At 41.7% G+C, this 123776-nt stretch overlaps 4 protein-coding genes across 10 annotated transcripts; 2 read left to right on the top strand and 2 right to left on the bottom strand.

Annotated features, from left to right (window-relative positions):
* Nucleotides 1-3576: 3576 nt before the first annotated feature.
* cdc42bpab (CDC42 binding protein kinase alpha (DMPK-like) b) lies at nucleotides 3577-64773 on the top strand. 4 transcript variants are annotated; one of them, XM_028398200.1, is made up of 43 exons: nucleotides 3577-4868; nucleotides 28487-28578; nucleotides 31710-31793; nucleotides 32522-32617; nucleotides 33411-33559; nucleotides 41173-41266; nucleotides 41994-42194; nucleotides 42286-42424; nucleotides 43031-43140; nucleotides 43243-43322; nucleotides 44136-44314; nucleotides 44529-44651; nucleotides 44771-44904; nucleotides 45018-45139; nucleotides 45234-45354; nucleotides 45647-45757; nucleotides 45849-46096; nucleotides 47636-47741; nucleotides 49941-50065; nucleotides 51007-51112; nucleotides 51686-51834; nucleotides 51920-52011; nucleotides 52278-52354; nucleotides 53568-53606; nucleotides 54091-54210; nucleotides 54839-54922; nucleotides 55006-55111; nucleotides 55262-55398; nucleotides 55605-55744; nucleotides 55867-55948; nucleotides 56045-56264; nucleotides 56603-56665; nucleotides 56756-57009; nucleotides 57103-57227; nucleotides 57333-57547; nucleotides 57638-57735; nucleotides 57883-57967; nucleotides 58215-58338; nucleotides 58560-58677; nucleotides 59067-59169; nucleotides 59261-59418; nucleotides 60154-60228; nucleotides 61737-64773. In XM_028398200.1, exons 1-43 carry the CDS (start codon nucleotides 4691-4693, stop codon nucleotides 61866-61868), a joined length of 5394 nt encoding a protein of 1797 aa, XP_028254001.1. In that variant the 5' UTR covers nucleotides 3577-4690; the 3' UTR covers nucleotides 61869-64773. The 4 variants fall into 4 exon arrangements, with proteins under 4 accessions (XP_028254001.1, XP_028254000.1, XP_028254002.1 ...); XM_028398199.1 differs by having other exon boundaries at nucleotides 59052-59169; XM_028398201.1 differs by lacking the exon at nucleotides 53568-53606 and having other exon boundaries at nucleotides 59052-59169.
* Nucleotides 64774-64943: 170 nt separating this feature from the next.
* Nucleotides 64944-81707, bottom strand: fzd3a (frizzled class receptor 3a). 2 transcript variants are annotated; one of them, XM_028397196.1, is made up of 9 exons: nucleotides 81587-81707; nucleotides 80018-80620; nucleotides 70805-71001; nucleotides 69894-70356; nucleotides 69517-69816; nucleotides 69173-69424; nucleotides 66994-67142; nucleotides 66118-66558; nucleotides 64944-66038 (listed from the first exon to the last, which is right to left on the bottom strand). In XM_028397196.1, exons 2-9 carry the CDS (start codon nucleotides 80216-80218, stop codon nucleotides 65780-65782), a joined length of 2262 nt encoding a protein of 753 aa, XP_028252997.1. In that variant the 5' UTR covers nucleotides 80219-80620; nucleotides 81587-81707; the 3' UTR covers nucleotides 64944-65779. The 2 variants fall into 2 exon arrangements, with proteins under 2 accessions (XP_028252997.1, XP_028252998.1); XM_028397197.1 differs by having other exon boundaries at nucleotides 66118-66375.
* Nucleotides 81708-83283: 1576 nt separating this feature from the next.
* On the top strand, nucleotides 83284-85919 carry fbxo16 (F-box protein 16). The gene is made up of 8 exons (XM_028397919.1): nucleotides 83284-83368; nucleotides 83688-83723; nucleotides 83849-84055; nucleotides 84136-84300; nucleotides 84405-84631; nucleotides 84755-84866; nucleotides 85205-85490; nucleotides 85831-85919. The coding sequence occupies exons 1-8, from the start codon at nucleotides 83288-83290 to the stop codon at nucleotides 85917-85919; spliced, it is 1203 nt and encodes a 400-aa protein (XP_028253720.1). The 5' UTR covers nucleotides 83284-83287.
* Nucleotides 85920-87480: 1561 nt separating this feature from the next.
* Nucleotides 87481-109986, bottom strand: fam49a (family with sequence similarity 49 member A). Of its 3 annotated transcripts, XM_028397206.1 has the most exons (13): nucleotides 109851-109976; nucleotides 108818-108860; nucleotides 97253-97308; nucleotides 93299-93378; nucleotides 91344-91465; nucleotides 91090-91195; nucleotides 90790-90926; nucleotides 90625-90702; nucleotides 90359-90475; nucleotides 90167-90246; nucleotides 89846-89972; nucleotides 89684-89754; nucleotides 87481-89475 (listed from the first exon to the last, which is right to left on the bottom strand). In XM_028397206.1, exons 4-13 carry the CDS (start codon nucleotides 93369-93371, stop codon nucleotides 89412-89414), a joined length of 975 nt encoding a protein of 324 aa, XP_028253007.1. In that variant the 5' UTR covers nucleotides 93372-93378; nucleotides 97253-97308; nucleotides 108818-108860; nucleotides 109851-109976; the 3' UTR covers nucleotides 87481-89411. The 3 variants fall into 3 exon arrangements, with proteins under 3 accessions (XP_028253007.1, XP_028253009.1, XP_028253006.1); XM_028397208.1 differs by lacking the exons at nucleotides 93299-93378; nucleotides 108818-108860 and adding an exon at nucleotides 93682-93761 and having other exon boundaries at nucleotides 109851-109986; XM_028397205.1 differs by lacking the exon at nucleotides 108818-108860 and having other exon boundaries at nucleotides 109851-109986.
* Nucleotides 109987-123776: the final 13790 nt, after the last annotated feature.

The raw sequence follows: 123776 nt of genomic DNA, 5'->3' as shown, positions 1-123776 counted from the left end.
TCCAATTTATAGGTCTTTCCCTTCCATTTGTGAAACATGAAATCCCCTTTGCTGCTAGAAACTGATGCTTGTAAAGAACCCCCCCCCCCCTCCCTGATTTCAACGCTCATATGAGAGAAATATTGCAGCGGGGTCCTTTCAGAAGGAAGAAGTGGCGGCTGCAGTTTTTTTTTTACATGTGCTTTACGCATTATGTTATAGCATCTCATTACAGAGGCTTCCCAGGGAACGAGGCGGAGCATGCTCCAAAGAGTCAATATTGAACTTATGTTGGTGGTCACCGCAAATTCCCCATTATTCGCTTCATTGTCACTGACTTCCTGACCGGCTTTATCTTAACATCAAATATTTGGGGACATGGACATCTCTAGTTTGCACCTTAATGGCTTGTAAAGGTTGTGTGTGTGTGTGTCTGTGTGTGTTTTTGACCGGGCTGCAGACGTTAAAGATCATCACTTCATGTCTGGATCAAATCCATCGAGCAGGCTGCCAATAATCATCGATCAGTCTGCGAGCAGGAGAAAGCGCCAGACTTGTGTCCAAGGACAAAGCAATCATTACGTCCACATCTAGACAAACATACAGGACAGTCTAATTGCATTTCACACAGTTAATGACGGATCAATCAGCGCAGAGACACGGGATTTAATCCCAGCGTAGACCAAATAGGATCAGACATGATTACTTAGGACTAACAATAAATATTATCATTCACCAGTAATTAATCGAGACAAGGCGAGCTTTGAAGTGTGCAGGATGGAACACTGATAACCATCAATCCAAAAATAACAGTCTGGTTGGTAAAAAAAAATAAAAATAAAAATGTATTTACATATAATTGTAGTAATACGCTTTGTACACGAGAGGGCGCTGTGGTAGCGCTCTGCAAACAGGTAGATGCTTTCTTCCACACTAAATTTATTTATCAATCAACTATCATTCAGGAAGTTTGACAATCAGAAGGCAGACAAGAAACAAGAATATATTTAAATATTTACTTTTTTTCCCACACCATGGCGGTTCCACTTTGTAGAATATGTAAATTGTTCATCTGTTTTCGATCAACAGTCATGCCACAGCAGCATGCTTCACATCTTGGTCACCATCATTCTTTATGGGACACATCTTGCAGTTGTTGTGTGTGTGTGTGTGTTGATGGAAGCAGCAGTCACTTATTTTCTGAAATATTCTAGAAGCCTAATTTTTGGTGGTATTTGGCACACACACAGAGAGAGAGAGAGAGAGAGAGAGAGACAGACAGAGAGAGAGATGTCTGTCTCCCCACCCCCCAGGATTCAGCTGTCCTATGTTTATAGAGGTACTTTGAGCATGATAAGCATTACACTTCAAAAAAAGGGGACATTTCCAAACATCAGATAATAAGCATCACACTCTGAAATGCACACAGCTCTTAAGTGTTGTCTAATGGTTTCCTAACAGTTCACTGTCACACGTCACTTTTAAGTTATGTCAGGACAATTTGGAAATGGCTGCTTGTGAAATGATCATTATACCTTTAAAATGTGGCCTGATCTTCCTTCATGTCACACATACAAACAGTTTCAGTCTTACTCTCAATGAGACCTTTCCTTCAGTAGATAGAATCCCAAATCTGAGACTTACAAAAACTGGTTGTGAGTGAATGGGTGCATGATGAAAACAAACTACCGGCCATTGCGAAACATTATTTTTCTTTATCATTGGTTCTGTTTTGATGTACTTAACCCTTTGTGAGGTCCCTTTGAATTCATTGTACTGCATACCTCCTCCACCATGCTTCACACACACACGTGTGCACTGAACTACACCATGTTTGCTTGCACACCTATATGTGATCAGCCTGGCCTGTAAATAATAATAATAATAATAAATGCTTTTGTGATGTCTGATTGTTTTTGTCTAAGCTACCACATTTGATTGTATTGGTAGTCAATAAAATTCCAAGCTGTCCCATTTGATTCAACAGTGGAAGTTGATGTAACAAAAAACATGTTTACAAGAGATTTCCTGCGGCCAGTAGGTGGCGCTATGACTGTATCATCACATTAGCATATCAATCGTTTCAGACTCAGATGCACAGCAGTAGCTACTGTAAGATTCTGATGAAGTATGTGGCTGGTAGGCTACTGCAAGATGTGAAGAGTCAACTTTGCAGCTGTGCCCCAGTGTAATACTTTTATATAATTTCTGGAACGTGTCTGTCAATAGATCAATGGGTTGAAGTATGTCAGGTTTTAAAAGTTTTGTAGGAAGGTCAGAAATCGCCAAAAATGACCACAAAAATTAAGATGGCGGACTTCCTGTCCAAGAGACTTTTTGTGCGTCTTGGAGTGATGACACACAGGTGTACCAATTTGCATGATCATATGTCACACTGGCCAGATGGGCTACGCGTTAGGGGGCGCTATGGAGCCATTTTAAAAGTCTGCAAATTACAATAGTTTTCGGGCCAAGTGAGTTTTTGAGCATGTCCAGGCCTCCAAAGATGTGATCATGTAGGAGGAAAAGAAGATTAAAAAAAAGGGTTCCTGCTCGGACCCTAAAAACACTTAAAGGTCAGTTTGATGTCCACTGACCACACATGTTCAAACAAAATCATACAAACTAGGATTAAATGCATCATCTAAGGTGAACTTCAAACTTCTCAGCTGTGTGTTTATGTTCATTGGTCTGCTGCTTTGTGTGTGTATGTAAAAGAGTTGTTCCATGTATTCTTTGTTCTTTATTGTTCTTTGATGTATGCTGCTGGTATTACACCCTAACAAAATTAATAAAGTACCCTAATCCCTTATCTTTAATCATTTATAAATGTGCATATGTGCATTTCTGAGTGTAGCTTTTTATGCAAGAATAACTCACAGAACTTTATTGTCAAACATGACAATCTTGCATTGCCTGAATGTGAGGTTGTGTAAGAGTGTGTGTCCATTCCAGCAGCCAGCAGGTCTCAGCACAGGTTAAACTCTGACGTTAAAGGTTCTGCAGTCTGTTAAAGGAACATCATCCGTATTTATTCATCCCAGAAGAAAGCATGTCCTCTCCGCAGCACACCACCTGCAGACTGACAGCCTGCAGTTTCCATTCACAATATTGACAGCCCAGCCCCCCCCCCTTCCTCTCCCCCCTGCCTGCCTCCCACCCCCACCCACCCCCACCACCCTCTCCGCACAGCAGATGCTGTGACGGGCGCCATGATGATGATCTGGGATTTTGCCTGCAGCAGCAACCAGAGATGCTCTAACACGGAGGAGTCGGATGTAAAGAGAGTCGAGGCATTCACAGCACATCAAAGATGGCGGCTCAGCGGTTTTTAAGTGTCCTGCACATGCGTAGAAGTTGGAAAATGCCTACGTTGACGCGAGGCGGACTTTAAGGCGATATGCTGCAGCTGTTGGTAAAAAAAAAATTAACACAATCTATAATTGTTGATGACTAGCGCCTTTTCGACGTGTAAAAGAGAAAATTGACTTGTTGTACGCGTTCATATTTTAGAGATGAGCTTCACTTCCCATAATGCAGCGCGGCGTTGCGGACAGATCTGTCTGTTTGGCAGTCTTCTCTGTGTAAAGTCTCTGGCAGCAAGCTGCTGGTAGCTTGACTGTGCAAAGACGGCAAGAAGCGAGCGACCGGCGGGGGAGGCAGGCAGTGCAAAGGAGAGGACAGGGGGGAATTTAGGCTGTGTCCCGTATTTGGAATAAGCAAGACTAGAGTACAGCTTTCCTCCTGACGTGCAACGGGCTCCTCTGTAACCTTCAGAAAAAAAGGGAGCCGCATTTTGACGGTTAACTTATTGAAACTCTTGAACTAAACCGTCTGTGAAGAAACTAAAGAGACATTTGGACGAAGAATGGGATTTAAAGAACATATCTGCCAACAGTGAGTTGTGAAAACAAGAGGATATTTTTTTTTTCCACTTGGATAAAAAGAAACACGCTAGTGTCGAAAGGGACTGAATTTAGTAAAGCTTTGGAAACACTGCTTCACGTTATATGTCAACTCCTGGGGAAAATGGGGGGACAATGATGACATTTGGGATCGCAGAAAAGTAACGTTAACGTTAGCTCCCAGGCTAGCTAACGGCTAACCTAGCAGGCTGCTAACTAAGCCTGTGTCGCCCTTCCATTCCTGGAGCAGAGGAGGGGCGCTCGGGCTTTGTAGCATTGCAGATCTGTCTTGCATTTTTTTGGGGTTGGTGCAAGAATGGAGAATCCCAAATATCTGCCACAGCAACAGCTCAGGGAGGTCTGCTGAACGGCATCGACTCGAATATTTACTACCCCCCCCCCCCCCTACTCATAGAAAAACTGCCAGACAGTCACTGTTGGCTTTAACATCAGCCGGCCCGGGGCAGCCAGGGTCTGTAATTGTGACTAGCTTACTTCTTTTCTTATGTGCCCTCTGGGGATAGGTATTGGAAAATGGGGAAGTGCTGCACGTGTTACCCACCTCCTGGATACTGGATCTCGGGATGGAGATCATGAATAGGTCGGTTTTAGGGAAACATTAGCACCGGCCTCCCCCTCAGCACAAAGTTTGACTATTTTCGAGACATACTTCAAGGTGAGAGAACTTATTTACAGGCCTCTCTGCGCTAACTTAACAAGGCCGAGGAGCTGTTTGCTCATTTTCACCCCCCCCCCCCCTTCCATCTTCATCATTACTTAAGAAACTATAAGAAGCCGGAATAAACATGTCGGGAGAGGTGCGTTTGAAGAAGCTGGAGAATCTGATCCTGGACGGGCCAGTTCAGTCTAATGGCCAGGGTCTGAGTGTGGAAACGCTGCTGGATATCCTGGTCTGCCTCTATGATGAGTGCCACAACTCCCCCCTCAGAAGGGAGAAAAATATCATAGAGTTTTTGGATTGGGGTGAGTAAACCTTATATTTTTGTTTTCTTTGCATTCAAGCCTCCCTGTCTTTTTGGTAAGATGATAAGCTAGTAGTGTTGGTGGTGCAGTGGCCCTCCCTTCCCCATCACATTCCTTTTATAGTAGTAGTGGGGCTCAGTTGGCCTGCTCTCTCATACACAAACCCTCCCTGAAACTAAAAGCAAGGCCACTTTATTCTAGTGTAATTAAATCTTTTATATGTTTTTGGAAAAGCACAACACAGGGAAGCGTGTTGGGATTACAAGGGCACACATGAAACACAAGACACGGTTTATTACCTAAAATAGCTGACAATGAGAAGGAGTAATGCAGTAGGCTGTAAATAATTGCGAGGAAGATCTTTAGCGGGTTTGATACAAGTCCAGGAAAGATCTAATAAAGATGTCCTGTCCTTAATGCCACCATTTATTTACATGCTCTTACATAAAGTAGATTCCTTTCTGTCATTGCACCAACCCTGTTCCAGTTCAGCTTCACCACTACTTTACATGTCAGTTTGTTTTCTTTTTGCTTTCGTATGGGTGTGTAGGTGAAAGCTTCCGAGCTGCCCATGTCAGATAGACATTACGCATTCTATTGAAATAAAAATGTCTTGTTGCCATGGCTGCACAGAAATCTTCCATACTAATGTTTTAACCCAGAGGTGTTTTGGAGTTTGCAGTTTTGTAACTTTCCCTCTCTCTCTCCTGGCTAAACGAAGGTTAAAAAAACAACAACAGGCAGGAGGCAGGAGGACCACACACACACACACACACACACACACACACAAACAACACAGTCGTTTGTGTAGAAAAAAACTGTGTGTGTGTGACATCAGGGTTTGGTTTGTGCATGAAGCAGGAATGTGAACAACTCACCTTTTTTATCTAGCATAGAGGCCCAGCTAGCTGCCGGAGCATGCCTGGCTTGTCTTTGTAAAGCACTGACAGCAGTACAGGAACAAACTTCACAGGCACAAACATAGATCACAGCAAATTAATAATAAATAAGGCATTTAGAAACAAAGTTATAATGGATGCAAAGTGCTGTTTTGCATATTTGTTGGCATCCTTTTCTCTGATTAATGTTAAACAGGCAGCAGTTTGGCTTATTGTTGAGAGGCAGACAGGATGACAGTTAAATCAGTCAAAATGGTGGTAAATTCTGGCTGTGGCTGCTAAATTGGTCTACCCCATCGGTCACCATCTGGACAACCTATTCTGTGCTAAAAATGGAGATATGCTGGCTTAAAGTGACTGGATTTGGTAATTTGTGTGTGTGTGTGTGTCTGCTTTTGAATAAAGAGGTACTTTCCTGCCTGTTTAATAGCAAATCCTGACCTAAGAGTTTATTCACTACACATACATGCAGTTTTAGCTCTGTTTGCTTGTTCTCAGCTGATCTGCTGTATCCAGCTGTCTTTGCAACAATGCCAGTGTGCTGCCCTGGCCTTTAAGGAGAAGTGCTTAGGTGCCAAGTGGTGACTTCATCCTGACATTTCCCTGTGTTGACACTAGAAACTCTGTGCCTGAGCCTCAGCCAGACACAACATGCAGTTGTGTCTAAGCTGTCATAATGTTGCAGCTTGTTATTGTTTTATTTGTGTTGAACCTCACTGACTTCTACAATTGTCTATGGATTCAGAAAAGTAGCAGTTTTTTGCTTAAACAGGGTCAATTGACTATCAGGGAACTTATGTGCAAGAGTCCATAGCAAGACTTACACATTTGTGTCTTTACTGAAAGGATATTTCCTGTACATTATTCAGTGACTTGTAGACTAAATTATAGTTAGCCTGTGACAGACAGATCGCAGGGCAACTTTTGTGAAGAATCTGCCCTTTCTGAACTGCTTTAAGGTGCAAAAAAACAGTGACTTATGGTTATTTACTGGCTATACTTACAGTTATTTTGTCCCGGTTTATTGCTTTGCATATAAACTGTCGAACTGTTAACCACAGTATTAGCCAGTAAATAGAGTTAACTGAACTCCTAGTTGATTTAGTTAATTAAAACGTAAGTGGTCATTTCTCACCTATTTTTTAGTTAAGGAAACTTGGTAATTCCTGCATAATGTCAAGTGTAACTAAAAATCTAGAGGTTATTGTTGTATCTGCTCTGTCTGAAAGAGGCAACTTGTAGACACAGAGTTTATAGCACAGACTAATATGTGTGCTGGCGGTTAAAACTCAAGTCCATTCCTAGTCAGTGAACACAACCGCTAGCAGACATTATAAGACTCTCAACAGGCATTTTATTATGGTTGGTGTGGAGGTTGGTAAAGAGATATCGTGATGTAGTGTTGCATTCACCTTCTGGCAAAATGAACGAATGTGTAGTGGAAAAACAAACTTTTTCTCAGTGACAGATCTGACTCTTAACACACAGTATATGAGCTTTCTGTGTTGCTAGAAAGATTGAAATCACTCAGGCACTGTGATATCCAGAAGATAGCAGACCACACCTTTGTGACAGCTATCAAAAAAAGTATGGTGGAGTTGAGGTCAAGTCTTGTCTTGTCCTCCAAAGATTTTGAAGCGTCACCACTCCCATGTTTTCTTTTTTTTTCTTGGCAGAACACTCAGGCACAGGGTCAAAGGAAAACGCACCTGTTACACATGCAGCATGTGTTTTACTGTATTTGGTAATTTTACGAGCTAAATGTTAGCTGAAGTGATGTAATACTAATGTATAATCTACAAAAGCCAGTGTGCATCTGACCCTTTGTAACCTTTGAGAAACAGATTGGATAAGACAGCATGAGCTAACTCTGACTCAAAACACAGTTTAATCCTACGTACAGAAAAATGGTTCAAGATGGGCCCCATGAAACCTAAGACCTCTTTAGCATGTGAGTGATCTGCCTTTGTCAGCCACCCATCACCATTCAAGGCCTAGTTACTTTGCCTGTGCACCTTTCTGCTATAGCAGCACACCCATGACAAAGGTGCATCCATGTTCCCCTTTCTTCTTGAGAATGTATATGAGCCGCAGAAAGAGACAAATATTTCTTTTGAGTTTGCTTTTTTTCTGGTTTGGTGACCTCATTTTAGTTGAAATGGAGACCCCTATATGACCTGCAGCCACAGGGGGAATGAAGAGGGGAAAGTACGCTGTATCCTGACTCCTCACATATACCAAAGCATTTACTGTGTCTGTCTCAGGACTGTGCCTGTATTTGTTCTTAAAAAAACACGGCTATTGAAAATCAATTATAGCCAACCAATCATCCTTCCCATCTGCCATTTAGCAGGTGTTTGAACTAAACTAAACTTCTAAGTTTAAATTCAACACTATTAAACTAAATAAATTGAAACTCTTTATGTCATCAAGGTCAAATATTGTGACTGAGTAGATGAACTGCATCAATTCTTTTTCCATGCAACAAACAACTCTCAGTCTGGAGATGAATAATACATTTGAATGTATTCCCTTCAGTTTCACATTGATTATTACTGATGTGGGATGAGGTTAGGAAATAAATCCAACCATGATGTTGGTGTCAGTGGTTATGTAAAAGTGATTTCATTGTTAACTTAGTTGTTATCAATGCATAAAGTATTCCAAGTCTTGTTCTGTCTCATTTTTTTCATTTGGAGACATGAATCGCTGTGTGTCTGAATGAAACGGGTAACTATGCCAGGCCACAGTTGGCAAACATGGGGGAGGCAGCTTGACCTTTTCTCAGTCCAGACTCGGTGTTAGTCCGCAGTGGCCAGCTGTTCAGCTGCAGCTGATGTGTGCTCCACCCTTCAAGGCTTTCATTGGCAGCATGCCTCTCACACTACTCACAGTGGACACACACTACTCACAGTGGACACACACTACTCACAGTGGACACACACTACTCACAGTGGACACACACTACTCACAGTGGACACACACTACTCACAGTGGACACACACTACTCACAGTGGACACACACTACTCACACACAACACACACACACACACACACACACACACACACACACACACACACACACACACACACACACACACACACACACACACACACACACACACACACACACACACACACACACACACACACACACACACACACACACACACACACACACACACGTATTGCCTAACTAGGCTATCTCATACTGCAAAGACTGGAGTTCTTCCCTGTTATTCCCAAAAGAGCTGCCAATGATTCTGCAACAATTTTTAATTGTGTTGATTTTTTTTTCTCACATCATTTTTGAAACCACCCACCCAAAAAACACAGAGCAAAACAAACAGACCTGTATGCAACATTTCAAGCATATGGCTACATGTACTTGGTTCATGTCATCATTGCATTGTTTTTTGTCCACTTAAGCAAGATTGCCAGCCTTTTTGTGGCAGTGTGGTATTATAGAGGTCCTGTAGAGGATAATAAAGGAAGTGATAACTGAGATACTGCTGGATGAATAGCATTTAGTACAATGTTAGATTCATATAAATTGTCCTGGACTCACTGGCCATCTGTGTTTAGTCAGCATGTGAATCCATAATTTGTATGATAAAGTTTGCGTTGTCAATACCGATATCAGTCATTTAAATCCTGTGTGGGCTAGTCTCTGTCAGGACATCCTTGTTACCACTCCGGCTGTTGTGTCGTTTCCTGTCTGGCTGTCCGGTGGCTGCCATGGGCACAGAGAACAGGAAGGAACTACAAGAGACTTGGTGAGCTAGTCCCGATCCAACGGGTACATGATGTCATACGAGGAAGTGTGACAGCTGTGGTGCATTGTGTCATTGTGTACTTTGTGGCTCACTCGTGTCCACAATTTTGGTGTTTTTCGGAAGACGTAAGGTCACGCTGTTTATGTCCTGGCTGGTGAATTCCCTTTTCACACCAACACACAAACTGCAGATGCCTGTTTGCGTACTCACAAGCTCCGTCTGTCACCATTTCACACATGCACACATGCACACAGCTTTTTCCATTGTCCTGAGAGGACTCACAAACAATCAGAAATAGCAGAGAGGCCCATGTATCCTCTCTTCTCCCTGTGTCCACTTCTTCACACCAGAGTTTATTGTCCCAGAAGGGGACGTCCACCAGCCACTTAAACTTTATTTGGTGCTTTCCCTGTCCACATTTCATTTACTCTTAGACTTAATTAACCCTGCTACATTCCAAACAATCCAACCAGGAGAGAAGAGAATGTGGGTAAATTTTGGTATATTTGGTTAATTGCTAAAAAGGAAATGTTCAAATCAATACTACTCTCTTGTCTCAATAAATTTGAACCACTGACAGCCAATAGACTTAACAAGATAGCTTTAGCAAAAAAAAAAAAAACCTTTAAACCTCATAAACAGAATGCAAGATGTAATGTACTGTATAGCGGTCTTTAGGGGTGATGGGACAGAGGCTTAAGCTTTTTATTTGCTGCTAAGCCATTAGAGTGGCGCCATATCTTAATGTCCTTTTCAAGAAAGAAAGCAATGGTGGGAATCTCCCAAAGTAAACTAGCTAAGCCAGAGCGAACACAGTACAACTGAAGAGTTCTGATGGATTTGTCTGGGGACTCTGCAGTTTTTCCAGTTCTGGTGACCATTGAAACTGCAGATGTGGCCTCCCTTTACATTGCAAGCTGGTCTATTTAACCCCCAAATAACTGCAAACGGATGTTGCCAAAGAGGCCTGTTAAGTGGCATGATTTGTCCATAAGATCTTTGCTGCTGGTGAAGTATGTACTATTAATTCTCTTAAGTGTATTAGTGATAGCTGCATGGCACTGAGATTACCAGGTGACTTTTGAAACTGGCATTTTCAGCATCAGGATCTTTACATGTGGCCTTCAAAACACTCAGTCAATCTGTCAGAGAGCTTTATAGATAGGGAAATGCCTGCTGCTAATTGTGATGTGTCATCAGAAAGTGGCAGGGGAAGGGCTTCTTTCTCCCAGAGGACACACACTGGCGCAGGTCATTAGCCTGCCCTCTGAGGACCCTCTGGATCCAACTGCAAATGGCCTCTTTTCCCCTGTGCCTTTTTTCTTCTTCTCCTTCTCATCCTGTCATTTATTTCCTTTCTTCTAATCTTTTTCTACCTCTGCTTGCTAGCTGGCTTTGGTGACCTCTCACTTAGCTGTCTGTCCATCATTTCAGCCAGTGTTTATAGACTAAGATGAGTTTGATTTCGATGAAATTACAAGCGGCTTTAGTGCTACTTCAGATGCTTTTAATTATTTGTGTTTCATTCTATGCTGAAGAAAAATGTTGGTCTACTGTCTCTGTAATGACTCTCCAGCTCAGAGTAGCAATTAGCATGTCTTCCTTTTGCCAGTGACACACTCATCAATGCTACAGACAGAGTTACATTGTTTTCTCACAAGTTTTTTTTAATGTTGTTAGAGGGTGAATTTGGGAAAACTGCTCAACCCCTCCACCCATTCAGCTGAAATGGTCCCACAGCCAGCTGGCGAAGACGCTTGCATAGTTTTGTCTCTTCCCATACTCACTGAAGAGGGAATTTGTGACGGTGAAGTTGAGTTTATCCACACGTCCTGCTGAGAAAGATGTAAATGCTATTTTGTAGTAACATTAGAGAAATATAGTATGCAGGTATTGTGCGTTTCTTCATTCACATCTATTCAAAAAGACCGAAGGGACACAACAGCAGATTAAAGGATCGTCCTCTGAAACTGTATCTGGTTAATCTTTACATTCACAGCATCACAATATGGATTCTTGTGGCTGTTTATTGTCATACATAGTTTTAAAGCACACTTTTTCTAAATGTTTGATGTGGAAAGGAGCTTAAAATGTGAAGCATTCCAAGTCTGGAGAAAACTTCCATGTTTAACCACTATAAAATCTTGGGATTAGGGAATCTTAAGACTTTGGGCGGTAGCCATAGACACAATTTGGCTTCAGCAGTTTCATCTAAATCCACTTTAAACAGTGTCTACACACTATTAAATAATGCGTGTGTAGTATTTCATTTATTTAAGTTAAGCCCAGTATTCTTACCCATATAAACCTTTCATCATAAAGATGTGGTGACTGTCTCTCACTCCTGTTTAAAGCATATAAGCAGCTCTTAGGACCTCACCAGGGCACAAATAATATGCAGCATGTGATCCTTTGCTTTTTTTTTTCTCTGCCATTTCCCCTTTATTCCCTCCCCACTCTTTTCCATGACAGGAAGTTTCTCTGGCATACTCAGAAAGAGCCAGGCAATTTGGCACAGAATCTCATATCTGTGGTAGTATGGGGAGATGCCATGAAATCCATTTCACCTCTGCCTGTTTTCAGTCGCTGGGCTAACATGTCCAGCAAGTGCAAACCTCAGATATGTAGGATTTTTTTATTTGTCGTGTTTTAATATAAATACCCATTAGAGAACCATTCATTTTAGATGTTAAGTCGTCCAAGTTCAATCTGTCTATTATGTTTTATTAATGAGGATGTTCTTTTCTGCAACAGCTGCGCCTCTGCTTTTATGACTCGACTCTCTTTCACTTGGATTTAGCATGCTGCCTTGTTTGACTTTGCATACAAAATCAATTTGCTGTATCATTTCTGAATGTGTTGTGATACAAAAGCTAAATAGGTAGACGAGCGGCAGTAATGTTTCTGCCAGGGCCCCTTTAAAAAAAAAAACTGTAACATATATTTTCCCTTCTATCATTGCGGTGTAGGTTTTTTTTTTTTCAATCTTCATTTTCTTTAGCTCCATGAAAAAATGTCAGGCAAAACTCCAGACCTCTGGCCGTGGCTGCTTTATGTTGCTCTGCACGTGCTGTGGCCAGTGCATCCCAGGGCTGCTTTGAGCAGAGGGCTCAGCGTTGTGTGTAAAAAGTGCTGACTCAGGTCCCAGCCCCTCATAGCGGGCTGCCTGTGGAATTTGGAGCTGAGGTGCAATGTTAGGGAGAACAGCAGCTATTTAGATGAGGCAGGTCTGGCTCTTTGTCCACCAGCGCCAACCAGCCTGCTTGTTGTCCCTCTCTGTCTGTCAGTCTGTCAGCTCCTGGTGTTGCTCTTGCTTTCACTGTTTGTGTCAGTTTGTCCATGTCATCTTCACTCCGTCTATATTGCGTTCATTCACTCTAATGCTACACACATCTTATACAGTATCCTTCGTTTTGCCTTGATATTCTCCCTCTCCTCTGCCTTTCTTTATTTCCTCTGTTTGCTCTCCTGTCCTCCCCTCCCCTTCCTGCCTCTCACAGCTCCTCTGCCCCCCTCCCTCACTCCCTGCCAGACTGCTGCATCCCAGCTTTGCCTAGTGACAGAGAAGGCTAGTTGGTGTGTGTTTGTGTAGGGCATAAGCCACTAGTGTCATGCATTGTGCATATCCATATTGTGTGCAAGCTTGTATTGCATGTATTTACGCGTGAATACCTTTTTTTTGGATACAGAAACTAGACACGTGCAGAGGCTAAGACGATCAGACAGCATAGTCAGTCCTGACAGCACAGAGCTGAGCTGCATCCCTAATAAAGCTCACTGCTGCATCTGCACACACACACACACACACACACACACACACACAGGCTTTGATCCGCTGTCTTGTGCCCTCATATTTCTAAAGGGACCTTCATGCCAAATGAGAGGGGATAGGTATTTGTCCTTTAAATTTGTTCAGGCTAAATAAGGACTGCAGTGTTTTGTGGTTTAATTAACTGCTTTTAGTAGGACTGTTTAAAAAGCACTGCAGCTACACAATCAGGGTCCTTCAAATGTCTGGAAATGTGGGCAAGGGCATAAATTTGTCCCCGCTTGTAGAACGTTTAACCGATAGCCTTGAACATTGATGTACATTTTTAATATCAGACGCTGCAGGTGTAGGTTTTTGCTGCGCATTGATTATATTAAAGTAGGGTTGGGCGATATTGGCAAAAAAATTAATCACGATTAATTGTGGCATTTAGCCGATAACGATTAATTTGACGATTAATTGATGACAGTTGCACTTACATGTTTTTGACTCTAAATTGGCACAGTGTTCTAGCATGATACCGACAAATCATCAGTCAAGTTAACTACTTCATTCTAACAGGCTAAGCTGGTGATTAGGCACCAACCAGCCATGGAAATATGTATTGATAATATTGAGGCACAAACTGCTTCAAAATAATAATGAAGCAAACATTTAAAGTAACTTTGTCCTTCAAATGTTTTTATCTTAAGGTCACAAAGCATGTCAACATTAAAATTAAACAGACAAATAGACAAACAAAGTTCAGAAAAGTCACATCAGTGATTATTTCAAGTTAAAAAATGTGTCTGCGCAAATGAACCTGTGGTTGGAATATGTCCCACACTAGTGCATGTTTTCACTCAGACTGTAGAACAGCAGCAGAAAAAATAAACAAACAAATAAACAAACCGGACAATTTCACATTTAAATGTGTGTCTGTGCAAATCAACCTACGTTACGTTCTTCCAGCGCTTCGTTTGGTCGTAAGGAGCACAATGACTAAACGTACCGCGGATTCTCGGCTGAGTGGAATTCTTTCCAATATCTGCTGGAGGAGACTTCGCTGTTGTAATGTTTCCTATCTTGCTGTGGAGTCCGTAAATAAAGATTGGAGTTTATTCATTTGATACGAGCAAAAATTCAGTTACTATAGCAACAACCAACGCTTCACCTAATGCATGTCGCGGCACTATATACAGCTGTAGTGTAGTGTTGTGTCCTCGTTGCGCTTTCTTCGTGCTCGGGCTTATGGTGACAGACGTTGAACTTATGTTAGAAACGTGCTGCTCCGCATTATTTAACTGAACACCACTGCCTTCCACCATTATTGTTATTGTGGGCTCACATGTGCGCGGGTGATGGTGAGACTACGCCGCACACAAAAATGCATCATCATGACGAGGCACTAATCGCCGTAATCGATAAGTGGCAAATATTAATCGATTACAGTTTTTCTGACGATTAATTGCACACGATACGATTTTGCACAAGCCTATATTAAAGGTCCAGTAAAATCAAAATACAATTGAGTAAGATTTTATAAAAGCTTTATAAAAGCCAAGGAAGTGGTTTTGATACTGTTTGCTACATTTAAAAAAAACTAATGCTATCCCTAAAATAACACTGTGACGAGCTGCGCTCCAGAAGACAGAGGCTTTTCATAATCTCTCATTCACCCTGCTCCTTCCCTCATACATTCCATTCAATAATCACATGTTTGGTGCTAAAACAGCAAAGTGTAACTTATGTTAAAAAACACTGCAGCAGCATCTTATATGACAGAGAAAAAGAATGACAAACCTGTGTTACTGCCTAAAGAAATCCAGACAGGTACAGTTCATTTACACTTTATATGCTTTTAAGATGCTATTTTTGTTACTTGAAAACTATTGTCACAGGTTGGTCCCCTCTAGCATTCACTCTTTTGCATTTTGTGGTGTTTTTGCTCGATCTTCCTAACTGGATAATGAGAGGGGAAATGTGAGAAATTAGGCAACGAGGATGAGAGCGAGATATGAGGACAAATTGAAATAGTTGAAATAGATTAGGGGAGCCCACAGAATTGGCTTGCTGAAGAAGATATCAGTTGAGGTCATTTTGCCTCTGCTGTACTCTTTGTTCTTCTGCGTCAGTGCTTCTTGTTGTAGCTGACACTGATGGAGGATTGACCTTGGCTTGTGGTGCGGTGGTAAATTTGACAATGACCTAACCTATTTTTAGGCCTATCTAACTTTCTGCGTTGCTTTATGTGTGCGATTCTCTCTCTCAGTGCACTGACCTCCCTGCCTTTATTGTGGAGCGACACATATATTGTTGGTTGGGCAAGCAGTTTGTCAGCACCATGCATCCATCTTCCACCTAAATGGCGGTCATTTATGCCAGTGGATCTCACATGCAACTGATCTGATCATCCCTCATTTCTTGAGTTCAGGTCTGAATCACTGTGTTGTCTGGGTTGATTCTCAATGATAAATTGGAGCCTCTGTGCAGTGCCTGGCAATCTGGTTACACACTCATAAGCATGCTTCCTGCTCAGCATTGTTCCATTCAAACTGAGATTTAGTGGTTATGTGGTATCTGTTTGAAAGGGCGTTTGTGGGTTGTGGTGAAGTGTGTGAGAACATGTTTGTGAATGGTAATGTGCACAACTTGAAAACGAAGAACTCGTGACCTGTGTGGAACTGTAAGTGGATGTTTTTAAAACCTCTCCATATATTTCAGTGACGTTTATATATCCTCGTGTGTGTGTCTCTTTCTCTCCTGAGAAGTCTCTGGTGGAAATCCTGTGGTCGCTCTGATTGTCATCTCAATTGTTTTCCACTGAGTTGTCTCTGTTGTTCACCTCTATATATAGAGAGCTGCCTCACACTGTTTCCTCTCTTTGCTGAAGGTCATGATACAGACACAACAATTTGACATGCTGCACATGAGTAAATCTCATCACCCCTAAATCCAATATTTTTTTCCCCTTGGGCATTTGAAACAAGACTAATAAGTGCCATAGACACTTTTTTCTCTTCCTGTTTATTGATTGGTCATATTTTAAAGTAGTGAAATTGGGAATTAGTTAGCTTAGAATGACCCAATTCCTTTTAGAAAAGAGAATATTGCATCCTCATTATTTTCTTTTTAAAAGGAAGTGTTGTTTACACAACAGGTTTCTTTCACTTTCTTTTTGTTATGAGTACAACAACTGCTCATTAACTCCATTAATTACCAACACACACACACACACACACAGTTGCTGCCCTGTTATCGTTCATTCACACAACTTTAAAACTGCTTCATAATTGCATATCTGTAATTCTCAGCGCAGGGTTAAATATGAGGATGTTTTCTGATATTGGCTAATAATTACTTTCCATATGCTCCTATGCTAAATACTCCATCTTAATTGCCTTATTGGGTTGCCATCTGCTTTCTGAATGCCTTATTTGTGCAAATGTGTTCCCCCCAGACTCGATCTCCTCTGATAAGGAAATGCTGTAAATGAGGCATTTCCAATTATTATTGTAACAATATTCCCAGGGTCGGCATAATGACTTAGCTGGGGGAATTATTAGTCTAAACATGCCGGGCCTACCACTCAGAAATAAATGCAGCTATTAATGAAATGAGGGATTAACTGCAAATATTGGGTGTGTGCAGATGAGAGCATTGAGGTGTAAAGCCATGCTAAAGGACACACGTCTTTCTCAAATATATCCTTGCCCTTTAAGCTTTTTGGATCCTTGGTGTAAGGCAAATGCTTAGCTTAGCCTTGCATGATTGTTATTGTGTGGAACAAAATAATGCAGAGTAGCTAATGAGACAGCTGTGTTGTTAGTCTTTGAAAACAATGTAGCATAGCGTCAAGCTCTAAACAAGTTAGCTGGACATGACATTAATTTGTATTTATTTTCTTAGTTGAAGTATCCAAGCAAAATGTTGTTTACCCTTGCTACCATGTTTTTGGATGCAATATTCATGGCCTTTTCTACACTATAATAGATCCTGTGAGAAGTTATGAAGGTGGTAAGAGTGTGTGGTGACAGTGCATTAAGATGGCTAGTGCTACTACACATTTCATCCAGTGCACTGTTTTGGTAACAAAGAGCAGCCTGTGGTTTGTCAGCCTGTCAAGAGTTCATGTCTGTGATCACCTACAAGTCTCACATCCACGTCAAAACAAGAGCCTGTCCCCCCGTAGCCTCCCACGCTGAGTCAATCTACTTATCACTGAGGTCATTTGTAACTGTTATCTAGGTGTCTGCTGTTGGGCCGCCACTGTTTGTTCTCGCAGCTTACAGTGTCGGGCTCAAGTTCCTAAATTGATAAGTCCAGTGTTTCCCTGCCTGGTTAACCCTGGATCCTTTGATTGGTTGGCCAGTTATTGAATCAATGATAAATATGGGGATGTTGTACTTTGTCAAGTTATAAATGGATACAAACAATCTTGTCTTTTCAGAAACTTCAAAAATTGTTTCCCCATTTTACTACCAGCATATTTCAAATGTGTGGACTGATCATTATCTTGCATACCTCTGTGCAATAAGATCTTTGTAAAACACGGACTTGCTCTGATCACATTTATCTCTCAGATATATCATCTCTATCATCTTTAAAACCAGCCCTTGTACCTGTAGCCTGGCTTGGAGATTTAATTCATTTTTGTGGTAGTTACATGTGCCTCTTCCTCTTTCTCTGAACAGCCAGCCCGTCCTAACACGCCCAGCTGTTGCCAGATGCATATTTTAAGGATGCTTTTGGTTACAAGTTCCAGTGCTGACACCTTTCTTCTGACAGTTATAATTAGTAGCCAAACTAGTCTTTTTGGCAGTGGAGGGGACTGGTTGTGGCCTAGAAAGTGTCTGTTGTGCAAGGCTGCAGCGAAGGGGGAAGTGTATATATAGTGTAGCACTTCAGTCCCCTCCTTTTATTTTGGGAGCAGAAAGTGGTAATTTAGTGGTTTTCTCCATATTTTGATGTCCGTTAACTTCACAGCCTGCCCATTATTCTTTTGGGCTAGGAGGGCCCACCACCTGCACTGGGAAACTCTATTACTGTGTTGTGGTATTACCAATAGGTTTTTGAGTTATGTAACATGTCAGAGATTGTTTTCTTTCTTGTACTGTCTTTTTGGGTTTGTTTTGTTGTAGGCTTTCTTAGTGACAGCTTTGGGTTATGTTATAACCTTTTGAAAAAGTAACATCTTGTGCTATCTGTCATTATATGTCTTTCTCTAAGATCCAGCAAGTATTTAGGTGCACAGTCTGAGGTCTATTGCAAAAACAAGACAGAACACATTTGTTCACTAAGTTTTAACAATGGGAATCTTTGGCAAGCGCAGACAGCGGACACAATATTATGGTTAGAATCCAGCTTGTAATGTACTGCAGTGTTGTGGTTTCAGTTTTTAGCACTTAAGATTTATTCCACAGATTAAAAAAAACATGGAATGGTAGAAGGAACAATCTGTACGCTGGTTGTCATATTTACATCACTACCAGTTGACTACCAGTCATTTCATTTTGGTATGATTACACTTGTTCTATTTGCATAAAAAGGCCTGATATTAGTGCACCTTTAGCTCTTTTCACACATAAATTCTGACCTTTTCCTACATGCAGCTCAGTGCGTTTGTGATGATGCATGAGCAAAATCGGCTTTAGTTGAAAAATCAGCTCTGAGGTAATGTCACAATCAAGTTGTTTGAATTATTTTATATTGAGTATCACTCTGTTTTAAGTCCTGATCCAATACTTGCAACTTCCTAGTGTACTGGTTTTACATTCACCATTGTTGCCATGGCTTCAGGTCCTTCCTGTCGGCCTCATCTTCTGCACACCTAGCTGGGCCGGTTTCTAGAGAATGAAAGGGATCTTGGGTTACTGTCATGATGACACATATCGCCACAGGGGGCCTGTAGCCGAACGCATCTTAACGTTCAATAGAACAGACCTGGGTCATCAGCGAAATACATGGCACTCCTGTGGCAGCAGTAGGGGGAGGTGTGTGTAAGTCTTAGTTTGACTTAGTATGTAGTACAGACTCGTCTTCTCAATGTTTTCTGAAATGCTCCCCCTCCCACCCATGTCTCTCCTCTCTTTCCTGCTCCTCCCTGCCACCTCCAAACCAGCATGATGTCTCATCCGCCCCTTGAAATTTCTTTTCCTTTATCTCTTCTGCTTCTCTTCCCATTACTCACCACCCTGTTCATCCTCTTTTGCATGTCCTTTTTCTGTTGATCCTCCAGCACTGTGTGTAATCTGTCTCCATCTTCTTTTACCTTTGTCTTGAAATTTTCTCTCAATTTGTACTGATAATGTCTTCATTGTTATTACCCACTTTTACTTCAAATCTTTTAATAGATGGACAACAAGTGGATGCGTTTATCCATTTGGGTGGATCCATTTATAGTATGGGTGGTCCCAATGGGAATCAAATCCTTAAATGGTGCAATGTCAGTGCTGGGCTGTACCAGTCAAGCCGCAGAGGGCTGTAGCAGACAAACAACCCCCCTCATTTTCCACAAGCTGCCGACATCCAGAGGGGGAAAAAAAATCAGAGAGAGGATGAGCCCAGAAAAGGCAATAGGAAACTTGTGCTGTAATATCTGTCAGAATGTTCTGTGACATGTTAGTGCTGGAGGACCACTGGCAATAAAGTCTTACTTTTGTTTAAGTGACTGGTGACTTTAATTTAACTGATCATGAAATTTATGAAGCGCTGCTGGAAGCTGACAAGGTGCCCCAGTGCAGCTACTTTCTTGTGCCAGCTGAAATTTTTTACACACTCGGTATTGGAAAATATTGTCTGGGCTGCTGAACATTCCCACAGCACATGCCCGGTATTCCTAATGCTGGCTCTTGTTACCACCCTGTAGTGTTTTTCCTTTCAGGCCGATGTGGGAGCTCTGGACTGTGAAGGCACTAAGAGGCTGCCATAAAATCATTTGTTGAGCAGCAAGTGTTTCTGCTGGCAGTAAAAACACAAGATTCATGCAGCTGTCAGTGTCTGTTTCTCTGGCAGCCACCTTCAGAGCATGCAACTCAGGGCAAACTTTGCAGTTTTTTGGAGGTGGTTACAGTCAGGATTATAGGAAAAAAGTTTAGTAATCATTTTACAGTTACCCATATCATCATGCTTTTGGCAAGTAGTTGAAGGGCTGAGTAGTTGCGCTACGATAACCCCATCTTGATACCAAGCAAAGCTGATGCCTTTTAACAAGGTTATTTGCAAGGATAGCTCAGCATTGGCCACAATAATTTGAGCCACCTTGTATTTCTACATATTACAATCAACCATCTTAATGTATTAATTCCACTTCAGAAAAGGCTTGATGTTCTCATGAATATATTGCAATTAGGCAATTAGGCAAAGTGGTTAAAAGATGTCAGCATATTGGATATTGTCAAAAATTCTATATCGTGCATCCCCAGCAAGAAAGTTGTGAATCAGCTATTATAATGTCCTGTAATTTAAGCACGGCTGTTTGTGGGACTTGAACTGTGCAGCACTGTCCTTGTTTTGACATCCTGCTGTCTTATCACAGCCATCGCACTGTAACTATCCATACCTAGAGGAAGAACAATGCTGCACCTGGTGCTTCCACCACCAATGGAGTGGCAGACAGTGAGGATTGCCAGAAGAGCTGAGAAACATTGCCAGGCACCCGCTTTTCATATTCGCTCTTTATGTGCAGATGGTATCAGGAGAACGTGTTGACACAGAATTGTGTAAATCAACTTGTTTGCGATGTGGGTTGAACAGGTCAAGGTGTAGGCTTTGAGGATTCTTTGATGTACTGGGAAGACTTCCTGTACAGGCAGTAGAAATTGATGTAGCCCAGCCCCTCCACAATGCTGGCCTGGGTGTATCCTCGCTGCAGCTCTCTCTGAGCTGTAACACACACTAGATCTGATCAATTGTTTTGTCAAGCCCTGCCTCCTGCCTTTACTTTGCAGTTTGTGGTTTCTTAATATTTTGGGAACATCCTGTTTGTGTGTATAATACCGTGGGGCACAGAGTGTTTAGTTTTAGGCCTCTGACCATTGCTGCCCTCTTATTAGTGTGGCAGGGCAGAAAAGATAGACCAAAGCAGAAGAAAAAAACACCAGCAATGAGAAAGACACAAGAGACAGAAGCAAGTGGTCAAACCGGAGAACTTAAGAGGGGTGAGAAATGTAGGCGAAGGGATGGAAGGAAAGAGAAGTGGACAGAGAAAGGAAAACTGCATTGAGTGGAATTTGAGGTTGGCTGTGGTAGAGTGGAAGGGGGCAGGGAGGGTTACTGCAGACAGACAGCATTGGGAATTCTGGTGTCACTGGTGTGCAGTGTAGCATCAAATGCAATTTAATGCTCTGGGGCATGTTTGTGTGATTCATTCATGAATCTCCGGTGCTTATCAATGATTTAATGGTTTACCCCACCTCCCTGTTTGCTGACATGCATTATACACAGTCATATGTGTTGGATGTTATTACTTATATGGGTCTACAGCAGCTGTCCATGTGTCATAAGAGAGAGTGAGACATGCACAGACCTTTTTATTGGGCCAGTCGTGCCTCACAGCTCACATCTGTTGGGAGAGCCTCTAGTTGTGACATAAAGGGGCCCGGTTCTATTTCCATCTGTAATTTGGGTGATTTACTGGATGTTTTTAAGCTACTTGGAGTTGAATTGCCAAAAACGGCCATGTTTTTGAAGTGTATCTGTTGCTGAGTCACGTTCTGTTTTGAGGACAAGGTTATTAGAATCTCACAGCTTTATTTTTTCCTTTGATAACCTTGGTGTGCTATTTATTCAGCCCTCACTTAATTGTATTTATTCTGCCTTGTTAACGTGCCATGTAACCAGGAGGTACTTTTGTAATAGAGCGGCTGTTATTTCTGGGAGACCAAAGCTTTGTATTTAAAAATGGGGCATGATGGGTGTGGAACGGCTATTTCTTTTCTAAGAATAGAAAATAAATTGTTATTTCTTCACTCCTCAGCTGTGTAGTTTTAGTACAGTTTCTTGGAATGGTCTAAACCAAGAAGCCTATTACACTTGGTGTCACAAATGATGGGATATGGTGACCTCATTCTTGGGGCAAAAGTTGCTTTAGCAGGAAAATGATACAGTAGCTGTTTGGTCCAGCTTGAGTTGGCTTTCGGAGTTTCTGCTGACACAGTGGTGCTGAAATGATACATAGCTGTTTTCAAAGAGAAGGTAATGTAACAGACAGCCTGTCCTGTACCATAATTTCAAAAAACCATGTGACCACCTGAAACTGCAAACCTGTACATTTATTAGACTAAAACACATAATCAGGGGAATTTTTTTTTCAGGCCCACTTCAGTCAGATGGGAAGTAGTAATGCACAATATAATCGACCTATCACAATAATGCATGTTGATGTCTTCCTGCGAAATTTTAAGATATTATTCTATACTTTTTGCACTTTTAACTGTATAGCAGTGTTTCCCAACCTTTATTGAGCCATGGCACATATTTTACATGTAAAAAATCCCATGGCTGCTCTCTGTATTGCACACAGCAGAGTTACACACTGAGTTAAGGTACCGGTTGTGCTGCCAGACAATGCATGCGCTGACACAAAAGTCTGTTTACTTATCTAACTCTAGGGTGTATCTAATTGTTCTGCCCGTCACTATATGTTGCCAAGACAAATTATTTACAGTAAATGAATAATAATTTCCCCACCAATTAAGTGAAATTGGATAATTTCCTATGGCACACCTGATGATCTTTACTGGTACACTGGTTGGGAAACACCAGTATATGGCATGGCACTACTGGAAAAAAATGTATGCTTGAAATATGTTTTTTAATAATATTATTTTTCCTTAGGGTCTGTGTAATGTGTTCTGAGGTGGTTCTATTATGATTTTTATGCCAAAGAATATATTGTGATATATATTACAGGAAGCTGCAATGTATATTGGGATATGGATTTTAGGCCTTATCGCCCATCTCTAATGGGAAGACAGGCTATCCCCCTGGACTCTTCTTCTACTCCCTGCCATTCTCTGTTTCTCTTCATGTCAGATCCTGGAAATCCTCTCTTTCCTTCTCCATCTCTTCGTCTTTCTTGCAAGCAGCATATTTGTGTCATTACCTCACCCGTTATGGCTTCCAGATGTCCCTCCATCCCACTCTGGAATTGAGGATGGGGTTGTATGGCGGTGCGGGTTGGACACTTAGTGTAACTGGCTTAGCGGCTGACTGTGATGCCTTTTCTGTGTATATTTGACTTTCTCACATTTGTTCTCAGTCCTAGCCAGTTGTGCTTTTCTCCCACAAGCTGAACGTCAGCATTTTTCCCCATTATTCTCTGTCTGGTCTTTATTTTTCTCATGCTCCCTTTCCTGTTTGGATCATAGGAATTCCTTTCAATATGACTACTTGTCAAAGCACAGACTATGTGGATAGCATACACTCATTTAGTTTGATAGTAGAATATATCTAAATCATTATTTTGATTGATGTCAGTGACAGACGTCTAAAATACTCCAGATACTTGAAAAACAATGTGGGTGTGGATTGCCCCTGAGCCTCTTTGTCTATAGGTTTTTGTCCACCTGGGTCATCACTCTTTTGTCAGTTGCTTCTGTAGAGCTCCCTTTTCCTTACTATAGTACATGGACAGTATTGTGATATTGAATTGGAAATGCAGGAATCATAGGTAGGGGCCACAAATAGATTATGGCCCACACATAAAGTTACTTTCTAACGTGTGTATACATATAATATATGCATACATAGATACACCAGTGTCATGTGAAAATAGTTAAAAACAACCCGTGGCTCATTGCATGCGGAAATCTTAAATTAGCACTAGACTTTTAAAAGTGACACAAAGGCAGGCTATGATGAATGGGAGCTCTTACTCTTCAGTCATGTGTCACACATGTCTACTCTAGGATTTTGGAAAAGTACTGTATGCATCATGTGACTTTAAAGTAGTAGTAGTGTTTGTTTTTCTGAAATATTGACTAAGTGGTGGGTGTGCCACAGAACATGGAGCGCATACACAGCAGTCCTGTAATAGTCAGCATACTGAGACTGTTGTGCAATAGTCAAAGTAGTTTCCCCCCCTCTGCAGTAATTAAGCTGTAAAAGTACACATTCAACTTGAGTTATGCTGATAGATTTTTTTTTTTTTGCAAAACAATACCTGGTGGCACTTTGGGCTGGACCTCACATCTTGATATTTAGGTACAAGCTGAGGGCTGCAGCCATAAACAGTGGGGTGTCAATTAGGATGTAAGCACACACTTGTATGCATCAGCTGCACATTTTTCCACACTGGAACACACATGATCCTTCTGCTTTATATCCTTTAATATCCATGCCATCCAGAAAGTCCACAAATCCAACATTTACTTAAATTAGCGACAGTAAAGTTCTGAGGTCGCAGGATAACGCATAACCTGATTACTCAATTTCAGGATTGTTAATAATATTATTAATAACAATATCATTAATAGAATTGTATGTCTTTGTTGAAGTCTTCACCAGGGCTGGGTAAAATATAATATAAACTATATTGGTATAACTGATATTGTCTCCTTGTAAATATTGGCATGTGCCCACATTTTACTTAAACACACTTGAAATGGATTGGGAGGCCCGCTGTGTGTAGGTGAACACACTCGTCTGTAGTTACCAAATTTCACAGAAAACTGCTTTTCTTGTCTGTATGGAGCAAGATGGGTCTGATAAGCACTCGGTCTGTATTTTGGGCTAAACCAGTCTGGCTGTGTGGATTAGATGGCGTCACTCGTGTTTTTCCAGTTTCACTGCATCCTAAGACTAGCTTTTGAACACGTGTGTTTTTACTCCAAACAGGCTGCAAATTTAAGTGTGTAGGTAGGTACTGGTTTATCTGCGCATCGATGTGTTTCTCACAGAGCATGCCGTGCATTTAATGAGACTGACATGTCATGTCTTTTTCCAATCTTGGCTCACTTACCGTACACATTGCAAAATCTTCTGAAAACAAAGAGCTCCAGTCTTGTTAAAGCTTGGATAGTTACCTTTCCAAGTGTTGCCACGAGTTCTTACCACACCTTGTCATAGCAACGGTTGCTATGTTTAGGTCTACCTGTGTATTTTGCTTGTGAGTTAAAATGTGTGACCAAGCTTTATGGTATTTTTATTCCTCTGTTGTCTTTATGAATCCATATCATCTACAGATAAAGTACCCTCTAAACACAGGGTTAATGTACCGTAGATGTTTTTATATGCTAACACTAAAAGTTGTACTCTGCTATTGGTATTTGTTATGGTCATGGAGTCACATATAAACAATAGAATACCATTTATAAATTACAGGCCAGAATAACAGGGTAATGGCTACTGTGTGCTTCAATAAACCACCTGCTGTTAAAGTGATGGCCAATGATTTTCCCTCTCCAGAAACCATTTCTAATCTGTTTGGCAGTCGTAGTTCTACAAAGACCAGAGCAAGAAGCAGCCACCAATTATCTGTCAGATGTAGGAAACTAGACCTACTAGTGTGTGTGTGTGTGTGCACATATTTATATGTGTCTATGTTTGTATGTGAGCTTTGTTGTGGACAGGGCCTGTGGGCTCCTGGCTCAGAGATGAAAGACATTTCTTATGTGGCTGGTTTAGTGGAGCTCCTGAGTCAGCGTGCAGCTACTAATCAGTGTTTTCCCCCTCTCAGCTAGCCTGACTCTTTTCCCCCATACTCTATGGGCTGCCACCCTGTTAGCTCAAACTTGTATGATTTAAAAATTAAGCCAAAAGTGATTTGGAATATACTGTGTACGACCTAGTCAGAATAGTTGATATGTTGAGGAAGCAGTTGATAATGAGATGGCGTAGATGTCTCTGCTTGAGACTGTCATTATGCACACTTTTCAACCAAGACAACAATTGATTGTGTAGCTTCAGCCTTAGCTGTGGTGTGCCTCTAAAAATCACATTAATTTGCATAAAATATGTTGACTTAAGGGCTGATAACACCCTTCTGTGGTGATAGAGAGGGATGCATTTGTGTGTACAACAATCAATTAACATTGTGCACACAAAGCCGTCATTTGGCTATTGACATTATTGTTGTTTATCAATACTCCTTCCTCTTTAAAAAGTAATATAAAACCAGAACTTGAAAGAATTTTATTCCAGTTTAAAACTGTGGGAAAGCAGGCCTATCAAAATCCATTGGTTCACTTGTCTAATGGTTTGTTACTCTTTGACACATAGATAACTGTCATTATTGTGGTAAACATGCCACATCAGGTCAGAGATGCTAAACTGGCAGAGCTGCAGATGGAAGCAGGATTACAATGGGCCCTGAGCTAAATCGTGGTGCACTCAGTTGCTTATGAAGATGTTAGCTAAGCATTATGCTGCAGGCAACCTGTCCAGAATAAAATATCTTCAGAATATTTAAGTTAAGATTTTTTTTTTATGTCGGCAATAAAGTGCTTGGTCATAAGGTTAGATTAAAAAGAAAGTACAAGTAACAGTGTGAGAGCAACTTGTGAGAAACAATTCAGTTGTGCCACACCCTTGTTTGTTATCATTTTTGGCGACTTGTGGTGGAATCCTGGTCAGATGACTGAAGCTGGTTCTCCACCTGATATGCATGCTTGATCAACCACCAGACATAACTTCTATGTTTCTGGTCTACTTGCTTTGTAACTTGGTCTGCAGGAAAACTGATGAAACGACAAAATGACTAAGCATTTTCCAGTGGCAGGTGTTTTCCAGCACCAGTCAGTCTCATGGTGGAGTTGCTTGTGTGTTTTTAGTCTGTAGACATGCGTGCCAAGACACATCACACTGCACTGGCCCTCAGTTTGCCTCTGCCCTGCGGTCATAGCAGGCCAGGCCAGCTGTCAGCGGAGTCAGACGGGAGTGTGAGGGAAAACTGAGAGCAAGAGATTATTGAGCTTTGAGTGACCTGTTTGTTTTATTTCAGCAGGCATTTCCCCGTTTCACAGTGGGAGAATGTCCTTTTCCTCAACACTGGAGGTTCTGTAAAGTCATGGCAACCAGATGAGTTTAGCATGATGTTTGGCCAGTGAGGGATTGCAGCAGACAGGCCAGAGTGTCAGCTTGGCAGCTTTCTTTTTTCCTCTCTGACATAAACACATTCTGTAGCAGCCAAATGCAAAACAAATGTTTGTATAGTAGATTGATTTTGTCTTTTGTTAACCAAAAGAGCTACTGTATGTAGAAGTCAATCACTGAAATGTGTTGCATGAACGGCTGCCTTTGTGTGTGTTAGTAATGCTCACCTGGGCTGATATTGCCATAAAAACCACTAAAACACTATTTAAATATTGTCAGGCAGCAAATATGCCTCATGTTTCTCTATGTTATCAGAAAATCAGTGTTATCATTGTAACCAATATGCTGACCCCGGTGAACCTGCAGTCAATTCAGGTTATCCTTGGCATGCTGGGATCATGTAAACCAGGAAGTGGTTGAATAGCTTTCCACAAATAAGGGAAATGCTGACTTTGTCAACGATAGATGGAATCTATTTAGCTTTGTGAGAGAACGTTTGCGACCCTTGCAGATCCCTCCCAAATCCTTTCTCCATCAGGAACCGTAACTGCTGGCGTAACAATAGCTAGCCCTATCATTCAGGCTCTCTGCATCCGGTGTCATTTGCTATAAAGAGGACCAGGTGGTCACTAACAATTTGATAAGTCTATTCAGTATAGCATTGAGCCTGAGTTATGGGAATGTTGTTGCTGTGTTGTGTGTCATAACTAACACTAGTATGTTTCCGTAGGCATGGGTCATTTCTGGCTCACACAGAAATGCTTACAACATGTGACCTGACCCTGATCGTTTTAATGATAATTTTGTTGATGAATGGTAAACAACAGGGTAAACACTGACTCCCATTTCCTGTCTGATCACAGCTGATACAAGCTGAGCTGTCATCCTAGACAGAAATATTTGAACTATATAATATGGGCTGTCATGAATAGTGTTTTTTAGGTTGGCAATTGTGGTTTGACTTTCACCCATATAAAATGTATTGCTGGAACTAGTTATAGTTTTTATATTTGCTTTTCTCTTATTTTGGGATACAGTCAGCCAATCCTGCTGTCACCCTCCCCCTCTGTCTTTAAGTGCATCATGAAATTTGTTTAGGTTTGACTTTCTTTGTCTGCTTTTAGCAGATTTGAATTAACATCTGACTTCTTACTTTCACAGCCAAACCCTTCACCTCCAAAGTGAAGCAGATGCGCCTGCATAAAGAAGACTTTGAGATCCTTAAGGTTATTGGACGAGGAGCCTTCGGAGAGGTAATACACCTGCCTTTTTTTAACATTTAACCAGCCATCCGTTACCAGGCTGCGAAAGTTTCCTTATTGTTCAAAGACCAGGTGCTCTTCAGCATGCACTATATACCTGTCTGCTTTGACAGCAGACTTCTTAAAATCCAGAACCTATTCCCTAAGGGAGAGATTTTACAATGTGATACATGGACAATAGCTGCCAGTAAAAGGCTATTCTCTTGTACCCTTATGTCTTAATACCTGACTTATAAAAGGCAAGAGTGTGGTTTCATATGATTGTGGATTACTTTCTGCTGCATTCCAGCAGCAGTGCGTAGTATTGGTCTGCCACAGGAGCATGACTGTACTTGCAGCTCTAACAAAACATTAGAAAAACTTCTTTCACACCTACCCCATGCATAGAAATTAATTCAAGTGTAGAAAAAGTGTCCAGTAGTCTTAAGTTTAAATGTTTGTGTTTCCATTTAAGCATGCCTGTAGGGAGGTTATAATAGATTTGTCACTGGGTTTCAGGTAATGATGTCAAAGCTGGGGAATGTTGGAGGGACAGGTATTGTGGTCCTAAGCCAAGAGTGTTACATAATGTCAGTATCCTGCTAAAACCTTGTATTTTCAAGCTTGTGTACCATCTCTTGCCTCTTGTTTTTATTTAATCTGCATTGATTTGTTCATGTTGAACCAGGCTGCATAGTTCCAAACTATGCAGCCAAAAATGTCTTCTCTGCTGTTATCCCACATCTGTACGAACAAGTCAGTGTGTTCCTTTGATAAAACACTGACAGCTGAAGAGAGGCAGAGGAAAAAAAATCAAATTTGATTCAGGGTAGAAGATATTTCTGGGCATACCTGCCAGCCTGTAGCTGCAGCACTGGCACAAAACATGCTCACCTTGCAAGGAGTGCTGGTATGTGCATGTGTGAGTCATGTGACTGTGTGTGTGTGTTTCAGGCTTGTGTTCAGTGATGTGGTGTGTGACCCATGAATGGTGCGGCCTTCTGGTAAATTTCCAGTGCCAGTTACTACTCTGGCTGTGCTTGTACACGTTTCTAATTGTACAAGAGTCAAATTAGCTTGAGTGGATATCGCCCCGTTGCCCAACTATTTCAGAAATGCAGAGTAGTAAATAGAAATATGAAAACGCAGCACCATGAAATTTAGCATGTTGATTCAAGTTTTGTATTAATTATGACAGATTATTAAACATGGTTTCCAGCATTTCTTTTCCTTGTTTGCATTTTTAAGAAACAAGAGTGGGGAAAAGATAGCAGACACACAGGGATGGAGGATATCGTTGGGAAGGGTTGAGACAGACGCACATAGGCACACACAGGAAAGCAAAGGAAGAAAAGAAAAATACTTGAGTCACAGAGGGAGTCGAGAGCTTGAGTGCAGGATGTTTTGATTTTATCCTCCCATTGTCAGCAGCAGGCAGAGAAATGGCACGGGTGCGTGACGCAGAGGGGCTCGTCTGATGAATGGATCAGTGTGTACTGGCCTGCAGCCTTTGAGAATTCTCCCATCAGGACTCAATTGCCTCTTCATCAATACAAACCAAAGGGTGCTCAGTGTAGTGTAGTGTAGTGTAGTTATTGGTCAGTTCTTCAGATGAACAATGCTAGGGGAGGAGGCTTTATTTCCAATAGATGACTTTGATGGCCAGAAACAGCAGTAACTGTTTTCTGATCCTGTTGCTTGTTTCTTTAAATAGGCCAGCAGCTATTTTGTCAGCTCTATGTTTTCTACTTCGATAGCTGAATTATTTCCACTTAAAAATACTTCAAAGAATCTGTAAAATAATTATATTAACTGCTGTGACTGATAAAACCACTTTTGTAGACAGTCTACATTTTCAGCCAGCAGATCCTCTCACAGTTTCGTCAGTGGCTGCAGAAAGTTACAAACACCTACAACGCATACTTCTATCCATGAATATAAACAAGAAGTGGTGAAGTAAACTCTAATAAATCTTGCTTGGGCCCTGACATCGGGCCTGACAGTGAGGACAAAATGAAGAAAGGAACAGCGGAGAGATGGAGAAAAGAACAAAAACACTCAGGCATTGCCAAGAGCAGTGCACTCCCCCTGTCCTCCTGTCTTCCTCTTTCATTCCTCCTCTCCTCTGGTGAGAGATCACTAGGGGAAATCCAAACACTGCAGGAATGTTATCATTGTATTGCATTAGCAGCATTCCCCCAGTTAATGTAATAGACTACAGACCCCTCTGCTGCAAACAGTGACTGTGTTTGTTTCACCGCTCTGCTGTGTTAGTGTTCACTTACAAATTCGTCTCTGTGTGTTTACTTGTGTGTAAGAGTCTTTTTTTAACAAACATTTCTTTGTGGAAGGAAAAAACTGAGAGGAAGAAGGAATCAACAGGGACATAAGTTTGCATGAATATGTGCTGTGGCTGTCAGCTCCCAGTGGTTTGTCACAGTGGCTCATGCAGCTCCTTTTTAGGCAAAATGTAAAGGCAGAGCTGAGGAAGTTGTCAGGACAGTGTTTAGCAATTCCCATTCAAGGGAAAGTTGGCAGTTGTTATGCTGTGAAGATGGTACAAGAGTATGAGAAACTGTGTCAGCGAACACTGATTGCATCCATAAAGAGTTGCAAAGATTCTGTTTTGTTTTACGATTGATTTAAAGAACAGGCTTTTTTAATGGCTTGTGTGCAGTTTTTGCTGTAAATACATTGATAATTATCATCAGTGGTTTCATCACATCTACACGCATTTGTCCGCTCATTTTGCCCATTTACACAGTAATGAGAGTAGCGCACTAATTTTTTCCTTCTGACCACAAACTTTGCTAATATGACTCATAAGTGTTCAGCTGTGCCAGGCCTTGTGTATAAAGACTAAGACTGGCTTCAGGTGGTGTGTGTCTGCTGGCCTTCTAGGTCAGCACCAAAGCTGTCCAGTTGTGTGTAAGGTCACTTCCTGTCCCTACTTTTCCCTCCTCCACAATACTTAGTTTAAATTCATTCCCCTTAAATGATGTACTCCATTTTTTTGCGGCTTGATAATGTAATCTAAATGTAGAAGAGCATGTACTGAAACTGTTGTTTGTAAAAGCATTGACATATATATATATATATAAGAATGAACCATGTTTTAATCCTTCAATGTTTTCTTCTTCCAGGTTGCTGTAGTAAAGGTGAAAAACACTGACAAAGTATTCGCAATGAAGATTCTTAACAAGTGGGAGATGCTGAAGCGAGCGGAGGTGAGTGTCACTTACCGGCTCTCTTATGCTCTACTTGAGATGCTCCATTACTTTTACTAGTTACAAGCCGTTGCAGTACTTCTAAATGAACATGATAATTAGAATTGATGACTCATTAAAAAAAATTGTCAAGGGGAACCCCTGTTTATCAACGCTCCGATGAGTTTTGAAGAACATGTTGCTGGCTGAGCCGCACAAGCTGCCGATGTATGTTTTTCTCATCGACCTCTTCCTGATAGTCTAACATTCCTGTTGGTCCCCTGGGTCTTCAATCTTCATGCCTCATACGTCACAAGCCAAAACCGGTCCCTTATGTGTGTGTGTAAATGCTTGGACATGGGAAACGATGTTGAGCATTAGATGTACAATAGACTGCATTCATTGTGCGTGTAGTGGTAAACATTTGTCACATATCTCTCCTGTCACATTCTTGGTGTAATTGAACCAAGGGTTAACTGAGGTGTGTTTTCTTTTTTGGGTCAGAAAATTTGGACTAACAAAACAATGAGAGGTCAGGGTGTGTTCGTGACATGTCGCGTTTTTTTCAGAATTTTCGTAGAAATGGTCTTCTATGGTCTTCAGTTTCAGTTTTCAGGTTTTGAATTTAATCATTTGTGATGTAATGACCCACCGCTGCAAATAAAGAGCCTTTTTGCAGTTGCAGTAGTTTTTATGTCTGGGATTTGTGACATTCAAGTGTAATGTTAATTTTATCTTTTTTTTCTCAGACGGCGTGTTTTCGGGAGGAGCGGGATGTTTTGGTAAATGGGGACTGCCAGTGGATAACCACCCTGCACTACGCCTTCCAGGACGACAATAATCTGGTAACATTTTTTACGTGATTTGTAACTGGGACTTTCCATAATAACAGCAACAGTATACTGTTTTTGAGCAGCTCAACCTGCCACTTTCACCGGTTCACTCTTCAGTTCATTTATAAAACCCAGAAGCACCTCCGCTTGATGGCTGCTAAACTGCCAGATACTGACAGGCACAGTTACTTCAGAAAGCACAACGTGCTCTAGAAATGTGGAAAATTGAGTAACATGTTTACACAGCCCACTTTTTTACATAAAATACCAAACAAAACGACTTTGGAGCATGCTGAGTGGTTGTGAGCCAGGCTGTTTCTCACTTTCGTTGACTGCTGGAGGCAAACGTTCTCGGTTTAACCTGACAGACTGTCCTCTCTCCATGACCCTGAGTTCAAATGCCAGAACTGCTTGTCATACCATTTCCCACATTCTCACAACACATGCTTTACCCTGGACACTCCCCAAGGTTTTAAAAATATACACTGCTGCCCGTGCAGCCATTTATTTTTAGAAAAACCCTCAAAAATTAAACCATTGAGGGGCTCCGCCTGCCTATGTTGTCATGATAGTATGAGAAATAAGCAGATGGAGGAGGATAGGGGAAATAGGTGCTTTTATATTTTGGACTTACTAGTATTGTTTGCTACATGAATTATCTCACTTTTTCACTCTCATCTATTCTGTCTGCGTTGTATTCCTAATTAGTACTGGGCCTTTGTTCACTATTGATCTCATTAATTGTGCTGATACAGCCTTTCTTTTGACTATTTCTGTGCATCTGTCTGTCAATTTGTCTCTTTAGTACCTGGTCATGGACTACTACGTGGGTGGGGACTTGCTGACTCTGCTCAGCAAATTTGAGGACCGGTTGCCAGAGGAGATGGCAAAGTTCTACCTAGCTGAGATGGTGCTGGCTATTGACTCTGTTCACCAGCTACATTATGTTCACAGGTGGGTGTGTAAAGAATATTTTATGAATGTCTGCAATTTTTTTGGGTGAGAAACAAATTAAGAAATAAGCGCTAATGATGAATGTTCAGTGGATTTACATTATACCCGCTGTGTTGGCAGATTTCCAGCTGTGGGGGTCCACTAATTAAAATAAATGAAAACAGTGTGCGTGTGCATGTTTATGCTCAGTCATCACTGATGATATTCGATTCGATTCTGCTCACCAATTATGGAGTGTATTAGTTCACCATTTTCATTTGAGGGGAGGTTTATATGTGTGTATGATGGAGTAGGGCAATGTCAACACTTATGTCACAAGTGATAATAATACAATGAATGCAATAATTGCAATTTCTCCATGAAGCTGTTAAAGCTATAAAATAGAAGAAGAATTCATTTTTAAAGGACAAATCACACATATTTTAGTTAACATTTAGTATTTGTTTAAAAATCTCCTTAACCATTGTTTGCTGCCTGCTCTGCAACTAATTGCACAATAGCGTAACTTAAATACACACAGAGTAAACTGCTCACTAGTGCCAAGATGTGCTGTCTCTTTTCCCTAGCTGTCATGTCAGCTGCTATTTCTCAGCTCACATTCAAGTGAATGTATTCTGTTTTTCATTTGGAGACACTTCATCTACTTTGACTCCTTTCCTAAAATTAAAAATAAACCACCTAAAAGCACATTATTCACAGGGCACAGCACATGAAACCATTTTCTCCCCTGACGTAGAAGTAATTTTTTAGCCAATAGGAGACACCCCTGGGAGCAGGATATGAGGCTTCCAGACAGGAAGTAGTCACACTGGCACATTAGCATAATTACAGTGTCGCTTTCGTCGAGGACTCTTCACGGCAGTTATGCTCAGGAACAAGGGACTGATGAATGGGCAGAGGGAATGACAGATAGACAAGGGAAAGATGAGAGCTGGATGGAGAAGAAGGCTGGGTCGGAGAAGGGCTAGGATAGAGGCTGCTTGGTATTTTGGGTGTGTCTGTAGTAACTCGGATCTCTAATACACCACTGCAACGTCCTAGACATTTTGGTGGGATACAACGACAAAGTTATAGAGACATGTATGTATATATATATATATATATATATATATATAAATGTAAAGAAAGGCAGTGAAAGAGACGTGCGTGGGGAGCCACTAATTGTATAGTGTTATCTGGGGGCTGTGGGTGGGGGTTGGCAGTGGCAGCAGTGACGGAGAAGTGGATGGAAAGGGAAAAGGGACAGGGAGGAGGGGACAGCACTGTGTCTCCCCTTGTGGACACTTTGGGAGAGTAATGATGGGGTATAGGAGGTGTGTGGGTGGGGGTGTGGTGCTTTAACCCTCTGTGTACCAACCCCCCCAACTCCTCCTTTGCTCTCACTTACACACTCACACACACTCGTGGGATATTTGTATACTTGCTTTGTAGAGGGTGGAGACGGCAAAGCAGGTCCCCTGAGGAGGGTGTGTCCTGCTGGCTAGTCCCGTCTGATGAGTGTGTGTGTGTGTGTGTGTGTGTGTTTGGGTGCTCATGTCACAGGGTGTGTGTTTATCTTGGTGATGACTCGTATGTGTGAGTTTGGTGTGTTTCCTATTCCAATGAATAAGATAAAAAGCAGTGTATTAACCCTGTAATTTAAAGGCTTTAATGTCTACTAAGTAAAACCCATTGCCTGTTTTTGGCTCTTGGACTTTCATTTGAACTAAACATACATTACTAGGTCACTATTTGGAAATGCTGTGTAAATGGGCAGGTTGCAGTTTTGCAGCAGGGCAGTGGTTTTCCTTGCTTTTCTCCTGGGTAAATGTGAGGTCCCAGCCCAAGTCTCTTGACCTGCCATCAGGTCCTCCTCATACAGACAATCAAGTAATCTCTTGTGAATGTTAGACACCCGTTTTTCTAGAGAAATGTCTTTTAAAGACATGAACTATTCATTTTGACAGAGCAGTATTAGTCTTTAAATAGACAAGATGGCGACCAGTGAGAAGCATCTATCATTCCCTTATCAGTAAATCATTAGTGTTCTTGGGTTCCTATCAGTTGCCACACTTGTGGTCAAGTCAAAGCACTTACACAGTACTAGTCAAAAGTGTAAGTATATAATCTAAGATAATTTTTGAGAAGAAATATTTGCATGATGCTAATAGACATTTAGTGTTTGTTGACAGTTATAGAGCTGTTCAGGGTAAATGAGCCAATGTTGGCAGGAGAGCTAATGTGTCTTTGGACAGGCTTATATTGTATTTGGTTTGTAGGTTTAAGAAACCTGCACCACAGTAAGTTATCAGGAATATTTCACCGATCTTGTCATCATTTTACCCTCTCCACCCAGAGGCTTTTTTGCTTTTTACGAGACGAGAGGCATTAAGATGCCATACCAGAAAAGGTGGAAAAAACAGATGCAGAAAAATTCAATTAATTCCAACCATGTCTGTAATATACTATGTTAATGTGTAGGTGGGGCTCCACTGTTGTCTTCTCCATTCTTTGCTAGAAATTAATATGACATTGTAAAATATTAAAATGCTGTTATGCTCAGTAAATCTTGTAGATATATTTTTGTGATTATACATTCTATCATATTTTATTATTCGTACACCTAAGCAAATTCACCTGTATTAATAGCTCGAATTGTGTTGTGCTCTTTCTTTGCTGAATGTGGCACAATGCTGGTTCATTTAAAATTAATATTTGCAATCCCTTTGACACTGATGAAGTTAAAAAGAGGCCAGATGAAAGAAATGAGGAGCAAAGAGCCTCGAGGTCAGCCTTCTGTCCCCTTCAGCTAAGTCCCATGAGGGGCAGCGTGTGTAAGTCAGATGCAAAGAGAGGCTGGTTCTGTGTGTGTGTGTGTGTGTGTGTGTGCATGTTGATTTATTCAGTGGTCAGTGATCTGCGTGGCCTCCCAGAGGGCCCTGACAAATGTTTCAATAGCCCTGCTCAGCATTGCTTTGTGCTGCCTAGCACCACATCTGTCTGCCCTAAGTGTGTGTGTGAGATGGGGGGGGGGTAGTTCTGATAGAGCGAGGCTTGAGGCGGGGGGTTGGTGTAGAGGGACAGCAGTATGTGTAAGATTTGCTGTGATGACAGAGAGATGAAGACAAACAGTAGATATCAACACATATAAAAATGTTATGTGACAGTTAACAGCTGTTTAGAGCATGTGGACACTGAAGAGAAGTTTGTATGTTAGTGTTCATATGTGCAGTGATGTGTGTTGCCCTATTGACTGCTGCCTTTGTGTCTTTTATTATTGATCAGGGCCATGTGTCTCTTCACAGACCAGTGATCTAAGAAAGAACAGGGCTCGCATTATTAACTGTTTCTGACATTTGTCGTATTTCTTAGTGTATCTGCAGTGAAAAGAATGAGGATTTTTTTCATTGTGTGTGTTGGTATCAAGTGACGCCAGAAGTCACACAGGTAGCATTTCTTTGAATCGTTAGTTAACGCTTGGCTAAAGCCATGTGTACATGTCTTGTCTGTACAGTTTTCAGTGTTGCTGCCAGCCACAATGTGTGTGTGTTGTGAGGTGGCGTCCAGATGGCCCTCACAGATGGATGCTGTGGTCTTAGCAGAGATTACCTTCCTCTATTCCTGTCTCTGCACTGCTCCTTAAGACTGCAGGAGCCCTGTGACACAGTAGCCCAATTAGCAATGCTAACTTGACTAGCCTATCATTACCACCTTTCTTGTTTTGAGCTGAAGGGTAAATGTGAGTCAGCTTTTGCATGGAAGATTCTGTGCTTGTATTAACCATCAGCAGGTTAATCAATAGCCAGAGAGACAGACAGACAGACAGATCCTTTAGAGCCTTTGGTGCCAAAAATACAAACGGCTGACTATAGGTCTCAACGAGAGAAAGAAAAGTCAGGTAAATTTAATGGAGAAAGGTGGTAATTATGCTATTGTTGCATAGAAGTGAGGGGAGTGGACAGACAGAAGCTTTACTGAGCACTAAGTGGTTTATCAGTAGCAGAATCCCCCATTCCTTAACCACCCCCACCCTCATGCTGTTTGTCTGCCACACACACAGCAAGGCAAAGGGTCAATTCATGCTGTCTGCTCTTTGGCAAACCAGAAGTCTCTGGAGCAGATTAAGGCCTTTCAGCAAGGGAAGCACCTGTGTACATACGTACAGTGCAACCCCATACACCAACAGATCCACGTGCTCGCTGTCTAGTCCAAGTCATACAGGTGTCATTCATGATTTGTAAGGTCTACACCTCCCGTCAAGGTGAACCAGATTTTGTGTGTGCAGGTTGTTGATCATGTGTGCTTGAGGGGGAGAAAAAGCATAGCACATTAAACACTTCTTTGTATCTTAGAAGCAGTAAAAGATCAGATGGTTTAGTCATTGTGATTATCATGTTGCTGCTTGTTTTAAGGATGATATCCAACAAAAGATAGAGACTTTGTTAGAGAAAGTTGTTTCCTTGTAAGGAAGCTGAACTCACAGTTCTGCTAAAGGCTAAAATGGTTCCAAAAGTTCTGTTTATAACATTTGACAATTAGAAGCCAAAAGCTGAATATTTTTCCAGCGATCATGCCCAAGTTTGTCTTTCTTGCTCAAACCTTACATTATGTCAAGGTTTCAAGTTGTTAAGGTGAAGTTTCGAAACAACAGTGTATAGTCCAAGATAAATGTCCTTTTAGAGACATAAAAATTTTATCTGAGAAATCTTAATCCTCCTGTCTCCTCGTTTTACGCTCTCTTTGATAGCCTGACTTTGAGTATACCTCATGTCAGTTGTTTATGTGTGTTCCAGCCTGCCAAGTTCATGTTACTCCAGACTGGTTACGAGAATGTATGCACTTTGGTACAGTGTGTGGTTTTTCATCCCAAATGCACAGTATCCACTGTGGAAAGTGATGTCCAATCTGGAACGCATCAGTGAGCAGTCAGGCTCTTTAAAAAAAGACTTCTGAGTAACCCCACGATGCAAACAGTGATTTGGTAAAAGTAAGTGTCAATTTATATATATATATATATATATATATATATATATATATATATATATATATACGTCTTGGAGCCTGACTTTTATGTGTCTATTCAAGTCGCATATGTGCACATATTACTTTAATCCAGGGTTTTATAGGTTGGGGATTCAGAGGCGTCTCTGAAGAAAGGAGATAGCTTGCCCTCCCCCCAGCTCCAGCCTCACAAGATGTGACTATTAACACTACTGGAGAATGACAGGGGCTTCACATCTGGACTTAAATAGACCTCTAGCTAAAGACAGAAACATCAAAGCAGTCTTCACAGACAATTTCTGTCTCAGAGGAAAACCAGTCTTGTGTCTGCATTGTGCAGAAAATGTGAAGTGGAATGAGGGAGTTTCATAAGCTGTAACAGATTACTTCCTGGTGCTTTTAACTGGAACATGCTTATGATGATTATTAGATAATTGTTTATCAGGACTTTATTTCCGACATAAATCTAAAAAAATGCACACACACATCAAGGGTAAAAATCTACAATTGGTAGAAAAGACATATTAAAAAAACACTTTTTGTGATGTTCAGCCCTGCACACACAAAGCTTCGGACTTTGTCTGTTTTAATGGATTGACCTGAGAAGTGTGTCCATGACTTCATTTTTAAAAGCTCTTAGCTCATCAGGGTCCTGGTTGCAACAGGGAGATCCTGCTCCTTTCTTCTACTTCCTCCAGCTACTTCCTCAGTAGTTTCCTGGCCAGCTGGGAGCTGTAATTACTCGAGCATGTCCGAGGTCATACTTCAGACCTTTGCCTAACTGCCTGATGATAGTATGCATCCTCATCGGGTGCTCAAACCACCTGAAACAGCTCCTCACAGTGTGGAGGAACAGCAGCAACTGTGCTTTTGTTTTAAAGCCTCTCCTAGGTTCCTAAACTTTTCGCCAGTTTCATGGCCTCGTATTTTGATGTACTGACCCACACTGAAAGCCACATCACTCTTGGCTACCAACAATATATATCATGATTCTGTGTGTGTCTGTCTGTCCTCTCATTAGTATCAATATTAGTAGGCTGTTTGAGTTAAGGATTGGGAGTGTGTAGGTGTGTGTGTGTGCTTGTGTTGGACATCAGATTTATTATTTTAAGCAGAGCCCTGCGTGCATCATGGCACAGAAATAGAAGCAGATCAGTTAAGTAACCTGTTACATCAAGTGTGTGTGTGTGTTCATGCGAGTTAGCTATCGCTCTCCTAAGTCATGGCACTAATGTGTTGCTGCATGTATGGAGCCTGTGTGTGCCTCCTCACACCCGTCTAAAGAGTTTTTTTTTATGTGTTCTCTGTAATGTTGTCGTTCAGTGTGTTGAAAAGAGGGCCTCAGACAGAGCTCGACAGGGTCTGCCTTCAGGGGAAATCACTGGAATGGTCAGACAAGGACAGACTCTATATTTAACCATAATGGTGGGATACAGTGACGTCTCTGGTTTCATACCAGTCCACACCAGCGGTCACTGGCGGCTTTATTTTAAACTACTACACACATAATGAACAATATTGCACACAGTTTCTGTAAGGTCACGGCTGAAACCGAAGCATATGACTTGTATTATTACTGGAATTCCTCGAAGCAGCAAGCTGGGCCTCAAAGAGTAGAACGTTTAGGTTGCCATGTAAGACAATAGCACCACCGCAAACCACCTGTCAGTGACCACCTGTTTGACCTCCTGCACCTCAGTCCCTTTATTATCAAGACACCAGTGTTGCTCACAGTTGAATAATTAATTGGAAGTACAAAAATGTGACAGAAGCAGTTACATTTTACTGAGGAAACTGATTGGCAAAATTGTACATTTGATGAGGCCATTTTTTTGCAGTTTAATCTCAGATTAACATAAGTAATCATTTGTCTGTGGTTAGTAAATTCCCTGGGTCTTTCTGTGGTGCAGAGTTAAAGGGTCCAGCTGTTGCTAACATACAAAAACCCCTGCTTTAATGTAGCAATTAATTGAAGTTGAATCAAGCCTCTGTGTGTATGTGTAATGTAAGCACATCATCAGCAGTAGTAATGTGGAACAGATGCAGGGGGAGAAGAAAACCTACAGTGGCCACATCTGTAAAAGAATGTGCTGTCAGTAACCCCCCTCACTCTGCCTGTCTCTGTTCAAACAAATATTGTTGAAGAAAAAGGGATAAGGGAGTGTGTCTGCTTTGGACACACAGTCTTTTTTCAGCAAGTGGGAGTATGTTGTGTGCTGCATATTTCTTTTAACAGAGGGCATGTTTGTGTGTGTGTTTTGAAGCTGTGTCTTGCACACACACACACTTTCTGTTGAGCTTATTCCAGAACACAATTCCCAACTGTTTTCAGTATTTATTCTTTCTCTTGGTCAATTGAAAGTTGTCACATTGCTGATAAATGAGATAAATTACCTCTAATTGACTTACAAATATTTCTGAAGCAGGTTAGGATAGGCAAATTTCCCCAGGTTATGTAATTTAATTGGATGACGGTCAATGGCAAGTTGCAGCAGAATAACAGATCAGGCTTTTATGTGTGTGTTTTTCTTGTAGGTGTTGCTTTATTTATATGAATGTGTTTTCTTCATAGAAATGCTTTGTTAATGTTTTCCTTCTTTTTCCTCCCTCTGTCCACCTCTTTCATCTTTTAGGGACATTAAGCCCGACAACATTCTGTTGGATATGAATGGCCACATCCGCCTGGCTGATTTCGGCTCCTGCCTCAAACTCATGGAGGATGGGACGGTAAGTTTTTACCACACTTCTGCTGATGCCTCATTTGGTCCAAAGCAAACATACCAGAGCTTTACTGACCTCCTTCTCAACCCCCAAGGGTCTCCCAGGAGGAGTGTGTGGTTCAGCTGCTTGGCTATGCCTGCAGTTTGTGATTCAGACAATTCTCAGAGAGAGAGAGAGAGAGAAAAAAAATCCCCTTAGGTGTTACATAAAGGAAAAATAGCAGGATAAAGTGGATGAGCAAATAAGTATTAATGGGGCTTTATGAAAAATTAAATCAATAGACTGAAACTATTGGATAAAAGTCTGTTTATTTATTTACCTAAATGTGATGGAGATATAATGGCAACATATGATAGATGTGGATTCCAACATCTGCTTTTTTTCTTCTACTGTGGAACTAATTAATCATGACAGACATCCAAAGGTTCCTATTTTTTCTACATTATCTCTGCATGTGTATTCTCAAAATAGCTTTGAAATAAGTCCAAACAGAGCTCTGACAGTGTAGACAGGAGAATTGGTTCTTTAGTAGGGGTCTGAAAAATCAATACGCTCTTTGTTTGGTTGTTTGCTATTGCTGGAGTGGTGGTATTTATCTTGTGTGTTTCCAGGACTCCAGTCTGTCATCATGATCATCACACTTTTTACTGCAGGATGAACACACTGATATTTTGGACTTGTTTTTGGTCTCATGGCTAATTTTTAATTTTTAATTTTCCTAATCATTGTTTAGGTCCAGTCCTCTGTTGCGGTGGGAACTCCAGATTACATTTCCCCAGAAATCCTCCAGGCTATGGAAGATGGGAAGGGCAAGTATGGACCTGAGTGCGACTGGTGGTCCCTGGGTGTCTGCATGTATGAAATGCTGTATGGCGAGACCCCTTTCTATGCAGAATCCCTGGTGGAAACCTACGGGAAGATCATGAACCACAAGGTGAGCCTCTGGAATTTAAACCTTTAACATTAACAAATTTAACCTTACCTTTGAACACACACGCTCACAGCTCTGCTCTCTTTTTACACAGGAGCGATTCCAGTTCCCACAGCAGATCACAGATGTGTCAGAGGACGCAAAGGATCTGATTCGCCGGCTCATTTGCAGTCGAGAACACAGATTAGGCCAGAATGGCATTGAGGACTTCAAGCAGCACCCATTTTTCGCTGGTACATGCTACAAGTTTGTCTTTGCTATAGGTGCTTTTCTACTGCAGGTACTTATTGTAGGGTGGTTTATACCTTGGAACTTCCCCTGTGGGACTTCTTTTTAGGGGAGAAAGAAGTACTATCACAGGACGGGTACTTCTGTGTGTAAGTCAGTACAGGTTATGCTCAACATCTCTGTGTCCCAAAAAGGCAAAGACAACTAGCAAAACACAGAACAGCGGAATATGATGGAAGAAGAGATAGGAAGGAAAACTGAGAATGACCCCACACGGGCTCTGCAGTTTTATAACTTCATCGCTGCACCAACGATGTCTAGAGAGATTTTTAAGTATAAAATGGCTTTGTGTGTTCAGTGGATCCAGACAGAATGACTGACAGGGCTACAGTTTAGATCATTCATGTAGGCCCAAAGTTTCTGCAGTGGAAAAATAACATTTTATCTTCTTTAGTATGCTGTTTTAATGCATATGTGTGTCATTATTTATGCAAAAAACCACAGCATACTTGTGTATCATAGAATCCACGGACACTGGTAATGTCCACCGGTCAGAGATCATAGACTTTTTGTGTGATTGTTAATCATCATGCACTGCTGTCTGTCCTCAGGCATTCAGTGGGTCAACATTCGTACATGTGAGGCTCCCTACATCCCAGAGGTCAGCAGTCCCACAGATACCTCCAACTTTGACGTGGATGATGATTGTCTAAAGAATTCGGTAGGTGGTTCGTTTAGGGATCAGCAGAGAAATGCTATAATATTATTGTCTGACTAAATTGTATTATAACACTGTCACTTATGTGTGAAAAACTCTTTTCAGGAGACTATGCCCCCTCCTTCTCACACTGCTTTCTCTGGCCACCACCTGCCCTTTGTGGGTTTCACCTATACAAGCAAATGGTAAGCAGATGGAAAAAAGTGTATCATATGTCTTCTGTCTGCCTCTTCACTGTAATATATCATAATTATTTAACCACTGCCTAATTTAGTTGTGTACTTTAGTTAATTACTGTCTTTTTTGGGAAGTCCTTTGTCAAGCTCATTGTCCTGACAGTGATTGTCAGTGGATGAAATGAAATGGAAGCACATTATATCCAGTGAGCAGAAGTAAGATTTATCCAAGCGAGAGAAATGGATAAGAATAGAGATGAGAAATGACACCTTGTCATTAGTTGACTTCATATATAATTAGTCATTTTGAACAGACAGACATCCATGCAAAACCCCCTCCCTGCATAGTGTTTCAATTTCTCTTATCTAAAGAAGCGTAGGAGTGTTAAATTAGCTCTCCCCTCCCTAATAAGGTGCTGTTCATGACTTGGTGTAGATCCTCACACTGAAGTGCTGCTCGTGAGAAAGCAGCAAATCCAGCAGTTACTTGCTTATCTCTCCAAGGCTCAGTGATAATGGCCATTTCCTTCCTTTCTTTCCTTTTTGCCCCACCCTGTCTCCCTTTCCATCTCATACTCCCCATCTGTTTCTCTTGCTCTTCCATGACTCAACATCTTCTCATCTTTCATCTCTATCTCTGTCATCCACTTCTTTTTTTGTGGTTTATCTCCCCTGCTCTTGCTCTGTCGTGTCCTACTGTATTTTTTTTATCACCCATTAAATATTCCAACTCTGCACATTGTTTATGTAATTTTGTCACTGGTTTCATGTCTACATTTCTCTTCATGCTAACTACCTTTTCCTTGTTCATCTCCCCTGTAGCACCATATCTGACCGGGGATGCCTGCGGCAGCTTGCAGTAGAGCCTGGTAAGGCAGGGAAGGACCACCTGGACCTGGATGTAAAGCGCAGTTTGGAGGAAAGCTTGGCCACTGAGGCTTATGAGAGGAGGATCCGCCGATTGGAGCAGGAGAAAACAGAGCTGAGCCGCAAGCTGCAAGGTGAGGCTGCTGAAATGTTATGTGTTCCAGCACATAGTGTACATGCACAGAAAATAAAGGAGACAACAATAAAAATGACATATTCATCTGTTAATGTTTAAATCACATTTTTATCTGGCATTTTCTCCCCACATACAAGTCAGATCAAAATAAACTCAATTACATAAATTAAATAAAATTAAAAAGCCAGTCATTCTTTTCCCTGACCTGACAGAGTCGACACAGACGGTTCAGGCACTGCAGCACCCCACAGGCGAGGCTCCCCTCGGTGCTAACAAGGAGGTGGAGATCAGGAGCCTAAAGAGCGAGATTGACATTCTCAAGAAGCAGATTGCTGGTCAGGACTTTATATTCCTTCATATTTTAGTTCAGTAAAGTTATATTGAAACACTATTATTTTGTACACTTTACAGTGGATGCTTCATGCTGATGTTTTTCTTTGAATTTTTGTGTCAGACTCAGGCCAGCTGGAAAAGCAGCTGGAGGATGTGACGTTGGCTCGAAGAGACTTGGAGGACTCATCGAAACAGATCAAGACTCTGGAGAAACAGATGAAAGGCGTTACACAGGAGAGGGACGATCTGCAGAAGGTACAACCAGTGTGGGATGAGGGGTTTGGATGGAGACAAGTTGTAACCAGTATTTATTGTTTTTGAAGGTGATCAAATTAATCATAATTTGTTTATTTCTCTGTTCTGGTCAGGAACTTGTGGATACCAGTGAAAAGTTGAAATCTCTGTCAAAAGACCTGAAGGAAGCCCACAGCCAGAGAAAACTGGCCATGCAGGAGTTTTCTGAGCTCAACGAGAGACTCACAGACCTCAGGTACAAGTCCTTCTATGCAACTTTCTTTAATTTCACCTGCTTAGCTATGCTTTACTTAAGTTGTAACTAATGTGTGTGTGAACTGTGCACACAGGTCAGCAAAGCAGCGCCTTGCTCGCCAGTTGCGTGACAAGGAGGATGAGATGGAGAGCCACAGTCAGAAGGTTGAGGCTCTCCGCCTTGAGGTGCGAAAGGCCGAGAGGGCCAAGAAGGAGGTAGAGTAGACTCCCTGTGGTTGCTAGAACTCCCTGTTCTGTCTACGTTCACTGGTTGGTGCACAGTTCAAACTAGTATGACCGTATTGTCTCTGCGGAAACAATGTTCTGTGACCTTATTTTACTTTCAATCCTTTTAAGGTGTTTGTGTGGATTGATTTGCTAGCATAAGGTCACATTATCAAATAAAAATAGATTTGAAACATTGTTTTTGTGTAGATTTACTGAGTCATCTGTAAAGTATGTTGAATATGATGCTTTGCATCCAGTCACTGGAGTGTGTTTGTGTCAGGCGGAGGCACAGGTGGAGGAACAGGCAGCAGAGGCTCAGAAAGAGAAGAAGCTGAGAGAGCGTAATGAGCAGTATAGCAGACAACTGGAGGAGGAGCTGGAGGGCCTTAAGGTAAGTGTAAACACAAACATGTCATTCTACAGGGTTTCAGTTGTTGTGGGTCTTCCCAAAACAACATATTTGCCTTTTTTTTCATATCCAGTTGAAGCAGGCCGGATCTTCTGCCGCCCCGGGCTCAGCCGACCAGACCCAGGAGGTGGGGCGCTTACGGGGAGAAATGGAGAAGAAAACGCTCCTGTATGAGGAGGAGCTGGCGCGCAGGGAGGCGCAGCACAGCACAGAACTAAAGACCCTGCGCAAAGAGCTGCGAGACGCTGAGAGCCAACACCTCAACCTGCAGAGAGAGATCCTGATGCATAAAGACAAACTGGATAAGACTCGCCGTCAGGGGTATTTCTTCAGCTTTTCATTTTCTGAACATTTTATAAACATAATTTGATGTTTTTCTGATCAAGACCTCTTTTCTAGAGCAGAATATTGCCGCCAATATTAATATAGATGCCTTTTCTTTTTCAGTGATGATTCTGTGAGGTAAATACTGCTGATTAAACATATTAATCCCCCGTCTGGTATACATGTGGTAGCAAATGTGATGTGGTATTTTACATTTAGCTATTTGAGAGTGTTGTTACCTTCAGCCAGCTAGAGTTGACTACACGTGACCTCATAGATAAGATGTACAAATGTCAAGAAATCATCATAAGGAGGATATCCACTTTTCAGACGAGACATTGACTTATTAAATGACGGTGTTATCATCCTTACTTTAACATACTCGTTTTTCATACCATGAGAGTCAAAGAAATGTTAATAAATAAAATTCTACTCAGAAATGGGATATAGATTATCACAATAAGACTTTAATCAATACACAAAGTGTATGTTAAGGATGCCTTACAATTAGAAAATTAAACTTGTGGCTCTCAGCAGGTTTTTAAATAGATGTTTTCTTTAAAAATGTTGGAACTGCATCGTTTATCAAGGCCAGAAACTGTAAAAACAGATTTGTCTGGCTTTCAACTTTCCCATGGTCCTTGCGTCATACGAGAAAATATAATCAAGTCTCCACTTAAAACTGGGATATTTCATCAGAAGCACTGATGCTGCCTGTCTGAATTGGTATCAGTGCAAACAGGAAGCCATTATTGACTCAAGAGGGGCAAACAGTGACGCTAAATATCTTCAGCATGTGTTGGACTCATTTTCTGCCTAACAGTAACACCTGTTAGAAGCTGTTTGAGGTTCAGGGAGGAAAACCAAGATGGCAGACAGACCCCCTTACGGAAGCTAATACCCCAGCAAAGCTTTCATGTTTACTTCAGTTGTTCTTGTGCATGTGTAAACAGTTTTTGTACAACACTGTGTTTCTGAATGTGGGCAGCTGAGGTTGAACTGGTTAAAAAGATTCTGGTATAATATATCTAGAAATGTAGAGAACTTATTTTTCTACTGCAGACCCCCCGCTCCCCCTTGGTACTCAGGGGGCACCTGATCCCACTTTGAGAACCACTGGTTTAATCAAAATTTAATAAAATCTTGTTTTTGTGGAGAAAGCTTTAGAGCTTTGTTTTTGTACCCCGCAGCCTAACCTTCCTGCCTGGTGTTACTGACATATTATTCTCACTGCTTTCTAATTCATTTTTAAACATGCTGCTGTATCAGATTCTATCTGCATTAATGTGTTTAGGCTGAACAAAACGTACCTGGTCTTAGTATCAAGTCTGTGATGTCGGATGTGAAGTGTGTGAGGCCCACAGGAGAACAAAGGTTTGAGAAAAGACCAGGCTTTGTGAGGGAGACAACTGTAATAGTTTGGAGGCTCTGAAATCATTTTAAAATGACAAAGACAGAAGTAAAGCCTGGGTTTGAATATGAAGGTTTATTAGTTCATATAATATTTCTTAACCTGTGTATATGTTTGTCTTTCAGCCAAAGCGAGCGTGAGGAGTTCATGACTGAGTGCAAGCAGAAGTACGAGAGGGAAAGAGTCCTGCTCACCGAAGAAAACAAGAAGCTGTCCAGTGAACTGGATAAGGTACATGATCTGTTCATGTTGTGTGTAAACACACATGAATGAAACTAAAATCAATGGTGAACACACCCCTAAAAAACATCAGGCTTTGCTTTTTCAGCTTTCAGCGATCTGATCTCTAACACACACACACACACACACACACACGGCGCTCAGAAAAGCCACAATTCTTTAACCCCAGGTAACCCCTCTGGTGCAGCTCAAGCCCTTTCATCACATTCCTCCCTACGCCCCCTCTCTCCTCAGCTAATGCCAAAGAAATCACTGTTCAATATCCCCCATCAAAACACCCTGTAGCCTCCTACACAGTCAGATGGAATGACTCTCTGGAACGCTCTGTGTTGACTTTGGAAATGGCTCTTAGACGTTCAAAAAGGCCCCGAATTTAAACAATGTCTAATAAGTGGAGACATTTTGACATATGGAATAAAATGTGAGAGTGTTGTTTTTAAAGTCTGCAACTGATAAAATAGAAAATGTTTCGATGAAACGGGCAGAATATGGATGTGGCTGCTGTTTAAGCTCTTATCGCTGTAGTTATTGGATGTTCTGATCCGTTATTGTTTGCACTGAAAAATTATATATTTTTTAATTGTAGAATTTTAAAGGATGGATTAGATCTGTCTGTATGCTAGTCTTAGCTCTTCAGTACATTTTGTAGTGTGTGAAAATATTTTTGTTTGACTAGTCTTATCTTTCAAAAGAGGCACCGCATTTCAACACTGTTTGCTCAGTCTCTGAATCAAACCACTCCATCTTCAATTCTAATGCCTTTTTGTGTGTTTTCAGTTAGAGAGCGTGAGCAAGCCAACCTCTGAAGCTTAATTCACACTGTAGACAGTTTTATTATTGTATTTGAAAACATCAAGCAAAGGGAAATGATCCTTTTGGCTAACATTTTCACAAGGTAAATAATATGTATTGTTCCTTAAAATAAATACTCAGCTTAAATTAGGAGAGAGTTGGCATGTTTAGAAATAAACAAACATTATTAGGTTTACATAATTAACATATTTTAAAAGTTGGCATCAGCCAGTTGAATTTTTCCTTTAGATTATGTCTAATAATAAGATCTTTAACCTGCAAAAGTTATGAAAATATTCTGCAGTACACCACTGTTAGAGGACTTTAGTTAGCATCATAGCATAGCATGCTTGAACTGTTTTGGCATCGTGATTTTAAAAGTCCCCAAAAATATATGTTGTCTTTTTTTTTAATGCCACATAATCTGTAATAACAAAGTGAGATGCTAAAAGCATTTCACTGAAGTAAATCTGTCCATGACCTCACACATTCAGCAGTGGTCAGGCTGACCTGATAGTCGCTTAGATAAATGAGATAATGCATTCCACCACAGATTACACTGTCACACTCTTAGGTTAGGTTTTCAGAGCATGTTACGCACACGAGTATTTGGGGAAATCTCAGTCTTGTACTTACGAGCCGTTCTCGGCAGATACACAATCTGGACCTCAGCAAAATCACAATGTGCAGGACAAAGCTCTTATGATGCTTATTGTTTTTATTTTGATTTACTTATCACCTTTAGAAGTCTTATACTGTCACATAAATGTATGATTCAATGGCTTAAAGAATTAGAGTACATGACAAATAAGTATATGAACATATTTGTGTTTATGTGGTTTAAATGCCTTTCCACCATGCACAAATTATTTTAAGTCATTGGCATTGTTGGAAACCAGCTTTGGGATGGGAACTTGCACAACAATATTAAATCACTGTCTCGGCTTGCTCATTACATCACAGTCATCACAAGATGCTAGGAACCAAAAATGTGCCCACAAAGTGAGGCACTTAAAGAAACAACAGGGCAGTTTGAGACTTGCTATGATTTCACCATGTATTCAGACAAATAGCCCTTCACCTAATGTGAACACATCCACCTCCTCAGCAGTGCATTGGTGGAGCATCTGGGAACTGAATCACAAAGTCCGTCTTCATCAATGTAATGATTAGTTTTGCATGTGTTTATACTGACACAGTCATCATGTTCAAAGCTGAGCAGCCTCACAGCCATAACAGAAGCTGTTAGACTCATTACACAGTGTTCAAATGTAATATATATGTCAGTCCGTTTACCATGTGTCAGGTTTCTCAGGACAGTTTTATGATATTACACTTTATATTATTATGTTTAATGTGTTCTCTGTGTGTGTCTGTGTAACATGGTTACTCCATCAGCTGACCAGCATGTTTGAGAAGTTGAGCGTCTCTCACCGACAGCTGGAAGATGAGATGAGGGAGCTGGCTGATAAAAAGGAGAGCGTGGCTCACTGGGAGGCGCAGATCACAGAAATCATCCAGTGGTACGACACACACACACACACACACACAGTAACCTTCTCAAATGTCCCATACTTGCTTGCTGAGGCATATACTCTCCTGCGAATAGTATAGAACAAACTGAAAGACCACTATATTCAGCACAAACACCCAGACATGTAACATATCGGTCTCCTCCTTACAGTATAACGACAGCATTTCTCACATGGCTCAGAGTATCTTACAGCTACTTGACCCTCCCTTCCTCTCAGATCACTTCCCATTGCAGCTGACACCTCGCCAGCTGCTAGGCCTCCCTCTGTTGGACTGGACTGAAGTCTTTACATAGCGCACATACCACACACACACACACACACACACAATGCAGCTATCCAGACTCAGAAATACACACTAATGCAGGCATAAACACATTCCAAACATGCACTTACAAATGTTGAGTCTGGAATGTTAAGTTCCAATGTAACAGTTTTTAGTGACCACTGTTGCACCCTGGTGGCAGCAGTCTGCTATTGCAGGAGGTAAATGAGGAAACAGGAGGAGTGGGGAAAATATTGTACGTAATTCTCTTACTATGATATGAATGTGGAAATTGCATGCAACTTACTGGCTTAGTGCTCTGGCAGGATGTGTGTGTTGGGGTTGGCTGAAGTTCTTGCTTTCAGCACTTGCTGTTGATTCTGCCTAAGTGCTGGGGATTAGTGATACCAGAGCTACCTGCAATGTGTCCGCATCCGTTTGTGTGCGTAGTTAATTCTCTGATATGTGTCAAAGGGTCATAGGACCTGAAGAGCACATAGTGATGTCATTTTGTCTTAACGGTGGTATTAACATAATGTACATGTGTGTTTGTTCTTCTTTTTTCCTGCTGAAGGATGTTGGAAGGAAGATAAAAATAACTTGTCAAGACTGTGACTGTTTATGCTGAAAACATAAGCATAATTAAAATACATGTCCACCTCTGCAGGGTGAGTGACGAGAAGGATGCTCGGGGCTACCTGCAGGCTCTGGCCACTAAGATGACAGAAGAGCTGGAAGGACTGAGAAACACCAGCCTGGGAGCGAGAGCCACGGTAAAATCAAACTCCGTTTTATGCACCTGAATATTAGATGAGGGACAGATTGTGGTCTGGTTTCTATTGTTAGTCTGACTAGTATTGACCAGTTATGTTAGTGAGGGCTTCGAAAAGTCACAGTGGCAGAATTCCCCATCATACTTTTTTGAAAAGGAAACTAGAACAACACATCTTTCAGGCTAAGAGGTCGATGATAAACTCCCAACTACACTCCCATGTCTTAAGTCACCAGTAAGTGATGTAAACAGTGAGGGAATATCTGTTATCTGTCATCAGCTGGCTAGCCTGGAAACCCTGAAGTATTTGCTGCTGTTATCATATCAGCTGATAGCTGAGGTTCTGAATTGTTGTGTAATACACACGCAAACAGTTTTGTTCTACAATAAAGCTATCAATTTAAATAAAATACTGTTATTGTTAGAAAAGTCACTCATTGAAGTGTAAAATAAACAAAACTGTAGTTTGACTTTGATATTTTGGGTGATTTTTTTTATCATTTCTCCCTTCTGCTCGTGCTTTTACTGGTGATTGTCATTCACTAACGTTTGGCTGTTTCTGTCTCTGCTTCAGGACATGCCGTGGAAAATGCGACGTTTCGCCAAGCTGGACATGTCTGCACGTCTCGAGCTGCAGTCGGCCCTGGATGCTGAGATCAGAGCCAAGCAGGGCATCCAGGACGAACTGAACAAAGTCAAGGCCAACAGTATCTCTACAGAATGGTACAGGCACTTTAATAAAATACACGCATGTACTGTGCAGTACATCAGAACAGTATCTGATGCATTGTCATCTCTGGTCCTCCAGTAAACTGCAGGAGGTGGAGATTAAAAACCAGGAACTCCTTGGTGAGATCGACCGGCTGAAGAAGGAGATGGATGAGTTGCGGTTACGACGGGGTGAATATAACAGCGGTTACTTTCCTTCTGTGCATTATGTGAACTATTATTATTATGTGGAGATTATCACAGTAAAAGCGGGTTAGGCATGTGTTTAAAAAAAATCATGTGCTATGTCCATGTACATGCATTGTTTCAGAGGTCATATGAACCCACCCTCAGTTCTTAGAAACAGTCCTGTGACTCATTTTGTTCCAAAAGTCACCCTTTGATATTTTAATATCATGTACTTAACTGCAGTTGTGTTATTTGTTCTGTGTCTATAGGTGTCAAGCACCAGGATTCCCAGAATTCCTTCCTGGCTTTTCTCAACGCCCCCACCTCAGCACTCGACCAGTTCGATGTAAGTATTTAAGAGGAAAAAAAACCTCCACTTTTGAATGCAGTCCATGTGAGCACACTGATATCTGCCTGTTGAAAAAAACAGTGACCAACGTTGAAATACTCTCTCTCTCATACAACAGTTTTGTTCATGTTTTCCTTCATTCTTTTCTTATTTTTGTTCACATTAATTTGTCTTTATTTTTGGTTGTTTTTCCTCGCTTCACTCTGTGCTACACCAGGACTCTTATTCTTCATCCTCATCTTCTTTAATTGAGTTTTGGGAAGATGTAAGTTTATCTTGGTTAGGTTCAGCTCAACGTGTCTGCAGGATTGTGAGAACTTATCCTAGATGAGAGCAATGGTAGTAGATGTGGTAGATGTTATGTGTATGTGTGTTCTGTGCCTGTGCATTAATGTTACCATGAGGAAGATTAGGTCCTCTGAGAAAATGTCTTCCTGACATCTAAAAAAGGAGTTTCCACTGCAGATTAAATATTCTGTAGTACCAATGCAAAAAATAATCAAACTATTTGGTTAATGTTCTCAAACCTTTGACTTTAATTTCAGATTTCTGTTTTTCCTTTTTTTACTGATTAAAAAACTACAAATATCAATTAGTGGCCCTTATGTCTTCAAGGTGGACATTTTTTCAGTTTGTTCCCTTATATGTATATGTTTGCTAGGCCTCATATTGTAGGTTAGTGGCCTATTCAAGTGGCTCCACTTTGGCTTTTTAGTGCTAGGACTTGATGAGAACTACCACTTTACCACATCATTTTTATCCACTGCCAGAACACTGTACTCCATACTGACTTTCCTAAGCTGCTACTTCCTATTTAGAATGTGCATTTTCCCATTATCATCCATCCACACTTTCTACCCTCAATCCATCCCTGATGGACACACAGTAGTCTCAGGCAGTGCTTACCAACCAGGCGTGCCTGCTCCTCAGCATGATAGTAAAGTTGTGATTTCATTAAAGGAAATTATTTTATCATTTAGAACATAAATTGAACTGTTGATAACCAAAATTACACCTGATGTGGCTCCATATTGAACTTCAAAGTGCTTCCAACACAATTGGTTGGTAATCACAGGCCAAATATTATACAGCCTACCATTTTCATGTCTCTCTCTCTCTCTGCCTGTTTAAATATTTGTGTCAGCCTTTCTGACATCCACTCATCTCTGTGTCTCTGCCACTCTCTGCCTCTCCTCCTGCCACACTGAAGCGCTCGCCATCCGTTGGCCCAGCTAGCAAAGGCAGACGTGTAAGCACCATCACTGCACTCTGCGGTCTTATCAAGCCTTTCTAAATGTGCTGTCTCATCACACTGATAGTGTGTGTGTGTGTGTGTGTATGTATTTTCTGTGGCTTTCTGATTGCATGGCTGGGTTTTCGATATTTGTGTTGTCACAGGGATTTGTGTTTGGATTTTATTTACTGGTATGTTGTGTGTGTTGGTATCTGTGTGTTTCTTCGTACTCTTCAGTGTAGCTCTGTGAATGGCTGTGCATGTGTTTATAGTGTTCAGTGTTTTAGCATGGTCATTGTGACACGGGGCTATGGTGAGTTTCCTTTCTGCTCAGTTATGAAACTTTTCCATGTGTGTATTATGGTGCTTTATGCTCTGTTGGATGCTGCATATTGTCATCTTCATCTTTCTCCTTCTTCTTCTACCTCTCCCATCCTCACCATTCCCACTTTAACCTCTCCAATTGTCTCTCTCTTCTGCCCTGCCTCTCTCTCTTCAGGTGGACTCTATGGATAACTTCACCCCCTCTAACACTCCATCTCGGGAAGATGACCCTAAGGCCCACCTCAAGTCCCGCTCACGTTCACCTTCCATGGCTAGTGATGTGGAGCCCATAGAGGTGAGACAATCCCTACAGTTCCCCTTCTCCTGAGATGCTAGTTAAGAATAGCTGTTTAGCTTAGTATTAGCATCCTCAGCGAAACACTCCGCAGCTACGGCTGACGTGGAAGAATGCAAATAAAATTATTGCATTATTGTATTGTGCGTTCAGCCCAAACTCACAAAGCTGAGATTGTTAAGTGGGTCACCCGTTGTGAATAGAAAGTAATGAAATTATGGAGAAATGCACAGAGCCAGCAGTACAACGATGAGCAGCACACTCAGGCCTGTAGACTCTAAACTGAATTGAACTCGGAATGTTCTCAGATTGCTTTAAAATATCTAGCAGCAAGTAAATACCTGCATCCTGACTGTGACTGATGGATTTTTGAAATAGTGTTTACAACAGAAAGAAGTGCTTGTAAACAACATCAGGAGCATATATAATTTCAGGATTGTAACATAAAAAAACTAGTCTTGAGGTCATCCTACACCTAATAAATAAAAGAAATGACTTTTATTGCCTCCTCCATCATCTATTGATGAATTCCTTAGGTGGCTGTTTTACCAAGACTGGTTGCTAATTTATTGTACAAACTCACTAAAGTAGAGTGCTACAGCTCACTGCTTTATGTCCTGTCATGCAGTTGATAGACCATCCGCCTCGGACAGTTCAGACCCCCACCATGCGCTCAGGAGGGTATGGCAGCATTGGACGTTCCTCACCTAAGGTAAGACCAAATAACTGTTTCACTGACAGCCTGTGCCTCGTGTTATGAGAGCACTAATTCTGATTCTCTCACTTGTTCTGCAGCCCAAAGCACATCAGTTTATAGTGAAGACATTTACCACACCCACTAAGTGTAACCAGTGCACCTCCCTCATGGTGGGGCTCATCCGTCAAGGTTGTACGTGTGAAGGTAAGAAATGGAAACTCTGTTTTCCTACTTTAATCATTTCTGTTCATGTTGCCTCCTGCTACAGTCAAAATAAATGCATGAAACCCAAAGATAACATTTGCAATTTAAAAAAAAAAAATTGTCCCTCTGTCTCCTTTTTTTTCTTTACAGTATGTAATTTCTCCTGCCATGTAACCTGTGCGGACAAAGCTCCAGCTGTGTGTCCTGTGCCCCAGGACCAGACCAAGGGCCCGCTGGGCATCGATCCACAGAGGGGTATTGGTACAGCATATGAAGGGCATGTCAGGGTGAGTCAGGACTGAGGAAAACCCTCAGTCTGTTAGTGGCTACAGAATGACTTGGTGAAGTCAGTTTGAAAGAATGCAGAAACCTCGAGACACTCACTGGTCTCTGAGCTGCTAATGGAATGTGAATACAAATACACCATTCACACTTGCACAGAGGTAAACATAACAAATGGGTGCTCTGTTGCTAAACTGCGCCTGTGTTGTAGGTGCCCAAACCTACCGGGGTGAAGAAGGGCTGGCAGAGGGCAATGGCTGTGGTCTGTGACTTCAAACTGTTCCTGTACGAACTTGGAGAAGGAAAAGCAACACAACCGAGTGTAGCAGTCAGCCAAGTCATAGATATGAGGTAAGAGAAGCACCACAGGCTCTTCACAGCTCCTATAAATACTTTGTATTGTAAACTGAAGATGCCCTATAAAAGGAAAAGCAATGCCCTGATTCTCTGATCTGTCTCGTCCTGTCATCCAGGGATGAAGAGTTTTCAGTCAGTTCTGTCTTGGCCTCTGATGTCATCCATGCCAGTCGCAAGGACATTCCCTGTATATTCAGAGTGAGTCACTGTTTTCCTTCAAAAAGCATCTGCATCACTTTCAGGAACTGCTTTTGAATGTGAAATATGATGAATACTTTCCCCCTCATTTCCTAGGTGACAGCGTCCCAGCTCTCCCCCTCCAGCAGTCACAAACCCTCCATCTTGATCCTGGCTGACAGCGATTATGAGAGGAACAAATGGGTGGGCCTTCTCAACGAGCTCCACCGCATCCTCAAGAAGAACAAGCTCAAGGAGCGCTTTGTCTATGTCCCCAAGGAGGCTTATGACAGCACTTTGCCCCTCATCAAGACGACACAGTCTGCTGCTATCATAGGTCGGCATACAGCACTCACATTTTACTTTTGAAAAAAGTACACACACCGAAAATGGTACAACTTCAAGAAAATATGTCACTGCAGATCAAGAAATATGTCCTCAACCTTAATCTTGACATCAGTCTGTGTACAGTCATTATATCAAAAATAGGTAGCTCCCTGTTTATTCGAACTATTTTGTCTGTTCGTACCTAATCAGATCAGACAGAGCCTCCAGCCTCAGCAGTGTGATTATGTCCATGTTTTGACAATAGGAGCTGACTTATTTTGTACAGAAGCCTTTTCTGTTCCCATACTGGCATTGAAATGTCCATCTCTTTATTTGTTCTGCTTTCAGATCATGAGCGTGTCGCCCTGGGCAACGAGGAAGGCCTTTTTGTGGTCCACGTCACCAAAGATGGTAAGATCTACTTCATTATCATCATGTTAGACTTGTCAGACTTGATAAAAGTAGTGGAATTGTGAACTGTCTTCATATGACTTCCTTCAGAAATAATCCGGGTGGGAGACAACAAAAAGGTGTATCACATCGACCTGATCCCCCAGGAGCAGCTGCTGGCGGTTATCTCTGGCAGGAACCACCACGTCCGCCTCTTTCCCACACAGGCCCTGGATGGGCGTGAGACCGAGTCCTACAAGCTGGCCGAGACAAAAGGCTGTCAGACTATTGTCTCTGGCCCTGTCCGTAACGGCTCGCTCACCTGCCTCTGTGTAGCCATGAAGAGACAAATCATATGTTACGAGGTCAGAGAACTCACACCAGCTAATGCTTTGTTTTTTTTTCTCACTCAATTTTATGCTTTGCTAAAAAAAAAAAACTTCATTGTGATCTTGCAGGTGAATAAGAGTAAAGTGCGTCACCGCCGGCTTCGGGAGCTCCAGGCTCCAGGGCAGGTTCAGTGGATGGGTCTGCTCAGTGAGCGTCTATATGTGGGCTATCAGTCCGGCTTCATGCGCTATAGGTATGTTTATTCTTGTATCTAAATACAGTAGACATGTTTGTTTTGTTTTGGTTTTAATGTCCATGTAATGTTGAGTGAATTTCTGACTTCTGAAAATCTCCATAGCGTCCATGGTGACATGTCCCCAGTCAGTCTGCTCCACCCTGACGACCACACCTTGGCCTTCATCCCTCAGCAGAACCTGGATGCCCTCTGCGCTGTGGAGATTTCCAGCAAAGAGCTGCTGTTGTGCTTCAGCTCTGTGGGGGTGTACGTGGACTCGCAGGGCCGCAGGTCGAGGCAGCAGGAGCTGATGTGGCCTGCTGTTCCCAATGCTGCCTGTGAGTGCAGACATTTTGTGTTGATGTGTTAAAATAATACATTGTGTGTCATATGGTGTCATATAACCCAAATCTCTCCTTTTTCTTAAGGTTACAACGCTCCCTACCTGTCAGTGTACAGTGAGAATGCTGTTGATGTGTTTGATGTCAACACCATGGAGTGGATTCAGACCATTCCTCTCAAGAAGGTTGGTGTTTGAGCAGTGGTGCAGGGGCATCTTTGGCTCCACCTGGTGGATTCCCCAAATCAGAGAGATAAATAAAATGATCAGAGTGAATGCCTGTGTGAAATATTTAACATTTATTAATCACGGCGTCCTCTGCTTCTTCTACAGGTGCGACCTCTGAATGTTGATGGCTCTCTGAACCTGCTCGGTCTGGAAACAGTGCGCCTCATCTACTTCAGAAACAAGTTGGCTGGTATGAATTCTTGTGTTGAGGACAAAGGATGCTATTGTCATAGCTGTTTAGAATAGCTCAGCAGGATATACTGTATACACTGACAGTTGTCATTCCAGGACCTGGAATCTTAAACCGCTGGTGTTGTAACCTCTTGTTTGCTTTGTTTGCCGCTCTCACTCTTGTCACTCTCAGCCACCAATGGTGAATTTGTACTGCTTTGTAGTTGTCAGTCTAACATGCCTCCGGCTTTGTTGTGATCTTTTAGAAGGTGATGAGCTGGTCGTCCCGGAGACGTCAGATAACAGCAGGAAGCAGATGGTGCGCAGCATGAACAACAAGAGACGCTTCTCCTTTAGGGTGCCTGAGGAAGAGCGGCTTCAGCAGAGGAGGTAACATACCTGAAGCACTGTGTGCGGAGCTGTACACTGCATTCAGCACAAAAAGAGGAAAAAAAACAGTTGAACATGTTCTGGACATTTAACCAACTTAAAGTTATTTTATTGTTTAATGGAGGAGAGCCAGGGGAGCCGGCTGCATTATTAGTTTCACTTAATCTGACTCTGACAGAATCTTTCTGTGGCTCTGCTCATGTGTGTGTTTGTCATTTCAGAGAGATGCTGCGGGATCCAGAGATAAGGAAACAGCTGATCTCCAATCCCACCAATTTCAACCATGTGGCCCACATGGGACCAGGAGACGGGATCCAAATCCTCAAAGACCTACCCATGGTACAGTTTCAAGCATGCACGCTCATATTAGTGTATGCAGTGTCTATGTACACACACACGAAACACAAACACACACTTTATACTTCGATGTCAGCATGCCAACAAAAGAATAATTCAGTGTAAATGAACCTGAAATACCAAATCACATCATGAACCCTTCACCCTTAGTGCGCTTTATTCACTACGACCTGAGCTGTTTGATGTTCATCCATGCATGTTTGTGTTTTTGGCCAAAATCTCACATCAGATCACATATTTGTGTTTGAGCATGTTGTGTTTGCTGCTGTGCACCCTTCTCACTCCTCTGCCCTTCACTGCACTTTGTCCTGTGTGCGTTTGTTTGTGTGCATGTATTGCGTGTGGGTTTAAACCAGAACGTCCGTGTTCAGGAGACTCGTGCAGGATTCAGCGGTTCAGTCAGCATCCCTTCCATCACCAAGAACCGGGCCGAGCCGGGCCGGTCCATGAGCGCCAGCAGCGGACTGGGCATACGTAAGTAACCTCAGCCACCTTAGTAAAGTTTATTAGATAGCATCATATTGAGTGCTTCCTCTCAGCGACTCCTCCTGTCTGCTCTGTTCAGGCTCGTCCTCTCAGAATGGCAGCGCTCTGCGCAGGGAGCTGTCAGGCGGAAGCTACGGATCCAAACGCCAGACCATGACGTCTCCATCCGAAAGCTCCCTTTCCTCTGGTGGTGGAATGGACTGTGGCGACGCTCCGCTCTCACAGTTCGACAGAGAGGTCAGTGCATATGTGGAAACCAAACATACAGCTTCATGTGCGGTTGACTTAAAGGATCTGAAGAATCACATCTTCAGTAACAAATTAATCTGGTCAGGGGTAACAGACATTACCAACCATTGGTGCAAACTTGAGAACATTAAATGTCAACCCAACATCAGCTTTGTATGATCGTGATGATGATTGTTCCCTTGTCATTTGAACGTAGAAACTAGACATGAAATACATTTGAACATAGTTCCCATTGGTTCCCCTTTGAAAACAGAAAACTCCCTTTTTGTCATCAGTCACAAACATCCCAGCATCCGCGATCTCATCCCACCATCCGTGTAGCTCTCCCGGCATAATGGCTTCCTGAAATACTTGCTTTTAGGTTTGTGTTAGACGAGCGTTTGCCTCAGAAAGATGCACAAAAATATCCCTTTGACAGTTAAAATCTAACTAGATTCATGCTAGTCCGTGCAACAATGATCATAAACAAATAGTAGCCGCAGTAGCTTGTGCAGTTACGGGCATCTTCTACTCCGACACACCCAACCTCAAACCACCTGCCATTCTCTCCGTGGCTCTCCATCCTCATGGCCCACAAGCCTGGAGGCCATCAACTCCATTTCTTGCCTCCCTCCACCTCAACCCAGCTGTGTCCTGCGCTTCCTGCCTGCCCCCCCTCTCCTCCCTCCCACCCCAGCATGTTGTCTGTGGGCTGGGCGCTGAGTCTATAACTCTCCTCTGCAGTGGCAGGCAGTCTCACCGTCGGAGAAGACCCCCGATCTGAAAAGGGCTTTAAGGACCCTGCTTAGTAAGATGAAGGTAATGTTTACAGCTACAACAAACACATTTCAGAGCACCGTGTCACTGAATACACACCCACATCATGCAGAACACAAGTGTTGTCAGTACAGTATCTACAAGCAGACACTTGTCAGTGTACACTGAACTGCTGCCCCCCCCCCATTGCTGCACCATTTCAGCCCCTTCACACCAACAGTATCAGATGGTTTGTTGCATCTTTCACTGAGAGCATCCGCTGCACCATCAGTCTGTCTGTCATCTGGTCTTCATTGGGAGCTTTGGTTGCTGATGGAATGGTGCAACGCTGTTTCCCGTCGCTGCCCACCCCAGCCAATCACAGAGCATGTCTGCTTCTATACTGCTCCCTGGTGGTTTACCCACGTTTCTAACCAGGAGGTGTCCAGTTCAGAGCACAACTAGGCCAGGAGGACATATAATTATAGTCAGTTTTCAGGCTTTCCCTGGGATCAGTGGTTAATTTCCGTAACGAAAATCCTTTAAAATTATAGGTGAGACTGGTTGGAAACTAGGTGATTGAGCACAGTTCTGCATGGTTTGAGTGAATCCTGATGCACATGTGTGTCTCATATGACTGATAAATATGATTTGTTTTTACAGTGTTGTAGCTGGGCAGTGTTCTCTTCATTACAGTATCACAGAGTAAAACATGTTATTTCCTGATGCCAGTAGGTGTCACTGTGATTATGTCTGGTGAATGGTGGAATGTCCTCAGCCTGACACACTGTTCTGAAAAAACCTCTAAGATGAGTTGATCTGATTATCTAGGAGGGGATTGTAAAGTGCCCACAAGAGACTCTTTTTGTGGGACTTGTATACGTGGCTTCTGACCCGTTAAGGCTGCTTTGGTGGGTTTCATGGTGAAAAATATACAAAAGCACAGTGTAAGTTAAAAATGGCACCCTCTGATTTATATTACTCTAATGAAGAGAAAACAGCTGCCCATCTACATTGGCCTGTGAAGTGCAGTAGTGTGTGTGAGAGAGCTCATGGAGATCCAAAATGTGTGATTGACTGTAGCTTCAGTCTGTTTTACAGTCGCCCAAACGTTGGTTGACATTAACACTGAGCTATAAAATGATGCAGCCATCATGAATTCCACACCCATAGCATTTACGTGTTTTCTTCAGATAAGGCTGATGCGAGTCATACTGTATGCACAGTATGAGGTGTGATCCACACAGTCCACCCCCCCCTCCTCATCATCTGCCCTTTCTGCATGTTTGTTTTCCTTCGGCTGATCATTTCTGGTCAATTGAGCTGTTCATCTGCTGATGATGTGGAATATAGTGGAAGATGAGTTGGGGGTGGGAGGAGCGTGATTCAGTCTGAGTTCACACATTAATAAGCAGAGAGAAACAATGATACATGTGTAGCATTTTAAATGTTGCAGCTGCATCGCCCTCAGACAGGCTCCAGATTAGTAGATTGATGTATTTTTTGGAAGGAAACCTCTAATTATCTTCTATTTCTTTTCTTTCCGACTCTCTTCCATTTGTCTCTTCCAGGACTCGGACTCTCCTCGTCACTCCACAGCCTCCAACAGCTCCACCTTCAGCAGCCCTCCTAGTCCAGCCTCACCACACAAGACTAAGTCCCTGTCCCTGGAGAGCACAGACCGGATGGGCTGGGACACATGAGCCCCAGCTGGCCTCTCGCCCATCCAACTCCATCGACCCACCGACCGACAGCACAGGACTCCATCTTCCTCCTCTTCCTCCGCCACTGCAGCCTCACATCTGAATACCCCCCTCCTTCCACACCCCAGACCCCTCTCACTGCCCAGAGAACTGCACCTCCTGATAAACATTCGTCCCACTACCACCCCAGTTTCTCTCTCAGCGTTCTTCCATGATGGGGCACAAACACTGAGAAAAAGACGTCTCTGTTGTCTCTTTGAGGGAAATTCTGAGGCATCATCAATTTGTGATGGCGTACATGTGGGTGCTGATGTTTGAGGGTGCAAGAGTGTGTGTGTGTGTGTGTGTTTGAGAGAAGCTGAATGCACCTGCGTGTGTGCATGTGTTTATCCAGACATGATATAAGAATGACAGCCTGCCGTCTTAGCTCTTTTTTGCTATCAACACTACTCCCCCCCCCCGAGTCAGAGACTTACATTGCAACACTAGAAGAAGAAGAGAAAATGATTTGTACTTGTACATAGGACCAGATGGGTTTCAGGGGACAATATTTTAATTTATTTATCAATCTTTAGACAAGGAAAGGGAGGTTTCCTGCTTCATGGCCTGAAGCAGATGGGTGGAGTTTAAAAATCCCCCCCCCCTCACTTCTCATGGTTACTTTTTTCTTTGGTTGCTGCAGATATTTAAAAGAAAAAAAGGCAAGAAAGGAAAGAATTTTTATTTTGCTCCTGATACTAAGTGCAGTGACTTTATAATACTTTTTATTTTGGCCATCAGCGAAAAGCCTAAAGCAGCGGATCTTTTGTGCTACTCTCCTCCTCATTGGTTCAGTGCAAGTGACATCATCCGGGGGCAGCCAGGAACATGTCACCTCCATTGTAGCGTAGACGTTCCACTTTGCTGTACAAGCAAAACTGACCAACTCCCATCACAATAATGTACATAAGTTCAAAGTAGAGAGTAATATATGATAAGGAAAATACTATAGAGAACTACACGGGAAAGAAAAAAATCCTCTTTTACTTGTATTTTTGTTTTGAGTGATTTGGGGTTGTATTCACACATAAAAAGCCATTTTTAACCACTTTTTTTTACCGAATCATTTTAGGTTTGTTTATTTTGTATTGTATGTATGACACGTGTGTGTGTGTGTGTTTTCCCACCTAGTCTGAGTGAATACGCTCACGTATGGATCGACACTACTGGCCGTACTGTAGAGTTAACACGTGCATTTATCATTACGCTCCTGTCACATATGTGTTTACACACACACACACACACACACAGACTAAGGTGGTGTTTTTATGCAGCAGATGCCTTCATCCTGCTCCTCCTCCGACTGTCAGAGGTGAAGTGGCTCTGATCTTTTCTGTGTGTTTTCAACATTGGCTGGATGGACGAGGTCAGTCCTTCCACCTGGAGAGATAAGCTCGATTTAACCAAAAATGGACAAAAGAGGGAGACTTTGTGACATTTGTTTTGTCTTTCTCACAGCCTTTGCTTATTTTGAAGAATGTTTTGATGATGTGTTCATTAACGGCTACTTTTGCAAGAGCTCCTGATTTAAAAAAAATAAAAAACACTAAAGTAAGAATGTAAACACTTAAAAGCTGCAAGAAAGTCGGCACTTGGGTTTCTGTTTGTCTGGACGAGATGACCTCAGCGCTGCCAGTTGTGTGTAAAGTAAGCAGAGCTGTGGCTCTGAATTCGTCTCCAGGCGTTTTTTTTTTTTTCTTTTTCTCTGGCAGAGTGGAAAGGCATTTTTATGGCATGGCGGCTTCTGGCTGCAGAGCAGGGCATTCACAGCCAAAAACCTGTTACCTCTGTTCATCTCCTTCAATCTGAAGAACAGACACCTTTACCTGAGGATGTGTTGTGTTGTTGGTGATTAAGATGCTGCAGACGGTTTCCAGTCCTGGTTTCAGAGTCCTGCTGCGTTATATATTCCACTTGTCTTTGTCAGAAAGGGAAACAAAAGTACTTGGTGGTCATTCCTGCCGATCCCCCCTGTTGAAACATGCAAAGTAGCTCTAAACAACCCATTCCAAGTGTTTTTCTTTATGTATGCTAATTTTTGTATTAAGAGCGAGGATTCTGAGCTGGTTTTATTCCAAATGACCACATCGTAGAAAACTTTTAAAGCTAGCGACTCTCCTTAGTTCCTGCTGGAGATTATCTGTAGAATGTATTAGCTGAGGGGTGGGGGGGATGGATGGAGAGGAAACTGTCTTAGCCAGGTGTTTTAATATTGGCCAATATTGTACAGAAAAACTGATTTCAGAATTAAGGAGAGCAGAAGGGAAACTCAGGAAATATCAGAACCAATGAATTCTTCTGATTTTAGATGAGCGTGTTTGAAGCCTGTTTGACTGGTTGGGTGTCAGGAGTTGAGTGAGGGATGCGGCCCGGGCGGAGACGGCAGGGGAGAGGATGAAATGTTTCAGGGGTGAGGGGGTGACAGGTGGTTTGATGGCTGAGTGGTGCCACATTGGTAACATTTAAGTGGAAGAAAATCTACGAAAATATATTCAAACGCCTTTGCATTTCAGTGAGGTCTTATCTACAGTACCTTCTATATTGTTTTGCTCTTTCATATCATATTACACACATTTTTTTTCTAGGATTGCTTTGTAATAATTTGTACAGTTTTGCATGTTATAGATGTAATCATTTTTGTTTTCGGTTTGTTGTTTTACTTGCTCCTTTTTGAACGGTTTGGGCGTTTTACTGAGGATAACCCACTACAGGTGATGTAGATTCTTTTTTGCACAAAAAATATTTAAGGTGTAAGGTCAAAACAAAAAATATTGTATGGAACTGGCTGCCACACTTATGTGGAGAACTCATTATATTAACCTGACTCCGATGTATTTCAATAAAGCGGAGGGCTGTTACAAATACACACTGTGTGTGTTACTGTCTGTTCATTCATCTTCATCGGTTCTTTAAAAAAAAACAAAAAACTTTATTACAAATGAACAACAGAAGCTCAATTTGTACAACTATTCACAAGATTTGCCACTAGTGGAAATGCTGCTCTAACGCTTACCGTAGCTATAGAATAAGGACACGTTTGCAAACAGGACACGCTACTTTCCATTGCAGTCTAATTGAAGGACGCATGGTCATCTGTTCTTTTAAGCGTTCAGACAGAAAGCAGAGCATTCATCTCGTCTCTGGCTATTTCTGATTCTCATACATAAATTCATAGCGTTGTCACTTAAAATGCATGCTACATCTTTGCATTCTGTCTGAACGCAGTCATAAAGGCGGGCGCCTGGATTCAGCTCTTTTCCCTGTATTTCAGCCCTTGCATTCAAACTGATAAAACAATGATGGAGACATTTTCCATCTTGTGACAGACAACATTGCACAGGTGCAATAAAGTACCTCGGTATTAAAACAGCTCTGAGACCAGAGCTGTGTGAAAAATGGGTGCGTACAGTCTTTAAGGAGGGAAGGTTTGAACTGTCAAATTTGATGTAAACATGTTCTAACTGGTCAGAGCCGCAAAATGTTAACATGTCAGTACCCTGCATCCTCTGCATGGCCACCATTCGAATCCTGTTTTAAACAAAGTACAAAACAACAATCTAGTGTAATCTGTATGTGTTCAGATTTTGTCCTTGTCTGGCTCGGAATTGTAGGTCCATCAGTGAAGCCTTGTCTTCATCTCTTCATCTCCTATTAGCTATCCATGTCACCATCAAGTCCACAACATCCATCGTAGTAAACTGGACTAAGTTTTTTGGGATCAGCTACATCAGGTAAAGCTGAGAGGACATTAAGGCAAAGATCCAGATTTGGTGCCCTTGGTTTGGCTGACTGTAGCCCTCCTCGAGCTAACTCCATCCGAAAACTCTCCTGCTCTTACTTCCACCTGTCCAGTCACATCATCCAGGTACACTTCAGGCTGTGCCTCCGTCCTCCTCCAGGACTCTGTGAATCCCATTTCCAGGCATGCCGAGAACAGCCTGGGTGGTGCTGTTCAGGTCCCTGACACTACTGTGCCGTGACTGGCTCTCAAGCCGCTGGGTGGAGCCGTGCCGTGACAGGCTGTCTAAGCGATTGGTGCTGCAGTGTCTGGACTGTGACTGGTCATTGAGGCGAGGCATGCTTCCATAGGGCAGCCGGTCCTCTGCAGCCCTGAAGCTAGAGGCCGTGTATCTGTGATGGAGAACAACAGAGATTTGCTTTAGGTTTGGCTATTTTACAAGAGTGCATTAAGTGTGAAGTGGAAACCCACCTGCCATCTCGGGAGCGGTGCAGGCTGCCGTGGTAACTGCTCATCTTAGAGCGTCCACTGCGTACCGAACCGGCTCGACTTGTGCTGGCGCTGGGTGGCTCTTCCAGCATGGCCAGGTTGGTTGAGGAGGCATGAGTGGAGGTTCCCTGGGTAGATGTCCCCCTTGACTTCCTGACGACCGGCGTGTTGGGGTCCCTGAACAGCAGCTGAGTGAAGTCGGGCTCCTGTAGCACCTGTCGGCTGTCATTGACCATCCCACTGCAGCAGGGGAGGGAGGAGGGTGTGGAGGAGGACGAGGACGAGGAGGGGGGGAGGGGGAGTGTGGGCAAGGACAGACGCAGGAGTGTTGGGAGGGAGAGGGGGAAGGTGGTGGGGTGTTGGGTGTGGTAGAAAAGGATGGAGGAGTGTGTGGAGCAGGCAGTGGGAGAGGGGGTTAATGCTCTGATTTTGGAGGGGAGGGGAGTGAGTGCAGAGAAGGGCCTGTGTTCACCAACAAGCCGCAAAAAGCCTCACAGCTGAGGACCTCACAAAAAGCAGCACTTTACAGACTTACGGCAAGCACAGTGACAACGTTTCATAACAGCAGCTACAGCAAGATTCTCTCACTCTCCACTCGTGGAGCTGGGATGGAGAAATGTTGTTGCATTGGTCACGTTAAAATTAATTCCAAACTCCAGTATTTTTCTAAACTAAGGGCCCAGACCTCAAGGAGATCAAAAGCGTTGCATGCAAACTTATGTAAGAAGCCTTTTAAAAGTGCTTCAAAGATAGTTTGCTACTGAAATATTCACCATCATATGTTTAAGCCTAATCCTCTAAAGCTAAGCTTGACAAACAGCCTGATGTTCAGTGCGACAGTGTGTGGAAGGTACATACTCTTTGCGTTTCTTGCCGTGGAAGAAGCTGGCCCACTCGAAGCAGGTCTTCTTGCTGCCCACCCAGAACACCGAGGGGATTCCTACAATCAGCATCATCAGGTACTTGATGAGGAACAGGGCCAGATCAGGACGGCGGGTGCTCTCCACCTGGTTAAAATAAAAAAAAAAAATACTGGTTAGGGAAAGAAGGTTTGTGTTTCAGCCACACAGTGATTGATTAAAAGACAAAGATCAGTGCGCAGTTCAGAAGGTGTGGGAGGATATCCGCCTACTGTATGGCCTGAAGGAAGGAATCCAGAGTGACAGTGTGAGAGAGCTCAAGCTGCAGCACAGTGACGCCTATTTTTAAAAACTGGTTTTATATAGAAAATCTGCAACGAGCAAATGGAAGCTGCACTACAGCCTGTGGTCCTGTCTGCAAACATCAGCATGTATGAGTCAATTAAAAGGTCCGTGGATGCTGATGGAGTGTGTTTATCCATTCAATGTGTGTGTTTCTGCTCTGCATCACCACAAACAAAGGAGAAGCCTTGCTGGAGGGATAAACACCATGGCAGTACACACGCTCATCTATATCTGACTTGACAACTCACAACAAACACCTTCTTTTTCCTTTACTATTTATACACTCGAACAGAAGGAGTGTTTCTGCTACTGTCTCTGCACTTCTGCTTTTTATTGTCCGACTACTGGCTGACTTACCATCGGAGCTCTAAATGTATGTTCTGAACCGTGAGCTTGAAAATATAAAATGAAATTGCCAAAAGAAAAGAGCAGGAACTCATCCTGTCACCACACTGCTGCTTCCTGCCATAGCAACAGTGCTACAGCTGACACAGAGTTGGAGAAACACTATATCTTGCTCTCTCTTCTCCCGTTTCACTCTCACAGTCGCACACAGATGTAGTCATGATGGCCTCATTATGAGTGGGCCAGGCGGAGAGCCCCAAGGCTCAGTGATCCAGAGATAGACTCATTACAGCACAGAGATAAGGCACTGAATGGATGACTACAACCAACATCCTCATTACAGCAGCTACACAGCAGCTTAAAGCTAAAAAAATCAACTTCTGTGGACAAATAGTTGGATTAAAATTAGTTGTAAGACTCTTGTTCATTCGTCCAGTTGTATCCGGTTTGAGTCACTCAGTGTGCGTTTGTGTGCGCTGTGGGGAGAAGTAGCATCACTCTGGAGGTCTGAGCCTCAGGGAAGTCTTTTAAGATAAATATAGTAAGGCACTCTTGAGTCTAGGCGATCTACTGAAGCACGTTATGGACTGAACACATACAGGAAATGCGTGCCTGCTTTTTATGTGCACAGCAGAGTTGTGATTTTACACTAAGCAGCGTTCACACACTGTGTTCAGATGTGCTGTAACTATGATGCGGAGCGGTTTGACCCCAGCAACCCCTGTATCCCTCAGCAGAAACACACACAATGGATTACTGCACAACACTGCTCTCTTACACAACGCAGTGTTTACGGGACAGATTAAGAGCAGGACTTTGCAGCACAATGCATCTAATCTGAGCTCTTGCATCTCTTCCCATGGCTGAAGCTTTGCTGTGTGACGGCAATCGATCATGAAATCATTTTTTTTTGTCTGAGACAATTCTACTGACACTGAAGCTGTGGACGGATATAAACATAAATCATATAGAGCCACATACGGGTGATGATACTAGGCTGAAAGGAGCAGAGAACAATGCAGAGGGAGAGAGAGAGAGCGGGCTTTCTGAATTATTAACAACTCAATCAGATGAGCTGCTGCTGCTGATGCTGGAGGCTACTGCAGCTCCGTGAAGCCGCTCAGCTGCAAACATTGCGAGACTGTCTCATATATGACTGTGAGGGTGAGGGTGTGTGCACCTTGGTTTATGTTATATTCAACACACACAATCTCTCTGAGAGAGCTCTGCAACGTCTCTGTATCCAAACACATCTGGTAGCTTCCTCCCAGATGTGATCTCCTGCTTTGTCTTAGAGTTTCCTTTCAGACCTCTCAATGAAAGCCATGAATAAATGCAACAGGATCTTTGTTTTATCAGAACCTCCAAGTGATCACATATGAGACTAATAAATTGTAGTGAGGGTTTTTCGGGGTATTATGCACAGCAGATTTTTTTATGCTATACATCTAAATATACTGCATGGTTAACATATTTATGTGTAATACCTGATAGGGGCAGGGGATGTGGTAGTCTCTGCACTTCTCCTGGATCCAGGTTGTCTCCCAGACGGCTCTGTAACTGTTCTCGTAAAGGTAGCACGCTAGAACGGTGAGTAGAGGAACCAGGTAGAGTATGGAGAACACACCGATCCGAATCATGAACTTCACCAGTTTCTCCTGGTTCTCCTTCTCTAGTGGGATCTCCATGCGGACTCTGTTAAGTGCAGCAATGCCTGCCAGAAGCAGCACAACACCCACCTAGGAGGACATGAAAACAAACAAATGTAGCTTATTAGCTAAAAAACAGAGTAAAGTGTGTTTACAGTGGTTTCAATAGAAGTTTTCCTCACCACTACATCTAGTCCCAGTGGGGCCAACAGGAACCAGCGCAGTGCTGTTAGGTTGTAAAGCCCCACAAAGCAAACGCCGCTGACACTGTCTCCCTCGATCTTGTTTAATGCAAGCAGAGTGACGGTGAGGACACCAGGGACGCCCCAGGCAAAGGCGTGGAAGAGGAGGGCCTTCTTCTCTATAGCCTCGCTGCCCCACTTTGGAACAGCAGCCAAGAACCAGGTGATGGTCAAAATGACCCACCAGACACTCCCAGCCATGGTGAAGAAGTAGAGCACCATGAAGAGAAGAGTACAGGCCTGAGGAAGAGAAAGGCATACACAAGATTAGTATCAATACCAGGAAACCAGGAGAGAATGCCAATTCAAGGACAGACCTTATTATGGGAGCCTTGAGTCACTGTTGAAGCCCTGAACCTTCCTGGACTCGCTGCATTACAGGCGACCCTGTCCTCCAGCAGGAACCCCAGGAAGAAAACTAATGACACCATCATGTAACAGACGGCATAAAATATGATTGGGCGCTCTGGATAGCGAAATCGTGACACATCAATGAGGAACGTCAGGAAGGTGAACAGTGTGGCAGACAGGCAGACGATGGACACTACTCCAATGAAGTAGCGGGCAAACGTCAGCTCTTCACGTGTGAAGTACATGTTGGGACATGGGGGAGAGCAGTCCCGAACCCCCATGAAGGAGTAGCCTAGCTCAGGGTCTATTTTGAGTTCACGGGGACACCAGAAACCGTAGTCTCGCTGGACAGAGATGGGAGACTCGGTTGTGTCTGAGCTGGACAGGAGGTCTGCAGGACGGGGGTAGGGCTCATCACAGTCTGGGAACCTGGGAGGGGGAGGAGAGATGATGAGCTCAGGGCAATTTCAGCTGTTCGGCCTTTAACAGCACACAGCATATGCTGCCAACATTACAAACAAACACACGACACAAAAGCCTTAATAAATACATTTTTCTTCCAGGCATCAGGTGATCACAGCTCACATGTGTGCAGTATAAAGGAGGCCTTCAACTTGCAGAGACTTGAAACTTGATCATTTCTGGTAAGCATTTACTGTCTTTTAGATTAGATTACCATCATCTTGTGTACCAGTTAAGACTAGCAGTTTTGTTTTTATTAAATAAACTGAGAGCAGAAAGCTAACAGGAAATGAGCAGGGTGTTTTGTCAACATTTTTTTTTTAAATGCTTTCTGCTGAAGTATTGCTCCATCCACTACAGGGGTGCTCCCACTAACATAAATCCAAGAGCAGTGACTTATTGCTGTTGTGCCAACCTGTTGCAGTCCATCTCTTCTGGCCAGCTGACACCAAACATGTCCATTAGTTTGTAGCAGTCGCTCTTGGCCTGCAGACATAGGCGGCGACATGGTAGAGTCATCCGGCCATACTCAGTACACAACGGGGCGTAGAGGGCACAGAGGAACATCCTGAGGTCTGGAGAGCATTGCAGGTTTACCATTGGATGAAATGGCTGCACGCAGAGACAGAAAGAGAAAACGATGTAATTGTGTGTACAACGAATAATGAAACAACTCTTAAACACAAGAAATAACACAACAGGCCTGAGTCCATTTTCAGAATGTGAACCTCAAAGAGGCACAAAGAGATCAGTGGAGCATGTCAACCGACATTTTCTAGAGATGAATCCATAAAAACAACTCTGGCCTCTTTCCTAATAATCCCCTCCACCCAAATAATTCAGCTCCCCCTTCCCTCCATCTCCTCTCGCTTCCCTCCAACCTCCAGATAGGAGGAGCAGACACACACACATACACAGGGCTTCTACTGCTGCTGACAGGGCCTTTGTGTTACAGGGAGGACCATGCTGTGACTGACTGACACACTGTGGTAAAGTGCATACACTCTCACACAAGGAGAAGTACCAACGGAAGTATATTATTTACATGCTAACACACACACTAACCAGCAAAATAATGATCTCTCACATATAAACTGTGCCAAAAGGCAGTGTGAGTGCAGGAAGCATCAGTGGGCCATGTTGTTAATATGCAAATAGTTAGGGAACAGTGTGTGTGTGTGTATGTGTGTGTGTGTGTGTGTGTGTGTGTGTGTGAAGGACTGAGTGGGAAAGCTCATATACAAATACATGTATCCAACTGTGAATAGATGTGTTTGTATGCATACATTTGCGTAGACCTCTGTATTTGTGTGTGCGTTACAGAAACATCTTCAACCACACCCCAGTCAATCAGAGACACACAATGCTCCCTCCCCCAAAATTAAAGACAGACAGTATGACAGACAGGAACAGGGAGGGGGAGGGGTGGCGGGGGGGCTTGAGGAGAGGACAAATGGGGGGGTAATTTTGAGTGTGTGTGTGTGGACACAAAATTCAAAAACAATATGCTCCAAAAAACCAAACATTTTTTAAATACAATTAAAAAGAGATATAGAATAACTAATGAGGGCTTTCCAAAGCATTCAAAACATAAAGGAAGAGCAGGTGAGTGGGACAGTATTTGTACTGATCCCTAAGTCTCTATTTTTCCCTGACCTAGATGCACATATTACAAAATATCTGTGCCATGTACCAAAGAGTCTCAGTATTGTATTTATTTTCAAAATGAAGTATGAAAAGAAAATTGGAAGCTTTCATTTCTGTTTCCTTTCATTACCTATAATCCTTCATTTAACACATAGTACTGGGTACATATTCTAAGAAATGACAAATGATGTAATAATCTGGGTGTCCTGAAGTGATTTTTCTGCTCAAAATGCATTTAAAAAATCATTTTACAGAACCCATGACGCAGGATTTAGGTCTTATCTTATCAATGTCTAACCACCTTAAGCTGCAATCAGATTTGAACAGACTATTGTCGGTTTCTATCACCGTATGTCCTCCTGCTGACAGCATGTTTGCCTGCATGCCACCCACATGTGATGTCTTTATGTAAAAAGGATTATAATGGGTGTTAGGCTTGGCCCTTAAAGCACAAAGCACCCACATCCATGCAGCTTTTGTCAGCGCCTGGTTAATATCACTTTTCTGGCAAAAAGAAGAGCAGTGACGTGCTTCCAATATGAGGGATCAGGGATGGATGCATGATGATGAAGATTTATGTTCACACACGGCATCACTAATCTTAGCATACCAGAGCATTTTTATATGCTCTCTAAAATGCAGAGCGTCAATTTAGGTGGCTTACATGGCTGTCATAACTGAGATCAATCAACCAGTCAAACATGTAATTTCTCTACAAATGGAGTCATCACGTTTCATTGAGCATCGGCGTGCAATGGTACATGCGCTCATGGCATGCCATCAGCTAGAATAATCTATGAACTGCTGAAACTGATCCACCTTAAAACAGGTCTGCAGCTATACTGTACTGTCTGCTAAAAAAATGGACCCTTTACAAATCAAGTTACATTATAATTATGCTGTATTATTATTACTCAGGCTGCCAAAAAGTGTTTTCATTGCAAAATTCCTGATAGTGCTGATAACTGATGAATTCAAATGTTGCCAACAGTCTGTCAAAGATAATCAGTTTAATATCTTATGGAACAAGAAAATATTCACATGTAAAAGGTAGAAAGAGAGTTGTTTTTCCCCTGACAAAATGATCCATAATTTTATCAATCTCTAGTTAATTTGAGCAGAGAGCACCACTAAAATAAGACCACAACACCTGAAAATCTAAGGCAACCAAGACTTCAATAAGAGGACATTTACAGTGATTATAAAAGCCTTAAAATGGTTCGAGACAAATATAATAAAGAGCATACTTCACAATAATGGCCGGTTGTGCTTTCAGGCTATTAAGTTACAGCTTTAGCACACAGGGTCACAGAAAGAGAGAGAGAGAGAGGGGAAACTGGAGTATGTTGTTCTCTGGAGAAAACACACGGAAGAGTAGAAACTCCTGAATTTCACCCCACCCTGCCACTACTGGGAAAATAGGTGCTACTGTACTGATCATGCTCCCTCTGCGTTTTGCTGCCAGTGAGCAGTCCTGTGACATCTATTACTTCATCAGTGAGGTCAGTGTGCGGTAATCACTCAAACACGATCTAACGCAGCCAAAGTGAGCTTGTGTCTTTGCTCTTGCACTTTGTTTTGATTCCCCCGGGCTACTGATACGCTCCATAGAACTAGTACACTGTGCTGTACTACAAAGTGAGATGACTTGGGAAACGGATGATTAAATATATAGGCTACAACGAGTGACGATCTACTAGGGGGAAAACTCACATTCATCCCTCTTCTATTCATGATGCTCTTCATTTTTCTATTTTTATACCCTTCCCTTCCATCCCTCCTCTTGCCTTTTACCTCCTTCTTTTCAATATTCCGGTCAGGCATTTTATGACAACCCATCACATGACTCAGTGTGAACAGGACTGAGCTGGTGGTGGAGAGGACATATGGCTGCTCACAACTTTACGCACGCAGCAGCCCAAACAACTCCAAACACCAACATCTTGAGGCCCTGTGGAGCCCATACGATCTCCATGGAGATTCAGTGTTAACAGCCTCACTGGAAACAGCTGGTGAACCACTGGCCCGATGAATAGCCAGGAGTTTGTCATGGCTCTTTCTACCCCAGAGCCAGTCGTGTAAGGAGAATCAAGCGTGTAATACACAACTCTGTCCAATGGTGTAGGCCGGAGGGAGGGGTGGTATGCTAATGTAATTCCGGCTTCGATCCCGCTGGTACATTCATTACGTATTCATGGCAGTTTGTTAGGGGATTTTTGATCTCTAAAATGTGGAATAATATGCTGCTCTGGAAATAGCAGGCTCACACACAGTCAGATGTCAGTTTATCTTAGAAAAGCAGCATATTCCGGGACTCCAAAAGAAGGCCAACAAACCAGCCAATCGGGGGGTTCAATGTAGTCATAAAATGTTTTGTTTGTTGGCTTGTGCAAAAGATTGCTCTCTATGTGCGGTAATCGAATATCTGACAAGATTTAGCTTTGTCTAAAAAAAGAAACAAAAAAATAATCACATTAATCTTGAAAAAAAATGTTTAAATTCCTCAATTCCTGAAATTTCCTTCAGTTTTCTAGTTTCATTTTTATGTTGATTAGATTTATGACAATTTAATTTTAAAAAGTGTGTAAATTTGGACTGGAAAAGCTCAGTTTGATAAAATAAAATGTAAACATCATATTTTTAAATTCACGGGCATCAATGGGCTCCTACAGCAGCAAATATTTTGACAAGAAAGATCCCATTTGATACCAACATTACCAAGAGCTCTATTCAAAGTTAAGATGTGGTCATAACAGTTTAGTAGTAAAACAACAAGCACAACACCAAGACCCAGAAACGCAGAAAAAAAGTGTGTACACACACAGGTACCTGAATAAATGTCAAAACTGTGGTTTTGTGAGACTGAAAACTGTGTAACTGACATGAGATACTTTGTGTCAGGAACACATTTGTTTATTTATCATCGTGTGATTTTGCATATTTTGCAGCTAATCTTCAAAATACTAGCCTTTGAAGAAGCTTTGACCTTAGTTTCACCTCTGTGTATTTTGGAGATTAACACGCATGTTCATTTTGAATCAAATCAAGTTTGGCGTGTTATTTATTATTAACACAGCCTGGTCCAACAAAGTGCATCCAAGGATGGCTGTATGTACCTTCCTAATGCTAAAGTAATTTGATTTTAATGAAGGCTCCTGAGTCAGCTGCTAAGATGCTGTGACTGATGAATTGATGACAAAGAAGCCCACCATGGCCAACTGGTCAGTGTTGATGTGGACTTTTAAACACCTTACGTCTCCTCCCATCATCCCCCACTCCTACATTCAACCCCTTTCCCTCCCTCTCTCCCCGCCTTTATCCCCTCATTCTCCTTTGCAGCCATTCCCATTCTCCAAATTTCCAAGCTCAGCACCATGGTGACAACTGATGCATCACCAGGGAAGAGGAGGAGGAGGAGGAGGAGGAAGATGGAGGAGAGCGCAGGGTTCGAGGAGGTCAGGGTGCAGGGCGGAGGGGACCACCTCCCGGGAGGCAAAAAAGCCTCTATTCCCTTTGTTAACAGCACAATTGGGACTGTTTCCTGGGCAACGGGGGGAGTCCTGCAAGGGGGGAGGGGGGCGACAAAAGACATGGGGGAAGGGGGTGAGAGAGTGGGGGGGAGAGAGAGAGAGAGAGAGAGAGAGAGAGAGGAGGGATGGGTCGACCGAGTCAGCCGTGTCATTCACCGCTAAGAAAGTGTTTGAAAACCTTCTGCTTTGACAGTGTGTGATGTCCGTACACACACACACACACACACAGAAAGGTTGTTGTGGACCAGCGACTTGCTCTCTGGATGTGCTTCTTATTCACTCCACAGCCTATAAACACGGTGTTCGACATTAAATAAAACAAGAGGCTCTTTTATAGCCTGGGTCACGCTGGGTAGGGTTTATCAGACCATGTTGTGTCTGCATGTGTGTGTGTGTGTGTGTGTGTGCTTAGCTGGGATACATCTTACTAACTAACACAATGGCATGTTAAACAATTTACTTTTCAATAATTCAAGTTTGTTTAAAAGAGTCACAAAGCCACCAGAAGGCTTTAAGGACATTTCACACATATCACCAACAGCTCACTTTCTTTTACAAATCCATTCACACAGTTTGGGTGGAGTATCTAGGTTATCCTACACAGCAGCTGTAACATGACACAGTTTATCTGGACGCGTTGTAAACCCGAGACAAGAGGCTGATTTAACGACCTGAAAAGAGGAGGAAATGGAAGTGGGACCAGGCAGATTAAAAGCAGGCCATTGATTAGTCTTTGTGCTGCAGGACACCCTCCATACAGCATGCAATACAAACCACAACAAATAGCACAAAACACTGACAACAAGATAACCAAGACAAGGCCTTGTAACCTGGTTGTTGTGTTTAGTTACCACCACACAGCTAAAATAAGATACTAGCTTTTTGTATATTGCTATCCTTCAAATCATTTTCTGACATGTCTTTGGCTTCAAAACCCAATTATCAGTCTAATGTAATTAACACCTTCGGCTGGCCCTGACCTTTGCTACACCCATCTGGCCCTGGACAAACATTCAAGCACTCTCAGTTCTCATTACTCTTGCCATGACAGTCGCACAAGATTTCCATCAGCCATTATTTTCTGCTCCACACAGTTTTCCTGCTAAATATCTGAAGCCGAGAAACTGGAAGTACATATTTTTTGTTTAATAAAAGCAAATATTTGTCTTTTGTTCCATGCTCAGGAAACATTTCTGACAATTGACAGATTGTTCGAGTAGTCTGGTTGCACAAAGTGGGATGGGCTATGAACACATTTTACAGAATATTTGCATTTACTGAGTTATTTCTTTCAGGTCTCAGTACAAATATATGTAAATCTGGTTTATCTGGATTGATAGTGATGTCGTGTGGCTAGCAGTCCATTTCTTATTAAGATGGTTCCATGTTACAGATGTTACAATTTTTTCAGAAAATACTCTTTTTTTTAAATAAACATTATGAAGAACGTGCATATCTAAGAGGAGGATTTATAACCTCCATGACACAACAAGCCGGCTTGATATAATACATCATCACCAAACAGAATTCCATCTGTTCTGGAGGCCAGAGACAGTTCATACCAGCTTAATTGATTTCCTGTGATGAACTCACGCTGCTTTACATTACGACAGTCTGCATCTATCTCAAAATAAGGGGATTTTAGCCCATTTATTTTTCCCTTTTGGGAATGCCAGTCAAATCCGCCACGCTCTTACTTATGTTATGTGAGTGTGGCACAGTATCATTGTGGCACAGAATTAGCTGATTCCCAAGCCCCAAGGCCGTTGTCCCACTTCAGCAGCGAGGTCATTCTGCGGTCAACGATGACAGACTGAGAGGGAAAACGGCAAAACATACAACCCAGTTTAGAAAAACACCCTATTTGTGCTGTCTCCCCCTTAAGGCAGCTGTAAAAAAATATTTCATAATCTATAAAAAAAATACAAATATTTATGCCTGTGTAAATCCAACCTATTAGCGTCAAAGCACCAACAATAAAAACACACTCTTTTCCTACACAAAAACAACGATGTGAACATCATTTAACAGCAGTTATAAAAAAAATTATAGGTTTCTAATGAGCAAAATTATGACAAATTGCGCCCCACTTTCCCCTTAAAAAACTTAAATCTTTAAAAAGCCCTTGAAAAGCAAGACATGAACAAAGAAATCCAGAAAGACACCACTTCAGGGGGTTTAAACAAAAACTGCAGAAGCAGCAGGCTTTGGTACTTGTCCAACTCCCAGTTTCTCCACGGTGCAAGGCATTCATCATCATTATCATGGCTATTCAGAAGCCCTAATTCCCTTTAAAATCAACTGTCAATTCTCATTTGGCTGCCCTCAACGTCTTATAGGCTTTGAATTCTCCCATGAACTGGATCTGGGGCAACTTATGTGGAAAACAAGAGCTAAACAGAGGAGCAGTCTCCCCAGTTTGGAACCTATTGGGTTTCCATATGTTTTCCAAACCTAACAAGCATTTCTGAGCACTAAAAGAGACTTAATTGTGAATCCATGACTAATCAAAGTGAACACCATCTAAACTTGAAGTGCTTCTCTCTGTAACTCTAACACGCACTTTGTGATTAAGCGTAAAAAGCTAACCTGGCCCCAGACAACACAGCACTGGGTTAGTAATATTTAGGCAATGAGAAAAAATATTTAACCAACACACTCAAACACTATTTCCTACATGGCAAACAGACAGAATCCCTGAATGTGAGAGTGAATATTTTGACATTTAACAGAGGACACAGAGTCAGAACGAGCAGACAGCCACATGATAGTCTGCATCCGCTCCAAACACAAGCCCAAATGTGAGTACAGCTGTGATGTGATGCTGCATGCTCCCACAGCTGGGCAGAGCATGTTGAGAGGTTACATAACCCTGGATTTTTGTGGCACACTGCTCCTAACACACTCCATCCCTCTCTCTCTCGCTCAATGTGTCTGTGCTGAGTACAGCAAAGTGGAGCAAGCACAGATGGTCGACGGGATGCCGCGCATCAACATCATCGCTGTGGCAGGCAGGGCGGGATGGGGCGGGGTCGAAGGGTAAAAGTGATAAAGGAAGCAGAAGCAAATGGGAACATGAGGCTGAGAATGGATAAACTCGGATAAATATAGATGGATAGGCTGATGATGCACACACACACACACACACACACACACACACAGATAGGCAGACAGTTTAGCCAACAGAACATCCAATCCCATGTTTGGTGCTATTTGGTCATTAATTGTTAGATAGATTGAGCTTTACAGGGTATCAACCTATATAACGGATGGGATTAACTTAACAAAGTGATGCATCTGCTCTGTGATTGTGTTTAAATGCCTAACTCAACATTTCAAAGCGGATAACTCAGCCATTACAACAATCAGATGTTGTGGCTGGAAAACCTAGAGATCTGCTGAGGGCTTGAAACAACACATCTAAACACTGAAACCTGAGCTCTAATCTATCATCTGAGCTCAACCGACACTAAAAATAATTTTGTATTTCTTTTCCCGGGCTTAGTTGACAAACTGCTCCAAAGCCTGTTATGTAAAATAGCTTTGCCGCACAACAACTGTCGTGAAAAGTCCCTACATGTTATGGTTAATCATCATGTCTGTCAACACGCCAGATGAGAGGCCAGAAAACGTTTTAGGACAACACACCCTGTTAAACTAGCATTTGATAACACACTGTTTTCATGGCCCAAAGGGACAAATATTAAAACTTAATTTTCTGCTTAATGTTTTGGTAATACACTCCCAGCCCCAGGAGCTAAAAAGTAAGCAGGCTAGCACTTAGATATTACCAACTCTCAGCACATATCCAGTTGGCCATGGTTACAGCTATTTGGGCTACAGATGTCCATGGGGCAGACAGGCAGTGCAGCATCACTTATTCAACATGGGAGGGGAGACTAAAGTCTCCTGTCCTGAACTGTGTAATATATAGATAGAAAAGGTCTCATTGCGCAAAGCTTTAATTCCAAGTTTATGATCTGGAAATTTTTGCATGAAAAATTACTGAAAATTTATCAACTGATTTTCCCCCAAAACACTCAAAAATGCTTATTTAAAATAATAAAAAATGGACACATAAAGAACAAAATATGTGAGAAAAGGTCAAGGTGGGGAAGTGTTATTTTACAGCTGTAAAATAACAAGGCTAATAAAAAATTGTGTAGCTTAAAATATGACTGAATTATGTTTACTTTTGTTGGGTAGAAACCCCTTTTAATTTGAGACCCTGTGAAGCCTCCAATAGAAGCAGTGGTTCTATATAAACCAATATTTTACCTGACATTAATCTAAATTATTTTAGAAAATATTTTTTGTACTTTAGTACATTTCTTGTATCAGCTGTTCTCACAAAGCAGCTAAAGCACCTAAAATAATCTAATTTGTGTCCCATATTATTGCTGATATTTTCTGTTTTGTCTTTTCACATCACATGTCAGAGTGTACTGTACCTCCATGGCGAGAGCGGCGGTTTGCTGGTCGTAGTGATTCAGGACGTTAGGCATAAAGGTGGAGTTGTAGGGCAGCCCCTGACACATGCGCAGGGTGATGGGCTCACAGGTGAACAGACTGTGGCTCCCCGCCGCCGCATCCATGGGGATGGCAACGCATGCCGTCAGCATGGATACAGCAAGCACCCACAGGAGATCCATGACTTGTTGGTACAGGAGAACAGAAGCAAGACCCAGAGGGGGAGGATGGATGGCTAGGATGAGGGGTTGAACCCTGTTAGCATCTGGCTCATTCACCAAGAAAGGAAAATCTTGAGGGCTTAAGGGCTGTCTGGTAGTCTTCTCCTCGTCTTCAGATCAGAGAGAAACAGCTTGGATCTGGGAGCATAATCCAACACATCCATGGCTGAAGCTGGCTGCATCCATCACTGTGGAGGTTCCAGTCTGCACTGAGTCACCAGTCCTCCATCACCTGAGAGACACGAAGATGCTGCACTGTGACCGATCAGTTCTTACACTCCTCCCTTCTACTGCCTCCACAGTCAGCGATGATGCTTCGTAGAAAAATGGCAATGACAACCACTGATGGAAATAATGTCCCCTCTGCAATCAGAGCCACACACACACACACACACCACTTATTAGCAGATTATTCAACATTTAACAGCATATTTTGTGCAGGTTTTTTTTAAGAAAAAATGAATGAGATCAATTACAGACTCCAAGTAGAGCAACACACAAAGGCTTGGTAATTGCTTTTCAGGTCACTAACTATGTATATGAATCATAACATGAACAACAACAAAATAGAGTAAAATACAATCAAATAAAATGATAAATTTAACAATTTAACCCATGTTTAAACATTTAATTTAATAATAGTTTTCTATTGTTATTTAAATTGAATTTAAGTCATTGTTTTCTGGTTTCAGTGTGAAGTAAAATGTGTTAATAAAACAATTTTTTAAAAAATATTTTGATTGTTTTCATACAGAAAACATACATTTACATGACAGTACACACCCATCACAGCTCCACACCGTCCTACTCACTGACACGTAGAAAAATAACAGCCTCGTCGTTTTACACCTGTGTTTATCTAACACTCACATCCATAAAAGCTGCTTTTAAAGTTTGAATATTTAAAATGCGACATCGCTGCGTCCGTTAGCTACCTGTGTGTCAGTCTTACCGGGCGCTCCTCCTTTAGCTCTGAGCGGAGCGTCCATAAATTAATTGCTGCTCATAAACGGGAGTGAAGCTAACTAACGTTACCGGGAGGCTCGTCGCGGCTCCGCGCTCCTTTTTTTTCCACCAACCAGCGTATCACTCATCATCAGAAAATGAAATTAATCACACAGAAAATGTCAAAGCGAAGCTGCACAGACAAAAGAGGACGGTTAGTTCGCCCTGACTGGTGCTAACCGGGTCATAATGCTGCTGCCCCGCACGTACCGGTGTTATAATTCACCGCACCGAGCCGGGCGGCGACGGAGGTGGTCGTTCAGGAGAATCACTCCGCGCACACACATAAATAAAGCGAACGGGATCAATTAAACGCAACTTTACCTGAATGTTGCGCCGATTATTCACGTGTACAAACGACGTCTTGCCGCTCCTCGAGTTGGTAACAATGAGTGAATGTCCCTCCACCAGCACCACCTTCTCCTCCTCCTCCTCCTCTCCTCCTGTCCTCTCCCCACACACCCTGACCCCCACCCCCCACCGCGAAGCCTGCGACATTTTCAAAATGGCTTCCAGCCCGAACTGTCAAAGTAAAAGCCTCATAAATAAAACATTTAATATCCTGATATGAGATCGAAAAAGAACAATGTTTGGCAAGAAAGTAAGAAAAGTAATAATAATGAAAATAAAAATAAGAGAATCTTTGCAAGCTCCCCGCACCACAACCTCTACTCGTCCCCAACTCACATACTCACATACTCTAAGTTCTAAGCTAAATGATGACTTTTTGGACACTATGCACAGATATGGACGGTCTATTTTTAAATTTTGTGGGTTAAGGAATGTTCAAAAACAATAATAAAGTGGATTAAACAAAATATATTCCCTTCAAGGTGAAATTTTTAGAAGCCTTAATGTGATATGACGTGTTTAGTATAGTTTATTTTATCTGTTTATACTATTTATATTACTTCAAGTAGGTGTTTGTTGTACTTTTATTGAGGTAAGTTTAGTTTTTTGAAAAAAATATAAACTAATGATTTTTACTCTGAAGGGCCAGTGATGCGTTTCCGGTCCTGCTCTGTATGTGTGTGTCAGACATGACACAACCCTCCCTCTTTCTTCACAGCAGGTTTTCTGTCTTCGTTGCGCGCGACCGGCCATCCGAGGACGAGCAGGCTTTCTGCCTTTTGAATGGGAAAAACTTCTCTGAGTGGTGGGACAGTGTTTCAGCTGCAAGAGAGGGCAGACAATGTTTCCACAGATGCGTCCAATATTATTACACCATTGCTGCTATAATAATAATAATAATAATAATAATAATAATAATAATAATAATAATAATAATTCTACATTCCCATATCCACTCTGAGGACATTTTTTTGCAGCATCAGTGTCTCGGGGCGGATGGTCTCCATAGTAATTTGCAGTGTCAGGCCTTCTACACTACATTTGTCATCATTAGAGCCAGTGACACCTGCACACTCCATGCTGCACAAACTCCACTGTGCTCTGCTTTGCAGCAACACCCCCCTCTGTGTGTGACAGGCTGTGACAGCCAGTCCATGTAAGGAGAGTACACTCAATGTTACTATGGAAACAAGTAAACAGTCCACAGGGAAGTGGGTGTAGAAGAAAAAGAAGAAGAAGAGTTGTGGACACAAAGGCCAAACAGAGAACAGACACAAAGTGTGTTTAGAAGTTGGATTTATTTATTTCTGCCTGCTGGGGTGAATTAATGGTGAGTTAAATACCAGAGAAGTGTGTTGTGCAGTTCAGAGCAGCAGTGTCCAGCTCGCACTGTGCAGTGTGGAGTGTGGTGTGCAGCTGATGTTTGTGTTTTCTTTCTTGTCTTTTCCTAATTAAAAGGAACACATGTATGGAATTCAGAGCATAATACATGGAATAACATGTTCTCATTTAAAGTGAGATTAAAAAAAAAGATTTGTCTTGCAGAGGCAGAAGCTGTAAAGTGATCACGTTCTGATGGAAACATAAATTTGTGCTGCACCTGCTCCCAGAAATATACTGAAAAAGAAGCAAACTTGTAAATATTTGTGTTCTTCTTTGCACAGTTTCTCCAAGATGCCACTTGCTACTACAGCAAAGACACAGACCAAACTGAGCGCCTGGACTCCATTGAACAACTCACTGATCAACAGCAAGGTCAGACTGTCCACAATGAGACAGGCAGACAGACATGCTGCTTTTGCTTGCTCCGTTTCTTCATTTTTATACATTTAGGCCTAAAACTGTTGATAAATGCATTTCAGTAAAAACATAAGGTTCGAATCCTGCACAACAGCAGTTTAATACTGAAGTATTTATTGAACTTTATAGTCTGAGATAAGTCTCCGTTACTTTACTTCATCACAATGTGGTGTCGATTTCTGTTAAATCTCCAGTTTGTGCTTGCATGTCAGTCTTTTGCCTTCTTATAATAAAATATTATTTATAAAATCATAACATTTCACATCTTTTCCAGGTGTTTGAAGAGAGACGCAGCCTCCTGAAAAAATGGGTATGTTTGTAAAAGAGATCATGCACAGTGTTGGCTGTCTCTGTAACGACTTAACAGCCACACCCTGTGCTCTGTGGAGTCCATTTTCTACCCTAAAACAGTGTGAAAGACTCCCTTTATGTCAGGTTGACAGGTGGTCCGACAGTCAGAGGAAGGCGGTGCTGCAGGACTTTGTGCTGGTCTGTTCGGTGGAGCAGCTCAGGTTCCTGAGCCTCTGTGTGAGCAGACAGCTCCCCCTGGAGGCAGCAGACTTCACCTGCCTGCTGCCCAGAGCCCTCTGCCTCTACCTCTTCTCCTTCCTGGATCCACGCAGCCTCTGTCGATGTGCTCAAGTCGGTGCACACACGGATTAAAGCTCGGATTATCCTTTTATAGAACATTAACACATGAATGTATTTTCCTCCATGTGCAGGTGAGCTGGCACTGGAAGAACATTGTGGAGCTAGATCAGCTGTGGATGCGTAAGTGTCTAAGGCTTGACTGGTGCATCAACATGTCCCCTACACCATATGAGCAGGGCGCCTGGAAGAGACTCTACATCCAGAGAGTGCAGGAGCTGCGACTTAGCTCGCTAGAAGTCAGGGATCTGATTTAATTCTCAAAAATAAGATAAAAGATGAAATGCAGAAAACACTTTCTAATAAGTGTGTTGTCCGTTTCCAGGTTGCCTTCTCTCGGCAGCAGATGTTGGTCCCAGATGTTGCAGCAATCAGCGGAGGACATGAAGAGCTGTCCGAACCGGTGATCAGCGAGGAGTGTCCAGCATCCAACATCCAACACTCAAAAAGCAGAAATGGGAAGCAGCCAGCTACACCCCCACCATGGAGAGGCTCAGACAGACACCCTAAAGACACACTGCGCTTTAACTACCTGGACAACCTGGGGTCCATCGAGCAGGCACAGAGAGTGTAAGACTACAGTGTGGAGTATCAACAGCCTCATTTTGCTGCTGACCATTGTCAGGCCACAGCCAGTGAATACACACAGCGATTGATTAAAATCAGTGATTGATTCTCTCCATCTCTCTCCAGGCAAATGAAGAGCAGAGCCTCCACCTGCTACACTAACCCATCAAAGCCAGACACCGATAAGAGGAAGACGCTGTCTGAGGCGCACTACAAACTACGCAAAGCCAAATCGCTGGTAAACCACACTCCATTCATCACCACCGCCATCACCCCACTGTGACCGTGACCTTCCTGTCTGAATCAAAGGGAGATGATAAACGCAGAGCATTCTCTGGAGACTGTGCAACCAGCAGGCGTCATGCATTATGGAGCAGCGTTTACACAGGGATGCATGTTAATGATGCTCAGAGAGGGAGGTGATTGAGGAGGATGGGAGGGAAGCCAAATTATGCTGATGATGTTATTTGAAGGCAGGCAGAAGGAGAGGGTGAAATAGAGGACACAGTGGCATTTACCATTCAGGCTTTGGAGGAATTTCATGAATTCTAAAATGTTGCCTGTCCCTTCTTTCAGATGTTCCTCGGCTCCAACTGCAAAACCCAGCACTCCCCTCCTCCTCCTCCTCCTCTTTCTCCACATCCTGCACCTCCTCAGCAGCATCCTCAGCATCTCACCCAAACCACCTCACCGTGGGCATCTCAAACTCAAGATTACCCCATCACCATGGAGGCCGCCAGGAGCCTGCTCCACCATGCCCAGTGGAATGCTGGGATTTGTCCAAAGCCGGTGAGGACAGCCGTACCTCATCTGAGCCTGGAGGCGCTCAGGGCTTCTCAGCACTCACACAGGAATGTTCCCAGTGAGTAAGATCACACTTCACCTGCACCTCTACATGACTCAGCAAGAGGCACATTTAGGGCAAATTTTGGGTTAAAAATGACTGTTTGCTAGAAAGTCTGCCACTTTTTATAAGAGTGGAGCAAATTATCATTTCTGAACTGCAAAGCATAAGAAGGTAAAGCAATCAGTGCGTAATAACATGAAATCTATTTCATAAAAAAAAACAAAGGGGACAAAAATATTCGATTGCAAAAGGGAATATTTTGACAACTATATACATATACAAGAATATTTTTTTAAAATATTTAAAATTTAAGTGTATTTCTTGTTATTAATATTATTATTATTATTATTTCTAGGCACACCACTGTTTAAGGTTCAGCCCTGGACTGCATCACATATATACAAGGCAAGGGCTGAAGTTATGTCGCCCCCACAAGGACAATAATGGAAATACAACACAAAACTGGGAGACTTTTTTATAGTTTTTTTTTTATAAAGAGCATGGTTTGATGTTTTAGTAACAAATATTTCAAAAAATGTACATGTACATGAGATAAGTTCTGTTCATTCTTCAACTGTAAAATTCTTTTATTTTCAGGTTTCATTTCAATAAATATTTTAATATTTAGCATTTTAATTTTTTCAGTTTCAGATTTGTTGTTTTTAGATTCAAATCTTATTTTTTTTACAGTTTCACATCTTGTTTCTTCAGGTTCAGGTCTTATGTTCAAGTTCAGGTTTACTCTTCAGGTTCAAATCTCTTCACTTTCGCCTCTCCTTTTTTCACTTTTGAGGTTTTAGCCCCAATTTTTACGGGGTGGGATAGGGATGTGCTCAGTGAGGGCTTTGCTCAGCCGTGGTGACCTCAGGGAACATTGGGCATGTGGTTAGGTGGGTTAGGAGATCTTGAAAGCCCAGTAAAAAAACAGTCAGATTGTAAAAAATGCTTTTATTCTTCCATAATAGTCCCATTGAGCTGAATACGATACACATCATTTCAACTAGTGTTAGGAAGGCGCAGCGTTGTGGTTCAATGTTTGATGCATTTGGCTCACCATTACCATTACCGAAATGTCTCACTTGGGGCTCTAAGCCTCACGACGGTGCATTAGGGTTAGGGTTAGGGTTAGGGTTAGGGAAAACCCATTCATTGTCTATGGAGCTAACAAAACTTCATGCACCCATATTCAGACCCCCAACTTCAAGACGGATTCACGTCTACTAGACATGCTTCTGAATCAGGACCCAGAGTGAATTTGGGTCCCACCCAGATTCAATCTGGGTCACACTCAAGTCCAAACGGCCACTAGGGGAAGTCAAGCTCCCCCAAGACCGATCTGGTAGTAATCTTTTAAACCTAGAGTAATCCTTCCAAGTTACAAAGTAGTCTTCAAAGTATCCCTTCTAAGTCCAAAAAGTACTCTAATTACGCCCAAAGTAATCTCCCAAGTTATTCAGCACTCTTCCAAGTTACTTATTCTGGTTAGGGTTTTTAGTAGTAGTCACAAAAAACCGTCAGCATTCACAGGGGAACCTTCCCAAGCCCAAAAGTGTCTGCTGCGAGGTGTTTGAGCCGTGCCCCGTGGGATCAAACTTCCCGACCTCTCTGATTGTCGACGGTGCGGCACCAGGTCCTGAACGGACACGCGACCAACAACATGTTATTGTCATGACTAAAACTCAACATGCACTATCTATGGTATTGATGTGACCAGTTGAATCAGTCAATTATTTGAACTGAAAAAAAAATGTTCAAACCATAAAGTTTTTGTTTCAAATTTTAGTGTTTTGTAAGTGAACGAAACTTATGACCCTGATTTGGCTCCAAATACACGCTTCTTTTAAGGTTTCAAAAACAATTTATTGTACGAGTTATTGACATTTTTTTTATAATGTACCTGAAATGATCTGATGTAACGATTTTGGTGCGTACTCCATATTTTACAGATGTATTTCATCATGTTTTAACTGTGCATTTATATTGTAAATAAGGAACAAAGGCTGTGTAAGAAATGTACCACCTTTATTTTCCAATCCTCACATCCCATCAGTATGCAAAAACAAAGCCAAAGCAACTTATATAAACAGTCTGAACAATAGTTATGAACAATAACTGTCAGTTTAAGACACACAAAAAAATGATTTTTGTCTTTGTACTGAAAACATTTTGTATCGAACACACAGTAGCATATCTTAGGCAGAGAGGGAAGCTTTGTGTACATCAATCATAACAGACCGGAGGTGATTTTATTTTGCAAATCCACCTCAGTCAGACATGAAATATCACTATCATACGTACACCAGGCTTCAAGTCTCAAACAGTTTTCACTCGCTGCATATAAAACTTTGCATCCAATGCATGGCTCACACACATGTATGCTTATATTACTAAATACAAGAGAATCAAACATAACCAAACAGACGTAAATGGATGGCAGATGCCTGACATGTTAATTTAAATGAAGGTTGTTAATGATAAGATATGATGGCTGAATATACTGTGTGGAAGAAAAAAAAAAGTCTTTCACAGGTTTATATTTGTCAGCTTATATAAGGCAATGCTGTGCTCCATGATGAGCTACAGACGCTTCCATTTTCTGAAGGGTTTTACAACAGCTTTGCCAAAAATAAAATAAAAAAAATTAATGTCTCATCTGTTGACATTTATAGATTGAACTTCAGATTTAAGTCATTGATTGTCCAGTCTTCTCTCTGAGCAGGTTAGGAGATGCTGCATGTGGACCAATCGAGAGCGTCTCTGATGTTAGTTAATGACCTATATTAATTATTGATCCACAACATGAGGCTGATGATTTGTGGTTTTGATGATTTGTAATTCAACAGTCTGATTTAAGGCAAATTTTTATTAGTATTTAAAACTTAAGACCCTGGGAACTGTTCAGGGTTCATCAGATGACGCCATCAATCTAAATGATATCAAAAGTCACATAAAAGTGGTCACATGACTCATTCTAGTGGAGACAAGGGTAATTATTCCATTCATTCTGGATATAGAACCAAATTACTCCAGTTAAAAACAAGAGAAAAATCTACAAAGAAAAAAAATAATTTATTCAGATTTTTTTTTTTGGTATTTTCTAAAGACTGTGACAGCAAAGCTTCGCAGTTTAAAAGCCACTCCAAAGATGGCAAAACACACAAAAATCTGGAGGTTTGATTCAAAAAAATCTGCTCTTTCAATCATCTCTTCCTCTCCACAACAACAACAAACTTTTAACAAGCGGGATCTCACTGGACGTGCAGTTTTTCTGTTCACAGTGGATTTATTTTAATAGGTGCACATGGCTGGAGTTTGAAAAACAAGGAGAAGGGGGAAAAAAAAACAGCTGACCCTAAAAACAATACACACCACATCAATCAATCAATCCCTTATCTGCTTTCGATTCCCTGCAACAGAACTGTCCATCTGAACATTGATTGCTTCTATATTGATTCAGTGAATCTCATTCTTTGCAGTGAAAACACAAAATGATAACTTTTTCAGTGTGATATAAACAAGAACCTACGCCAGAATTTAAAACATCCATTGTTCTATAACATTTGTTTTTCTTCAAAATTGTGATTTTTTAATTCCACTCTCAAATAAAAAGGTTGAGGAAAATGATTAAAGGCCGTGTTCGTTTATTTCCAAGTGCTGCTTGAAAAGCTCAGTTAGATATAAGGCTGACAGGTATCCATCCTTTGTGCTTCGACAGCTCTTAACAGTAGAGGCAATTCATGTGATCAATGTTTGTTTTGCAGTAGAAAGTACATTTTCTGCACGTTTTTAATAACTTGGAGGGAATGACTATGCAAATACACACAAGTATTAACATCGAGTCTTTTTAAATAATGTAAACATATACATCTTATTTGAGGTCAGAGCAATGATCCTCTTCATATCTATTTATATATATATAAAAAAAAGGAACAAATATTACTGGAGCATCGTCCGGATGTTCTTCGGAGTGGACTCGTCGTTCAGGTGTTTTGTGGTGAATCTGGGAAGAAACGTGGAAATTAGAGGAGGCTGCCTACTTCAGTGTACTTGAATAAGGTTACACATGCATTTGTAATTGAGAATTGTGGATACATAATTCATGATCCTAAAAAAAAAAGGAACAAAAAAAAACTAAATCTGAGCACACGAGCAGCGAAAAGGCAAAAAAAGGCATTCTGGGATTTCCAACCAAAGCAAAAATGACCTACTTGAGTGCATTCAGGAGACCTTCTACGTTGTCTGCCGGCTGGTCCTTCAGGACTTTTATGCAGCCTTTCATCTGAAAAGAAATGGCAAGAGCCAGTCGAATCAACTATCTGACAATATGCCCACGCATTAACGTCACATAGTATGAGCAGCTTGTCTCTTACGTCTATCTTGGAGGACTTGTTGAAAGCGCCGTTGGGATGGACGTGGTCGTAAAGGATGATGACCCCGACCATGACCCTCATGCAAAACAAGAGTGTGTCCTCACTACTGAAACGACTTGAATACTCCCTACACAGGAAGAGGAAAGAGGGAGGGAAATTAGATCATATTTTATTATAAATAAACTAAATAATACATAATTAAACAAGACATTGGGTGCTTCAGAGTAAAGCCATGCGTCTGATATTGTACATTACTTCTGTAGGAACATACTGTCTTCAAGGAATTTTTGACTGTGTGTGTGTGAAAGCATTTTAACTCACGGTGTCTCCAGCATGACCTTACAGACACTGGTCATGGTGCTGAGACAATCTGTTGTGTTTTCCAGTGGAAGAGTCTTGTTCTATAGAAAGTGTGAAATAGAGAAATGATAGTTTTTAAATCATTAATTATAAACATCTAAAAGGACTAATCTTCAACAAAGGTTCACAGTCATGCAGTGTTAGCTCTTTCACCTCTGTCACAAAGTTTGTGGTGGCGTTGCTGAGCGTTTTCAGCATAGGCGTGGCCTCAGCGTAGAACAGAGACATCCTGTTAGCCATTTCATTGTTGACTTCACTCTCAATGTCCAACTGTGGGTGCAGGAAAAATGGTCAGTTTTATGAGGCTTCATTTTTTTTTTCCAGTGACAAAGACACCAAGCAGCAATCTTTTAGACCAAGAATGCAATGCTAATTTTAAATGATGTATGAAAGGCCGATATATTTTCAGGACCACTCACATTCATGTTGTTTATCCGGTTTCGACTGATAGTCCTTCTGTAGTAGCTGAAGTCATTTTGGATAGCAGGAATCCTCATCTGCAGGAAAACAAGAAACATACATCAAGCCACCTGCATAAACTGCATGTGTGTATGTGTGTGTTAACGTCAGTGTCTGCAACAGACCTTAAGTTCATCAAAGCGCAGAGTGAAGTGGAGGATCTCAGCGAACTGTTTGGCGAGGGCCTGCTCCCTCTCCAGGTGCTGAGTGGGCGTCAGGGGTGGGCACGTTAGGCACTCCAACAAACTCTGCAGAGCCTCCTCTGCAGAGACACACAAACACAGACATCAGCTGCTGTGTACGTCTCAAAAAAAATCTTTTCTTGGCCTTTTATCATTAATTTATTCTTTATTTTAATCAGTAAAGTCACTTTAGAAATGGTGCCTATGACATAACCTGGCCACTACAGTAAGGAAAACTCATACCTAGTCTGAGGGAGAAGCTGTAGAACTTCTTGAGTTTGATGACCAACGGGCAGACTGAGTTCCAGGCCCGCTCCTGCAGCATGTGGTCATTGGGGTTTTGAATCGCCTGGAAACGATAAGAAATACAAAAAAATGTCCATCAACCATCAAGGGCATCACAATGGAAGGAGAGCAAAACAGATTTGTATAGAGGTCTTTGCTTCCATTTAGGGACAGCGTTTTACTTGACAAAACATTCAGAGTAGTTTCCTTACATCTCTGATCTCCTGTCCTGCCCCTTTGTACGCCTGGAGGCCAGTCAAGATGCTCTCAGAGTCCTGAAGAACCGAGTTCACCTGGTTCCACACCTCACGTTCTGCTTCTGTTGGCTGTGCATCTAACACGCAACCAAAGACAACACCCACACACACACACACATTAGAACAATGTTCTCCACAGTACTGCAACCAAACATGTAAAAACACATTAGAAAACTATTTAGTTTTGCCTTTTCACATCAACATTCAACTTTTAGATGACTACCAACTAATTTCTTTTACATTGTATTCACAGTGATGTGAAATGGCTTTATCTAAAGACATAAGAATAACAACAGTATTTCAATCATTGTGACATTAACCGGGAGAACACAGACATGAGTGCTGAATGTCTTTGCTCTTAAAAAATGATTCATAAATTGAAAATGTAAAAGTTCTGAAGAGGAGTAAAAAGGGCTGAAAAATAACAAAAACATTCAGCATAATGAAATGTGTGTGGGTCAATGTTTGAGTCTTTCTACAGTCAAACATCAAAATATGTTGCCATGCACATCCATTTTTATGCTTTTACTTGAAAATGTTGTTACATGCAAATTCTTTAGGGAGAACATTTTTTGTTTATTTGACTGTAAAAGATGTGGGACATAGAAGGGGTGTGTTGGTGTAACTGTAAATATTCTGCTACAGTAAAATACCTTTTAAGGGAAATTTAGTATTTTTAACCTATTTTTCCTATTTTGGGATCTATATAATTAATGGGGACACATTTCCATTTCTGTAGGTATCCTCCCTATAATGCTGTCTGAATTCCTAACGACCTGCCTGTCAATGTCAAAAAACAAAAACAACAAAAAAACATTTTAAGTGGTCTGTGGGTAAATGGCTCTGTGTGTGTGTTATCCCCCATTTACACCCATAAAAATGGGAAAATGAGGTGACTACACGGCAGTGCCATCCAGAGTATACTGGACATAGAGCTACAGTTGAACCTGGGTTGAAAATGATAAAAATATAAATGAACAAATGCATTCAAAGTCTGAATATATAACTCAAAACTAACCTAAATCCTTGCACACGTTTATTGACTGATACCATGAATGCATTAATTATCCATTGGCATGGGCCAAAATCATTTGGAATATCTAAAAATATCAGTGCTGTTGAAAAACATTGTAGTAAAGTTTGAGCTAATGGGCTATTCACTTTAATGCCATCACATAATTATAAGGTATCATGTAACTCTCAGCAGCTTTGGCTATCACTGAGTCACTCTCGACAGGAGCAGCTCTATTTATAGAGCATCACTGACATTAAAAACTCTGTGTCTGGGGTCTGTTTTGCATTTCAAAAACCTTTCACTCCCATCATTTCCTCTTTGCTGAATAAACAGAGCCCCAAGGCTGGCTACATTGTGAGCAGCTGAAATGCCACTCTGGAGGCGTAATGTGTTTTTTTGTTCTGTTCTCACTAAAAGGCCAAAGCAGATTAACTTTTACACATTTTATGTGGACATTACAAAGCAGAGCATCTGACACTTTATACTGAACTGATGCTGATGATACAGTCACATAGGAAACAAGGTTAAATTGCAGAGAAAACATTCACAGTTTAATATTTTTTTAAAATGGGCATATTTCAAATGTGTGCACAAACAAGGGCATGCATGCAGTGAAGTTAGTAAAAGCAGACAGCAAAGGTCAGGGATCAGATCCATTCTTCTTCAACTTGCCATGCAGAGCATAGAAATTTTGAAAACACGCTAAAATCAATCATGAAGTGAAATAACAGCTTTCAGAGGCAACATTACGAATTCAAAAGAATGGTGACAATTCAGATGTTGAATGGGTTGACCCCTGACCAGACAGAGCAGCTAAAAGGATGTGAATTATTTAAAGGAGAGGAGTGAGTGGGAAGGACGATCTAGCAGAAAGACAGGCATAAGCTGAGCTCACTTTCAAAGTCAAGGAAAAAGTTTGGCCCCTGTTCAAGCTCAGTGCAAGTGAGCACTTTTAACAGATTCCCCATTTGGTTTCTGCAAGAGAGAACAAAGAAAAGAGAAAGGAAGAAAAGTATGTGTGATGTTAAAAAGTTGTCAAAACAGTTATCTGAACAGAGATGGGAGATCCGAGCAGAAGGTCGCGACCAAGCGGCAGAAAAAGGAGGAAAAAAAAAGCGAAGGAGTAAAGAGCGGAGCAAAAGCAGACTCCTTCACGGCTTCATCACCGAGAGCAGAAACCCGCTGACAGAAAGGAAACAGCTGAGCAGGTTACACCTCCTTCCCTCCCCACATCTCCTGCTCCATCCATCTTTAGTTCCAGTCCTCGGCCGCACTTACTTTCAAAGTCCAGGAAAAAGTGTGGATAGTTCTCTATTTCCCTTGTTAGGACTTTAAGCAGGTTACCCATTCCAGCAAACCTGATGGTCAGAATACAGCGGTAAAAAAAACAGACATAAACACAAGTTTCCACACAAAGTAGCTTCAATATAAAGCTGGGATTAACCAATTTATTGGTAACTCTCTAAATGATCAAATATATGGGATTAAAATTGTCCACACAATATCGTCAAATGACGGCTCACAATAAATAATATGCCAAGTGTCTTTGCTTTATAAAAAATTTTACTTTTTCAGATTTTTTCATTCATTGTTGACTCAGCCTGTCACTGTTTGGATGTGTATGTGACCGTGTTTGCATTTCCTGGTCTGTAAAGAGGCTGAGAAAGTTACATTTCCTTCCACCCTTGCTGCACAAAACTCCAGCCTTTCTCTACCACTTTGTCTGCTCTTTTGGATTCAGGCCTTTCTAAATGAAGCCAAAAACAGGGATGTGGTCCTAAATTACAGTTACACTCTATAAACATTTTATTGGAGGCAAGAGGCAGCAACTAGGTAGCAATTTCCAGGGGAAAAAAATAAAAAAAATCTAACTCCGCAGCCATGGAGGGTGGTCACACGCTCTGTAATCACAGCAGGCCTTAAACTTACGGTAGCACAATATGAGGTCATGATTACGGTAAAAATGAGAACATCACAGTGCATCATAGGCAAATGAGAATAGCATAACCTTTCAGGTTTCAAAACATTCAGCCACATTACTTGGAAAAAGGCGTGAAAGAAAGTGAGGTTTGACTCCTAAAGATAGACTTATAGGTCTGCAAAAAACATCTGTTTTTAATGTCAGTCAATTTAGGACATGCAGTTCCAGATTCACACTACACAAAGACACTGAAAGGGCACAAAGTCATTCCTTCTCACACATAGAGATCCAACTACCCTCAGCTTGACTCAGAGTGAAGTGACAACAAAAGAGACACTGTGCCGCTGTGTGCACATGATGATCACACTGCATTTCTCTGCACAGCCTCCAGCAAGTTGATGACTATTTTTCAAAAAATGGCATTCATTCTTCAGCTTGCACTTATCATAAATTCATATACAACTGACATATATAAATGTCAATCTACACACTGACAGCGTGCACACTGATCCTACAGAAAGCCTGTATATATTTATAATGTATCTGAATGTCAACTTCATGCAGCTTCAAACTTGATTAAATACACTGTTGTACCAGTAGGGGGCAGTGTTGATTCAGGTCTACGTATCAAGGTTTAAGATTGTACTGTTAATGGTGTCATGCTGGTACATGTTCTGCAGCAGAAATATTTTTTCCTAGGCAAACCATAACCTGCAGCTACAAGTTCTTCATAAGTGATCTTAACATGTTCTCCAGCTGAATTCTGGTTGTGTTAGCCTTGTTTTTGTTTATGTTAACCATTAAAACTGACAGTTCTGTCAGTGAACAATATAAGGAATTCTCCACAACATCTAAAAAAGATGTTTTTCACTGAGAGCACATAGATCTCATGGATCACTTTTAACTACGGTATATCTAAATAATATATGGCTTTGAGTAATTTGTGTGTGTGCATACCAATATAACGAGCAAGTCAAATCTCGGGAATGCCTATAATTGTGGTGATGTCATTGAAAAATCTTTCTGCATTACATTCTGGTGAGGCTACTGTTCTATATAATGCAGAACAGTATATGAGCCATCTGTATCCATGTCTGGTAAAAATCCATGTCATGGTAAAAAGTGTTTATTATTTACACAGGTAAAATATAAGCTGCTAAAACTATATCAGCAGTTAACCACTACACGTCAACAGGCAGTCAAATAATGAACCATCCTTTCATCATTTCTTATTAATGCCATTGCTTCTGTTCAAGCTGTATTCTAATAGCCAATGTGCAAGGCAAACTGCCATACAGCAGCTGGTCAGCACCAATGATTACCATTGAATTGAATGGTGCAGAAACATAATATAGAAATAATCTGATCAGATATGATTTGCCAGTATAAAAGCACATGCATGTCTCTAAAAATACCCTGTCAGAGTTAAATGTGGGTTTGATTCCCCCGTTCAGGTAAACAAACCTGCCCAGCTTTCTCTTCTATTTCTTGTATATCTGCTTGTATTGCTTTCTCTCCATTTTATTTCTTGTACCTGAGGTGGAAATTAAAAGAGACCTGCTGCATACAAACTTCAAATCTAACATCATATGCTCAGATGCTAGTGCAGACTCAAGCCACTAAATTGTGTACATCACATGTGGGCTTAGTCTATGTCTTAATACCAAAAGACAGGGAATTTTCTTGTCTTCTCAGTTCCTCTTTCATGATCACTTATCTACATGGACTGTACAGAAAGTGTGGAAACTTGACTTCCCTCATTCCAATAGTATCAACGATCACGGATATGGGGTTAAAGGGGATTACCACAAAGAGTGCAACATTTAAAAGAGTATTAAGAGTAAAATGTGATGATGATTGAACTCCAAAAAGTACATGTCTGGAAAAAAGATATTTCCTCTTGTGCTGGCATTACAAGAAGTCCTAATAAAAAAGGAGAAGAAAAAATACCAAAGAAGTTGTAGTGAAATTCAGAACTCCCTGGAATCAGACAGAATGATATTTGTAGATAAAGCTTTGAAACATTTTTTACCACGTGTTCAGTCAACTCTTTAGTTACCTTTACACTCTTCTGGTTCTACAGCCTCTTTTCAGTGACAAACACTGACTCCACTCAAAGACTGCTGTGCTCCATTTAAACACTCCTACTGCATTCAGTGTTACTGCATCAAGGATGTTTGCACTTTATAATTAAAGCAAATTCTATGCACTTAAAAGCACCAAAATGAGCTCCCGGTGTAAACTTGCCTCCTCTGCTGTGTGTGTGTGCAAGTCTCAAACAGCCTCTGCTCAAAGAGAATCAAGACAAACTAAATGATTTGTAGAAGGTCAGATAGGATTTAGACATGCAGGCAACATGATTCATGAACTATTTTTCAACACATACTCCACAGCTGAAACTGTATCATCCCGACCTTCAAAAAAAGTACCTGCACCTGTTCTTTCACGTTCATCTTAAATCTGTATGCAAGCTAACTTCTTCTTCTCTCTTTTCTACTTTCTCCCTTTTCAGTTACATAAATCTGTTTATCCCTCATTCGGTGGAGTCATGTTACTTTCCTAAACCTTGAAAATTTGCACAATCATGTTGGAATGTAGCACATGCCTTCTACCGGCATTAGCATTGTTTATCTAATACCGATTATAAAAATTGCTAACACTTGCTTTCACTTAACATGGAGATATTTTCTGTAATGCAGTGACCACTTAGATTTGGGGAAACAAATAGAGACATGAGGTTTTGGGACGCAAGAAATAGCATTCAAGGGGAAAGGTTTGAAGCTCAATGTAACAAGTGCAGGCTAATCCCAGCTAGAATTATCTAAGCAACACCATTTAATGAAGGTTTACAATGGCCTTGTTCAAACATGAATGTACTAGTCACCAAAATGTTCTCTTAATCTATGAACGGTGTGTGTGTGTGTGTACCTTCTCTGGTGGAGGACTTCACGTTGCTGTCTATATCATCCGCTTCCTCTGTGTCTCTGAAACAAAAGAAGAAATTTATGTTAAAATCAATAGAAACTGAGCTAAAAGAAATAATACTGGAAAGAAAAACAATCAGGCAGCATTGTATAACAAAATGTGTCTGCCCCGTGTACAACTCTCATCTAGAGACAGAGCATCATCTTTCCACAGTAATCAACTTCCTTTTTTTCTGCTGACACATATCAGCATTTAACAAACAAACACAACTGACCCTCATCACAAAAGACACCACTGAATTATTCAAGACTGAAATCTACACCCCCCCCATGTCTGTCACATCCAAAAAAGCTGATTAGGCCTCTATCTGCATAATGTTTGCTGGTGTATTAAATATCTGGGGACAAGCTGCGGCTGCTAATGGTCACTGCGAAGCACTACAATGTACGTCCCGCCAGGATGAGAGCAGAAAATAAATTAATAAACACTTGAGGTGAGAAAATGTCATATTCAATCACAAAAAACAACAATAAAACTGTTTTAATTCTGTACTCTCAGTTGTTTTTTTTAAATCTATTTGTTTTGTGTCAGCAAATAAAACCTGCTCATCAAGAACTACAGAACTGGAAGTAATGTAACCACAAAAGCCTCCACTGCCTGTCACTGTTTGAAGATGTGCAGACAATATTAGCCAGGCATCACTGTGCAGTCTGGTGAAATCTTGATATACACCAATTCTGCACAGTATTGTAGTGGTTGACTAATTAGGCCTGAAATAAAGCAATGTCTTTGTTACCATGTGTGGGTAGACATGTTATTGTATTGTTGTTTGTGGTTGGACTGACCCTATTCAGTATTAGATAAAACATAACGCAAACGGTTTCGCTTTTGTATCTGAGGTTGAACATGGGGAAAAAAGAAATAACTAACAGTCTGCAGAGTGGATGAAGCACTACAACTTGTGGTGCTGCAAAGGGTGTCTTCAAAGTAAACAAGCATGTATATAAAGAAAAGAGAAAACACAATCAAGCAAAATCCAGCGGACTGGATAATCATGATGAATCTGCTTCAAAGTCGTGCATGGACGTATGTGGATTTTGTACAATACAGATTTGTTTATTTTAACATAATCAAAAATCGGGGGCTTAAACGAATACACAAATACAATAGTACTGAGTAAACTTGTGTTGTTCACACCTATAACAAAAAACATACATCTGAAAAGTTAACACATTTGGTTAAACATGACTAACTCTTGATAAAATGCTTCCGCTCTATAAAACACACATTCACACTGTACCTTCACTACTATATGTCAGACAGAACTGTACTCATCCAACTTCATTGACCTCCATTCATCCCCAGAGGCACGGCGACAGAGTGAGAGGAAAAGAAGTGGGAAGCTGTGGATGGATGGATGGTTGCTTCACAGACAACACTTGACACTCTCCTTATAAGGGCATAGTGTGTGGCGGCTCCCTACAGACTGACACATGAGTGGATTTCACCTCAACATCACGCTAGGTACACAGAATCACACACACTTCATGTGTTCCTTCTGGACCTCTTTCAGACTCACACTTGCCAAAACACCATGTGGACAGCACAGACTGAGTGTTGATGAGAGCAGACACTTCAATATCACACCCACTTCACTCATTACTCATCCAACTTCTCTCTTTATCTGAACCTATTTTGTGCAATATAAAAATTTTTTTCTTTTCTTTTTTCTCCTTCACTTTCTTCCTTCTTCCTTTTCTTTCATACGCTTCTGCTTTCCGTCAAACAGAGCAGGATTTCCCTGTTTTTCCAGCCAGACAGAAAGATGTCAACAGGCTGCCAACTCATCCACACAATGAAACTGGATATAATTACTCCAATTAACCAGGAAGCCCATTTACAACATTTAGCCAGCACGCATTATTCCAGATTAAATGATAGCTTGCCATTAGTTGGCCAGCCAGACATGCGGTCGGTCATCCATCCAGCCCTTCACGAAAGCCAGTCAGCTATCCATTCAATAAACTAACCGCACATTTATCTAGGCAGACAACACATGAGTCAGTCAGTTTAGCATTCAGAGAGTCAGTAAATCTGTCAATCATCCCAGCAGGTGGTGGAGCCAGACAGTGCAAAGGGAGATGCGTGCATGCTCCTAAAAAATAAACATGTTTTTCAGGAAATTTCAATCGAGAGCTAGAAAGGAATTTTCCAGTGACCCCCACATGAATAACATGCATTATAACATTACATGCCCATTTTGTCCAAAGGTAAATAATATGACTGTAGTAATATTAATTTAACCTAAGAATCTTCTATTTTGGAAAAGCAGATTTGTCAATTTAATGGTTTTTAGTAGTACTAATATTAAGGTCATTAAAAAAATGGAGCAGGTCAATCTTAGCCAATATGTGCTACTTTTTCCTCTTCGCATGTTGGATTCATACTCCTCATTTATTCTGACTAAACAGTGGAAGCTTTCATCACCTCAAATATCAAGCGTGATCGCACCTTCATCCTGAACTGTTCTTTGCGCCCTGGAGGAAAATATCAAAAATTGTATTCTACTTTCATTGTATCTACACTGTTGCTGTTGCTCTGCAAGTTATTAACTTGTTTTATGAAGAGATGATGAAACCCACAATGAGCACCTACATAGAGATTAATAGTCTTATCTGTTTCCATGGTGACAGGAGACATCCGTTAAAACAGGAGAAACATGCAAATGTTTAAGAGTGGAACCCCTGAGGTGACAGACACATGCACACTTTGTTCTGCAACGGTTTTCCGTTTTTAAAAAAGGGAAGGTGTGTGATGAAAGCTGCTGTCACTTCTGGTTGAACGCCTGGGACGGAGGCTGCTGGGAGGAGAGGAGAGAGTGACAGACACTGTGGCAGATAAGAAATGAAGAATGAAAAATTAAAGAAGAAAAGAATGCAAACTGACCCTGCTACTCCAATAGTTTACACAAGAAAACAAAAGACTCTATATAGCACACTACAGCAGGTTAAATAGACCATAGCACAGAACGTACACGTGCCTCTTATCTAGCCCTCATATCAGCTTTGTGTTCACAGTGTGCCTAACATTAGACTCAAACCTGTGAGCACTTAAATCTGTTAAAACATTCAGAATAATCTAATGTAAATTAGTCTAACAACAGTTTAAAGTATGCTTATGACAAAAAATGAGGCTTTTTTTTCCAGTTACAAGTGTAACTGTTCCATGGATGATACTGACCCATGCAAAATATTGTAAATGTAAACAACATTGTATGTTAATTGCCATTCAAATGGACATGACTCACCTGCGTAGGTTTTTTTTTTATAGCTGTGATTTACAGTAGGTGCCAGAATTGCTGTCAGTGAGTCAAAAATAATGATGTGATCTCAACAGAAAAAGCCTCAAAAATAATTCAGCTGTATGGCTACCACAAAAAGATACTTATTTATTGGAAATACTAATGCCTCCGAACAGTATGTAAAGTGTTTTTTAGCATAATGTGTGTAGTCACCTCCACATATCTTCACTACACTCAGTGGAAAAGAACTATTCAGTGAAGTAACATCCTTTGCAGGGATGGAAGAATGATGAATACACAGAGATACAAAGAGACAGAGCGAGTCAGAAAGCATTTGTCAAGGTCAACTGCAGAACTGTCCCAACAGCAAAAACATGGCTTCAGGAAAGTACACAAAGCTGCCACTGAATGTGCAATGTTTCCTTGAAAAGGCAAGCATACAGAACAATGGTTCCTGACTGTTACAGTGAAGAGAATGCATGTTGAAATTCATACTTATGAACTGCACTCTCCTCTGCACTCAAATCATTTCCTTGTCCTAAGGGGAGAACGAGCTATGACCTAGTTTCAATCCAAACCTAAGTTTTTACAACAAAAATAAAAAATGTAGAAATATCTACCATTCAGGTCACTTATTTTTTTTCTTTGAATCTTTGCCATAATTGTCAGGTAACATTAGGAAACGGAACAGTTAAGAAGCACTGGAGTAGAAACCACAGTGCCAATTTACATGTAAAAACTTTGTGTGGTTTCAAAATGCGTTGACCAGACTTTATGATCATGTATATCAACACTTCCCCCATAAAACTGGAAACAGGAAGTCTGGATGAAAACCCTGTGTAGCGTGACAGCTGTTGATATCCATGGAACTGAACCTGTAAATCAATTATTTACATGAATGAGCATCATGCCCACCAATGGAAAATGCACATTTCCCAACATGACTCCTGGTCACGCGACAACGAGTTGCTGTGCAAATTTGGAAGCAGGCAAGTCCCAGTTGAGACAATGTTTGTCTCACAAGGGACGGCTGATGTGTATATACGTGCATGCAACTGTCCCTCCTGCAGTGCGGAAAAGATGCAGAATGAGAGTGACTGAAGATAGATGGAGGTTGGCGGTGGGGGTTAGAGACACATCTGGCTCAGAATGATCTGCCTCCTGCACACCCTCTAAGGGTTCAGACAAGGGTTAACTCTCAATGGAGGTTCAATGAGCTGGAAGACTGCAACCCTCCCATAAGTAAATGAATATGTGTGTGTTTGTCTGGAGCATCTTTCCTCCTTTCTGCATGGCAACAGCTGATGAATGGATGATGGACTCATAACAGCCCACTGAGCTCTGGCACTGTGGACTTTTAGGGGGTCGGGGGACACCACAAACCATTATTAATTTCACAGCACGTTAGCAAGACAAAAGTTCAATATTGCTCAACAGCAAAATTATTCAGTGCAGTTTCCCTTCACTGAATATTGGGTAATAGTTTGAGATATTGGTATAAAAAGTAACAATATCTAGCAACGTAAGACCACATTACACCATATCATTTTCATTATATAATGGAGCACACATTGAAAATTAAATGTCTAAGTACACCTGTGACATTTTGTGGCAACAGAGCAGGCTGAACCTGATCGGCAGTGTGTTAAATCTGGTTCTAGTTCCTCATACTGTAGCAACTATTTGAGCAAGTTCATGCTACGGTGTTGTCAAAACAGAGTAGTAAGGTAAACAACTTTCTGTTCTCTACCTTTATGTACATGTTTTGCATGACAAATGCAGAATATACTTTAGAGAGCACAATGTGCTGTGAAAGATGTACAGATGGCAAGTTTTGCAGAGTTTGCATGCTATCTGCCTTTGCATCAAGAGTATTTTTGTCCAACCAAATGAAGAGAAATTGTATACATATCAAGTTTTGACATCTTGAACTGAGTGTAAGCACCAAAAACAGTTGCAAAGGTCTGGTGCAATGGCATACTTTAAACAGTTTCATGTTTAAATTGTCTGTGTGCTAAGCCAGTGGTTCTTATGTCTGTTAAATCAAACCATTTCCTCTGAAAAGGATTTTGTATAAACCCAAGGAAACCAAAATCAACACCAATGACTCAAAATAACTTCTGTTTGGGAATCTCTAGGAAAATGACCTGCAAGCACAAACCAATTGTTTCAGTGGTGTCTCTTGCTAGCAGTGGCTTTACAGTAAACGTACACTTCTTGAGTAGCTTCTGTTCTCCTATATTTTCTGTTCTTCTTGTGAAGCATCTACAAACAAAAGATCAAATACAACTGGCATCACTTTTCATCAACGCCAAGTGAAGAGAAACAAAAACTCCAAAGTTAGGATAATGCAAAACATGTAGGAGTAAGTAGATTAGCTGGCTTTTTAACAAACAAATTGCTAACAAAGGTAGAAAAGGCAGAGGCACGTAATCAGGGATTACATGTTTGATTCTCTTGAGACCACTAAAACGTAGCTGAAAAGTGGCCACCAAGTGACATATGGTCAAGCACTGCTCAAGTTAAGCCTGTTAACTGTGGCCCTCAAAAATAATAAAAAAAACATTTACACACCAGTCTGGCCTTTAAACAAAAACAACACATTTGGCCTTGGCTTCCTGCATCCATTTTTAAAATCCCTCTGCTGTTTTGACTGGCCAGGAAAACCGGCCTTCAAATTGGGTTAGGGGAGCTGCGTCTCCCTCAGGCTCACTTTGCTGGAGCAAATGTGACAGCAGGGCGTGTTTGGGGGGTTGAGCTCAGCTCCAGGGGAGGTTGGCTGAATTTTGCCCTAATATGGACACAGGCTGGGGGGGTGGGGGGTGTTGTTGAAAGGCAAGGAGAGAGGGGAGGGCTGGGTGGAGAAGGGGAAACCTGCCCAGCACCACCACAATGGCAGCCTTGCTTGCCCACTGCTGTATCATTGGCGCTTTTTATCCTTCCGTCTTACAGTCGGCTTCACATGCCAGGACAGGATTCAACTGTTTTGGTCTGCTAACCGTGAGTCTGAACACACTACAGACACTGAAGAACTCTTCAGCAGTTAGGAATCACAGTTAATGTTTAAGGGCTCACACAGCTCTCTGAAAGGCTCTCAGAAACAGTACCTCACATTTCTCACACACAGCTACACACTCACTCGACTCAGTGACACTGAAGCCTCCTCCTCAGCAGCAGTGCCCAACTCAGTTCAGCTGCTGGCTCTGCATGCTCTTTGGTTCAGCCAGCTGGGCCTGCTGCCTAATTTTACACTTGCTCAATACAAACTCACCACTATCCCTCCTCCACATCTGGCCTCTGATGCAGAGAGAAGGGCACTGATAATGGCCACAGACACAAAAACTCCCAGTGGCCTTTTTCCCCCCCTTAGAGAGTGGAGGAGAAGGAGGGGAAGGGGCGGGGGGGCAGAAGACGTAGTAAACAACTCAAGAGAGGCTTCTGTCAATGCTGAGAAAGAGAAAGTGGGATAGAAAGAGACTGCCAAGGCATGTAAGCGTGCATAAGGAGAACAATAGAGGAAGGGAAAAAAAATCAAGGCAACAAGCAAGTAGGAAAGTAAAGGAGGGCGGCTGGTATTCAGAGAGGAGGAGGAGGCAGAGAGGCTGCCTGACTACTACCAGCTTCTTCTGCGTAGAGTGGGACTCCAGGCGTAAAAATTCCTCCTACAACTCAGTTCAATGCCACCTCTGTTCTGCCAGGCCCTGCATGTCAACAGCAATGCAGATACAAAGGGAACCATGTATGTGTGTGACTGACTCTTGTGTGAAACCAGTATGAATGAGAATTTATCAAGCGATCTTTACCACTGCATGGTCTCTGTCTAAAAGGTACAAGCAGGCAAAATACGCTAACTGAAGCATCAAGAACATCTTGATGAAGAACAGACAGACTGCCTGAAAGTGATAACATCAGTGAATCCTGACGTATTGATTACAGATACTGGCGTCTGCTTTAAAGTGAAACAATTTAAAGCAAAGGTTGTCAGAAGATGTTGTCACGACTTAAGTTGCTTGTCAATTAAAGAAAAGGCCAAAGTCCACCAGGCAGTTAGATCAGCTTACAAACTGACAAACAAATCCATCAATCGGTGGTGTCTCTGCAGATCATTAACGATGAAGAGTGGGTGACCTGTTGGACTATTGTTTTTGGATGTATTATCTGTGTTAACCTCTGCTGTAAAATAACTCAATATGCAGTATATGAACAAAAAATTGCCAACATTGTAGTTTAAATAATCCAAACAGAGAACACAGAGAGAAATGGTCTCTGAGAAACTTCTGCAAAAACAGGTTGTACCAACACAGTCAGTGGGGCAGAGGGGTGTTTCCTTGTGAAAACAAACCTATTTAGGGCTTTCCATAAACATTGGCCCTACTGTGAAGAACCAGTATAATCACTTCAAAATGTTCTGAGATGATACTTGACCTTCACAGACCTAGCATTTGGTCTCTTGACATCAGGATAGGTCTGCTGACTTGTCTTAGGCCATGTCAGGTCAAATGTTTTTTTTCCTCCTGAAACTGCCGTTATACTTTGTGTATATACTGTAAGTCTGTAACACTGTGTATATACTGTAAGTTGTTTACCAAATTGAGACACAAACTGCTCACACTTGTACTTTCACACAAGCTGTACAATTAATTAAGCATGCATAGTTGTACGCTGTGGTTTAGAGAGAACTGCACTAAGTACTAAAAAAAGAAACACTTGACCCTCTAGACCTCCAATTAGCATCGAATCAAGACTAGTAAATGAGACACACTACCGTAAGTGCCTGCTCCCGTTTGGTCTTTTACACTCATTTTCTGTGCTTAAATATCCCTCTTGCTAAACTGTGACAGGTGCTGTCCTCTTCAATATTCCCAATATTGTTTCTCTCACAAACCCTTAGCTTGTCATGCACAACAAACATCTGTACATCTCCTAAAATTCTGCACGTGCTGAGATCAGAGAGATGCTGAATTGCAAAAAGCCAGTCAGGAAACGCCAGGATCCTCCTGCCAACCACTGAAACTTAGGAAAATAATACACACAGCTCACTAATTTCTGTCAGGTATTCTAGTGTTTCACTCATATTTGAAACTCCTAGATGTGGAAGTAGATAATCACAAAGGCTTAGCAGGTAAATCACGGCATACACCAGAAGGCAGAAATCACATAAGCAGAAGTAGGATGGGATTTGAGATTTGCTAAATGTCAATTAATTTTGCAGAACTGCTCACAGCTGTTGATATGAAGTGCGTACAACAGAGAATAAAAGAGATGAAACTCTTGAAGTTTCATAACTTTTAAAGCAAGCTTTATACTTTAACACATTTCCTAAAGCTTTCCAATTTTCCACTGTCCCAGAAAGTTTGATGCTTTGGGCACTTGTGAATAAATAAACTGCCAAAGCAAGGAAGCTCATTGTTGAAAGACATTTGCACCAAAAATCAATTGGGCATATGGTGCATGGTGCATTTTAAATGATCCCTGCACCAACACTCAGGTTTCAGAGGTTTTTCAGACAAGATGACACAGCGCAATGCAGATATTACAAACTTAAATAAAGGCCAAATAGAAGTTACAGGGAGAAATAATGCAGCTCAAACAATGCGGAAAGATTTAACTATGAATTGAAGAAATCCAAAAAAAGAACTGACTGTACATGGATATGTGGGCTATGCAGTTTTGAAGTTGAAGGATGTAAAATTAAACATCGAGGGCACCAAAGTAGAATCTCCAGTAGGAAAACCTAACAAACCAGCTGAGACACAATATACATTATCAAACTGACCATTACATGCACAGCCACTGTACAACAATAGCCAGTGAGAGTATACTGAAACAGACTAACAAAGAGCTGCTGTCCTGCTGACAGGATGTGAGCATAAAAAGTGAAACGTGAGTGGGAAGTGTGCAGGGTCATGAGGCAGCACAGTTGTACACACACTCATTCTCACAGACAGACAGATAAAGAGACTATCAGATGGGTAAAACAGGACCTCTGAGCTGCTATTTCACTGCAGCACTGCCATGAGAACATTACCTCTGGTGAACATTGAACACTGATGGCTTAAGTGTTCAAATATTTTAAGCTTTTGAGAGAATTAGTTAAGCTTGGATTGATTAATCTTATGATCCTGTAAAAGCTCCTTGTGTCAATGCGCAGTACAACAGTTGTACTTGTCAATGCATGAAAAGCACAGGTATTATGCATAACACTGAGGATGGTTATGTTTCAATCAGGTGTCCTAAGAAGTCATGGCAGAGCAAACACTGCTCTCCCTACCATGAAGCCTATAACTGCCTTCCATAACAAAAAGGCCTATTATTGATGGTGATTGTACTAAAGCCTCTCGGCCAGCCCCGCAGGTGTTCGAGCTCTCTTTTCACACTTTTCAGTGTTTCTTCCAGTCCTAACACAGGCCTCTCAAAACTGTTAGCTGAGCATCTGAGTGAGAAGTCTGTTGTGTTTTTTGTTCCAGCACAGATGGCAGCATTGGCTGAGTCAGCAATAGACGGTAGGTCCACAATAAACTGGATGATTAGTTGTTGATAATAAGAGGAGAAGCCCAGCATTAAGAGTGAGTAGCTATACAACCGAGGGACTTCTTAGCCAGTTTGTTCTGAATTAAATCACAACTAACTGTTCCGCTTCAACTGAAAGCCCACAACAGCTGTAAAAAAAAAAAACTGCTGTGGCTTAATAATACCTAATTATCAGCTTTGTATCCAAGAGGTATTATTTATAAATGTATGTTCTCTTCATCAACAGTGACAGCACCATTATCCACACCCTGTTGGATGAGGAACTATAATTTTGCACAAAATCTGACATACATAAATAAATGTGCAATGAATGTGCCAAACACAGTCAAACAGTGCTGCAGGCTAGCCTTAGTTGGCATCAGGAGTGAGACAATGATATGAAAAAAGCTTCACACTGCTGGTTCAGCTTAAACCTTAAGATATTAGACTTGGCATTGGTGCAGTGCTACAAGGAAATCCTTTGGGATTTCTCATGTGGAATCACAGTGCAACTTGTGATTCATAGCTGGATTCTAGCAAACAAAAAATGCTGTTGCAAGCAGTTTCACTTAGAGCTAGAGAACTGCTAAACTGCAAATATCACATTACTTTTTTTAAGCAGCCTGAGTTTAAAGCAGCACATTTCAGGAGCGTCGTTGTAATTTGACCTAAATGACTGTAGTCCACATATTTCTCACATTACAAAGGTGGCATCAATGCCAGCATGCTCATCTTGTATCAGGCAGATATTTGTGTGAGCATAACAACCACTCAGCCTAAAGCGAAAGGAACTTTTGTTCCTGTACTATGTATATATTCATGGTTGCAGCATAAAAATCAACATCAAACATCAGGCACCTTATCATCATAACAATACTTTGTGCATTTAATACTTGCATTTGTTGTGGCAGAGTAGCAGTGTACAACACAAAGTCAGTGCAACACAAAGGCTTCCCTGCATGCTTGTTTGAGGCAACCTGTAATGCAACAACAGGTTCAAAACCACAACGTAAAAAAATGCCACTGTTGAACAGGGTGTGAGATACCATATCCTGTTTTTCTGTCACAGAAGAAAACCCTGAGTGGTGAAAGCACAATGAGAAACTTAACTGTAATACAAATTTGGACACAAACAGGGTGCATTCAAATTCTTCTAGGTCAGACTTCTAACAAGAAGAAGAAGAAATCTAGCAAGTCTTTACCACATCATTTAAACAGTTCACAGAGACAGCTGGTACAAGTATTTAGGGTTTAAAAAAGGATTAGATCATCAGGTAGATATTCAGTCAGTCTGGTTAAAAAAGGAATAATAAGTCACCTAAATGTTCTGGGCATAACAAGTCACATATATGTGATTTTGCTTGTAATAATGACATAACAGCTACCTTTTGGGGGGCTACACAAAGCCCTGCATGTCCTAACTTGCCACTACGGTGTAAAAGTGAATACTAAGGCACACAGCTCAGCGACTCCATGCAAAAAACATGCAAAGCATTTCAACCTCTTCAAGGCAGATCAGGTTCATTCACAACAGCCATTGTGCAGCATGTTTAAGTCACAGAATCCAACCAGCATTCCAGAAATGCTGCAATTACACCCTGGCATACTGACTGAAACAGGACAAATATACACACACATGAGCACACACACACACAGTTGTAGGAAAGTGCAGCTGTTGCTGTATGTCCTCTTGAACAAAAGAGCGCCAATTCAGTGCATTTAGGTACATGATGGAGCACATTCCTCTCACAACTTACAGAAGTGTAAAGAAGTGTTTCCTCAAAGTTTTAAATGTTAAATCTGTGAAGGACCAATATGAGGTGTTAATATGTTATTAGGCTGTGCTCAGTTTTATGGACATGACATGTTTTTTAGTCATGACAAATTCTTCAAACAACGCAAAGTTAAATTAAGTAACACAAAGCAAAGTAAAGTTTACAGAATCTGACAGAAACAAGTGTTTATTTGTTGCTGTTGGATGAGATCACTTGAATTACATACAGTGTGGCTGAAACAGAGCTGGTCATTGGCAGATCATGTCAAAAGAAGAGACCGAAACAGCTGCTGTTTTGTGGTATTTACTGCAGCAGACTGGGGCCAAATACACTTAACTGAGCAGTGTTTGCAGGGCTTTTCCCCCGGTTAAACCGGTAGCTCAAAAAAAAGTTCAGAAATTACAGCCGTGGAAGCGAAATATTTCACACCAGCCACCTGCCTGTGAATAAACATCACGCTATTGTACAGCATAACACACAGTTGTAAAACAGCAGTGATTGCGGAAAAAAGTGTTGCTGTTTATACGTTCTTACAAACCAGAGTCCCACATCATCACTTATTCGGACACCTCAAAATAAAGTCATACTATTAACATTCGACGACATTTAAACTCCTGTAAAACGCTCCTGGACTTTGGCTACCAGTCACAAGCTAAGTTTGCGAGCTAGCTAGAGTGCCAGTTAGCAGCACTGCTGTCAAGCAAACTCTGGAAAAGGGTAGCACATCAACAATGGCGTGGAAACCTAAACAAAGCCACGCACAGCGATACATAAAAGTGTTTTATCGCTTGCACAGGAGTGTAACACCACCCCGAAGGTAATTTCACCGCTGAAGAGTAGCTAACGTTAGCTAGCAAGTTAGCGCTTCCTCCTCCCCGGCACCTCATTCCATGTGAACTCTTTTGACAGTCATTGATTTCACGGGGATACACAATTTGGCACGACACCAGGCGAAGTTAACCCAACTTAGTGACCATTAAACACGAATAAAAGTTAGTCAAACTCCAAAACTCACCGGTAAGTCTCTGGGAGTGGTATTTTGTAGGAGGTACGCAGCGAGGTCTTGGTCCGAGCAGTACTTTTTCACCGACCTTGGCAGCTCTGCCTGTCCCCAGCAGCAACAGACAACAACACTCTCAGTACATACCCCTCCCTCTGCCTCCAGAAAACCGGTGAAAAAAAAATCCACTCTCTCAAGCCCCGCCCTTCTGCTTTTTTATTGGTCGAAATTAGGGACAGTGCAAAATAAGCCAATTAAATTGACTTTTGTTTTCTCTTTGTCCAATAGCTGTCCTGCAAAGTATTTCTACACATCAGTGCCTGGCAAAGTCATTCTGTCTGAAGAATCACACTAAAAATCAAGTTTATTATTAAAAAAAAACATTTCTAGATAAAAAAAAAGATTTCTAGTATATCGCTCTTCTCTGAGATCATATTCCTTATCACTTCCATCTTCAGATAGAAGGATGTTAATTTCATCTACAAATGGCAGATTCAGTTTACAAACTAGAAGTCACATTATAGTAAGTTCCTGCTTGTAGCAGCAAGTCTCATCCAGATTTAAGATTGATGTATGAAGTCAAAGGCATGTTGGAACATTTGGGTTTTCCAAATAGGGGCTTCCGTATTTGGCCCCGAAGGGCTTCAATGCAAAGCAACAGGAACACACACACACACACACAAACACACACCTACAGAGTCACTGAAAATGCCAAGGCTCTGCAATCAAAACATGCAGCCTTTCAACTGTATTCTTGTGTGTGTGTGTTGCCATACCAGGTTGCCAAGATGTATGCTTGATCCTTGAAAAAGCCCATTGTTGTCAGCAATATGGTTGAAGGTATGCACAGGGTAGACGATGATGATAAGGGGCAGGGGGACGGGGGGGTCAGAGTAAACCCGCATCTTCCACTGCACCACAACCTTGTGGCTTGTTGTAATGGAGTTAAATTTCCTTTAGAGTAACTCTGCATACACCCACGCAAATCAAGAGATAGTCAGCATGTTTGTAGAAATTACATGTGCAGTAATCATCTACTGACGTGTGATACAATTATGACATGATGCTTGAATCAGGTCACTAAAACCATTGCTAAAAGCATGACATCCAACCAGACCCGTTTCAGGGTTAAAAAGGGAAAAGCTAACTTTCCTATGGGAATTATTAGTTTGTTAAACAACGTGTATAAATAGCACTACAGATTGTTTAAATGATTAAAATTGTTCAGAAGTGACACCTGGTGGTGATTGTAGAGCGAATCATGGCTATAAGCTTAAAGTCACAGTGTGTATTTAGACTGCAGAGATTTCACTCAGTGGATGCATAAAATAACACAGAGACTTTTAGCAGCTGGAATCTCTTTAAATGAATTATTGGAAAATCTGTCTGGACTTCAGGCAGGATATCAGCAGAACACCTGGACTCCTTTCTGCACAGCCGTTGTGATACATGCAGAATGTAGTTTGTTTTGCCAAAAAAAAGGCAAGCTAGGTTACACATTAAGCTGTATATCTGTTTTTCTTTCTTTGTATATGCTTGTTTTGTATTCTTAATATTTAATATATAAAAATAATTAGGTTTTTGTTATTTTTTTAAATCTATTTATATATGTATATATGCTAAATACCTGCACCTTGTTGCTGCAGTGGTGATATTTTTCAGTTTTAACAAAGATAATCTATCTTTATCATAGTAATTAACAGAAGTTAATTGCATCTATTGCATTGCTGTTAGTATATAGTATATTTTTCAAGAATTTTAATGTAAATATTCACATGATTAGCACATGACTTCTACTAAGTAAATATTCAAATCCATGACTGTACTGTAGGGCCAAGTTGTTTCTTCTTACAAAATGACAAAAGCACACAGGACTGATGTTTAAAATGGACACAAGCTTGCACATTAGGTGGATGAATAAGAATCTTCACCTCTTGGTGGCAGTAGATCCCCACACTGCTGACTCAGCTCTTGCTGCATCTGTGCTTAAAGCCAACTGAGACAAACACACTGTTGGTTTATTTATTGATGATGCATGACAAATAATTCATCTGTATTGTGCATCTTTAGATGTTTTAGTAGTAATAGTTGTGCCCGTCTGCACTGACTATAAATGTATTTAATTATTGATGTTTCATAACACTGTGGCTGAGGGTGGAGTTTGCTATAATTTTCTTACTGTATTATTGGATCACAAGTGCTTTACACCTTTTATCTCAGCTGCAGGGTAATATATAAAACATCTACATGAGCCACAGCCAGACAGTGTCATTCAACTTTTATGCTGCAATGCGTGTTAGGGTGCAGGATCTCCACTTAATGGTGGTAGAACAAGGATGCAACCCTCTGAGCCTGATGTTGAAAGTGTCTGTGAATGCAATACAGTCAAATTATTGGAAGTTAGATTAGAGAAGATGTCATATTTAATGAGCCTAATATAGAAACACAATGCAATTGGCAGTTGTTTGCGAGAGGAGACATCAGATGCACACTGAGAGCATTAAAAAAACATGCATACTTACGTTAACATTTGGACCCTGGAGGTGCTGAAACAAATACAAAACAAACGCACTGCTCTCGCTTCCCTCTCTGTTTGCTCTTGGCAGAGCAGAACAACACACTTTCATCTCCTGATGTCCATACTAGGCAGGATGCCAGGGCACTGTTGCTAACGGCTGCACAGACTCGCTGTTCAACAAAACACATACATAAAGAGAACATGAACATGTATTTGATATAAGCTTGTCCTCGGCATTAATTATCTGTGTGCTTCTGATGTTTAGATTCTTTCCAAAGCTTCAGTTTGAGGCAGAGACATGGAGAAAGGTAGGAGATATGTCAACATTTCCATTTTTATGGGTCAGAATCGAAAGTCTGCCTGAATAGATGTGAGTATGCACGGATTCTAAATGTCACCGCTGCTGTTTGATGAAAAGACTTTTTGTTGCCTGGTGGACCAGGTGCATCGAAGTGTCATTGCTACTTCCACACAACCTCTCCGCACAGCAAAGCGTCCAAATGTCAGCCCTCTGTTTGCCCAACTTGTGGAAACACAGGGTTCTGTGTAGAGGGCTTTAAAGTCAGCACAGAGGACAAAAAGAATTCAATCTGTTCTGAGGGAAGAATCAGCTTAAACAACAAGTGAAACATGTGTGTCCTGCAGCCCAGGGGACGCTCCTGGCCTTGGTAGAGACCTCCTTAACTGGTCCAGGCTGTTCCCAGCAGGGTCCATTCAGCTTGACTTTGTCTGCAGGCTGTCTGGGAGACACACACACAAAAAAGATCTAATGAACTTTATCAAGCTTACAGCTATTTGAAGGAAAATACTGTTTGAATTATGATTTTCCCTAAAAGCAGACTCTTTTAAAGTGCTCTGCAGCACCCGCGTGGCTCACAATGTTGTCATGCTAATTGGCTTCTGTTCTCTGAATGTGCTGCGCAGACACACATGCACACGTATGTATCTTGACAGTAAACAGCCTCTCTCTCTGATCTGCCAGGCTGTCCAGACTTTGGCGCACTTGTTGGATCTTTCTGGGTATTCTGATCTAATTACCCTAATAATAATAATAACCCTCCTCCACTCTTCTCTGTCTCTCTCTCCTCCATTCTGACTGTTTCGTTGCAGCTCTCTGAACTAAACCTGCTGCATCCAGAGGCAGTAGCTGTGTGCATCTTTCTGTTTCCTTTGTTTCCCTCTCTTATCCACCTTTTGCTCACTGAGCTGCCAAAAGTCTCATTAGCACAGGGTGGCTCTTTTAAAAGGATTCAGTGGTAATTGGTGGCAACTGCGGCTCCTTTTGTGTTTCAATTGGTGGCCGGCAGTCCACAGTGAAATTAATGGTGCAGAGACACATTAGAAAACAGAACAGCAGCACCAGCAGCCACAGATTAGTGTGAAAAAAAACTAAACAGTTGTTAGTAAGAGAATAACAGAGCAAACACCAAGACTCAAAGCAGCTATTGTGCACCTACACCTCAGGGTCTCTTATCACACATTAACTGGGGCAGCGAGGTTGCAGGCTGTGTAGCTCTTTTGCTCATGTAAGTTCAAACACTTCAGCGAAGATTTAAGCTGCAAAAATCTATAAAACAACACAATAAAAATGTGGCGTGCCTGTGGGAAGCATTTTAATGTATCAAAAAATGAATCATCACTGGAAAGCAGCCGTGGTGTTGGTGTTTCCCTGCCCCTCTCTGCTGGCGCTGAGTGAGTGGCCGTTTGACACCACGCTCTCTTATGCAATCAGCCGAGGCATCAGAGCGTAACTATCAAGGAGGCGCCAGGGATTACTCGGTGCCAGCAAGACCGAGTGCTGCCTATATATGAATGTAAGGATGGAAAAGCGACGGGGACAAGAGACGCTCGAGGGAGGGGGTCAGTAGATATGGTAAACATCTCTGAGAGATAAGGCTGGGACATGGACTTGACATGGAAGGGAAGGAGGGAGACGTTGAAGAAGAGACAATAGATGAGAGAATCAAAGAAAGGATAGAGCCAGGAGATGAAGACAGATGGACCAGAGGAAAGGTCCAATCATTGAAAGCTCAGTGCAGAAGTCTGAGAGTCTGTGAGAGTGAGGACACTGCAGCACTCTCTCCTTCTTTCATCACTCTTATTCCCATTTGATTTATGTCTTAATTAGCTGGCTGTAATGATGGTAAAATCCTACGCTCTTAACTTTGTCTGGAAGGGGAATTTATCTTTTTTTAACCACACATACTGTACTGAACCATATACCTATAAGTTCAGTGCACAAAAACTCAGATTACTTTCTGTGGTTATAATCTGCTCTGTAATGAAATTATCATTAAAGAATTACTGCTCTGTTTTTGTGCCCTCTGAGTTCTGCTGTGTACCAGGGGTATTACAGATGGGACTGTCTGGACCTGATTTATCCATTCACTAATGTAACCTGACAGTAAAAAAATGATGGAGCAGGAAAAATTGTACTTATAACAACAGATAGAAGTCTCAAAGGCATGATAGAATTACATTATATCCTCACTTTTGCAGCTTCATTCTGCAATAAAAAAGCTCCCATTGCTAATATCAGGTGTCCCCTAGCTGGATACGTTCTGCCTGTTCGCACTATTATAATTCCTGCAGTTACAGTCTGTTAGATGCAGAGATTTCTTCAGGCCTTAGCTCCTTACAGTATGACATGACAAACACAGGTTTGTTTACTGTACTTCTCCACAACAGGAGTGATGTGTGCAATGCTTATGTTCATGGCTGAAATTAAACCTTGTGGCAAATCCAGTAGAAGCCTCAGATTTAAAGGGATAATCCACTGATTTAGCAGACTAACACACCATACATGCACACTAATCAGCCACAATATTATATAACATAACCACTGACAGGATGATTTATTCAACTTGATTGATTATGACAGTGGTATTCATCTAAAGGGTGGGATAGCAAAAGATTAGACATCAAATCTTCAGGGATGTTTCTGGTATTTTGTGGCTGAGTGACAAATTCATGGCTGCCCAGGACTTGCTGATGCATGTGGGGAGGGAGTACTGGTTGATAGAACCTGTAACCAAAGGTATTAGACCACAAGATGTATTACAGTCATGGTGCCTGTGCTGACCTCTGACTCTTACAATGGTCATACATGTGTCAGATGGTGGTGTTAGGGGACTTAAATCTCAGATTCCTGAGTTGAAGTCCACCGCACTAGATGCCTCTGTTGGTCCCATGTTCAGATGATTCCATCGATGTCAGGCAATACATACAAAGTGTAACCAAGTGTCCTATCAAGTGGGTGTGTTATCGACCGAATGTGGCATTTGTAAGGATGCTACAGATTTTAAATATTATACTGTAGAAACGATGCAGCCAAATCCAAGATATCCTGTCCTGGATGTCCCATGATGCTCCTGAACTGTGTCTTTATTTAGACTTCATCATGGTTCTTTTTCACCTGCATAGAAAATTAATAGAGAATTACCATGTCTGATTAGTTAACCCTTGCCTATCCCACCTGTCAGTAGGTCAGAGGAGGCGTACACCCACAGGTCTCTAACATAGAGGGACAAACAACTAGTTACACTTAGAGCCCTCAATTAACCTAACATGCACATTGGTATGTGGGAGGAAGCTGAGAGAACATGCAAACTAGACAGGTTTTCATGATGGTCACCATACATAACACACACATTTCTCATACAGCCACAATCAGCCCTGTTCTTTCAGCCATACTTCACATGCAGTCCTACAGTACAGAGCCATTGGATCCTTCCTGTTTTATCATCTCAGCAGCGCTGCACGTGCTCGGCTTGCCGGCTATAGATGCTGGTAATGATGCTGGGAATCTATATATAGCTGCGTATGTATGCTTTGATAGTGTCGGGGGGAGGAAGAGGAGAAAGGGAGCCACCAGAAAAGCCAGAAAGAGAGAGAGAGAGAGAGAGAGAGAGAGAGAGAGAGACAAATGGGTGTGAGCTAAATCAAGTAAAAAACTTCAACAGGGAGGCAGATGAAGACAGAGAGAGACTCAAAATGTGAGAAAAAAGAGAAAATCTGAGAGCTCCAACAGCAGTGACAACTCTAAAATACCACTTATACAAATAATATATCATAACACGTCCACATTACTGAAGACATGTATGTGACACAGTGAACACACATCATTACTGATGATAAGACACTGTGTTCATGTTCGTTTGTTTTTTTCATGGATGGATTGACAGATTTACTGCAGGAGTACAGGCAGCCCTTAATCACACGGCACATATAACCCGTCATGTTAGCATGTATGTAGGCCCAGTAATCATGTTGTTGAAAGAGATTACACACAGAGAAAATTCCATGTGATTATATTTCAATTTTTTTGTCATCAGTAGTTGAGAAACTGAATTGTTTTTGGTTAGTGATTGCTTAAATTAAAAAGGTGGGTTATCACTGCGAATACACTCCAGTGCCACCTACTGGAGGTTTATTTTCCTTCTGCATCCTGGTTGGCTGTTGGTTGTATACATTTTAAGCGCAGACAGTCAAGATGGTGCAACTTTTTCCTGCTTTGATGCCAGTAAAAGAGCAAAAGAGATAAAAGAGCCTCTTAGAGAAGAGGGTGGGAATTTTGTGTGTCTTTGACTTACATTGTTGGGTCACATTTGCATTTAAAGGACGACACAAACAGCTATGAGTAAACTGCACCATGGAGCAGATTTGTTGAATATCACGGTGTGGGTCAGTTTGTTGTAGTTCACAGATGCTTTTCCTCACAGTAACTTTTGCTTCATAATTGGTGAGCAACTTCCTCTCTCACAGGCATTTTGCAGTCTCTTGTCCCTCTTGCTCTTTCATGGCTCTGAATTCAATTGAGTGGTGTCGGCCCCTCGGGAGCCCAGACGCTCTCTCACTGTGTGTATCAGCTCATGCGTGAAACTACAAAAAAAAAAAAAAAACAGAGGCAGTCAGAAAAATGGATTTCTCTTGTACGTGTGTGTGAATGGTGCTGATTTGTAGCGGTGACCTCACCTTTGTCTTTTTTTTCATCAGAGCATATGTGCGCTGCTGATTAGAGGCAGATGAAGAATAAGGTCTTCTGACAGAAGCTGGTTCAGAGAGTATCACTCCTGTGATGGCACAGCTTCTCATTAACTGGAGAGAAAAAAATAAAACAGCGTGAGGGAAAGAAAGGGAGAGCAAGCCAGCTTCCTTTGGTAAATAATGGATATTCTCTGAAATATACATGAAAGTCTCCATCCTGCACTTGAATTATGTAATGAAGGGCTCTGTGAATCTCCCATTCCCAGTCAGAGGTGGAGTTATGTAACACTCAAGATGGAAGACAAAGACCTCCAGGCATCATCATTATTTCTACTTAAACAGCGCTCCTCTGCTCTAAACAGCGTGGCAGCTGTTACCATATTATATAAAAACCGATAATTGTGATTCTCCCTCTCTCTCTTCTCTCTGTTGTTATTTTACACACACACACATGCTCAGACGCTGATTGCCATGAGTTTAGCTTGACGAGGACTGACGTGCAATCAGCAGCCAGGCAGCGCTGTAGGTCGTCTGCTTCTTTGTGGTGTTTGGGATGCATCACTTCCATCAAGACCAACACATAATTAAGCCAATTTGTCTGTTTGTTTGTGTGTGTGTGTGTGTGTGTAATTTTGGCATTTGTTATGTGCAACATATAGAACAGCAGATAATGGTGGATAGGCTCTGAGGACTGACTTCAGATGAAGCACCAAAATATAAGACGTTGAAGATTTGCTGTACAAAACGTCTGAAGGAATGATTAGAATAAATGTTGTCAGTGAGTCAATCAATAGAACAGATGGACCTTTTTCCTCCCAGAGGCAGTAACAGCAGACATTTTGTCCCAGAATGTTGTGCTGTGACAGTGAATCACCCCCTGATCCTAAGTGAAGATGACCATTTTTACAGCCAAGGCGGCTGAATGATCTCAGCGCTGAGGCAGTTTAAATCATGCGCCCCTCCATTTGCGCCGCGCCTCGTCAAAAATTATTGGTGTGCAGCTTTGGCTGATGGAGCAAATGAGCTGGAACGCCACGTTTTTATCTCACCTCATTTTCTCTCCATGACGTCACCCCACAGATTTATCGCCTTCTATATTCCACAGGCAGATTCATGATTGGCAGTGGATGACACACCACGCATGGGCAGCTTGTACTGCGCCACACCCAGTTTCCATCTCCAGTAGGATGGGTAACATGCAAGAAATAACACTTTAGTTACACCCCTGCTACTTACCCCAGCACACACAATGGGAAGCACAGCAGATGTGTTCCCATTGGTGTGAATGGACGAGCATATGACAAAGCAGCCCTCCTCTGAATGAGGACAGACATGCAGCAGCTCTGCAGAAAACATCTTCAGTGACATGTCACTGAGTGATGGCGATGTCTGTAGATAGGCTGTCCCATTATCTCAGTGCTGCAGTCAGTGACAGGCTCAGTAGGGACCAAACTTTAAAGATTCTTACTGCTGTTCATGCAGCAGCATACTGACGATTTCAACCATGAATGTAATGTATGTAAATGTGTCTTTTGCTGAGCTGGTGTTGATCTATAATTTTTTACATAATCTCTGCTTCAGACGTGTTTAAATATGCCAGACGTCTTGAAACAAACAAGTTCCAATGAGAAGACCTCTATACCTGGGCACACGCATCTAAAAGGACCCTCCTTACTCTTACATAGGAGAAAATTTGAGAATTTGTACTTCAGCCCATCATCACCAGGAAAACTAACAGTATTAAGTGAATTGTAAGTAACTATGTGGTACCTGCTTTACTTTTAGACTTGGTTCCATTTTAATTCTTTAGATTGTGGTTGCTTGATTACCTCTAACTAGATGTCACAACCAGGCGAAGCTCCGATTCTCTGATCACTCTGGCTCTGTGGTCAGTAATCTCTTTATATTCAGACAGTCTCTCTAAAAGGTGTAATGGTGTCTGGTCCACTTTCTCTTCCCCTCTGACTTGAGTGACGCTGTATTAATGTTAAGGTTTAGGCTGTGGCATAGCTTGGTCTGAGTGTATTTGGATTTAAAGAAAGCTCAATTGATAAAACAAACAACACAAACGCACACAAGCCATTGTCTATTTAAACATCCAGTACACAGAGAGCAACATTAGCACTTGTGTAACTTTTTGTTTAAATAAATCAAAATCTAAAATGTATCTTCGTTGTTGCTCTGTTTTGGTCTTCTCCTCACGAACACATTTGTCTCTTTAGTGAACGTTCTGTCACTCATGTTCTCTGCTGCTTGGTTAAAATAACTTTGTGCTGTGCCCCACTGAAGAGCAACATAAACAAACTGAAGGATGCTAAAATGCTTTGTAGAACTGTCAGATGATAATATGTGGGGGTGTCACAATGAGCAACCTTTCACACTGAATGCTGTCACTCTCCATTGTTAATATAACAGAATGTTGATCAGTGATGGCTTAGAGGGAAATAAAATTAACACATTTCCAGTGACAGGAATACCCACCACTAATTTTAGAAGTGTATTTGTCCTGCACTGTACAGCTGTCCGTTTTTTTACCCTTGTTTCCGCTCTTAAGATGATTACTGTTGCTCTGTGGACCGTCAAAGTGGCCCCTGAAATGCCCCAATCATGCCCTTTCAAGTCTGTCTTTGATAAAAAGGTCACAGAGACCATTTTTTCCCCACCGATTGGACAAAGCATGATTGCTCAGTTCTTAGAAAAGGCTCTCAATCTCACCTGATGACAAAAATACAAGCTGTGGAGAGCAAAATGTTCTTTTCCGTTGAGGGCAAGTTTAAAAGTGAAGGATACATCTTTTTTTCTCACTTCATATTTTTGTTGCTGTCTTTTCTTTAAAGTGCTTCACAAATGCCAGTTTACTTTGTCACTTCAGGCTGGATCTGGGTGAAATAAAAGCTTTTTAATCTGAGAATGGCCTGAAGCAAAACAGCCCCTGGTTCATTAAAAAAAAAACTTCTGCTCATGCCCCTAACAGAGGGACTTGGACTGTGTCAGAGCAGCTCCCTTTCACTGTTTTTAGGGATACTTCAAGTGTCCCCACATGGGAATGTCTCTGTTCCTGTCTTCAAGGTTAAATCTAAGGAGATGAGCAATGGTATCCAAGCATGAATCAGGTTTCAGGTGCTGGAAATAAAGAATTTATCATGATAAGAATCAATCACTGGTTTTCATTTGCATCCTGCTCAATCACTTCACAATAAGAGTCCAAGACCCATAAACAAAAGTTACATGAACTTTTCTGCTCTCAATTCAACAGAGACAGTTTTTGTAACCCTTCATCTCATTGGCTTAAAGATTTTGACAGCAGCGGTCAAAACAGACGTTGAGCGGAACCTGATGGATGTGTATCCACCTTCGCTGCTTTTTTATACAAAGAGCAGATGAAGAAATTTGCTGCAGCCCAGACTGCAGTTTACCCTTGACTGATTATTGTTCTAGCCTTCCCAAGCATGAATAACTGCCGGCTATCAAATGTCAACATCCATCTCTTTCTGCTCGTAAGACCCAGCGTTCAAGTTTCATTTTTACTCTTACTATACCTGCACTTCCTCAGACATGTGATACCACCCATGAATGGTAAAAACAAAGTGAATTAAGCAAATTAGCCTTCCAGCTCTGCTCTGAATACTCTGTGTGTCCTGAGTCTCAGTCCCCAGCCCTTCACATCAGACACACTCCCCGAGCTTCAATCAATGTGCCTTCCATTTTTAGAAGCAGTCAATAGCGTTATCAAGAAGAAGCAGAGAGCCTCTGCTGCACCACCTGACTGCCAGGCGTCTGCAGCTACCTGCCTCCTCCCCCTCCCCCCAATATTTCTTCCCCATCCTCCCTCAGCAGGGAAAGCCTGGGAAGGAGAATCCCTTTGTATGAACTGCAGAGCTGTAACCCGCTCGGCCGGGCAGGATGACAAGCTGACTGCAGAAGGTGAAAAAGACGAGAGATGGAAAGGGGAAGAGGAGGAGGAGGAGGAGGAGGAGGAGGAGAGTGGGGCTCCTTTACTTTCATCTCTCGTTCTTTGTCTCCCTGTGTTACAGCATCCCTCTCTCCCTCTTCCTCCCTCTGTCTTCCTCCCTCGCTGCCTGTCTCTCTCCTCCTTTGATTGGTATGCAGAGCCAGGCCTGCTCTGTTCTGCAGTGTGGGTTTGTGAACGGTGCTGCATGTCAGAGAGAGCGAGAGAGGGGAATCGCACTGCAGTGGCGGGTGGGGTGAGCACACACACACACACACACACAGACACACACACACACACACACACTATAAAACCCCTCCTGTGCTGCACCAGGAAACCCTTTTGTGAGCTGACTGTGTCATGCTACTGTTGTCATTCAACTTATGCACTTCTCTTTCTGGCCATACAGAAATAATCCACGCATGCATCGATCACAGTATTTTTTTAAAGGTAAATGTTCTGCTACAGTATAGAAGGTCATAAAAAAGTCTCCTGTTACTGTTATACATCTACATACTATGCATAAGAAAGCTATTGTTACAGATAGTATTGATATCGTGGAGACACTACTGCAGTGTGGACGCATCCTGATGGCGGATTTAGTGTAGGTGTTGTGGCCATTATAGTGGTGGCAGAATATAAATAGGTGTTAACTGAATGTTCACAGGTCTGAAAGTCAGTGCGAGGAATAAGACACATAATACCCTTCGTACATATTGTATAAGCAGACTAACCAGACTAAAAATAAAAATAAATGGATTGATTACGTGCATCTTGTGCATGAGGAGTTCATTCCTGTAAATGGTTGCCCTTAGATTCCAGTTAGGCCAAAAAGATCCAAAATAAGTCACAACGCCTCTTTAGGTTGACAATACATCCTACAAATAGGACACACTGATGTAATTATGCTAACAAAACATATGCAAGTATTGCACAATATACAACATTGTGTTACATATGATCATATTGCCTGACGACATCCGAGCATGGGACTGATGGAGTGGAGGTGCACGCAATGAGGTGGGCCTTCACTCAGGAGTCTGAGGTACAAGTCTCGCGGACACCAGGAGCTGTTTTGTTTTCACCTAGTGTTCAGTTGCGTTTCTGCATAAAATAACTGCTGGTTAGGGTGAGGCTAAGTAGTTAAAGCCTGTGCAGTCCCCATTTTTAGCTGCCATCATGGCAAGTCTGTGGAGAAATACACATGCTCTATTTTCAGTGACTGAAACCTCATGTTACATTTTCCTGGTGTGGACAGGCTGGATCTACTCTTGTTTGTGTCTGTGTTGTTGTTAATCTTGTTTTTTTTTTGCATTTGACAAATAACAGCAGAACCCCTTTAGAGTTCAAATCAACCTTTCCACCCATCAGCACTGGACCCACCCATAGCACTATGGCCAAGGGAAGATGTGCTGTTGGCACATGGTGGAGTTAAGTGCACTTACAAGGAGTGTGTGTCTTTAGCCTCTAGGGCAAACTTGTTGCATAAAGGGGGATTGTGCTTACATTTATATATTTTATTATAATAAAACAAATAGTACCAACTGTTCCCTATAAAAGTGACAAAAGTTCTTTAAAAGTCCAAACTTTTACATGCATTCATGCCATCAGCAGGTTTACTAGTAAGGTGCTGATGCAACTTTGACCTAGCTTCATCCACTGGTCATAGAGTCAGAGTAAGATTTTTTAAAAGCTTCATTACTGGAGATAATATTACAGCCCGTAATTGCAGAATGCGCTTGAGTGGGTTTAAATCTAAAGCAGCTCGGAGTCAATAGAGAACGTGAACTAAGTACCTAAAATTATGGGGAATTTCCTTTCAGTGTGGACGATGGGTCTGCTTCATCTGTGCAGTAATGCCTCTCTGCAGCAGCAGCAGCAGGGATGTACGAGTCACAGTGGATCAACAACCTGCTCTCCGCTGCACTGGAGAGGAGACTTCAATGGATTTTCTCTCCTGGCGCTGGTTGAACCCAATTACACTTAAAGCAATAAATCCTTAGCAATGCAATTTCCCCTCTAGACAAGATCTGCCGGGCTTTCCCCCTCACAGTCGTTGCTTCTGTCTCTTTCCTACTGCAACACACAGCCTCACAGCCTCTCCTTCACTCAGCCCGTTTATTCCTTCCTGTGTCCTCCGTCATTCCTTCTTTGTCTTGTTCGTCTCTGTCTTAGTTTGTATTGTTTTCACTCTTTCTTCCCTTCTGGCCTGTGTTATTTATTTTTTAAATTTCTCCCTCCTTGTTTTCTCGCTCTTTATCCACCAGCCACTCCCTTTAATGGTAAATCTCTTATTACACCACTCTCCACATGACCTTCATCTCTCCCTCCTCTCTATTCAAGTCTTTTTCACCTCCTCCTACACACATTCAGTTAAAAATACATGTCTTTTTTTGTATATGTCTGACGTCCCTCCTAGTGTTTTCCCAGTCGGACAGAACATTAAGGGAACATGCAGGACGTTTTATGACCTGCTGTGATGATGAAG

The sequence above is a fragment of the Parambassis ranga genome, chromosome 24 (genome assembly GCF_900634625.1).
Source record: "Parambassis ranga chromosome 24, fParRan2.1, whole genome shotgun sequence".
Classification (NCBI taxonomy): domain Eukaryota; kingdom Metazoa; phylum Chordata; class Actinopteri; family Ambassidae; genus Parambassis; species Parambassis ranga.
The sequence above is the reverse complement of the archived record's forward strand: the minus strand, read 5'-3'. Positions and strand labels throughout refer to the sequence as shown.

Bases quoted from the DNA above. Each gene is read 5' to 3' on its own strand.
- cdc42bpab (XM_028398199.1), top strand. From the start codon at position 4,691: ATGTCGGGAGAGGTGCGTTTGAAGAAGCTGGAGAATCTGATCCTGGAC. The intron at 4,869-28,486 runs GTGAGTAAACCT...TTACTTTCACAG, and splicing joins CATAGAGTTTTTGGATTGGG to CCAAACCCTTCACCTCCAAA. The intron at 57,010-57,102 runs GTCAGAGAACTC...GTGATCTTGCAG, and splicing joins GACAAATCATATGTTACGAG to GTGAATAAGAGTAAAGTGCG.
- fzd3a (XM_028397196.1), bottom strand. From the start codon at position 80,218: ATGGATCTCCTGTGGGTGCTTGCTGTATCCATGCTGACGGCATGCGTT. The intron at 67,143-69,172 runs GTATTACACATA...TATTTTAACCAG, and splicing joins ACATCCCCTGCCCCTATCAG to GTGGAGAGCACCCGCCGTCC. The intron at 66,039-66,117 runs GTGGGTTTCCAC...TCTCCATCACAG, and splicing joins CACCGCTCCCGAGATGGCAG to ATACACGGCCTCTAGCTTCA.
- fbxo16 (XM_028397919.1), top strand. From the start codon at position 83,288: ATGCCACTTGCTACTACAGCAAAGACACAGACCAAACTGAGCGCCTGG. The intron at 84,056-84,135 runs GTCGGTGCACAC...CTCCATGTGCAG, and splicing joins GCCTCTGTCGATGTGCTCAA to GTGAGCTGGCACTGGAAGAA. The intron at 84,867-85,204 runs GTAAACCACACT...CCCTTCTTTCAG, and splicing joins TACGCAAAGCCAAATCGCTG to ATGTTCCTCGGCTCCAACTG.
- fam49a (XM_028397205.1), bottom strand. From the start codon at position 93,371: ATGGGGAATCTGTTAAAAGTGCTCACTTGCACTGAGCTTGAACAGGGG. The intron at 91,466-93,298 runs GTGAGCTCAGCT...GTTGCGTGTTAG, and splicing joins CTTTTTCCTTGACTTTGAAA to ATGCACAGCCAACAGAAGCA. The intron at 90,476-90,624 runs GTGAGTGGTCCT...CTGCACCCACAG, and splicing joins ACCGGATAAACAACATGAAT to TTGGACATTGAGAGTGAAGT.